Raw genomic sequence first — 144,179 nt, 5'->3', positions numbered from 1 at the left:
CTCCAGCAACACCAGGAGCTCAAGGAAACAAGGAAGGTTCCTACCCCCCTCCCCCAGAGCCTTCAGAAGGAGCCGGGCCCTGCTAACACCCTGGTTTGGGAATTGTGTCCTCTGGACCTGTGAGAGAATGAACCCCTGCTGTTTTAAACAGCTATCTGGGACATTTCGTAATGGTGGCCTTGAGAAACTCATACAGTAATAAATCCTGGTTCACGAGCTGGAGGTGGGGATTGAATGAGATTATGTAAGTAAGTGCTTATTAAGTGTTAGATATCGTCCGTCCCTTTCCTTCCTCTTCCCTGGGGAGTGAGAATGTAAGTGCATTCAGGAAAGAGTTTGAGAGCCCAGCCATGCTGTCATCTGAGAACCCAAAGGTGAGTGCTACTGGGTGTTGATCAACCTGATCTTAGATGCGCAGCCCAATTCCACAGGTTGCAGCCTCTGCCTTGCCTTACAGGGAAGCTTCTAGGTCTGAGCTGGGGACTGGATGCCTCCACTTGCCCAAGTCCTGACCAGCTTGACCCCAAAGTCTGGTGATGAGCAGAAGGTGGTGGCCAGCGGGGCGTCCCGATTGGGGATGGGAGGGACTTGCCGCCAGCCTCCTCCCAGACATCCGATGACTCACACAGGCCAGACGATCTCCACAAACCCCCTGAGTTCTGGTAACCTACATTCCATGATGTGGGATCCAGGAACCCCAAAAGACCAGCCCAAGATGGTGGCATCTTCAGGGATGTGCTGTTCCCACAAGAACATCTCAAAGTCACGTTTATATTGGACACCCAATTCTATTAAACCCTCTGTACTTGGGAGACTTCCCACCTGCTGAAAAACATTTACTCTATTTGTCGAAGGTTCCTTGAGGCCCCGGTCCACCAGAAACGAAGTCAAGGTCTGAACAGACTGCAGGAGAAGGCCTTTCCAGAGTCTCCGCGTCCCCTCCTGTGGGCATTACAAGATGAGTGACCTGCCCATGTCCCGCCAGCTAAGAGCCCAGCTCCAGCACAGCCCTGGACTGGGATGGGGATCTGGCCGGAGGGGAAATGAGGAGCCTCCCAAGCACAGAAGTCCATCCTCAGAGAGGGAAGAGCAGAGGCAGTGAGATCAGCTCAAAGGGGACAGGTCACCAGGGAGAGAAGCAGCGATTCTGAGCACGCCTCTGACCTCAGGTGGAGTCCCAGGGCCAGGAAACCTGTTAGGGCTTGGATTGTATGTCCCCCAAATATGGGGGGGACCCAGAATGTGACTGTATATAGAAATCGGGTTGTTGCAGACCTAATGAACGAAGACAAGGTCATACTGCGGTGGGGTGGGCCCAGAATTCCATAGGACTGTCCTTATCAAGAGGAGACATCTGGACACCAACACATGCACACACAGGGAGAACGCTGTGAACTTGAAGGCAGAGACCTGGTTGATGCCAGAGCCGAGGAACCAGAGACTGTCGGCAAAGCCCAGAGGCTGGAGAGAGCCCTGGGACAGTGTCCCCAATAGGCCTCGGAAGGAACCAGTCCTGCCGACACCTTCCTCTCACAGTTCTGGCCTCCCGGACTAGGAGAGAAGAGATTCCTGTGGTTGGAGCTGCCCAGTCTGAGGTTCTTAGTCCCAGCAGCCCCGGGAAGTAGATGCGGGGTCATCCCAATCAGGACAGCGCAAGAGCAGGAGCTCGGGCCAGGCGGGGCAGGGAAGACGGGAGAGCCGGGGGGGGGGGGGGAGCACAGTGGCCAGTGGCTGGTGACTGGGACTTGGGGGAGGCCCTGACTTCTCCAGCAAGTCCTGGCAAGAGCCACACGGTTGTGGTCCCAGCAGCAAAGCCAAGCTTGGGGCTTTAGCAGCCGTGGAAGGAACCCACAGGGCAAATAGGGCCGAAAAAGCAAGAGCAGGCCACCAGGGCGCTGAGCCACGTGCGCCTGGCCACTGCGCGCTCCCCAAGCCCCCCTCAAGCGGCTGGCTGCGCTGCTCGTGGGCACAAAGCAACTCCCACGATGCCCCGCACCCCGAGTCAAGTCACGACAAAGGCTTTTCTCAGCACTCAGCACTGGGGAAAGCCAAAGGCGCAGGAGAGCCCCGCGCCGGAGCCATGTAACCTGTGCGCAGGACTGTGAGTCAGCAGACGGGTGCCCCTCTGTTCAAAAAGAGGGACTGAGAGTGTGGGAGGCAGAGCCCCAAGAAGAGCTGACCACCATGGCGGGGCCGGCTGGGCAAATGTGGGGTGCAGGGAGAGCCCCTCACTGCAAGCTTTGCTTCAAGACTCAGCGTGTAGCTTTCACTTGAAATCAATATTATTGCATGAATTTCAGTCATTCGATCACAGGATACTCAAGAGCCACCTACACTGACGCCCCAAGTTCTGAGAGAAAAGTCCCCAACTTATTTTAAAATGCAAACATACCCAAATATAGATGGTACTAGTGAAAGCAAATGGATGTATCAGGAAATCATTGTAGTTTGTTATAACTCAACAATTAAATCACTTATAACGGTGAAAGGCTCCCAACTTTTTGCTGTCATGAACAAGAGTCATGAGAATTGGCGCACGATTCAGTCATTGAAATTCAGGCAACAGACACATTCCTGAACAGGATGCCTTTGCTTTATGGATTCCGTGCATTGTTGAGGGGAAAGAGTTCTTGTATCGAGTTTTTATTAAAAAATAAAGTATACACCCAAATAAGCTGGAGTTTATGTCCCTCTAAGCTTTGAAAAACTGATGTGTGTGTCTGTGTGTATATATATATATATATATATATATATATATATGAGTTTTTTTTTAAGTAGGCTCTATACCCAATGTGGGGCTTGAACTCACAACTCTGAGATCAAGAGTTGCATGCTTTTCTGACTGAGTCAGCCAGGAGCCCCTCTAAGCTTTGAAATGGTTTAATCACATATCAGTCTGAGAAGAATGTTAGCATGAATCTACATACCAGTAAAAAGATCAAATACATTCCGAGAATATTTCTAAAACTGAACTATTCAAGAAAGAGAAGTTTAAACTCCTTATGTATCTTCAGAAAACAGTGTGTCTTAAAATGTAATTAAATAGTTGACGAATATAAAAATAAATGTTTTTGCCAATGGCGGGATTTCCTTCTTTTTCATGGCTGAATAATCCTCCACTATATATATCTCTCTCTCACATTTTCCTTATCCACTCATCCATGGATGGACATTAGGCTGTTTCCATGTCTTGGCTACTGTGAATAATGCTGCATGAACATGGGGGTACAGATGACCCTTCCATATCCTGATTTCATTTCCTTTGAGTATATACCAGAAGTGGGATTGCTGGGTCATATCGTATTTCTAATTTTTAATGTTTTGAGTAAATTCCATACTGTTTTCCACAGTGGCTGCACCCATTTACATTCCCACCACTAGTGCAGAAGACTTCTCTTTTCTCCACATCCTCACCAACACTTGTTGTTTCTTGTGTTTTTGAGTTTGGCCACTGTGACAGGTGTGAGGTGACAACTCACAGAGGTTCTGATTTGCACTTTCCTGCTGCTGAGTGATGTTGAGCACCTTTTCATGTATTGTGTTAGCAATAACGTGGATGGACATTGAAATTATTTCACAGGGTGGAATAAGTCAGACAGAGAAAGACAAATACTGTGTGGTGTCACTTATATGTGGACTCTACAAAAAGTTAGACGAAAAGAATAGAGGGCAGTAAACTGGTTGCCAGGGGCAATAGGGAGAGGGTGGTAAAAAGGTTCAAATTTCCTGCTGTAAGATGAAGAAGGTCTGAGGATCTCATATACAACACGGTAACTATCGCTGACAACGCGTACTGTATGATCGAAATGTGCTAAGAGTGGAACTTAAATGTTCTCTCCAAAAACACAGATGATGAACATGTGAGGTGATGCTTAGCTCGATGGGGGCCCCTTTCACAATGTGTGTACATCAGATCACCACAATGGACACAGCAAATATCTTATAATTTTATATGTCGATTTTACCTTGATAAAGCTGAAATTGGAAAAACTTTGTTTTTAAAACATGTCTACATGAAGAAGGATGTTGTTACATCAGGAAATGTGTCGGGGCAGGGGGATGGGGAGCCGCACGGACTCGAGAGGAAGGAGAACTGGCAGGTGAGGCTCCGTGGTCCGGTCCGTGTCCTGCAGGCACAAGAACCACGGTTCCCAGAGGATGCGCCTTGGAAGCGTGGCTGCTCCCCGCCCCCCAGCACCCATGTCCCTTCTCACCGTCACCTACTCACCTTCTAGTGGCTAATACAGGAGGCTCTTTAGGAATAAACTGATCTTGTGCCTGAGAAATTAATCTCGTGTGGGTCAGACCTTTACTGAGCACCCAGCGTCCGAAATCAGTGCAAGCCAGTTTAGACATAAAAGAAAAATTTAACAGGCCCTGCAATCCAAAAGAGGTTTAAACAGCCAAATGTTAGGAAGGCCGCAGATGCAATGAGCCTCAAGGATATGCAGACAGGCCTTGACACCTCCGGCAATCTTCCCTCTGTAACTTGTCTCTGTTCTCTCTCAATGCAGCTGGCTCCCCTCCCGTCTCAGAAACAGCTGCAAGGCTCTGGCCTCTCAGCCCACGGCCTCCGTGCTCAGGGGAGAGCGCCTCCTCAGCTCTCTCGCAGAAAGTCCTTGGAGATAACCACCCCCAGACCATCAGCTGCGGTCTAAGTAGAAGTCCAGTGATCCCCCAGAGTCATGCAGCTGGAGTTGGGATTGCCAGGGGGTGGGGGAGCCATCCCCTACCTAAGTGGCAAGTTAGTGGGTGGGCGGCAAAGAGGAGGGGTGATGGTTCTCACTGAGCAACATGCAGACATCCATCACATGGAGCAGGTGGCGGAGTCATTGTCCCAAGGCATGATCAGCTCCCAGCAGCCAGTTAGCGGAGCCACAGGCCTTGAGTCCTGAAACTTTAGACCCTGGATGAGGATAAAACTGTCAAGGAATCTTAACACCAAGTCTGCCTGAAACAGCTTTGAGTCTTGCCTAGGACATTATAACCAAAATGGGATCATGTTCTCCCAATTTCACTTCAGCACCAAAAGTATGAGAAACTCAGTGTTTATTCAGTATCCAGCCAGTATCCAGATGACAAATAAGCTGATTTGGGAGGTTTGTGTTTTTTTTTTTTTTTTAAAGATTTTATTTATTCGACAGAGATAGAGACAGCCAGCGAGAGAGGGAACACAAGCAGGGGGAATGGGAGAGGAAGAAGCAGGCTCACAGCGGAGGAGCCTGATGTGGGGCTCGATCCCGTAACGCCGGGATCACGCCCTGAGCCGAAGGCAGGCGCTTAACCGCTGTGCCACCCAGGCGCCCCGGGAGGTTTGTGTTTTTTTAAGACATAAGCAACTCCTTGCAACTTAATCGAGAGTACTCTAGCTTGAGACCGGCTATGCAGAGACTCCTTTCCGTCAACGGCTACTGATGGCGTGCCTCGCTACTTCTGGTGTTGTGACAGGTGCTGAGGACCCAGTGATCAGAAGGACCGGGTCCTTCCTCGGGAGCCTTCTTAGAACCTCAGTCTCGTCATCAGAACAACTGAGATAATTAACACCTACCATCCCTGCAGATAGAAGAAGACACACAGTATAGCACCCACCATGCTCTAGAACATCCAAGATTCATTATGGTCTATTAACTTTCTGATGCTAAACATGTATTACTCTGATTTATTTGCATTTCATAAATCCAATTATGGGAAATATTACTGTCAGTTTACTACAATATTAAGTTTATAATAGTAATAGTTGTTATCAATTCAAATAACATTTGAATTGTGTTTGACAGCTTGGGACAGTCTTAGTTCTAATTAAATTAGTTAATAGTTAATAAAAAAATCCCATGCCTCAATCATTTTGAATAAGTAGAGGGTTCTAGTAAAAATAGCAGGACAAGAAAAATTAAGCCTTTTGGAAACAAAGTTTAAGAAATGAGAGTTTTAAGTAAGATTTAAAATATGGTCAAGTTTTTTAATGTAAATAATGCCATTCACATATAAGAAACTCCATATGAGGGGCAATGAGGTAGACTTTGACCTTATTGATATGTTTTAGTCAAAACTTGAAAAGAAGTAATTGGTCATGGTCCTCAGGGTTTAAGAGCATTTTTTGAACTTCTTAGAGATGAAAAGCGGACATACTTCTGTGGCTTGGCAGTGAGCAACTCACTTTCTTTCAGAGCCATGAAATTACTAGGAATTTAGTCTTTCATTGACTATGACTGAGAACTCAGGAATCCCTTCTAGAAAATTCTACTGCATATAGGGCAGCAACGACGGGGGTGAAGTAGAATGCAGCGGACAGTCGTATTTCGTGCAGACATTCACACCAGGGCAATACCAGCAGGTGTCAAGTTGTGAGACGTTTAGTTTTTCTTTTCCAAAGAGCAAACGTTTGAAGATCTTGAGTGTTGTCAACCAAAAATAAATCAGTACGGAAGAATGAGAAACGGCATTCTACCAGAAAAACCATACTATTTGTGTGATGTGGAAATATTATTTCTAAGCCCATGACACATAACGAAAAGAGAATACCATGTCATTCCAACAGGAGAAATGTAAACGTCTGGAAAAGACGAGGCCCATCTGCTTGACTGAGTAAATAGGGGCCACTGGAATTGCTCCTGTTCACGCTTGCTCAATTCAAGCCCGTGCTAGACGCCAAAGCAGTTTATAAAACGAACACCCACATTTGATAATAAAAATGCTGGGTGCTTCCCAACTATTTCACTTTTCCTTATAAACATTCATCAATAAGGTGATATAATTGTATTATGCTGCATACATTCAGAAATCAAGATCTGCATAGGAGAGACATAAGCCAAAGTAACAGAATTATTACAAAATGTTTCATTTGAGCTATGTAATTCATATTACTTTTGAAAATGCAATTCTGTATCAAGATAACCAGACACAGTTCTAGCTGTGGGAAATAATGTATAAAAGAAATCCTATTTTTAGATTTGCATTTCCAATAATGGTCATATTATTTCAGTCTTGGCCAGAATTCCCAATTTAGAATATTTTCCACTCTCAAAATAGAGCATGTATCGGTATGTGAACTATATCTCAATAAAGCTGTTTAACAACAACACAAGGCATTTACCATGGCAGATACAGCTTAGATACCTTCAAGGAGGATTCCCAAAACTGTGGCTCATTATTTAGGCTTTACCAGTGTCAATATGTTAAAATTCCAGCACCACACACATGTGCCCGGACAAACATTACCTTACTATCAAATCCCCGAGAAAGCTAGCATTTATTGAACACTTGCTAAATACCATGAAATGCTCCAAACACTTTTCACAAACTCACTGATTTCTCACAATGGCCTTACAACGTAGGTGCGGTGACTTTCTTACATGAAAGAGGAAACGAAGACACGAAGAGTTTGTACAAATTGCCTAAGTTCGCCCAGTCGGTGAGGGGCCTCAGGCAGTATGGCTCCAAGAGCAGACACGTGGTGCCAATCGAGGTTAGGACAGAACCAGTGCCAATGCCTAACTCGCTCTGTCACCCAATCAGAGCCCATGCAGAGGCCCCTCGTGGACCTCTGGGCACATGCCTCTACCAGAATGCTCCCTTTCAAAGCTCCATAAAAATGCCATGGAAAGATGCTGAACCAGAAGTCAGGATCAGAGGCCCTAAGAGCTGTCAGATATTGGGGCTGTCCCACAGGACCACTAGGGACCTCTCCCAGAACTGCCTTCACTAACATTGTACAGACTTGGGAACCCCACGGACTTCCTTCCTTCTAGGGGTGATGTGGGCAGAGCCCCTTAAAAGGGTGAATTCAGTCCAGGGACTCTGGAGGGACATGAAGCCAGGCAGGACCACTGGATGGCAGGTGCTACAGTGGTCCTACCACAGGTTGCCAAGATCAGAGGGCTGCCAGCTGTCCTCCATCTGTCCCCACCAAATGCTCTCCTGGGGCCTGGAGGATGGAAGCTGGCCTACTCCCTCCCTTTCCTGGACCCCAGAGAGTGATTCCAGAAGTCACTCTATGCATTCTTGTCTGGTGGCACTCCTCCCTGAAGACCGGGTCATTCACGTGGTCCTGCCGTGTGTCTCTGTGAGGGGTGAAAACTTTCTAGAGAGGTTACTGGGCTGGATCCGTTTAGCCATTAGAGAGATCCCTAAATAGCCCTGAGCCTCTTTCAAAATTATAATGTAAAACAACCTAAATCAATTTTAAAAAACCCCACCTTCTTCCCTCCTTCTGCCCTAAATGTCCTGCTCCTGAACTGAATTACTGTTTTCTTTTACCTTCAAATCTTTTCACGCTAAGTTTTATTAATAGTTTATCTAATTTCAACCTTTCCCCCTAAGTCGTCCAAATCTAGCATTACCCCAACTTCAAAGTTTCTTGGTTGCCAAAAACAAAATGTGAAATACTGTCTTATAAAATAAAAGGATTCTAAGAAACAATGGAATGAACTTCCAAGACCTGAATTTCGGGACACATTGAATGCTTCTGTAATCTTATCCATCCACATAGAAACTAGTCATTGCCAATCCAGAAGGCTGCAAATAATGACAAACACAGAGCACAAAATCAACTTTCTTGTCAGCAGAATTTAACAAGACATGGGTCTTTTTGCTATTTCTACAGACTGTGTTTAAAATACACACATACATGGGGCGCCTGGGTGGCATAGCGGTTAAGCGTCTGCCTTCGGCTCAGGGCGTGATCCCGGCGTTCTGGGATCAAGCCCCACATCAGGCTCCTCCGCTAGGAGGCTGCTTCTTCCTCTCCCACTCCCCCTGCTTGTGTTCCCTCTCTCGCTGGCTGTCTCTCTGTCGAATAAATAAATAAGATCTTTTAAAAAAAATACACACATACATGCACCCATATGTGCACACACACATGGACACACACACCAAAAGGAAACCCCCTCTTTTCTTCTGGATCTACTCTTGATCTCTTGCTCTGAAACTTTAATTTAGTAGCACTCTTTTCTCTTTAATATAGAGAGTGATGCAATTGTTTTTTTTTTTAAAGATTTTATTTATTTATTTAACAGAGAGACAGTCAGTGAGAGAGGGAACACAGCAGGGGGAGTGTAAAAGGAAGAAGCAGGCTCCTAGCAGAGGAGCCTGATGTGGGGCTCGATCCCAGAACGCCAGGATCACGCCCTGAGCCGAAGGCAGACGCTTAACGACTGCGCCACCCAGGCGCCCCGAGAGTGATGCAATTGTTAATACTTAACTTACAAATACTTTTTGGCCATTAACTTGATTTTTAGTATCTCTTTCTTTTTTAAAATTTTTTATTGAAGTTATTTCTACACCCCACGTGGGGCTCAAATTCAGGACCCCAAGATCAAGAGTCGCATGCTCCTCTAAGACAGCCAGCTGCCCTGATCTCTAGTATCTGAACCAAAGAGTGAGCAAAAAGAATTAAAAAACATAAAAAGAGCATCTTGGTTCTTGTTAGTGGTATTGCTGCAAGTCCTAGTCAGTGAAGAAATGATAATTTTCGAAAATACTGGCCACCAGATGTGGGACAGCCCAGGCCTGGACAGGAAGCTGCCAGGGCAGCGGGTGAGGCAAGCATGGCCTTGCCCCCAGAATGGAGGATGGGATGAGATGAAATGCTCAAAAGCTACATTTCTACCACAGGAAGTATATCTCACAGACCATATGCATTTTGTAGTCCCCTGTGACCTTTTCAGAAATACACATCCGAAGCTCGCTTTTGCTGATAATGAGGAATATGTATGAAATATGTAACTAAAACAATGTACTTTCTACACTTCTCTCACTTTGACTTGTAAAAAGATCATTCTATGTGTTTAAACCAATACATTTGGAGTTCTAATATTATGGGACAATGTGATGCCGATTGGTTCCCGTCCAGCTTTCAATCATCTTGGACTTGAGGTGGTCTGGTCTATAGGATATCTCTGGCATTGGGGTCTGAAGCCCTGGGATTGACCTTCCTTGCACCTTAATTAGCTATGTGATCTCTGCCTTTGTTTCTTCAGGTGCAGAATGAAGCTATCATCCCCCCTGCATCAGTCAGGGTCCGATCAATAGAACAGAAACCATGCCAAGGGTCTGAGATCGAAGTCAGTGCTGGCGGATTTGCTAAGCTGTTGATTGAAGAACCAAGAAGCCATACAGGGGTCAGGGAGGCAAGACAGCGCAGAGGGAAGGACGGATGGACACAGGGAAGGACAGTGGAGTTACAGGCCTCATTGGGATCATCGAAGGTCACATGCCCCGCTCCTCCCCTGCCTCCTGCCTGGTGCCCCTGCTAACGGAGCTCCCCCGGGGCTGGGCCTCAGGAGCCAGGGAAGCACACACAGAAGGGGTGCTTTTGTGAAACAGGGCACAGGCAGGTCAGGGGAGGGGGGAGGAACAGATTCGAGTGTAAAACTGCCAAGGACCAGCACCCTGCATGGCAGACTTGGAATGACTAGAATCCATGTTCCTGAAGCAGGTTGTGCTCAAAATGGTGAGCTCTGGGGGCAGCTGGGTGGCACAGTTGGTTAAACACCTGACTCTTGGTTTTGGTTCAGGTCGTGATCCTTGGGTGGTAAGACTGAGCCCCGTTTTGGGCTCTGTGCACAGTGAGGAGTCTGCTTGAGATTCTCTCCCTCTCCCTCTGCCCCTCCCACTTGTGCCCTCTCTCTCTCTCTCAAAATAAATAAATAAATCTTTAAAAAAAACAGTTGAGCTCTGGTGTGCATGGGTCTTTGGGAGCCATGCTTTTGAATGAACTCTTGTGACTTATAAATAGGACTGAGCGTGAATAAACAATCAGAGGAAAGACAGTATGATGTAGGAAAAGTCAAACAAGCAAATATTTCCATCTGATAAGGAGTTCATCACTCCCAGTGTGATGTTGCGGGCACAGCGGATCCTTGTAGCACACAGTGGAGACGAGCATCACTTCTCTGTGTAGTTGGAACAGGGGCCAGGAGAGTCGCCCATTCACCCTCACACCCACCTGAGACATCTCCCAAGTTCACAGGTATATTCAGAACTATAAAAAAGTACACAGAGGTCACAGATTAAAAACACCTCTTTTGGGGCACCTGGGTGGCTCAGTCGGTTGAGCTTCTGCCTTCATGGTTCAGGTCATGATCCTAGCATCCTGGGATCGAGCCACACATTGGGCTCCCTGCTCAGCGGGGAGCCTGCTTCTCTCTCTCCCTCTACCCTTCCCCGCCCCCACTTGTGTTTGCGTTCTCTCTCTCTTTCTCAAATAAAATCTTTTAAAAAAACATCTTTTTTGTAAACCTGTACATATCATTTTCAAGACATATCAAGGATCTCAAAAGATGTCAAATTAAACCCTAGCTATTTTCTGAGCCTAGGATAGTGACAGCCAAGCCGCTAAAGCCACAAGAGGTCTTCGAGGCCACCGAATGCAACACGCTATCTAATTTCAGGAGAAAGAAATCACAAATACTACGCACAAAGGCAGACACAGGACTGCAACTCCACATTTTACAAGTTACCGCTGCTCTCCTGTTTCACGGAGAGCCGTCAACCACGCGCTCCCCAAACTGGCTTCTGGGCGACAAAATGCTGCCCGACCCTGGCCCATTATTTCACAATTTTATAGTTTACAATTTACAAGAAATCTGGACTCATAGAAGTTGCAGGACTTGTTGCCCAAGGTCACAGTCTGTTAAAGGCAACAGGCAAACTTCAGACCCACTTCTCCCAACTCCTAATTCAGTGCTCCTGTTTCAGCCGGAGGCGGCCGCGGACCACGAGGGACGTGTTCTCATTTGTGGCGCGGGGAATTGAGATGGGGCAATGGCGTGCTGCCTTCCAAAATGGTCAGGTCAGTCGGTGCTGCCACGACTGTACCAATCCAACCTGCGTTGCAACACGGCTTGAAATGTCAATTAAAATTGCAACAGACTGTACTGCAAATGGAAATTTTGCTTGCGGGAGAGCCAGACTTTGCGCAACTCCAATGCTTATTTGGAAAGAATAATAATACTTCTAATATAAGTACCTTTCAAGTACATTTACTTTATATTTTGTCTGCTTGTCATTCTGGGCTCTTCGAACGTGCTGTGACCGAGGTGTCCCCACAGCACATACCCTTCCCCGTTGCTTCCTCCACACAATTGTCGTCCACCCACTAGGTACCGGCAGCTCTGTATCTCTAGTAACGGTTCTAGCACACAGTAGGATTCGATAAATAGTTGCACAATAAATGAGCACATGAATGAGTAAAAGGCAATGACCAATCATCACACTTTCTGGAAATAGCCAATTCTTATAACTACAATGATGAGAAGTCTGTATGTCTCAGACAGGTGTCCCCTGAAAGTGGGCCCTGGGACAAGCCTACAAGTACAAATAGTTTATGTGAGAGGTGACCCCAGAGTGGGGAAGTGACACAGGGAAGGGAGGAGACACAAGGCAGGTTGTGGTAATGAGGCAGGGATATAGTCACAGGCAACTGGGGCTGGATCCCAGCAGGGGACTCCAGAGAGGGCAAAGAGTCTGTCTCGGCATTGCCCCCAGACAGGACAGGAAGCCAGGTATTCCCCCACCCACTGCTGCACCCACTGACTGAGTCACTTCTGGGACATCACCTCCCTGGCACAGCACGCCTGCCCACTAGCTGGCCAGCCATGGACCCAGGCAGAGACACAGGAAGCCAACGGCTCTGACGAGAACTGCCCCAGAGGGACTTCCTGGGCAGGCTGGAAGGACTCGGGTGGGGCCCTGACAGTCCACTCTGCCTGAGCGAGGCTTGGGCACCCTGGCGCACCTGCCCGAACTTAGGTACCATCAAGCCCTCCTGACAGGTGAAAATCCGCTGCCGCACTGAGTTATTCTCTAGAACCTAAAGAAGAACCACGGTGGGGTGTGGTGTATCATGGTCCAGTAATGACCATGGTTTTGAAAGACCATATGTTTATTAATGAAAACCATGCATTCCAGCTGTATATACTTCTTTATCAGAAATGCGACTTCAGAAATGAATATACTGAGGGGCGCCTGGGTGGCTCAGTCGTTAAGCATCTGCCTCCAGCTCAGGTCATGATCCCAGGGTCCTGGGATCGAGCCCCAGATCAGGCTCCCTGCTCAGCAGGAAGCCTGCTTCTCCCTCTCACACTCCCCCTGCTTGTGTTCCCTCTCTCGCTGTCTCTCTCTGTCAAATAAATAAATAAAATCTTAAAAAAAAAGATATGAATATATTGAGAACCCAAGACACCAGAAGAGGCTCACTCTTTTTTTTTTTTTTGACTCATTAGGCCTGCCTTCCTTCCTTCCTTCCTTCCTTCCTTCCTTCCTTCCTTCCTTCCAGTTTCAGAGGTAGAGGTCAGTGATCATCACTTGCATATAACACCCAGTGCTCATTATATCATGCGCTCCCCTTAATGTCCATCTCCCAGTTACCTCATTCCCCACCCACCTCCGCAACCCTCAGTTCATTCCCTAGAGTTAAGAGTCTCTTATGGTTTGTCTCCGTCTCTGATTTCATCTTGTCTTATTTTTCTCTCCCTTCCCCTATGATCCTCTGTTTTATTTCTTAAATTCCACATATGAGTGAAATCATATCATTGTCTTTCTCTGATTGACTTATTTCACTTAGCATAATACCTTCTAGTTCCATCCATGCCATTGCAAATGGTAAGATTTCATTTTTTGATAGCTGTGTAATATCCCATTCTATATCTATACCACATCTTCTTTAGCCATTCATCTGTTGATAGACATCTGGGTTCTTTTCATAGTTTGGCTATTGTGGACATTGCTGCTATAAACATTTGGGGGCATGTGCCTCTTCGAATCACCATGTTTGTATCCTTTGGATAAATACCCAGTAGAGCAATTGCTGGGTCATAGGGTAGCTCTATTTTTAACATCTTGAGGAACCTCCATACTGTTTTCCAGAGTGGCTGCACCAGCCGGCATTCCCACCAGCAGTGTAAGAGGGTTCCCCTCTCTCCACATAAGAAGAGGCTCATGCTTTAAAAAAACAATAACCAAGAAAGCTATTCATTAACTACTTGCTAACATAATGTCAAATATATCTTTTAGATCACCAGTTGGCAGCCCACCTACAAAGGAAGAATGAGAAGTTTGCACCTTTTGGCACTCCAGGGAATCCGAGAAGGAGAAGAGAAGGCCTGGCTTGTGCTTGGGTGAGAAGGAAGAGAGACAGGAGGAGGGTCTAGAGCAATGAGCATCGTGGGCAGACCTGCACAGGACAGAGTGTCCTGGATCCTGAGGGGCGGCTCCTAGAAACATGCAGCAGCCACAGTGAACACAGTCCAGCCCACCCCGCACTGCCCGGGGCTCACAGGACACACAGCAGCCACGGGGGCCCCACTCCAGTCCCTTTCCATCACCATACCCAGCAAGGGTACCATCGATATTCCAGTTCTGCCAACTGGTCCACGATACTCCTTATAGCACTTCCTCCTCCAGCTAAGCACACTGCCCAGCATCTGGCACTGCATCCCTTTGTCACATCTGTAGTCATGTTCATTCTGGAATATTCCTATAGCCTGTCTTTATCTCTTAGGACATTACATTTCCGAAGAATAGTCTCCCTTCCAGTCCTCATTTAGGGTTTGATGCATTCCTGGCCAGTGAACCACATACACGATGCTGTGTCGCAGTCAGGGCATCCTGCCTGGAGGCAGGCACTGTCCATCGGGCCCTCACTAGTGATGCGAAGGAGCACCCCATCGAGGCATCACCCGGCTTCTCCACTGCACAGTGACTATTGCTTCCCTTGGGACGAGTACGCAGTCTAAGAGGAGACACGACGGCCAGCCATATGTTGGCCCTCATGAAATATCCCTCTTAGACTCAGCATCTACGGGGGCTCTCGCCTGAACCAGCGTTCCCTGCGAGGACGGCAGGTCATCCACCTCTGGCACTCCCTCCCTTGTGTCACAGGGGTTTTTATAATGCTGGTTCAGATAAAAACCCACCCTTGGGAAGGACACCTCCATGATAGAAATGCACTGATCCGTTCGGTCATCCAAGGGATTGCTGGGCACTGGGTCCCATGGAAGGCCTCCTTTCTCTCCCATTTATCTACCCTTTAATTGTCATCATGGACTCATTGATTCCTGTTTTTTCCAATGGTTTGTAAGTCATTACTGTACTTAGTTGTTTGCCTGCTCAGGTCCAGCTCGATTTGGCCAATGGGAGCCCTGCCAAGTTGGCTCCTGTGTCCTTCCAACGAGCCTCATCTTTTTTTTAAAAGTCACTCTGTATTTTGTGGCATAAGGTACTCCATGCTCACGGACTCACATGTCCTGGCCCTGAAGTCAGCCATTTCCCTGAGGAGCCCTGGATCCTTTCTGTGGAGAACAGTACTTGACAAAGGTCTGGGCAAAGGGTGCTAACTTCTGTCACAGAGGTGTCCTTTCCCGGAGTCGGCTTTTATCTGAACCCGCATTACGAAATAAAAGCCTCCCTCTGTCCTCTCCCTGGAACAAAGAGTTCTAGAGTCCGGGCTCAGAGGAGGAAAACAACACAGACACTCCAACCGAGGACTGGGCTCCCACATGCAACACGGGACTGCTGCGTGCTGCCCCACCGAAGAAGCCACGCGGCCTCCGCCCGCGCTCAGAACGGGGGTCCCACGGTCTCTCGCTGCCACAGGTCACCCGGATGCTCATCTTCTGTGTGGTGTTGGACAGAAAGCTGCCAGGCTGTTTTAACGAGAAAATGGAGCAGTGCCCTTGCTGGGACGCTCATGGAAACCATGGCGGCACTACTTGAATTCTTCCTTTGTCATCCTTTGATGAAATGAATTCAACGAGAGGGCGCCTGGGTGGCTTAGTCAGTTAAGCAGCCGACTCTTGACTTCAGTTCAGGTCATGATCTCAGGGTCCTGGGATCAAGCCCTGTGTCAGGCTCCACGCTCCTTGGAGAGTCTGCTTGAGGAGTCGTTCTCTCTCCCTCTCCCTCTGCCCCTCCCCCAAGCGTTCTCTCTCTCTCTCAAATAAATAATTAAGTAAACCTTAAAAATTAACTAATTAATTAGTTAGTTAGTTAAATCAATGGTGCCCTATTCACGAATCTGCAACAGCACTGGCACCAAAGAGCTCACAGCCCATTTACTCTTTTTTCTTAAAACATCGTATTGTGAAAAATTTACAACATGCACAAACAGGAAAGAGCCCCGTGTGGCCTCACCCACTATTCTTATTTCATCGCCCTACCCCATGCTCCCCCCTACTTTTTGGCAAGAAAATACTAAAGCAAATGGTAAACAAACTTCGATACGCATCTCTCACAGTTAAACCATTATCATCTCCAGCGGAACTTAAATAACCTGATTATCCAGTATCCTCTAGGAGTACCCAGTCCATGCTCCTTCCTCTCCAATTATCTCCAACATGTCTTTTTACACTTTGTTTAAATTAGGACCTAAACAAACAAGGCCGACACCCTTTACTTGATGGATCTAGCTCTGAAGAGAAGTTTCACCCATACTACGTCCTCCTCTTTTTAACGCCACTTACTTGTTGAAGACACTGTGAGTTCTGACACAATTTCCCACGTCCAGGATGTGACTGAGTGTCAAGTGAGCCCTTAACAGATGAGGAGAAATGATCCAGGGACCCAGGCAGAGGCCGATCTGGTGGACGAGGAGGTGACAAGAGGAGAGAAAGGGCACGTGCCCGGGTGCCATTGAGGGGGTGACAACAGTTCGAAGAGACAGAAGGAGACAGGGAAGACTGCACTGCTCACTGTGGGAAGCCCTCTAGGAGCTATGACACAGGTCAGGCAGGAGATCCCGCACCCATAGCCCAGGAAACGCAGTCCTCTCTTTCCGACCTATGGAAGGAGGTGGCCGAATCTCCCCAGGCTTCTACGTGGGCTGCCAGCGTTCGTGTCTGACGAACTACACTCTCTGCAGTGGGTCCCATCACCAGAGGGCACCCCGTGAGCATCGTTCGCCCGAAAACTGAACACATGTCTCAGTTCATCCTACAGCCCTCCAAACACAGCAAAACACTCCTCAAAATCACTTGTCTTTTTATGTTTATTTTTACTTACTTGACACCTTCACCTTCATCTTCTTTTGTTTAACTGTCTGGGGGTGTTAGGAGGTCAAGACCCAGGGGTACGGAGGGACGCATGACTGGTGGTCATGCAGGGAAATGCTGGCTGCTCAGATCCTCCCTGACCCACTGCCTCGAATGGGACACATCCCCCTTCTTCCTGGACTCATTTCCTGGGGCCGCCGTAACAAGAGACCTCAAGCCAGGTGCTTTCAGACAACGGAAGTGCGTTCTCTCATAGTGCTGGAGGCCAGAAGCGCAAAATGCAAGTGTGGACAGGGCTGTGCTCCCTCTGAAACCTGCGGGGGTGGGAGGGGAGCCTTCCTGCCTCTTCCAGCTCCCGGTGGCTGCGGACAGTCCTCGCCGTTCCTGGGCTCCTAGCTGGATCACGCCTCTCACCCCTCATCACGGCCGTCTCCGTGTGTCTCCCTGTCCTCTCACAACCATCTTCTCATGAGGACGGGCTGAATCAGGCGTCCTCCCCACTCCGCTGGACCTCGTCATAAGTAATTACATCTGCAACAGCCCTGTTTCTGAACAATCCCATCCTCAGCGACCAGGGATTTGGACTTCTGTGTGTCTTTTGGGGGAGACGTAATTCAACCCCTCACACTCCTCTTCCACATAGAGTCAATATAACTTGAGCATACCTACGTAGCTGCAGATAAAGTAGACTAGCAGCCTCCCCTCGACTCAAAGATTATAGCGAGCGAGTGGGGGGGGTGCAGAGGGAGAGGGAGAAAGAGGATCTCAAGCAGACTCCCTGCTGAGTGTGGAGCCTGACGCAAAGCTTGACCTCACAGCCCTGAGATCGTGATCTGAACCGAAATCGAGAGTTGAATGCTCAACTGACTGAGCCACCCAGGGGCCCCAACCTCCCTTCAACTTAAAATAATGTCTGCCTTACCCAAACGGACATAGGAAATTCTACAGGCCACCAGTATCCTGAGGCTGTGTGATGCCGCGAACCCAGAAAGTAGCGCATCGACCTTCAGTTGTGTATACGGAGTAGATGCAGGACCTCCTCTCAGCCAGGCTGGGCGGGGGGTCGTTGGCGAGCATGAAACGCGGCATCAGAGGGGAAAACGAGTACGAGAGGTGGGGCCAAGATCCCAGACCAGAGCTGTGAGGCTCAGAGACTCACGGGCCCACGGCGCCGGCAGGCTCAGCTGAGCGGCCTCCCCGAGGTACTGAGCGTGGTGGGTGCCGGGTTTCAGCCTCTCCTCCGCACCTGGCGGAGCTCAGTCAGCAGGGCGGTGGAGAGGGCGAGGTTCCGGGATGCGGCATTGCTCACGAAGTGGTAGGTATTGCCACCCGCCCCCAAATTCTGTAGGTTTTTAAAAAGTAAGGGGTCAACATCTGAAACATGAGAAAAGATGTGATCATTTTTTGGAAGAAAGTAACTCACGTCTGTATGTACGAGACGTGGCATTTACAGGTTCTTGACGTATCAGAGCCCCTCTCAACCCACTTAAAACCGATATTTGGGAATGCTATCTTCATCTGACGACTCCTAGATTTTATAACTTATACAAACTTTCAGAAGGAATAATCATGACGACCAAAGTCTAATATAAAGAAAAATCAAATGAAAGCAACTCATAATTAATATTTATTTCAATCTGCCAATGCTTGGTGGGTACAGTTATGAAAGAACAGAAAAGGGTCTCCACACATTTCCAAACTACCCCCAAAGTACCATCCCCCCTGAGATGCACTGGGGCTGTGCTCTGTGACCTGGCTCACTGACTGGACCACAGAGATCCCCCACCCCAGGAGACCCGTGCATGGGGTCCCGAAGGCTCTGGCAATACTCCGCCGAGCCATAAAGCTAGCTCCTCTCAGTACGAGCACTAGAAAATATTGGCCAGCTAGAAGTAAAGGAAGAAAAAACAAAGCAAACTCACTGGGGAAGTAATGTTAGAATACAGAGAACATGACAGAGAACTAGGCAGACACGCCCCTGGAGATGGCTCCGACCCTGCTGGGTTCCAGGCTCGACGTCATCCCTGATCACCTTACACTGTAACACCTTTTCTTTAAGGTGTCCTAACTCAACTTCATGCTGAAAATCAACATAGCCCTGATATTGCAGTGAACAGGAAGTTTTGACGAGGCTTTTTTTTAAGCTAATAGAAATTCTACTCCATTGCTGGCAGGAAACGTGATGCTACGGGGGAGGTGAGCACTAGCTGTGAGGAGGTGTAATTTTTAGTTCTTTGTCAGTCACAAACTCAATAGAGAGCTTTAGGCAAAAACATATTAACACCGCATCATGGCAAATGCCCCTTCCTCCCAGTTAAAGACTGCAAATCTGAACTCTGTCGGCTCCTAGTGACCTTGACACACACCCATGCGTGCACAGTGGAGAAGGTGCCCCAGGAAGGCCTGGCTTGATTCTGCCCATCAGCCTCACGTCACCTTCTGGCAAAGCTGTGCTCCCAGCTAGGTGCTGAGTCACTGGCATGGGCACTGCCAGGCAGGTCAGGTTTTCAGCCTAGAAGGAACAGCAGAGCCGGTGAAACCCACCCATTGGCCCGAGTGCCTGTGATGAACAGATTTGTCAACGCGGACTTGTGGGACTTTGTTCTGGGCTTGGCTCTGCTCAGTGCAGCAGCTCTTGGATTTGCAGAGCATGCAGGGCAGCTGATTTCATCCCAGCGAGGTCTGCTTGACGTGCTTTTCCTTCCTGCCAGCCTTGCTCTCGCCCACCTGGGTTTGCGGGGACAGCTAGGCCCAGACGGGGCCCAAGGAGCTCCACAGATAATGTCCAGGCCCGCCGAGTTTCCAGCAGCACCGGATTGGCATCATGACGCCATTTTTCCAGGATAGGAATGTTGGTCTGGATCTGGTGGTTCCTTAATGTTCATATATTTCTTTCCCCCAGGAGTGGGATCACCAGTTGCTGGCATGGTATTTTTCTGCTGCAAAAGTTACTTAAAAAAATGGGCACTGGGTGACATTCTGCTCCAATTCTGCTCTGAAATTCTGCTCCAATACGTACTGTTAGGGGTTGAATTTTTCCTCCAGAATTCACATGTTGAAGTCCTAAAGCCCCAGTATCTCAGAATGTGACCTTGTTCGGCAACAGGGTCATTGGAGATGTAATTAGTTAAGAGGAGGTCACACTGGAGTGGGGTGGACCCTCATCCAGTAGGACTGTGTCCCGAAAGGGACACAGAAGGGGAACACCATGAGGAGATGGAGGCAGAGATGGGTGTGACACAGCAGTAGCCAGGGCACAACAACGATTGCCAGCAAGCCACCAGAAGCTGGGAGAGAGGCCTCGAGAGAGCACACGCCCCCTCCCAGCCACAGGGGGAACCAGCCCAATGACACCTTGATCTTGGACTTCCGGCTCTAGAACTGTGAGACAATAAATTCCTATTTAAACCACCCACCTCTGGTAGTTTGTGAAGGCAGCCCTGGCACATGAATACATTTATTTAAATGGATTTTTGAATTTAAGTATAACAGATTATTAGTATTTAATATATAAAATCCATAAGGAGAGGCATTTCTCACCCCAACAGTTACAGTTTTTACTTAAAAGAATAGAAATGCATTGTCTATCAGAAACTCCCCCTATGGGCTCTGCTCATCAAAACCTGATTCCTTCTCAGAAATATCCCTGGCATTCCCAGGAGGCCCATGTGGTGTGTTTTGAGCAGAAATGATGAAGAAGAGGTCCAGCAGGAGTTGTACTGTAAGCAGGAGTGCGTGGGTGGTACAGTCAGTTTCATTTGACTCTTGGTTTCAGCTCAGTTCCTGATCTCAGGGTGGTCAGATCAAGCCCTGTGTTGGGCTCTGAGCTCAGCACAGAATCTGCTTAAGTTTCTCTCGCCCTCTGCCCCTCTCCCACTCTCTCTCTCAAATAAATAAATAAATCTTTAAAAAAGAAAAAGTTGTACTGTAAGAAACACCCACCTCCAACCATGATCCAGGAAAACCAACGCAACAGAATAATTTCCAACTATCTAGTTGTGTCCAAATCAATCAGGACAACATGAGGTGCTTCCCTCCTTCTCATCCTCTATTCCTGGACTTACCCAGGAAAGTTGACTCTAAGGTGAATCAGCCTCGGATCTGCCCCCAAATAACCTACCTCTGAACTCTTGGTTTATAGCACGGGTTTTGTTATCCATTAGTTGTTTTATCACTATATGTTTTATTATACTAGTGACTCATGCTGGTTAGGAAATTCATTTCCAGTTTGCTAGTCTAGCTTGCATGACCTTAGAAGGATTTCCAGAAGGGCTTCTTGACATGCTTTCTCCAAAGAGAGCTCAATTATTTCCTGAAAGTAAAAGCTGAAATGTTTATGTCACGTGAAAGTATAGTAATTCGATGGTATCGTACGCAAAATGAGAATATAAATCTTGTTTATCATTTAATTGTTTGGCTAAACTTAAGACCAATACTTAAAGGCAGGCAGACCCAGAAGACATTAAATGTTTCTTCTTTCTTTTCTCCTGGCCACATAAGCGTAAAGGCAGCTGGGGCCATGTAAGGCAAGGCCCTGGTTCAGCCTTTAGCCTCTAAGGGGAAACCGTTAAAATGAGAATACTTTTCTCACCCAAACAATAGCATGCCCTGCACAATGGGCACACATCCCCATATCACAAAGGCAAATGCCAAGAGATGCTCGGAATCGGACTCTCACTATTAAAATCTCACGAAATCCTTCATTTCACACCCCTTAGAAAGAACATGTACGGGTTTTAATAGCTCCTTGACCTTCAGCCCTGGTAGTGGAAGTGATGACCTCGCTGGCCGTACCAACACTTGAGCTGTCCGGCATACATTTGGGCTCAGGAAGGAGCGTGTCCCCTTCTCTCTGGAGACAGGGTTTGAAACGGACAAATCGGGGCTGGAGGAGGGACATGTCTCACTAATAAACAGAGCTCAGTCAAACCTGCACATGCGCAACCTGACTTAGGATGTCTCTTTCCCCACCTGAGCCAGTGCCTGTTACCTGATGAAACACGATGACTGTGCTAATGAACGATGGCCTCTGGTTGAGCCTACAGTTCATTAGAGCAACATCAGCATAGGCAGGAAAACTCGGCAGTCTACAGAGCACGGATTCTAACCCAGAAACACTTCCTGCGGCCCGCACACTGGCACGGGTCTGACGTCGCCCACCACGCACAAATCCCTCTGGCTGTTCCCAAATATTCACTCCAAGTTAAAAAAACCTCACACATTTGTGTGCACCATGAGGGCCCCTCCGTGCATTCTCAATATTTATGGGAAGGCCCTGGTTTTGGGGCCATGCTAATGTTTGAGGGATGGACGGTGTCCCCCAAAGAAAAGTGTCCAGCCCCCTCTTGCTGACCTGAGCTGGGATTTCTCTGAATCATAACTCTTCCAGGCTGGGGTTGACGGGCACTGTGGCGAAGTGAAGCCCGTGGGCTGGCCACACCGTGGACTCGCCACAGAAGGAAACTCTTGCATCTGTGGTATCACCCGGGACACTGTGACAGCAGCACAGAGATGGTTCTGAGCCATCAGCACCTGGGGTGTAGTGGGGGAGAGTCTCCTTCCTCGGGGAATTGTTCTAAAGTCCAGCTTGTGCCCACTGCCTGTCTTTTGAGTAGTGAGTGATAAAAAACAACCTAAAACTGACTTAGACAATCAAGGAGATTTATGAATTAAAACTCTCGGGTTGAACTGAAGGAAACTGCCATTCTTATAGGTCAACACTTGTCAAATTGTCAGCAGTATTCTATGCTCCAACCTTTTAAAAGGCCCCATGATAGATCATGCTAGCTTCAGGAGAGGCATGATCCAGCAGCTTAGCAAATGTCTCCAAGGGCTCAGACTTCCCACCTTTCCAGTCTGCCTTCCATGGGGACAGGCTCATCTCAGACCTCGTGAGCCCTCACCCTAGCAGGACCCAAGTTACGATGTCAAAACAGCCGCAACACACTAAAACATCATCAGGGCTCATCCTGGAGTTAGGAGTGGGTCAATCTCACCCATATCAACAGCTGAGAGTGAGGGAGGCTGGTCTCCTGCCAGTCAAATTCGGGTGCTGCGATCAGACGGGAATGGACACTCGGTGGCAGAGAGGAGATGCCCAGCACAGGCAGCTAGCGCTTCGGTGAGTGTGACCGGAACAAGCCTTTACACTCAGTAAGCGCCCTGAGTGTTAGCGGCCACCTCAAGGGAGGAAGGCCAGGGGGCCAAGGGACCTCACTTCCCGCCAGTGGGGCCATGTGGGGCCTCAAGCAGTGTGATAGTGCGTTTGTGCCCAGCTGGGGACACCAAACCCCCGTGTGGTCTCTGACCCGGCTGGTGTCTGGGTGCTGCCCGGGCAACTCTCCTTCCCTTCTGCACGGCACTCCTCATTCTCTCCTCCACCACCTCCCCCTCACGGAAGATGAGACGCGTGGATTCCCATTTCCCTTTCTCCTCCTTCTGACTTTTCTGGAACATTCTGGCCTCCTTGGCCCTTCCAGCCCAGGGACCTGTGGCCCCAAGGCAGCCCCGTTCTCCCACACCCTCCAGCACCTGCCGATCGCTCCAGCGGCTACCCCACTGGCTCCCCCCATCACAGCAGGGTTCTGGACAAAGCAGTCTCCCCTGAGAAGGCTGGCCAGGACCGTTCTGCCGCTAACCTAGGGCACGATAGCACGTGAGTTCAGAGCCAGGCTGACAGGAACTGGGTCCCAGCTGTCACTTGTTGGTGACCTTGGGTGAGTTCTCTCTCAGCCTCTGGTGCTTCATCTTTAACACAGAGATTACAGCAGGTCCCCACCTCCTGTGTGTGTGTGAGGAGGATTAGGTGAGGTCCTAATGTGACACCCTCCAAAGCAGACCTGCCAGGGCTGTGGGGCAGCACCTGCTCTTCTCCGTCCCCCCAGGGACATTTCTGTGGCAGCCTCTCCCTCAGGCTCTGAGCCCTGCACACCCCTGGCCTCCCCACTACCTCAGTGCTTAGCCTCCTCCCAGGCCTCCCTGTCCCCTAGATGGAGGGCTGACGGCTTTTTTCTCCAACCTGAACGTTAGGGCACCACCAACTCCCAGATGCCCAAGCCAGCCTCCTGGAACCTTCTCCAGCTTGCTCATGTCTTAATGGGTTTGTACCTCCAGGGCTTTCTACAAAAACGGATGTATGGAAACTTCTCACTGGGCTCAATGGGTGGATGGAAGGTCTCTGGTCAAGGGATTCAGAAGGAGAGTATCGAGTCATAAGGTCATACTTGAGGTCATGACAACAGTTGCCTTGCACCAAGTGGTACGAATAGAGGAGACAAGACAGAGCCTCAGGGAACAACCCACTCCTCCAAAGGCCTCTGGAATAACACTGCTGAGGTGAGGCCCGAGATTCTCTATTTGACAAACTCTCGGATGCTGCTGGTCTGCACAACAGACGCGGAGTAGCCAGGGTGGAGGCCTTGTGGATTTCCTTTAAAAGTGAGTTCACGAATATTTTACTAAACTAAAAGCACTAATAGTAGAGAACGGACTACATTCAGTAAAGATGCAGGCTTTTGCTTTTTGGTCTAGACAGATTTGTGCTATTTATTATAAAATGAAAAACTATCTTTCCAATGTGATTCCACTTTTCTAAAGGAATAGGAGAAGTACTTCTAAAAGAATATATATATCGAAATATTAATTATAGTTATTTTTAGGTGGTCACCAATTTATTTTATTTTCATATATTTCTGATTTATAGGTCTTGCTTTTTCTATAAATATATACAAAGGTAATAACTAATTTAAAAATTCCCACTTTGAAAATTCTAAATACATAAAAGCATATTTATAAAGACATGTATTTATTTCTAGGCTTGAGTATCTGCTCTTGGCCACCCATAGTCTATAATCTGCAGATAGTCTTCTCCACATGCAAACTGGATGATGGCTGTTGAAGCCAGACTGGCCTCATTGTTCCCCTTCAAATATGCCAGGCAACACTGCTGCCACAGGGCCTTTGCACTTGCTGTCCTGGCTCAGGGAATGCTTTCCAACAGACACCTGTACGACTTGTTCCCTCACTTCATGCTGATCTGCACCCAGAGGTCTCCAATTCACAGAGGATTTCCTAATCCCCCTAGAGTCACACCCCATTCCCTCTACACTGCCTCCTCTTCCACTTCATAACACCGTTCACTGACTGGTGTCCCTATGCATGTCTCCTTCATTTTCCTGTGAGTTGCAGGTCCCATGCAAGCAGCTTCCTGAGGGTGGGGACTGTGGCATCCTGTTCAGGCCTGTGTCCCCAGGCCGAGATGGTTCCTGACTCAATGCATAGTTGGGGGTAAGTTTTCGGGACAGTTGTGGCATGAAGAGGGATGATTTTTCCTTCATCCTTACACTTAGAACTAGTGGCTCTTGATCTTTGGGGAATAACAGGCCCCCTAAGAATTTAAGGAAAGTTACTAATACCTTTCTCAGAAAAACATGCATATGAACACAATGTTTCATGTCATTTTTGGGGCTGTAATGACCTTCTGGAGCTGCTTCATGAAGCTGAAATCTGTGGCCCTAAATGATAGGTGCCACTGTTACAAGCCTAATTTGCTCTTCAGCTGTGCCAGAAGTTGCCAGAAAGATCTTTCCTTTGGGTTTCTCCTACTGAGGGAGAGGTTGTCAGAGACAGGCAGTGTTTATGAGAGACTGCACGAACACCAACACAAATTATAAGTTTCCATTTACAATTTGAGCTTGAGAGAGGTGAGAACAAATCAGTAGTCCAGCGTCAGCAGTATAAATTACAGCAGGAGCTCTATCATCCATCTCTACTTAATCTCATCACAGGATTAGCTGTCTCTCTCCATGTCCTCTGAAACACATGACACCCAACGCCCACAACACACTGATCCGCTCCATTAAGAGCCTGCCTTCCTGAGCGCCCGCGCGCCCCACGCTAACTAGTGGAGTGTTTATCCGCTCTACCTGGTCCCACTCTGCTTATTCATATTAGCTGCACCTACAAGTGCAATTACACTGTTTAACTGAATAGTAAGTAACCTGGAAGGAAGTACGGCGCCAAAGAAGAGATGTTCCTATAAAGACTGCGAAGACAGTTGAATGCGTTGGAAAGCTTTGGTCAAGAGGTTGTTTTAAAACAGCTGGTTAGGAGCTGACAAGACATGACAAAGACCAGGTAGAAAATTCTAAAACTCCAGAAGTGCTGTGGTACAAGAATGGCGGAAACTCCCTCAGCAAGAGCAAGGGAAATCACCTAGATGATATGTTACTGATGGAATCAGTGAACTCACACTGAAAAGCTCTGGAGAAATAAACGAACACTTGAGTCAACTTAAAATAAGTTAAAATGATTTCCCACTTTACCTGACTTTGAGTAATCGACCATCCAAACATACACTTAAAGGGGCTTCAACTACATTCTAAAAATAGGGAGGCAGCCACCCTGAAATCCTAAACAAATCCTGTAAGCATGATGGAATTAATTTCTATAAAGACGGCATGTTCTACCCCTGGCCTGACTCAGCAAACTGGCCGAGCATAGGTCTTCTGGAATCCTTGAGGAGAGTGAGCCCGACACTGAAGAGGGGCACGGAAGACAGTCACATGCGAAGCTTTTGCTCTGGTGAGAAGAGCTTCAGGAGAAATGAAAGGGCTGTGGAATCTAGTTTAAACTTGAAAAACTCAGGGAACCAGCCAAAAACGGGCATAATGCTCAGCACGGATGATCCTGAAAGATTATCGATAGCGAAGAGCACTGGAGATAGAGGAAGGATCTACTCCATGATTTCCCTGAAAGGATCTTCTTTACTATTTTCTGTACTGTACAAAAACTTCAACCAAAATATGGAGTTGCTTTAAATCGTATTCAGTGTCTCGGGGTAAATCCGTGAAGGAGATCACACCAAGAGGAAAGAGAAAAATGTTTTCTCTAGTTATTGCTAAGCCTCAGGAGTACAACTCGAATGCTGAAATCATCAGCTTTCAGAGGAGGAAAGGGCCACTTGGGGCCCCCCAGACCAATAGGTTTTGGTTAAAAGGAAGGCTTTTAGGTACTGGGCTTGCTGCCAAGTAAACTTGCCCAGCCTGGAGGAGCCCGCAGACTCAGGCCGGGGGCAGGCTTTGCTGAAGTCATGAGATACTGCAGCTTGGCAGAGATAAAGGGTACTTCAGCATAAGCTCATCAGGTCCAAGAGCACAGAACTTCCCTGACCCTCGGACACGTAGACAGCCTTGCCCTCCCTCATGTTTGCTACTGATAACCTTCCACCCTCCCTTGTCCTCCATATTTTGGACAGGCTCCAATATCTAGGCACTAACATAGCCTTTCCCAGGGTTTTGTCAGCCAACAGGATCCGGCGAGTTAAGAGTATCAGAGCTTTCTCAGCTAACGTTAATCTTTCTCCGCCTCGTGCTGTGCTGAGAAACTCCTGGAGTCTAAACACAGCCGTGCTCCAACACACAACACTCAGCCTTCTGACTGCAGTTCTTAAAAATCACTATCTTCAAAGGCTGAGGAGGAGTTTGTCAAGTGCTTTCAGCACTGCCTTGGACTTGGCGACATCACCAAGGCTTTTGGGCAAGAGTGATATCCAAGTGGTGTCTTTGTGTGAAGCATCTGATGGTGATGAGGATTAGAGGTTGGAAGTCGAGATGGGGGTCGGGGAGCAGCCATGGGACTTCACTTACTAGTTTAGTTACTCAGTCAACAAACACCTCCTGTGTTCCAGGAATTGGAAGAAGCTCTAAGGACACAGCAAGGAACAAAATAATGGCATGGCCAGATCCAGGTGGGAGGAGCTGGGGAGCACTTGCCACAAAAATTCAGGGGAGAAGAGCTGAACATGTGAACTAAGGCAGTGACACAGGAGGTGGAGAAAGGAGATGCATATTAGAGTCGCTCTTACTATCGATTGCAAAAGTCAAACATTTTCATTCAAACCGTATAACAGGGCAAAATATAAAGGGCCTCTTCTCTGGTTTCACATCCCACACCTTACGGGAGACCACTTTTAACACATGGCTGATTTTAGGAAGCGATGCTGAGGGGGAGCAGGATGTCAGTCCCCTTTTCTGGTGTGACCTGGGCAGACACTTCCAAGATAACAAACCAGAGAACTATTTCTTAGAGGATGAGTGTACTTGGATCTTGTTGAATTTCTTAAATAACAGCTGTATTGAAATGTAATTCCCATACTATACAGCTCACCTGCTTACGCTGCACAATTTCACAGTTTTTTAGCGCATTCAGATACATGCACCTGTCACCACAAGCAACTTTAGAACATTTTCATCACCCCAAAAAGAAACCCAGCTCACGTAAGCCACTACTCTCCATTTCCCCTCAACCCTCTTCCCTGGACCTAGCCAACCACTTTCTGTCTCTATAGACTTGCCTATTCTAAACATTTCCTATAAATGGAATCATACAATACGTGGCCTTTTGCGACTGCCTTCTTTCACCTACCATCCTGTTTTCACGGTTCAGCCATGTTGTAACGTATATAGCACTTTTTGTTGTTAAATAATATTCTACTGCAAGAATCAATCATTCCATCAACACATCTTATTCATCCATTCATTTATTGATGGATGTTTGGGTTGTTTCCACCTTTTGGCGATTAAAAATACTATGAACATTCATGCACAGGCTGTTGAAAACCTGTTTCCAATTTTCTTCAGCATGTACCTATCAGTGGAATTGTTGGGTCTTATGTAATTCTATGTTGAACTGTTTAAGGACCGGCCATACTGTTTTTCATAGTGGCTACACCACTTTACATTCCAACCAAGAGCAGACAGGGGTTCCAATTTCTCCACCTCTTTGTCAATAATTATCATCTGACTTTTTGATTACTAGCCTTCCTAGTGAGTGTGAAGTGGTATCTTGTGGTTTTGATTTGCATTTCCCTAATAACTAATGATACTGAACATCAATACATGTGCTCATTGGCCATTTGCATATCTTCTTTGGAGAAGTGTATAATCAGATCTTTGTTCATCAGATCTGAGTTATGTTTTATTGAGTTGTAAGAGTTTTTTTTTACAGGTCCCTTATTAAATATATGATTTGCAAATACTTTCTCCCACTCTATGTGTTGTCTTTTTACTTACTTGATGGTGTCCTTCAAAGTACGAAAGTTGTTAATTTTGATAAAGTTCAATTTATCTCCTCTTTTGCAGCGTGGGCTTCTTGTATCACTATCTAAGAAACCACTGCTTAATCCAAAATCATAAAGATTTAGGCCCATGTTTTCTTCCAAGATAATTATGGATCTTTTACTGTGTTCTTGAACTGGTGAAGTAAGCAATGAATGTGAGGGTAATGCTACTCCTCTTTGGAACAATATTAATTTTTCCATCTGACAATTTTCAACTGACTTCTTCCTAAAGAGCTATTGACATGACAAGCATAATCATGAAACTGAAATTCAGTTCAGAAAAATATTAGGATAATGAAACAAGAGTTTTTAAAATTATTGAGTGCTCACCACAGGACACACATCACCTAAAATTATGGGAATTTTGAATTCTTTCTACTAGAACTTCTAATTGTTCCGTTACTTCCAGAATTCTCCATGGCTCCAAGAATATTAAAATAAATCAAATTTCCTCATCTAAAAGTGACAACACACCATTTTAATGGTTCCTCATATTAAGTGCCAAGAGTCAGGCACTTAACTGACTGAGCCACCCAGGCACTCCAGTCATTCCACTTTGATCCTCACAATGAGTGTCTGCTCACAGGTATGGGGCAGGGGCAAGTACAAACAGAGGAAAAACACATCGCAGGTCTGAGTATTTTCAAATCTGCTAACATCTGCTAATGGCCTAAAAGGCTAGGTTTGAATTTAGGATTTTCAGATTCCTCAAAGGAATGGCAGAAGGTGGCAGCACCAGGAGAACCAGCCCCAGCCCTGGTTATGCGCCAGCCATGTCCACATTCATTAGCCCAAGGATGACGATACCCCCCCAAAGATAAATCCTGTCAGGGCATAAACCATTCCCACTAAGGCAGGACTGTTAATGGACTCGTTCCTAAGGACTGTCACATTTGCTCATTCAAGTCAGGGGTCATTGCAGCACATTTGGAAAGTAAATCTCCCAGCCTGAAATTAAGAGTCACTCTAAATTCCTGGCAAGATGGACACTGCTGGTGAGATATTTTCACGATTGGGGCAGATCAGATTTAGATAATCCTAAGAACATGGGGATGCGTAGGTATTTGTGTCTCGTTGGGGCAAGTACAGTTATAACCGGAGAAAGGCATAAACAAGGCACTGGATGTTCCGGCCATGAAAGTCAGAGTCCACGGCTTCTGAGGGGAGTCCAACTGTGGTTTATGGTGGCACTGGGAATAGAAGAGAAATTAGTCCTGGGAAGACCAGGGGTCTCCAGCATCATGGACAGATCAGAGTTTTTGATGACAAATCCAGCAGTCTGAAAGGTTACCTCCCCCACCCCCAGCCTTAGCAATGGCCTGAGAGATACAGATGGTGGTGTCATCTTCCGAGGACAATGCTGGAGTGAAGGGGAGAGAGGAGAGAGTTTCATGTGTAGGTAAAGTATGAGGTCTTGATCTGGCATCATGTGTGGAAGTCTACTTTGATGTTGACTATTCTGTCCATTTGATTTTGAAGTGCCTGGTGTTTGCACAGGACCAGATGTGGTGGGGGGGCTTCTTCAGTTATGACACATGCACCAAGTATTGATACTTTGTCATTTGGCAGCAGTGTCAGTGATCAAGAATTCTTAGTAGGGTCCTTTCCATCAGTCTAGCTTTTGTAAAAGCATCAGAGTAAAACAATAACAGTCTGTAAATGACAAAAAACTGTAAAATGTCCACTGTTAAATCTGATGGGAGTTAATTTAAAAAGGAAATGTAGTTATTTCTCGGATACACAACACTTTAAGATAATAACTGAAATTACGACTAAGATTATAGCAGGACATATCAGATTTCTAGGAATATTATACAATTTCTAGAATACTTACAACATATCCCTACAAACACAAAGAAGGCTTAGTATGACTTACTTGACAATACTTTCCATGCAACCTATCAAATAAGGCTAATTAGTTTAACATCTTTCTACAAAGATAAGGAGAGAACAAATCTTAGGAGATGCAGTAGGGACTCTCTGGAAAATTCCAAGTTATCTCCAGCTCAAAAAGACATCAATTAGAATTTGGTTTTGGGGAAGTTTAACAAAAATATCAAAAGGTTTTAAAGCACTTTGTCAAACAGGATCACAGGCCACTGTGACACAACCCATTTAATCATGACAATTAAAGACTTTAAGCAAATACAGAAAGTTAAATAGGTGTGTAAAAAAACTTAGCTCTATCAGTAGAGAAGACTTGGTTTTCTTTAGCAATCAAAGCCATGATAAACACATCACAAAACTCAGGAAATTATTATTTTTCAAAAGATTTTATTTATTTGAGAGAGAAAGCACACACGCATGAGCAGGGGTGTGGGGGCAGGGCAGAGGGAGAGAGGGAGAAACAGACTTCCTGCTGAGCAGGGAGCCCGATATGGGGCTCAATCCCAGAAACCCAAGTTCATGACCTGATCATGACATTTGTTTTCTAGGCAAATACAGAATCTTTGTTTTCTAGATTACTTAGAAAGGTAAGGAAAACCCTTTCACAACCTCTTATCAAAAGCAGACCAAAAGTCCAAGAACACTTTGCCCTTTTAACAGAGAGAACACCCAATTCTAATTTTGCAGATAACTTTTTTTTTTTTTTAGAGATAATGCATGCATGGTGGGGAGACACAGAGTGAGAGAATCATTTTTTAAAGAGTTTATTTATTTGGGGGGGGTGGAGAGGGCAGAGAGAGAGGGAGAGAGAGAGTCTTCAGCAGATTGCACTGAGCACGGAGCCCGATGTGGGGCTTGAGCTCATTACCCCGAGATCACTACCTGAGCTGAAACCAAGAGTCCAACGCTTAACTGACTGCACCACCCAGGCACCCCAGGGAAAGAGAGTCTTAAGCAGGCCCCACATGCAGCACAGAGCCCAGCATGGAGACCCAGTTGGGGCTCGATCTCACAACCCTGAGATCATGACCTGAGCTGAAATCAAGAGTCGCACACTAAACTGAGCCACCCAGATGCCCCTGCAGATTACTTTTGACGTTAAATTCATTCATTGAAAAAAAATCTTAAATTTGTTCTAATCTAAGCCCGCTTGCACACATAAAATTCTTTTGCAAAGATTCCTTTTCCACAAACTTCTACAGCTTTTTAAATATCCCTTCAAATTTTGTCCTGTTTTTCCTCTTTCCCATTCTGAAATAACAAGCCTCACTTTAGAGCAAAATCACTCTCTTTTCCCTCAACAAAAGTGTATTTTCATTCCTCACACCTTCTCTTACCAGAAACACACATCTTACTTTCCTTGCATACAGAAATGCTTCCCTAATTATTTCTAGTACCTTACATAGGTTACAATTTTTAATGCTTAAAATATCTTAATTTCTGAGGAAAATAAGGAAGTTAACAATTGTGAGCTCTTTTACTTTAGCATTCTCTGGCTTGGCAAATTCATAAATATATTTTATATTTTCTAGAAACACACGCTTTCTCAGTATGGAACAAAACATGTTTACTCACAAACTCAAATAGCTTTAGTTGTTCTGTAAAAAGAAGCCAAAAAGTAAACTTATCCATATTCAGTAATCAATGGTTCGGTATTTTATTTAGAAATGATCTACGTATTCAATGACTAATTTAACAAAACTTCAAGGTTTCAGGTTGCCAAAAACATTTGGGGAAACTATTTAAAAAGTTCACTTAAAAACTTCTAACCCACTTAAATCTATTTAATTATTTGTTCTCTCAACAATTATGTTTACTTATGAAAATTTCATCATACCAGGTTATTTTCCTGATGACAAATTTTATAAACCGAAACAACATGAACTTATTTGATTAAAAAATCCAGGTAGCTGCCCTTCAACAGACGAATGGATAAAGAAGCTGTGGTCCATATATACAATGGAATATTACTCAGCCATCAGAAAGAACAATTAGCCAACATTTGCTGCAACATGGACGGGACTGGAGGAGATTATGCTAAGTGAAATAAGTCAAGCAGAGAAAGACAATTATCATATGGTTTCACGCATTTGTGGAACATAAGGAATAGCAGGGAGATCGGTAGGAGAAGGAAGGGAAGAATGAAGGGGGGGGTAAACAGAAGGGGGAATGAAGCACGAGAGACTATGGACTCTGGGAAACAAACTGAGTGCTTCAGAGGTGAGGGGTTGGGGGAATGGGATAGGCCGGTGATGGGTATTAAGGAGGGCATGTATTGCATAGAGTACTGGGTGTTATATGCAAACAATGAATTATGGAACACTATATCAAAAACTAAGGATGTACTGTATGGTGACTAACATAACATAACAAAATTAAAAAAAAAATCCAGGTAGAATGAAAGATATATGTGTGCATTATATTTAATGTTGATAATTCTACAGATATCTATTTCAATTAAACCAACAAATTTTAATCAGCTTTAATACTGAATATTTTCCCAGATCACATGAACCCAAAAAGCATTTAGGCCTCTATTCTATTTTTGAGAATTTTAAGAATACTTAATTCATATAAGCGCCTAAATTTTCTTTAATTCAACTGAATAGAGCTCTTTTACAAATTCATTTTGGCAATGCCATCTGGAGGCGGAAAATACCCCACATGTACAATACCTATGCATAAACACATATACACAGAGACAGAAGTCAACAGAGACCTTACAGCTTTTGTTTTAAACCTTCAGCCATGAGACAGGCAGGCGAATGCAGAAGTCACTGGCTGGGTCCAAATCGTGTGTCCAGAACATGGAATAAGTAAAGCTTACCTGTTCAGGTAACTAAAGCTTTTTTGTATTAGTATTTGTGGAGAAGACACTTAAAATTTTTCATTTGCCTAAGTTTCAAAGAACCTTTTCCCCTCTTGTTTCTCTTCCAGTAAGAATGACCTCCCCGAAGTCTGTATTTCAAAGACAGGGCCTAGCTCAGAGTGTGGGCAGAAGACCAAGTACAGCATTTCCATCCCAAAGCACAGAGAAAAAAAATGCAAGTTCCTCCCAGAAGAAACCTTGTTTCCTAAGGCCAGAATTTTTACAACACTAACTAGGCTTTTGAGATCAATCGAGGTGGTTTTTGGATTGGTAACAATAGGTGAACTTTGAATTGTTCCCCGAGCTGCATTTCTGGTTTTGTTGAAGATTTGTAAAATAAGGACAGTTGTTTTTAATTCCTCAAAGAGCTGGATTACTGCCTAATGATACCAAAGGGTTGATCTGTCCATCCAACCACATTATCTTCAATTTATTATGTATCAGGGAGAAGACTTCCAACTAAGATGAAAATCAAAGATGTCTCTGTTCTGTATTTAGACCTGTTTGTCTTCAGGAAGTTTTAAGTAAATCATTTTTACAAAGTCTTTCAGGTTTTTCTTTCCTTCTGGATGCATAGTTTTACTTTAGCTTAGGGTAGAATGCCTACAATAAAATTACGATCAGGCACTGAGTATCAGCCTCTGGCTTGGCCATCTTTTGACCACAGAGATACTTTACAAAAATCTTTTAAATATTTTGTTAGTTTTCAGCTAGGACAAACAATAAATATTTTTGGCAGTAGTGAACATCCCCTCTTGGATGTTAAAGAGGGGTCCCCCCAAAGAGGGTGCAAAGATGATAACCTTCCCAAGATCCAGAGAATCACTCCCAAAGACAGCCGAAAGGAAGAAATGACAATGGTCATGTCCAAGGCAGGCAGAAAGCCAAGCCAAGTTCTTAGGACACAAAACGAGACAAGCAAGAAAGCAAGAGCTATCCCTGCGGAGGGGGGGAGAGTTGATAACCAGTGTGATTTGGAAAGGAAGAGACGAGACAACTCAAATTTTATTTTCCCTCTTGACAGGGGATCTCTGCAGAGAGAGATCCAGGAGAGCAGACTCTGGTAAGGACCCTCACCCTTAGCCAGCCTCTTCGTTTTCCCAAGACCTCATCCACAGGCTCCAAGTGGGTTTAGAGAATGTAGCTTCAGTATCTACCAGAATCTGGCAAGGTTTTCTGTTCATTTTCAGTTTCCCTTGGTTGTTTAAGGGAATAATAGCCATGTAACAAAAACTCCCCCGGAGTCCCGTCAACTCTGGGAGAGGCCCAGATGGGAGCTCCCCTTTGAGAGTAGATGTGGAGGCACCCCTAAGGCCACTAACTTGGCAAACTTTGTTTATGGTCTTGTCCCGAAGTCCCTTTCAAAGTTCTCAGCTGCGGTCATGAGTTCTGTCAGACAGATGGGAGCTCAGTTCCATCCTGGTTTGTTTTTTTTAACCAGTCTACTAGTCTCAGGAACTGATGCATTTCCAAACAGGGCAGGAAGGGCAAGGCTGGGTGACCTCATTTACTGTATGCAACCGGGATGCCATAGGAAGAGAGCTTCCGGACAGGCTTTAAAGTCTGTCGCAGATTCATCTTTTTTGTTTGCTCATTTGAATAATAAACCAAATGGGGCAGGCAGGGAAAACTCCTTCTGAGAATGGCTTTTAAAAGGTCAATCATCATTTTGGGGCGCCTGGGTGGCACAGCGGTTAAGCATCTGCCTTCGGCTCAGGGCGTGATCCCGGCATTATGGGATCAAGCCCCACATCAGGCTCCTCTGCTATGAGCCTGCTTCTTCCTCTCCCACTCCCTCTGTGTGTGTTTCCTCTCTCGCTGGCTGTCTCTATCTCTGTCAAATAAATAAATAAAATCTTTTAAAAAAAAATCATCATTTTGCAAGCTTTTCCTGGTCCATAAGGGAAGTGTGTTTAAGAGAAAGGACCCTAAATATCTTCAGGTTTACACCAATCTGCTTCATGCTTCCATTTTGGGGCTTCCTCAGGGCTGACCAGCATGCGCACAAGCCCACAGAAATCTGGAAACGTGGGGTCACTGGCCCAGCTAGTGATCTAAATTCTTCTGGAAACTTTTGGGGATCCTCCCTGGATTTCTTAGGAAATTCTTTTACCAAGGAGTTTAAGATATCTGAGGAGGACCTCCTGCAATCCGGGGTAACCCATTCTGTTGGTTTGGTTTGGGAGCCCTTGCTTTCTAAATCTTGTCTAATGGGAACGTTCCTCATAATGACCATTGTAATTCTAGGTTGCATTTAGTAAAACTCTGTCATTGTTGTAAATATCCACAGCTTCTGGGACCACAGTTCTTAGACAACAAGTAAGCAGTTGTGCCAAAAAGGTGGTGTGCTCAACTCTTGGAGCTAAGGCTTTGGGTCTTCTGGAGCCAAACTAATACCCAAGGGGATGTGTCACTGGGTTGGGGACTATGTGGTGTTCTACGGTGCACCTCACCACATGGAGACTTTCTTGAGGCTGACAGGTGACCCAGTGTCAATCTATCCTGTTCTGTGACCAATTTATGGATAAAGTTGGGTGGCAAGTGTTCTAACAGCTTTTAAGTGCTCAACTCATGCCCACCAATCATGCAGCTTTGGGCTTCCAAGATTCCCATTAGCAACAACCTTTACACAAAACACAGTGGATCTGGGCCAGCTTACGTCACACCCAGTTTGACCCCAGCTGGCATGGGAGTGGGGATAGGACTAAACCAGCAGACCCCAAACAAATGGTGAACTGTGAAGTGAACCACCAGCAACACGGAATCAGAGACTTCACCAAGGGCTAAGGATCCTGATCAGAGGGGGACTGCGGACTGGACCGCCAGCAGTTCTCAACATGAAATCAGGGACTGTCATCAAATGTGAGCTTGGAAAGCCAGTTAGTTCAGGAGCTTGACGTAAAGAGAGCAGAGCTCAGAACTGAGAGGAACTAACCCACGGCCCTCAGAAACGACGAGAAAGACAGAGAACGTGGTTTGTGGGTACCATGCCTGTGTTTCTCGTGGCCCCCAAAGCCATCAGAAGTGTCCTTCAGATCCCATCACTGCCACCTAATCTGTTAAAATCCAAAATTCATCTGAATAAAATGTAAAGATCTTATTAGTTTTATTCAGGAATTCATCCATCGGGCAATATCCTGTCTTGCAAATAGAAGCTCCAAAGAGCTGTGCCAAATGGAAGACTTTTATGGGCAGAAAGAGACTTTTAGCAGAGCTGATCGTTTCAGGCAAATTCATCTTCCTTTGAGGGGTCGGTAGGTGAGGGAGGGTATCCACCGGGGATTATCTCGCTAGTGCTGACCAGATAATTCCAGACTGACTGGCTTCAGGGTCCACTCCTGATAAGGGCTGAAACTGCCAGCAGTTTAAGTCTCAAGTCTTGGTGTGGTGATGTGGGTTTAGCACAAGTGACTCAATTTGGGGCCTGTCGCCTCTTTTTAAACAATACTCTGTTTTTAAAAAATTGCTTTCCAAGGTGTTTCAGTTATTTCTGAAGAATTCCATTGCTTATCAGTTGGTTAGCCTGCCAATGGAAACTGGCATAGTCATACATAACTACAAAGCACTTAGAATCTAATTCATCCCTTAAGTTTCCATATTTAAAAGAAAAAGAGCGTGGGGCAGAGAATAAAGATGACAGAATTAGTCTCCTGGAACTCCGAGAAAATGAACAGAGCCATACCAGAAACCCTCATGGCTCATCACCACCAGCTACATTTCTTCAAAAATCAGATTCCAAATGTTCCATAATCTCCTTCAAATTTTGTTTTTGTGAAGTGGGAAATCAGTATTTCCTTAATGAATATATAAATAGTTTGTGCCTCTGAATGAGGAATTTTTTTAAACTTCAGAACCTATGTGACTGAGAATCTCTTTAGTAAATTTTTAGTCTGTGAGAAGGAACAGCTAAAACGTCCTCCCATGGTCCACGGGTTTCCTTTTACATTGACTGTATTTTTTAATCAAAGAAGAGATGAGAGTCTTTCTCATAGGTCCTAGAGGCCACCTTCTCTTTTTATCATCTATTTCAAGTAGAACAGTTAGAAATCTTTCAATTCTGAGCTTTTCTTATTCCCTGGGAAAGGAAACCATGCTGGAGCAGGCAGTACGGGTTGTTCAGGGAGACAGGAGGCAGCACAAGGAGGGACGAAGGACGTTGGCCATCTCACGTCATATAGACTACTTGAGTCTGAATGATTAGCACATTAAATGACTCTGCTAAATAATCAGATTCTAAATGTTAAAGACAGTTATATAGCAAATAGACAGGCAAACGTGGTGGTGTATTTTAAAAGCCAGATATATTTTTAAAAGATCATGCCTACAATAAGTAAATTATGTAGTGATGGAACACCAAAAAAAGATGATGAACAAAAGGCACGTTCTAAGAGTTCAGGAGTAGAAAGAACAGAAGAGTTCTTTTTGGTTTGGTTCAAAGTAGGAGAAAAGGGAAACAGGTGTATTAAAATTATTTTTCGGGTGAAGGTTTCTGTCAGTTGAAGCAGTTAACATTGGCTTCTTTCTCCCTGGTCCAAAGCAGTCTTTTCCTTCCTTGGCTTCTGAGAATGTGTTCAATCTTCTGCGGTGTAGAGGTGATACATCAGGGCTACCACCAGTGCTGAGATGGCGGGGATCACCCAGTTGGTCCACCAGCTGGAAAGAAACGGCAATGATGCTTGTAGGATGCTCAACGCACAGGACTCAAAACCTTTGCTCCTTTTAATCACCGTGAAAATCACTGTAGCATGTTTTTATTATCTCTGTAACCTGCCTGGATGAAATGTCAACTGCGTTGCTAACAGCAACATGAGTGCAACACATGCCCTAGTATACCAGCAACTGCTCTAGCTTTGTAAGAGAATTAATGACCCCTCCCCATTCCACTCAAAGCTGTTTCTAGAAACTTACACAAAGAGCTATGAATCACTCCCCCAACAGATGCTACCAATGACTAGTGACTTATCTAAGGACATCAACTCTGGGTTACGTATCACAAGTTCAAAAAGCAAATATTCCTTACAGGTTTTATTCTACTTACATACATGAAGAATTTAAAATAGCACTAAACTGAGACAAGAAAAGCAAGGTTCTCATTTTGGGAGAGCCATCAGCAAGCTCTGTAACCAAGAGAAAAGCACATCCCCCGGACTGTGAAGTTAAGGAGTTTGAGCCGTAGGGTTACTAAGGTTGCTACGAGCACCACAGCTCTATGTTCCGTCATTCTGTTTTGAAAATCTAATCTCTGCCCATGCACAGTAGATTTAACACATTAAGAAACAGCATGCCCAAACTACTTAATCTGTGGTCCATAGATGTAAACTCAGAAAAACCCCTAACTTACACATTGTTTCAGTCCCGGTGCATAGAATTTTTGATCAACTATAAACAACAGATTACAGATCAAACCAGGGACAAAACTAGAATGATCTTCAATTTAGATACGAACCTACAGTTTCTTAGAAAACAAAATATACAGGCTGCAGAATGTGAATTAAGCCAGATAATGCCTATAAAGACATATATTTTCTGTCATAAACTTTCTATCCTTTAATACTCTTCACACATCAACCCGTACAAAGATTGTGTTCCATAAAAAGATTTAAACTGCAAAAGGATGACAAATGTAACTTTCATCTTGGTGGGGTTTTCAGTTTTCATTTAGAAGGAAACTGACCTGTCAGTGAAATACGGTGAAGGACTACTGCCTGAAGGCAGGGAATGTACCAGAACAGCAACACACTGGGGAGGTTATATTTGACAGGGTGGAGTAAAATAGGCATAAATGTGTGGTTTTGAGCTTGGGACCAAATATCTCTATCTACCAGAGAGCTATCTGCCGATTATGTATTCGATATGCTAGAGCTGCCACAAAGGTTAAGAGGATCTTGGCCTGTGACACAGAAATCCAGTCCCTACAACAAGTGATTCATGCTACACCTGGAGGAACACTGAGCCAGTGCTTAGGGAGATACAATCACTACAATAAAGAAACGGACCATACATTGAATGAGAAAGGATGTTTTCCCGGACAGTAAAAGATCGTGCAGGCCACAGGGCTACCCTGGAGAAAAGGAAACCCCATTTGTTCTGCCTGTTCTATAGGGTAGGTGCAGCTGGAGGGCGAGATGTGGGGTTGTTCTGAAGAGTGTCTGGAGTCCGAGCTCTCTGACAGTTGAGGAGGGGATGTCCTGAGTCATCTGGGCACCAAGTGGAGATGACCCTGCGCTGTCCACTGAGAGGGGGCACAGTGGGAGCCTGAGCCTCAGGTGGGGGAGGAGCCCTATGCCCACCCTGACTTGACTGGCCTTCTGATCGCAGTTACTTTAAGGGAAAACTACGACGTACCTGGAATTAGAATCAACAGTAGTAATGAGAGTTTCCTGAAACACAAGAGAAAAAATGAACATAAAGGGAACAGCTGCACATTTACTGAATTGACTAAGAACTTCTTTTAAAAGAAGATCACAATATTCAGTACATTCTTCAAAACACATTGAAAGGGAAAACTATATCACAAACCTCTTTTCCCTAAAATGCCTAATTTCACCATTTTTTAGAAGAAAAAAAATTTAAGAATCATCTGTATTTAAATTACTTACAAACATAACCTAGATAATTTGAAAAAATGTTAAAAAAGGCTACAAAAAATATGCTCTACACCATACACATGTGAATAATGTAGGAACTGAAAACCGGTATTACGTACACAGACACATAACCCCACCACTAGCTTCAGGAAGAAAAGTTTAATTCTTTAAAAGCATGAATGAAACCTTCAATAAAATCAGTTATTTCACTCAAATTTTATATGAAGTAAAAGTGTACCCAAATTGTATTAAAAGACATGTCAACCAAAAACAGAAAAATAAGAGCGGTCATTTAAATTCTCACACTCTGGACCACCACCTTTCCTGGCCTTCTCTGACTCTGACAAGACAGCTCTAAAAAGTGGAGGCCTCAGGAACTGACCCCACAGAGTCACCAGCCAAGAAACCTCCAAATAAGGACACCCTGTGTGTGTGCTGGGGTCTTTCACAGTTGGCCTAGTTTGCCTTCCAGAACTTTCTGAGAGAAGTTCTGTCAGTACCATGACAGTGAACTAATTTTGGCTCTAGAAAAAGACATACTTCCCCAAACATGAATAACTAAGGCCTAAGGAAAAATAAACCTTTCTGGGCTTGAAAACTAAGAAGCATTCTTTAGAAATTTCACACCAGCGAAAGTATTAGTGCCTTAAAGGAAGGGAGCCGTAAGTAAGGTAGCTTCATCTGAGAGTTCATCTCTGCAGTTTCCCAAAGCACAAGATAAGCATTTAGCAAAACCAGCCACACTCCGTAGTGAGGCAAAGCCACACAGCGAGGCAGCACATCAGAGAAACCCCACGAAAAGGCAGAAAACTGTTAGGGAAAAGCAAGCAAATCAGTTACGAGACCCACAAACCTGGAAACATGGCCTTTAAGATTCCTGACACAGTAGGGGGGAAAAAAACAAGTCATTTAAAAAGAAAACTTCACACATTTATTATCTTTTTAAGCAATGTTAAATCTTAGCGACTACAGAAAGTATTCATAACTACTGCAAGATTATTTTTCAAATTTTGCGTATATGAATAAAATTAACAAGGGTTACCAGAAGTCGCTGGACTATGCAAAATGATTATTCAGCTGTTACAAGACATAATAAGTTCTGAAACTGGAGCACAACAGTTCACTGAAAGTAAAATATTATTGTCACAACAGAAAGTTAAGCCCAGAATAGTAAACAGAACACAAACACAGATCTGTTATTTTGTTATACCAAGCACGTGCATTTCACCAAACATGCTGACAACTCTATGGAAACCAGGCTGGCCTAGCCTTCCTCCTCCTTCATCACTGCCCTGAGCCTTAATGCTAAAACTGTTAGGGCACTGTCACCGCCAGCAACAACAATGATCTTCTAAAGAGCTGTACTTTAAAAGATTATATACGTTTCTGTGTGTTTATTATCTGTTATGCTCTTAACCCAGAGGTGCCTGACAGTTAAAGCAAGTTTGAATTACCACTTACCACACTGATGAAAAAGCAAACAAACTGTCTGGCCCGTCCAAGGGTCTGAGGGGCCTAAGCTGGGCTTCCGTGTGTAACTAACAAATATGTCAACAGCAACAGGCAGAAAAGACTATGGTTTTTATTACGGGCTCTGCCACCTGTTCACTCCATGACCTTGAGGGGGTTCAATTTCACATAGGAAAGATTAATAATTCCATCAGTACATGAGAAGCTATGTATATAATCATGCAAAGTGCATCAAGTTTTTGCAAATCAAAATCATCTCATATATACATACATCTACTTTAGCCTATTCCTTAATTGGAAGGCTTTCCTAAAAATATCAGGGACACTGATGCTTTGGAGTACAGAGCCTACAGAACAAGCTTGAGACTGCACCGGCCAAACCTGAGATGGGTGCTAGCCATGGTTCTGCAGTGTGACCTCGAACGAGGTCAAAGCTTGCAGCAAGATCTGAGCTTCACTGTTTTTACCTTCCTGGAAGGTCTATGGATCCCCACAGGGGTATCATGAGACGCAAATAAAGTCACTTAAACAGCAACGATTTGAAAACCACAACCAACAAAAGGTATTGATACTACTGATATCCCCTCCATGTAAGCAAATTCAACAGATACAAATTTGTTTAAAAACGCATCATTTCTACGTCTACAAATATCTTAATCCTGGCAACTAAACATCATGTTTTCCTTTGGGCAGGGTCAAGCTAATAATCTTTGTTGCATCTTATTTCACAATTTAACTAGATATTTTAAGCAGCAACATTGAAAAAATTCAGACCACAGCTTACATTTATCAGCCTGGAGATAGACAGATGGTTATACAGAGACACACAGACCAAAAGAAATACCTATGGACACTCTCTTCTGGCAAACTAGAAGCATAAGAAAGAAAAATCCAAAAAAGTGGTTATGTATTTTTTTCACTGTATTTGCTTATGTCCCCTAAAAAAGGCAGCCAGTTCTTGCCCTACTTCTGCTGATATAAACAAAGTCACATATGTTCTAAAAGAGGAAAGAGTCTGTCTTTGCGAAATACAGCAGTATGGTAAGAGACCTCAGCCCTAATTTCTGTTTGTAGGCATCGCTGTTTGGGATACGACGGGACCTGCATGAAATCTAAGTTAATGTAACGAGCCTTATCAAACTCTGGTTTTATTATAGCTGAATGATTTGCACCAAGATTATTAACATACTGAACACCTAACAGGAAAAAAATATACACTTTTTCCTGGACCTGACTGTGGAGAAAAAGCAGAAACTACACGCATCACAGGATTTCAGTTACCCCGAAAGTAGCCTCAACAAAAGTGCTAATGTTGGATGACCCAACAGCAAGGACTCAGCAACTGTTACAGAGGCAACTCAAATTCTGAAGTCCATTTGTTATCTTCCCAAAGTACTCAGATCACCAACACTGAACTTTCTGAATAGGGAAAGGAGAGAATATAAATGAAATTGCTTTGTAGGAAATAGCATTATCAAGACTTATATTGTACCATCTGGGGTATGAAGGTAAACACAGCCTTTATGCTCTACTGGAGTTACTGCTTTGGTTTTGCTGTAGATTAAAGACAATGTCTTGTCAACAGCAGCTAGTAAATGAGTTCACCAGTTCTTCGTACAAGCCCTGAGGAGTCTCACTTTTGGGCTCTAATAAAAGCAAGGACATAAACCAAAATGGAAAAATTATTCTTTCTGTGGTTTAAGCAAAACGTGCCTCCATGGTCCTTTAATTACAGGCCAACAACTATTCTGTCTGCTTATACTTGTCAGGGACTCTGATTGTTGTCATCAATTCTTACAATGTATTTATCTTCAAACATAAGTGAGAAGACCAGCTCAGAAAGAAGGAGGGCTAGTGAACCAGGGCATAAAATTAATATCCCCTAGAATATATTTTCCTTTCCGAAGGAAAAATGCATCAAAAAGTTATTATTTGAGTCACATTAAATTCATCCAACAAATACTTATTTAACACCTACTATGTCCCAGGGACATGGAGATGAAGAAGACATGGGTAGTGTCCTCCAAGGTTCAAGTATTAAGACCTGTGTTCAGATTTTAAGTTCTCTGAAAATAAGCCTCATGTCAAATCTTTCAGATCAGAAGCACAGGGCTACTTATAAAAGTAGCTCTTCAAGAGGTATCCACTGATAATTATGATGAAAAAATGATGTATTGAGAGTCTTACAAAGAGAACACACAAGCTGTCCTAATGAAACACAATGACTGGTCTCTACACAAAGTATTCTGCTGAGCCAACACGTTACATACTCATCTAACCTAGAGAGACCTATGCTGGCCTCATTCAAATAGCTAAAAGACTTTCATCCTCCAGTTTCACAGGCATGAAATACAGTGAAGATAGGAACGGTCACTGAAGACACTGGAGAAGACACACTTACCGAAGGCTTGGCTATCTTTGCTCTGTCATCCTGCAATTAAAAAAAAAAAAAAAAAAGAAGGTACATTACAGAATGAAAGAACATTTACAAAAGTACCATGTCCAAAACAGCCACTTTTATTGAGATTTTTTAAAAAACATTACTATTCAGTAATTAGCACTTTTAGGTTCATCAATCTAGGTTGTTAATTACAAAGTTTGACCCATCTGACTTCACTGCAAAAATTAATAGCTGATTAAATGATTAATTTTCAACCACAGTCCCAAAGTTTAGATCATCCATGATAATCATATTTATATGTTCATGTGCATATACATTTATTAGACTTGGATTTTGATCTTCAATTCAGGGGGCAGCTGAGACCTAATTAGATTTTCCCCTTGCTATCCTCTGAAATGAGTGTATGTATGTGTATATACCTGTGTACGTGTGTGTGCGTGTGTAATTTTCTGTGATATCCTCAGTGAAATCCTGCGATCTCCCAACGGCAGGGTTGTAATTTTCTTAAGCCTCTGGTTGAGTAGTCCAAATTAAGGGTCACCTAGAGGTGACCACAGGGGATCCCCGTAGGCAGATGAGGCAGAAATGCTATAGTCACAGCCTGAAAACCCACCTTCTCCACACCCACAAGTTTGCAAAGGAAAGAATTAGGATAGAATCAAACATTTTGAGGGAAAGCCTCTCTGGTTACCATAAAACCACCTCACTTCGATGAAGTACGAAGAAGAAGATGAAAATATGTGGGTGAATAAACTCTCCAGGTAAGTGAAGCTCATTCTTTCAGAGTACCCCCTCCTACCACCAAATAAACAACAAAAAAAAAAACCCACCTCCCCATTCAATGGAAATTGCTCTAAAAGAGATTTCCTAATTTTCAGGCCTTCCATAAGGAGCCTTTAAGCTTTCCGTCAATCATGGTCATTGCAAGAAACATCAATCAACAAAACCTTTCTTTTTCTTTCTTTCTTTCTTTTTTTTTTTTGGCAATGTTAAATTTCTTAGCTTGGTAATTGGTACGCAGAAGCTTATTTGATTAAAATTTTATATGATGCACTTATTGATTTACATTTGCCAAATATCTTATAATAAATGACAAGATTAAAATTATTGGCAAGTTATTTGGCAATTACATGTGATTTTTATTATAATAATAACAAAACTTTTCATATGGGTTTTTTTTTTCTCAGATTGCATACTTGGGCTGAGGCCACACACCTATATTAGCCCGCTTCTAACAGTGCCTCCACCCCCTCTGGCTGGCTCCCGGTACAGCAGCATGAGCTGGGAAGCAGAGAGGAGACCGTGTAACTGTGCTGAGAGGCCCGGGTGCTCTAGAGGCAAGAACAGCTGCACGCACGGTGTAGGATCCACTATCTGCTTGGAGAACTCCACCACCTCTTCCCAGGTATTCAGCTACATTCCAGGTAACTTCAGTTGACAGACTGGCAAAGTTTCATATGGTCATTCAAAATTGCCACAGAAGGGCCTAAATTCATATCACAGCCCCAGGTTTATATAAAAGCTAAATCAGGCAGCATCTTCCCAAAACCAGTCCCGGGATTGGCACCAAAGGTGACGTTCTCAAAGATCTGGGGTCAAGTGAGGAGAATGTGTGGGTTTTACAGGAGACAGAGTTTATTCATTTAACAGAGGTGGTTTGAATTTTTTTAATCATTTTTTTTTAGAATTGAAATATCCTCAAACTATGACAGTAAAAGGGAGTTTAAGAAATATTTCAGTCAAAAAAGAAAAAAAAAAGAAAAAAGAAACCATGCTGGGTCAATGACCCCCACCTTCTAAAATATGTTGCTCTGTAATACTCCATAGTCTGAGAGGCACTGTCCCCTAGCCATGGCCTTGGGTTAGAGGGTCCTGACTCTAAGTGCCAGTGAAAACTGCAACCAGGGAAATACAAAGAAATTTCTGGTCAATTTGTTTATGAAAAGAATGGTGTTATATAATCAGGAGGAATTGTTTTTGCTTTACTTCTTCAATTTCATAATATGCAAGTCTACAGTTTTAGCAAGGTCAACCCACAGCCTTAAAGAGAAGTAAACGCCTCCCATAAGATACGTACCGGATGAAGTTCCCCAATGATGAACGTTTTGGACAATTCTCTAGCATCTGTAGAATGTCCCACATCCTCAAAATTCTCAGTAGCGTCCCCTCCAGCTTGTTCCCTTAACACCTCTTCCCCACCAGGATGCTGTTTGAAGGACAGATACAAAAAATAAGTATATTTTTTCTAGGCAAATGAGTTAAAAGGAAGTGGCCAGTTTCCTTAACCAAATAGGCTACTCTAGAAATTGCAGACAACAATGTGTGAGTACAACTCATCCACATGTGGATGAAAACAGCATAATCTTCTGTATTTAATTTCCTTCTTGAAAGTTCATTAGAATCTTTCTCCAGTAGTCAACATGTTCATTTCCCCAGATCACTCTTATGGCTATAAAAGCATTAGACACAAATTTTTAATCCTTTGGAAATGTCCTCTTTGCTTTTCCATAAAGCTCTCAAGATTGTCCTTCTTGACCTTTACCCAATCTATTTTTTCTTGAGTCCTATACCCTGACCTTTGACTTCTTTGTTCTAGGTGTGGACTTAACGCTACTACACCTTAGATGGTAACTGTGTGATAACTCACAGGACAGGAAGTGTCGAGCCTGTCAGACAGGCAAGCACGTCCCCTGCCTCTAGCAGAACCTTTTCTAGTAGGAAGAAAAAGGAAAGCAAACAGGTGCGGCAGTGACTTGCCCAAGCTGCTGCTGTACGGACAAATTACTGATGGGGACAAGGGAGGCAAAGAAGAAAGAGCACCCCTCCACTGGGGGTTCGGGGGAAGGCCTTGTGCAACGGAAGTATTTTAGTGATCTTAGCTGCTTCAATTAGTAAAACAACAGATGGTCACAGTGCAGGGAGAGGCTGACAAGGGGGCCCAGGCACAGACACAGATGAAATCCAGAGATCCTCAGGCAAGCAAAGGAGCTCTCAATCAAGTAAAAAGAGAGTAAGTGCTTGATTATATCACCCCAAATACTTTAATGGGGGAGAAAACCTTCTTAAATTGAGCCTCACTATTTCCTTAGATCAAATTTACCCTGCCCTTGAGCAAATCACCTGAAAGCATGTGTCCAATAACTAAACAAAACAATTCTCCTCTGCCTAAGTGACAGCACTCTGTTCTTAATTTCTCCCAGTGATGGAAAACATAAAGGTACATAACAGAGAATGGTGGACAATTACTCTGTTTTGAAATCCATTTCTCCTCCTACTTTGTTTAAATATATCTACTGCTATAGAAATCTACTTTTTTTCTCTATTATTGTAAAAGTTATCCATCTACATTATAGTAAAACTGGAAAACACAAAGAAGAAAATAAAAATCACCAAAATCAGCTATGGTTTTGCCATCTGAATAGGGATGGATAAACACACATGTAGATGTGCGAATAATTTTTTAAGGAAAACTGAGATCATTACCTTATGCATACGGTTTTATTAGCTTAAAAGCAGATTATAATACATGATACAGAGACAGTATTGCCACTACTACTACGTGAACTTAGGAAAATAATGGTATTTATCTCATATAATTTTTTAAGATTAAATGTGTTAATATAGGTGTCTGACACATAACATACGACTGATAAACATTATCTAGCATTTTCACTAAATATTTTCCAACGTCATAAAGCATCTTTCCACAACATGACTTTTTAAACAGTTCCCTTATGCTGCGTACTGAGGGAATTTCCAAAATTATTTAAATGTCTTCTATTGGGGGCACAGAACAACAGAAGTCCACTTTAAACAAACATGAGAAGCCACCCCAGGGGTACAGGTGGTTGACTGGCTCAGTCTGAGAGCCAATCTGAAGCTTCCTGATGCACCTCCAAGGCTGTTGCAATGGAAACCATGATGTGTTGATTCCGGAACAGTCTACTTACTGGGACTGAGGAGTACAGAAGCCAAACACAAGTGAGATAAAATGACCACTCCCTCAGCACCAGAAATTATGTAAGTTCATGGACTGTGTTCCTTCCATGTGGGTGGCTGAACTCAAGAGTTCCTTAACTTTGGGTTCTTATTAAGGTTATGTGAATATAGACAAATCTCTCAGAGCAAAACATTAGTTTCCAGTTACAGCCTATCTTCAAAGGAAATTTTCAAATAAGGTTAAAAACATAGATTGGCATTTCCTAAAGCATCATAAAACTGGACAAGTTTTAAAAATAGAGAATTTTGATTTTTAAAATGCTAAAATATATCAGGTAAACATTCTGCTTCACAGAGAGTAACACAACAGTCTTAACCTGAAACAAAAGGGCAACTTCTCAACTTAATTTCTGACCAAGCAAGGAAAACAGGAGAATATGTCTCTACGTGTACATATGTGTGTATCTAGCTATGACTTATACTTTGCCTAAACCATCTCTGTGAGGTAATTTTTTTCAGGGGGAAAAAAAAAAAGAAAGACATCTTAAGTTCCACTGACCACTATTTAAGAAAAATTATAAAATGAACTGACATTAAAATACCTTTGCCCCACTCTAGGGGTTTTTTTAAATGATAAAAACAAACAAACAAAAAAACCCAAAAGAACAAACAAAAAAACTTAAAGTTTTTTTCTTTTTCCTAGAATAAAATAACTCTAATCTTGATAAGACAGCAAAACATATGAGACTAGCTTATTGTAATACCAGATATTTTCCTTGAAATATATTTATGATATGGGGAGAGACAGAGATACACACTTTGTGAAGTAAATCAAGTCTAATCATGATGGTTTGTAACTTGGTGATTCACCTTGTCACTGTCTTCACTCTTGTGAGCAAATTCATGCTGTAGTCTTCATATGCACACATTTCATTTTCAGCCTGAAGGAAACTCTCCTTCCTCACCTGTCAGTACTCTTAAGAGACAGGGACACTGGTGTTGGTGCCATCTTGGTTACTCCCAGAGATGGTGTATGTCTATGGTTTATGCCCAGAAGCTCTGAGAAAACTTACTATCTGTTGGGTAACTTCTAGAATTTGAGAGGGACTCAAAGAAAAGGCAAGGCTTCAAAGAGGAAAGCAGGAGAATAACAGGTGATGAAAATTATCTGGAGATTTTCTGAAAGATTTAAGGAAAAGACCAAATTGCCTAGTCACACACAGACAAGATCAGAAATAACAAAAGAGGTGAGACTCTCCTAAAGAGTCTGACCCAAGCTCTGGTGAAGTTGTAACAGAATCCTGTCCTCGGAAAGCAGCACTCACAAGGGCCCCCACGCATCCCACCATGTGGTGGCAGCCAGCAGCTGTAGAGCCCAAAGAAGGAGAGCCGGGAGGGACTGTCAGGGGTGATAGTAAGGAAGACTCAGGAAGGACAGAAATGGATGCAGCTGTGGGAAAACCAGCCATTTCCACTAGAGCTGTCCTTCTTTTTTTTTTTTTTTTTTTTAATGATTTTTTATTATATTATGTTAGTCACCATACAGTACATCCCCGGTTTCCGATGTAAGGCTCGATGATTCATTAGTTGCGTATAATACCCAGTGCACCATGCAATACGTGCCCTCCTTACTACCCATCACCAGTCTATCCCATTCCCCCACCCCCTCCCCTCTGAAGTCCTCAGTTTGTTTCTCATAGTCCATAGTCTCTCATGTTTCATTCCCCCTTCTGACTATCCCCCCTTTCTTTATCCCTTTCTTCCCCTACTGATCATTCTAGTTCTTATGTTCCATAGATGAGAGAAATCATATGATAGTTGTCTTTCTCTGCTTGACTTATTTCACTTAGCATTATCTCCTCCAGTGCCTTCCATGTTGCAGCAAATGTTGAGAACTTGTTCTTTCTGTAGAGCTGTCCTTCTAACATAAAGCCTCCCATTTTGCCACAGGAAGATTTCATTTTCCATTTGTGTTATTATGTTCTAAAGTCAATTCACTCAACAAACACATACCAAGTGTCTCCATGTGCCAGACACCAAGGTGTGCCAGACATTTGGAGCAGAGAAGGTCCCAGCTCCTGCCCTGGGGGGATTTACAAACTAACAGGGATCCCACAGAATAATCCGTAACTGTACAGCTAACTGCTGGTGAAAACCAGTGTTCTGAAACGAAAGAGCACGGTGCCACAAAGGCTACAACACGAAGGACTCAGGAGCGGCTTCACTGAGCTGAGATACAAAGCAGGAAGGAGTCAGGATCAAGCAGGGGCAGAGACAGAGGGGGTGACTGTCCCATGGGGCAGGGAGAGGCTGGGGCAGGGGAGGGAGAAAGGCCAAGTTGCGGAGGGCAGGGCGGGCCACACAGAACTCTAGGCCCCTTCAGGGATTTTGATCTTTTTCCTGCAAGCAATGAGAAGCCATTGGGAAGATCTAAGAAGAGAAGGTGACAAAAGCAGGTTTAGTTTTAAAAATATAACCTGGTCTTCAGAGTGAACAACAGATATAAGGGCAGGAAAGGACCCTGGAAGACAATTCGCTAAGGCCATTACAGTACTCTAGGCAAGAGAGAGCCTGAGGCAGGCTGGTAGCAGCCCATGGAGATAAAGAGGTACAGAGGAAGACAAAAGGCAAGAGAGGAAAGACTTCTTGACGGGATGAAGATGGTGGATGAGAGACAAGATGCAACACGAGGACGCAGGTTTGGGGCTTGCCCAACAGAATGCATGATGGTGCCAACCGCTGGGAATGGGAATCCCGGAAGCAGACCAGGTTTGGCGGATAGACTGGTTCCAGCAGGGCCTCTGCACACTCACTGTGTCCACATACTTGGTGATCCAATAATTCCCTCTGTCTGCCTCTGCAATATCTCCATTCCACAAGTTACCCAAATACACCTCGCTCTGACACCATATAAGAACCCCCAGGTACAAACAGGGAATACCAATAAGATATCTGGAAATAGCTTTCAGTCTTGACACCCATAGTTAAGGCTTATTTACAGGGAAAATATATTTGAAAAGATAAAAGATTAGCACAGTCCATAATTCAGAAGACATTAACTGCCACAGCCCCGCTCCACTCCTAAGGATACTTTCAGGAAGACATCGTGAATTTCTGTGGTATCGACAGTAACGCTGGCTACCAGGGCCTGAAATTACATCTGACTTTCTACTTTTCTCAGCAGAAAAGCCCTCAGCAACCTTGGTACGGTGGATCTCTTCTTGAAATGCTGGCTTCTCCCGGCTGCTGGCTCCTGAGTTTCCCTTCAACCTCACTGGCCACTACTTTCTAATCCGTTCATCTCCAAGTCTCAACAAGGGAGCACCACAGGGGTCAAACCCTGGTCTTCTCCCATCCTCAACCTAGCTCTCCCAGTGATTTTACCTGGTCTCCGACCTAGAAAATCAAATGAGTAATAGCCAACTACCCCGAGCTCGAGTCCTCCCACCTGCAGCAAGCTACCTCACTGTTCACTCAGCATCGAATGCATGTCCCAAACACAACATAACATAACCAAAACCAAATGTTTTACTTTCCCTAAAAATGCACTGCTTCCAAGGGCGCCTGGGTGGCATGGTTGGTTGAGCGACCAACTCTTGATTTCAGCTCAGGTCAGGATCTCAGAGTCGGGAGATCCAGCCCCGTGTCGGGCTGTGCACTCAGTGAGGAATCTGCTTGAGATTCTCTCTCCTCTCCCGCTGTCCCTCCCGCTCATGCTCTTTCTCTAAAATAAAGAAATAAATCTTAAAAAAAAAAAAATGCACTGCTTTCCAGAATTTCCATTCTCAGGAAAACAGTGCCACCATGTACCCAGTTGCTGTGGTCCAAAACCAGAAGTCAAACTTTATTCCTCTCACCTTCCCACTCCAACCCACCAGCAAATCCAGGTGGCTACCTTCAAAACATAACTCAGGATCCAACCACCTCTCCCCACTTCCAACACTGCCACCCTAGACCAAGCGACCAACACCAAGCACAGACAAGCACAATGGTCTCCTAACTGGTCTGCTTCGTCTTGCTCCTTCTACAATTAGCTTCCTCACATCATCATACCATGAGGACTTTTAGAAGATGATTAAGGTACTCCAGGGAAGGGCTAATGTTAGCCTAGTCCAGGGTGGCTGGTCATAGTGGAAGTGAGGAGAGGTAAAAGGGAAGTAGAAAAGGAAAACAGACATGCCCAAAGATTCTGCCCACACTTGCAAATATCCAAAGTCTTTCCAGCTTTCTAGGAGGGCAGAGTGAATGCACCCTTGCTCAGTTCTAGCCGGTCTCAAGGCAGGTCCTCAACCTGCCAAACTTGTTCTCCATGTCAGATCCCTCCCATCTGCATCTGCTTGGAAGATTCCTCTCCCAACCTTTATGTGATCCCATCCACCCTTCATTCATACTCAAGTTGGCCTTTCAGAGCCCTTCAAGGATTTCCCCATCTAAAGAGCCCACCCTGGGGTGCCTGGGTGGCACAGCGGTTAAGCGTCTGCCTTCGGCTCAGGGCGTGATCCCGGCGTTATGGAATCGAGCCCCACATCAGGCTCCTCCGCTATGAGCCTGATTCTTCCTCTCCCACTCCCCCTGCTTGTGTTCCCTCTCTCGCTGGCTGTCTCTCTCTCTGTCAAATAAATAAATAAAATCTTAAAAAAATAAATAAATAAAATAAAGAGCCCACCCCACACCATGTTCTCTACCCACTTCCTATTTTGTTTGCCTTCACAGCACTCATTACTACCTATATTTATATCAATTTGTTTATAAGATTCATGAGGACAGAGACTTTTGTCTGTCCTACTCATCACTACTGCCCCAATACCTAGTTCAATGCCTGGCACATGGCACATACGAAGAAATATTTATAAGTTACTGTTGGGTAAATAAAGGAGATAAGCACAGGTCATTGCACACTGATTTTGGAACCATTACATCTAACCAGTTATGCGGATGATGACAACTTTCTCATTTCAACTATTCTAGCTCATACCACTCTCCTTTCCCTGAACTATAATAGTTCTTACCATTCGGAAACCATATAATTTTATGTTGAACTGCTGTCTGATTTATTTAAACAAAATATTTACTGTCTACTCTGAGTAAGACATTGTGTGGGACACACAAAAGTTCATGAAAAAATCAGCATGGCTCAATCCTGAAGAATCATGTACTTACGCTGAGGTTAAAGAAATAACAGGAGAAAACCCTTGGCCTTCACTGATACAGCCTCACAGTTCTAATCATCAATGACCCAGTAGGTCCTAAACATGTAGTAACATGCAACACTGCTAAGCATGGATTTGAATCACTCTGAGAGGAGCAAATGAAACACTTAGCTACTGCCCGACACCCACAGCACAGTGCCATTCAATGATTCTCAACTTACTTTCACTGCTGCAACTTCTGTGATGTGATAAAAGCTTTCTTTGTGACAAATGGCTCTGGAAAAAAGTCACCTGCTAATAATGGTGATGGAAGTGAAGAGAAAACCAAGAAGTATAATAAAGCAATCGTTTTGTTGCCAGACATCAGAAATGGAGTTTGGGGTAAGATGTGAATTCAGAAATGGCTTCGAATAGTGACACAAATGGTTCCACCAAATACACTATCTACACGGAAACCAAGTGGCTCACAAAGCTGTTTTAGTGAGTGTTCTAGACCAGTACTGTCCAAAAGAACTTTCTGCAATGATGGACATATTCTATATCTAACCTGTCCAAGATAGTAGCTGCTAGTCACAAACAGCTACTGAACACCTGAAATGGGGTGAGAAACTGAATGTAAATTTTATTTAATTATTTAAATGTAAATAAGCCATGTACACTCATTAGCTACCACACTGGATACGTAGCTACAGACAACACAAACCTTTTTCAAGACATATAGACAACCCAGGTGAAAACTGATAAAGCATTTCATTTGCAATGAAAGATATATTATTTAATGTGTGTTTGTGTGTGAGACTACACAACACAGGCAACCCCACAGCTTTGGGCCTCTCAAGGTGCACTGCCTCTCAAGGTGAGGAGGCTCACAGATAAGGGCCAATGGCTAGAACAAGGGCTCAGCACAAACCAAACTGCCTTGGAAAAAAAAGCTTTTGTCAACTAACTCATCCAAGAAGGAGGGGCCAAGATAAAAGCTGATGATGGCCGAGGGCCAAACGACTCTTCTCTGTGGTTACAGCAGGTTGTAGGATCAAGCCTGACTTGTTTTACCAACCCTAGCGCATTATAGGGTAAGGCCGCTTAAGTCCTTATAAGGACAATGCAATAAAGACTGGCATGACACAGAACAGTTCATTTATATTAATTTAACAAATTATTAGTTTTATGGCTTTAGTCCTTTTATAATCACTAAAGGTCTGAAGTGGTCTCTTAGCTTTTCAGTTACACTCTACTTAACGTGAGAAATACAGTTGTAATTGTACTGTGAATTTGAGGATTTATCAAAGTCAAGGGACTCACAAATACATACAAAAATGAGAGGAATACCAATAAGGCAGAAAATAAGAAGCATTAAATGAATATCAAAATCCAAGGAAAGAATAGATCATTCCAGATGGAGGACAGGCCAAAATGGAACCCTCCGCATGCTGAATGCCTGACAGGGAGGGTGAGATCACTCCTACCTCATTAACAGCACTCACTGAGTCTGTATGGTACTCAATGATCTATTGGGTATACTGCCTGTTTTCTAAATAATATAAAGGCTCAAAAAGAAAGAAAATATCACAAACTTGATCAATATTTCTTTCCTGGGCATCAAATATCCATAATGAATTAACCAGTATTTACAGTCCTTTGGACAATACTGAAATAGAAACAAACTCAGATTTTCATTTCATCTTAAATCATGCTTGTATTATCAGGTAAACACTGATGAGTTATGTGCTGTGAAAAATCCACACACTTTGGGGCGCCTGGCCAGCTCAGTCATTACAGCATATGACTCTTGATTTCGAGGTCATGAATTTGAGTCCCATGCTGGGGGGGGGAGGAGAGAGGAGGAGGAAGAAGAGGAGAAGTAGGAGGAGGAGGAGGAGGAGGAGGAGGAGGAGGAGGAGGAGGAGGAGGAGAGGGAGGGAGGGAGGGAGGAAGGAAGGAAGGAAGGAAAGAAGAAGGAAGGAAAAAGAAAAAAAAGAAAAATCCACACACTTAAAACCAATGACCAATTTGTCACTCTTCACCTACAGAGCCAGTCTAGTCATGGTCCCACCCACTCCTCTTTCCAAATATATCCCACTGGTAAGAATTTGCTTTAATCTGAAAAACACTCAGTCGAGGTGGAAGTCAAGTACTCTTGGGATTGCTTTGTTCAGGAGGGATACCAATGTTATCAGGGTTAACCCCACACTCACAGCCTCCACTCAGAAACCATATGATAAGCTTCATTCATAACAAAAGTCTAAATAATCTCACTGAGAAGACATGTGGTCTGTTTAACACTAAGGAGCTCAATGGTTTACACCCAAGGTCATTACAAAAAAGAATGTGACCCAAACCTGATGGCGAGACTCCCATGGTCCGCTGATGTCACAGCAGCACTGTCCAAGTGGTGAAGACCAGTCCTAGGAGAGCTGCTTCTTACACCTCGTCCCCTAACCCTTGGATATTCTCTGCTTCAGTAATAACCACTAGCAAGAGATACCACATACAACACACAATGCCACATACAACATGTAACTTTTTCCAAATGAAAATAAGTCCAATTTCCCATACACAGAAAAAAAAATGAGTATCAGAGTAAACTACAAGGCGCTTTACTACAGCCCAACAGTGTAAATGTATCAGGGGACCAGGTACAGAATAAATAGATAGAGTCAGTGAAGGCAAAGTCTTAGATTATTTTTGTGTGTTAAGAGGCCAAGAATAATAACAGCAACATAATGAAAGTAGGGCCTCAAATCCTTTTTAGAATGAGGCCAAAGAGAAATGCTAAGTAAAGGAACAAATGTATAATTAGAGGATTTTTTAAACTGCAATAAAATTCTATTTCATATTTAGTAGTACACTGAATAACCATAAATAATGCTAATAATACAGGAAAAAGTGGATCTATAAAAACTGGCAAGATAAAAAAGATAAACTTAGATGCCTCTCCTGATACAGATGTTTTCAATAAGTAATAAATTCTTATTAGGAAGGCAATAATCTTTTTTATTTTAAAGGAATTTTTCCTTTTTACTTTTTTCCTCAAGAGTACTTTTTTAAAATTTGAATTTCCACTGTTATCACATGTGATAGCAACATTTTTAGAAATAGCTTAATATTTTTCAAATGAGTAGATTATTATTAGTCATCTTTTTGTTGATAAATACAATTAAGCTACAGAGATCTGTTATATCCTTACTATGCCATAATGTGATTTGTGAAATTTTTTTTTTTTAGTTTTTATTTAAATTCTAGTTGGTTAGCATACAGTGTAATATTAATTTCAGGAGTACAATACAGTGATTCAACAGGTCCACACAACAGGGAGGCCTATCACAAGTGCCCTCCTTAGTCCTATCACCTATTTAACCCTTGCTCCCACCCACCTCCCCTAAGAAGGGAATAATCTTAATGAGAAAGAAAATGTAAAATCGAAGTCACTCTAGATTCAAATGCAGCCTGCAACTGCTATTACTTCAGAAGCTAATTACTGAGTGAAAATTATCTCCAGGGCCGCTCTGCTTCCCTCCTGTTTGCTTCCGTGACTGCTACAGTTCCTTGGGTTCTCCACCCAGAAAATAAAGATGGGTACAAATTATATTTTTGCAATTATTTGTGCTAGTTGTATTCCCCTTTAACATAAACAACTTCATAAATGAGACAGTCTTAGGCTTGATATAGAATAACAGTTTTGCTTAGTTTTTGACCTTCAGTCCTAGAATTCTTCTATTTTAGTGACTCTGGAAAAACAAATTGTAAAACTTCAAAGTCAAACGTTAGGTATTGTTCCCCTGACAGGAAAGCCTTGCGTTCTTGTAAATAGGACCTGAGAGGGCGTCTCATGGAGTTCATGGCTCCAGCCACCAAACTGTCCCTCTTCTCCCCAACTCCTCTCCCATCCTTACTCGTCTGCTGCTAGAATGTTCATCCTCGGATATTGATCGTTTCATGTCTCCCACTCAAAAATCGACAGTGGTGAATTTCCGCATGCCAATCAAATGCCTCCTGAATATCTCAACAAAGAAAGCCTCAACATCTGCAGAGCACAGGGGGTGCCCTCAGCGGCACAAGGAGGTCAGTGACGGCAAAGGCTGCTCACTGCTCATTGTGCTCTCCTCCCCCCAACAACATTTAAATTTTTAGCTAGGAAACAGCTATGTGGAATAGAGATTTTCCCAGCCTCCCTTTCAGCCATGTGATTAAATTCTGGCTAACAGAATGGAAGTGAAGGGTCGGAAGAACTTTCTAGAAGTCTTCCCTTTAGAATGGTGTGCCCCTTTTGCCCTTTCTCTTCATCCTGCTTTCTGGAATGGGGATGGTGCCTCTGAACAGGAGGATGAGGACCAGACCGTAGGGATGGCGCAGAAGTAAACTAGAAGTATAGTGCCCTGAGTTCCTGATGGAACACAGCCAGCACACCAGGCTTGGACTACCGGGCTTGTTTCTTTATGACAGACAAAGAAACTTCTTTAAGCACAGTTATTTGGAGTTCTTCTGAGGTTAACTCTAATCACTACACCCATCATTTTATCAATACCATGCGCCAGGCACTACAGTCCTAAAACACTTAAAAGATGTGAATAAACATTATTCCTAGTGTCAAGAAACTTAAAACCGTATTAGGACAATGGTCTTCACGTACATTAAACAACTAGAGTAATACGAAAGGATTAACAATATTAATTGTTGACTGAACAGAGAAGTCTAGAAAGGCAGGGGCTATGAAAAGATTACCTAGGCCTCTTCGGGAGAGTTAGAATCGGGGTAAAGAGCAGATAAAGATGCACAGGCGCAAGAAGGGTATGAGCACCAGGGAAGGCTTGCTGACTGAGATGCGCGTGAGTAATTAGTGCAGAGGGAAGTCTGAGCAAAGCAAAATGCTAAGACTGTGCAATGGCTCATGTTATGTGTCAGCCTGACTGGGCCCAGGGAGGCCCAGAGTAAACACTATTTCGGGTGTTTCTGGATGACATGAGCATTCGTATCAGCGGACTCAGTAGAGCAGACTGCCTTCCCGCCAATCCACGGAGGGCTTGGGTAGAACAGAAAACAGAGGAAGAAGGAATCTGCCCCCTTCTCCCGCCTCACTGATTGTGCTGGGACAGGTCATCTTATCTTGGGCCCTCAGACTTGAGCCTTTCCAGGCTCCCATTTCCCCTCAACCCATCACAGGCTCCAGCCTTAGTCATAAACCACTCTCAGCTTCCTGAAGTCCTGCTGTCCTCCACCTCATTCGTGAGCCTGGCATCAAAAGCATCAAACTGAGCTGACAGAATGTCAGAGTCTGAAAGAATCTTCAGCGACTCAACATCCTCAAGTTCACAGATGGAGAAACTGGAACCCAGAGAAATTAAGCCCAACATCACACTGACAGTTCACGGAGGAGGCAGGACCAGAATCCTGGTGTCTGACTTGTAGTTCAGCCTCCCCTCTTTGAACAGGCAAATTAAATGACCATGTTTATGTTTCTGGTCAGAGTAACTTTGGATAAGATGCCCTAAAAATAAAGTTCCTCCGTAAATTTGTTTGGAGATTTAGGGGAAAATCTCTCTCACTTTTTCTAGGTCCCAAGAGATTTTGTCATCTGCCTTGACTTCTTGGGTCTTGCCAACTAAGAAAGAGTCTAAGGAAACACACACACACACTTCTATTGCAGGGTTTTATCCGGCTACGAGGTTATCCGTATAAAAAACCCAGAAGGGTATGCGAAACTACACTACAGTATTGCAACGTGTCAGGTCAAAGTCATTTCCTCCGTTTAAACAAGCAGAACAAAGGACAACAAAAAAACCCCTTTCCACTTAAATGTAATGTTATGTGGACCCAAAGTCCACCAGTTCTAAAGTTTTAAATAGGATCTTTCAAACCAAACACTTAACACTGCCAAAAAAAGGTCAAGCAAACATATTGTCCATAAACAATGACTAAGCAAAAAAAAATTTTTTTAAGAGATTATCTGCAATAGTTAAGCCAAAAATTAAAACAATTCAAAGGAGTGTGGAACATAAACAATTTATACAAGATTTAGAAAAAAAGAAACAAGACAGCCCAACCATATGTTTTCTATAATTTCCAGACACTTTTTTCTGCACTGCCTACGGCTTTGCATGTGCGCTCTCACTGTACCCTCAAAGCTCAGGGACCAGAGGCTCACCAGCAGCATCTGAATTACTTCTCCTTGTTTCCCTTGAAGATCATGGGAGGAAACTTACAACGAGGACTATCTATGCATTTTTGCCGCTGGCTTGAGAGCCGTCCACTCACTCACACCTCTGCTAAGTGCCACGCCAAGCTCTGTTGTTTCCAAGATGGCTAAGTACTGGCCCCATCCTCAGGGAGCTACAGTCCAGTGAGCAACCAGACAGGGAGACATAAAATAGCTAAGCACAGCGAGCACCGGCTACAGGAGCTATAGCACAGCAAGTGGCGGGATCAACTCCCAGGAGAGGGAGGCCAACCAGGGGCCAGGAACGGCACTAAGGGGAGATGCTTGAACTGAGGCATGAAGGGTTCAGCAGCTGTCCCCCAGGTGAACAAGGGAAGGACGGTGGTCTATGCAAAGGAAACACAAGAGGCAGAAACACAAGGGCATCCTGGAGGACTGTCAGGCACTATAAATAACCTGATTTCACAGGTATAAAGATGCATTGCTGGGAGAGGCAATAAGAAAGAAGAATTAAGCACGTATCACCTCCCACCGGCTTTATACCTAACCCTTTCCATTATCACTGATCAAACTGCGAAATTAGACCCCTCCTTAGTCACTGCAAGCCCCCTAACCTTCGTGACCCCTCCCTGACCACCTCACTGGACTCTAACATCTACCTGCTTACACTCCTCAGGTCCCCATGCCATGGTTGGTATTCTAGAAGTTGTGGTCTGTACCCTAGCTGTCCCAGCATCTGTGTGCAGGCAGTACTTTGTAAGCTCAACAAGGTCCAGCTCTAAGCGAAATAAGTCAAGCAGAGAAGGACAATATTCATATGGTTTCACTCATTTATGGAACGTAAGAAGTAGGAAGATCGGTAGGAGAAGAAAGGGAAGAAGAAAGGGGGGTAAACAGAAGGGGGAATGAACCATGAGAGACTATGGACTCTGGGAAACAAACTGAGGGCTTCAGAGGGGAGGAGGGTCGGGGACTGGGATAGGCCCGTGATGGGTAGTAAGGAGGGCACGTATTACATGATGCGCTGGGTGTTATACGCAAGTAATGAATCATGGAACTTTACATCGAAAACTAGGGATGTACTGGATGGTGACTAACATAATAAAAAAATTAAAAAATAAATAAAATAAAAATAGGAAAAAAAAACAAAACAAAACCAAGGTCCAGCTCTGCCACATCTTAGTGAGGTGACCCAGGAAGGTGCTGGATCCTTCTGAGCTTCCATTTCCACATCATAAATGCCTCCCGAGGAGAGAAAACACAAGGAGCAGCATGCCTGGCCTGTAATAGGTATTATAGTAACATCGATTTTGCTCCCTTTCTGCAACACCCCCATCTGCTATCACCACGAGAACCTTGTCCAGAAACTAAACAGTACCAGCCCTCGTGACCTGCTGAAGGCCAAGTCTAGCACCAAACCCAAAAGACGCCCCAGTTCTATCTACCCTGCCCTTTATCTTCAAGAGATTTCTGTGGATTAAATCACATTACTAGGCCTAATTGTGTGAAGCCAAAGAACCCAATGACGAGAGTTAACAGAAACTACGCATTGCAAGGACGACAAACATTGAGAGCGTTCTTGAAGGTCATGGGGATAAGAACAGATACGTGATGCAGCTGTGAGCTGGTGATGACAGAATGCTGTTGAGATTTTCCCTCCTTGAAAAGACAGAAGCAAAATTCTTCTTGGTTATTTTTAGGGTTGAGATAGTAAATGTTTGGCTTAAAATATGCTGTAAGTCAAAGGTAATTTTGCGTTTAATCAGTATGCCCTGGCCAATACTTTTAATTCTACCAAAACTCACCTTCTCTTGTAGATACAATAAAACAGGTGTGGTAACTACTGACTGAACCATTCCTCTGATCTCCCAAAGGAACGTAAGTCCCGACTCGGAGGTAAGGACCTTGGGGTAGAGCGCAGGGTCAGGGACAGGCCTGCTTCTAGGGAAAAGAGCAGGGGACACGGAGGCCAAGAGAGGAGTTAGAAGAGCACACCATTTGCCTCGTGACGCATCTGAACCTGATGTTCCTCAGGAGAATAAGCAAAGCCACCAAGCTTGAGGGCCCCGCGGCAGACGGGTGGTGACCTATGACGCACTGTTAGTCTCCAGTCTGTGATCCACCTTGGGTTAGAATGGCGAAATGACGAGATGACATGGCAGCCTGCATTGACAATGATGGGGAAGGAAAGGAGGCTTGATGGTGGCACCAGTCCGTCTTTTCTCACTTTCTTCCTCAAATCGTAGCCCTATTTTCCCTTTTATATCTAGTGTTGAGACCAACAAATTTGGCTCAAACCTGTATCTGGGGGCAAGACAGAAATAAAATAAGCTGCTGGGAAATTATTCAAGCTAGCCCAACAGCCATTCTGCATCAATTTTCTAATACTTTACACTTAAAAAGTTTTAACTATTCATCGAGTAAACACGTGTTGAGTCCTTTCTGTGCGCCGGCATTGGTCTGGTTGCTGGAAAACATCAGGGAATAAAGCAGGAAATACATCCTCCCGCATATGCTGCAAAAACGTATGCTCCTGCATTCACAGAGGGAGACGAACAAGCACTAAGTTATAGAATAATTATACAGCATGTTAGAAGGTAGCATTCTACAGAAAAAAGAAAAAATAGAGCAGGGTAATGGTGTTAGGGTGCAGGGGGTTGGGGGGACTTACCTTTAAAGTGGGGGGCAGGCGTCTGGACAAGCCTTACTGAGAAGATGAACAGGTGAGCTATGCAAGTATTTGGGGGAATAAATTCCATTGCAAAGTACTTAAGGTGGGAGAGGTCCTGGCATGTTCACAGAAGAACAAGGGCATCAGTATGTCTGAAGCAGGACATGACAGGAAGACGACAGCAGAACGAAATATCAGAGATGGAACTTGGCGCCAAGCGACATGGGACCCTGCAGCCATCAAACAGACGCTGGCTTTAGCCATGAAAGAGAGAGCGAGCCACTGAAGTTATTGTCTGTTTTAACTATATTGAAGTAGTTACAAAAGTTGTAAAAATAGTACAGACCGGTGCCAGGAACCCATCGCCCAGACTTCCCCAACGGAAACGGAAGACATCCTACAGAAGTACAGAGCGTTACCTTGGCATAACCCAGTTCAGGAGACTGACTTTCTCAGGGACACGCATGTGTCTGTCTGGTGTGTCCCGGCCTGCAACACTTTCCCACATGTATGTCACGTACTACAGCTCTATCATGGCAAAGGGCTCCCCCACTGCCCATTTAGTCACCCCCATAACCGCTCATCTGTTCCTCAGTCATCTTGCCATTTTGACAACGTCCCATAAACGGAATCGCACTATATGCAATCTTCTAAGATTATCAGTTTTACCTGGCGTAGCGCACTTGAGACTCGTTCAGGTTGCCTTGTTCCCTTTTTAGTGCTGAGTCATACTCTACTCTACGCATGTACCAGCCTAACCACTGATGCACTGAAGAACACTTGAGTTGTTCCCAATTTGGGCATATGACACATAAAGCTACTAGCCTACAGCCATTTTGTATCAATTCTCTAATATTTCACAATTATAAACTCTTAATTATCCAATCAATAAATATGGAGTCCTCTCTGTGCACCAGCATTGTTCCGGTTGCTGGGACTTGTGCACAGCTTTCACATGGACACGGTTTTCATCTCTCTAGGACAAATGGCTAGGATTAGGATTTCTGGCTCATATGGTAAGTGTATACTTAACTCTTTAAAAGCAGGTTGATTTCCAGAGTGTCAGTACCATTCTGTATTCTCACCGGTAATGCATGCCGGAGTCAGTATTTCCACATCCTCGCCAGCATTTGGGTTATCGGTATTTTTTTTAATCACAGCCCCCCCCACTATTTTTTTTAAAGATTTATTTATTTATGTCAAAGAGAAGAGAGAGAGAGAGCACATGCACAGGCGGGGGGGGAGGAGAAGGACAGAGGGAGACGTAAAGACTCTCAAACAGATTCCACACTGAATGTGGAGCTCCACGTGAGCCAACACGGCTGATCCCATGACCCCGACATCATGACCAGAGCCTAAATCAAGTTGGACACTTAACCAACTGAGCCACCTAGCACCCCTATCACAGCCATTCTAAGATGTTTGTAGTTTATCTCACTGTGGTTTTAACTTGTATTTCCCCAGTGGCTAATAATGCTGGACATCTTTCCATGTGATTATTTGCTATCCATGTATCTTTTTGGAAGAAATGTGTATTCAAGTCTTTTGCCCATTTTCTATTGGGATAGTTTCCTTATTGTTGAATTTAGAGAATTCTTTATATATTCTGGATATAAGTCCTTTGTCAGATATGAGATTAGAAAAAAATTTCTACCAGTCAGTGGCTTGTCATTTCATTCCTTTAAGAGGTCTTTTAAAAAACAAATGTTTTTCATTATTATGAAGTCCAATTTATCCATTTGTTTTTATATGGACCACACTTGCACTGTCATGTCTAAGAATTCTGCCTAAGTCGCTTCAAAATATTTTACATTTTGTCTTTAGATCTATGACCTATATTTAGGTTAATTTTTTTTTTAATCAAGTGTGAGGTTTAGGTCAGGGATTTACTTTTCGACTACTGATGTCCAATTGTTCCTGAACTATTTGTTGAAAAGGCTACCCTTCCTCGATTAAATTGTTTCCCCATCTTTGTCAAAAACCAGTTGGAAGTATTTGCACGGGTCTACCTCCATGTTCTCTACTCTGTGCCACTGTCTGTGTGTATGTTTCTCTGCCAGGACCACAATTTTCTTGATTGCTATAGCGATCGTCTAAATCTTAAATCAGGTGGTGTAATTAGTCATGAAAAGGTATATATGGGAAAGCGATATGTTCTGACTTACCTTTTAAAAGGCCACTCTACTCTAGTGGGAGTCTGCTGTCCCAGGCAAGGGACACCAGGCAAGGAGCAATGTTGATCAGACCAGGGAGACAGTAGGAGAGGTGGGAAAAATTAGTCAGAATCTGACTCTATTATAAAAGTGGAGCCCACAGAATGTCCTACTGGATTCATGTGGGGTGTGAGGTAAGAGGAGGGTCAGATATGGCCTCAAGGTTCTTGACTTGAGACAATGGACAGAACTGTCATCAACTGAAGTAGGTAAGTGTGACAATGGAGCCAGTTTTATAAAGGAAAGTCAGCTCAGTTTCTAATATGTTAGGTGTAGGGGGCCTAGCAGACATCTAAGTGGAGATGTGAAGCAGACTGTGGATACAACAATCCCAAGGCTAGGGAAGAGGTCTTTTTGCCCTGGATATAAAAATTTAGAAGCTGCCAGCATATTCAAAGTCACGACATTGAATGAGATGGCCCACAGAAAGTACAAAGCACGGGGCTGGAGGGCACTCCCCCCTTAAGGTCAGAAGGGAGAGAGAGCAGGAGTAGGGAGGTGGGAGAAAAACCAGGAGAGAAGGGCACTGGAAGCCACATGCAAAAACAGGCTCCAAGAGAGGGGAACATCTGATCATGGGGTGCAGGAAAACCAAGCAGAGAGTTGCAAACGGACCAGCAGCATCACTGCAGATCTGAGCAAGAACGGTTTGGGTAAACTGCTTAAGAGAACAGTGAAGACAAACTGACGGTAGGAGGCTTAACAACCTTCTCAGAGGATTTTTCTCCATAAGGGAGCAGAAAACAAGGAGCGCCAGGAGGGGGAAGTAGAGTAAAGAGGAGCTGCGTGTGAGTGTGTTTTAGGACAGCAGCAGTAAGGGCATGCTTGAACGTGGGCGAGAACCACCCAGTGGGGTGAGGGGTGAGGAGGGGGCTAGTTTGTGCAGAAGGAAGAACAGTAGCTGTTCTTCAGAAGGGACTCTGGGTGAGCAGAAGGAAGCGGGATCACTGGCTTTTGGCAGACTGTACTGGAGACCCCAGCCTTTGACTCTCCATTTCTTCTCCTGACTTCCTAGGAGCCTGGCTCAGTGTCATTCTTACAGTCCACACTCTGAGGCTATGTCATAATCTGAACTGTCCTAATAAAGTCTCTCCAGTTTCTAAATGTTAAGTCTTTGGGACAGAATTCCAGGCAAACATCTATGAGCCAAGAAAGGATCATGTCATAATAAAACTAGTAGGTAGCATTTGTGTGGAAAGAGGGGAAAAAAAGGAAATAAGACGGTATAGAGCATGTGTCTGTGCCCCTCCATCAGACTCTCCCCTCCTCCACCCTGAATACTTACTGAGCACTTACTATGTGCCAGGATAGGTAGCAGTGAGTAGGTTGGACAGGGTCCCCGCTGTCTGGTGGGGAAGGCTGCAAGCAGGCAAACAAGAAAAACAGCAGGTATCGAATGAAGTATTAATGAAGAAGCAAAGCAGGACGATGGGACAGAAGCTTCCCCGTCCTGGGAAGAGATACCGAGCTGGGAGCTCAAGAGGGGAGTGATCAAGGGAATACGCATCACGCAGAGGGGGAACTAGTACAAAGGTTATGGCAGGAACACGCCTGACTTGTCTGAGAAACAGAGAGGGCCTGAGCAAGGGGTGGAGGGCAGGGGGATAGTATTACTACCTGCAGTGGGGGCCGGATCATGCACTTATTAAACCAGGACACGGAGATGGGATTTTATTATAAATGCAACAGAAAGCCACTGAAAAGAATTAAGCAGAGAAATGGCAATCTGTTTCCACAAAATAAAGTATTTTGATTTTCTTCAAGAAGTTACATTCTCTAACAGAATAACAATACACATTCCTCAAACTGAAAACTCATAGCAACTACCAATTTGGTGGAACCAGTGAAATCCTGGAGACTGAGTGAGGTCATGCTCTGAGGAACACTGGACAGAGTCTGGCCAGTACCGCAACCGCGTGGCACATACAATCATAGAGCAGTCAGAAGACAGAAGGGAAGCAGCAAGAGAGGGGGGAGACCTTCCGGGGGGGGGGGGCTCCCGAGGCTGCAACGTTAAGTGGAATGGTGATGTGGGCAGACAAGGCAGGGTGTCACGCACAGCTCCGGGGATGAGGACCCACAATCAGCGAGGGGTTGGGAAGGGGCAGGCAGGGATTAGCTGAACCCAAGGAGGGATTTTATCAGAGTAGTAACCTCATCAGATTTCCATTCAGAACAAGCACTCCCAGGGCACTTACTTAAGAAACCTACCCAAATCAGCATTTAACTTTTTTTTTTTTAAAGATTTTATTTATTTATTTGACAGAGAGAGAGACAGCCAGCGAGAGAGGGAACACAAGCAGAGGGAGTGGGAGAGGAAGGAGCAGGCTCCCAGCGGAGGAGCCTGATGTGGGGCTCGATCCCAGAACGACAGGATCATGCCCTGAGCCGAAGGCAGACGCTCAACGACTGAGCCACCCAGGCACCCCGCATTTAACTCTTCTTAAACAACAGGACACTGATTAAGACCATCCATCTGTGTTAGGAACAGAGTCCTTGAAGACGCCACCAAGACACTCTACTTAAAAAGCCTCCTGTGAGAAACTGGAATGGCTGGTGATCTCCTTCACCTTCTAGAAAGCAACACAGTAAAGTAACAACAGATAGAAAGGCACATTTTTGCCCTTTGACCTTACAAGAATTTTCTTTTTGTTCAAATATTTCCATTCCCAACTTCCCTTTGCTTTCTCCCTGGTTCCTGCAGGGATCTCCAGACATGGGTTGGAAACCTCAAAGCAAATAACAGCAACTATGTACCAAATGGATGGCTCTTGTCTTCTAAAGCTCTCCCAGTTATCCCAGGTCTCATGCCCTGGTCATGGGGTTAGCTGAAGAACATTGGCTGGGGAGTCCTGCCACCTGGAGTTAAATCCTGGCTTTGTCCTCACTGGCCATGCGACTGGAGCAAGTCCCTGACTTCCCCAGCCACAGTTCTCTTACCTTTAATAAGGAGAAGACCACCACCAACCTAGGAGGATCATTTTGGGGATTAAAAGTACAAATGTGAAGGAGGGCCTTGTGCACAAAAAGCACTCAGCACACCATCTAACACACACTTAATGCCAGTCAACTTTCAGTGAGTGTCCCCTGCTATCACTTTTACCATCAGTCCACTGGGGATCTCTACCAAGGGAGGGAGTACACATGACATTTAGTTGACACTTTCTGAAGATAGAAAGATGGGAAAGCAGGCTGGGTATATTTTGTGTCCCGGGCAATTTTCGACACAGCTGTGCGAAACTCAGCCTACCCATGATAAGCAACAGCAGGCACTGCAAGAAACAGGTAGAAAACAGCCCATTCTAGGCCCTCACTGCCGAGAAGCAGCAGGTTGCCACCCCTAGAAAGCCAGGACAGAAGGCCCTTGACTGGGCCTGGAGCCGTGGATGCCGCCCTCCTCCCACCTCCACCCAGCATCCTGCTCCTCCCAGCAGCAGCACTGGCTCAGGGCCATCCCTCTGGACACGGGGACCTCGTGGGCCTGACCAGAGACACAACCCTGCACGCAAGAATGTGACTTCTCTCTGTCATCCACAGATGTCAGCTCCCACTGACGAGAGATCACTTACCAACAGGCCGCTCAGACCAAATTCTACTCACCCAGAGTGAACTGAGTCCCATATCTTCAATTCACTCTCCAGTCTAAGACACAAGCAGCCAGTTAATAAATAGGTACTTGTAAATAGGTGTTCCCAAGAAAACCAGGTTGAAGGATAACAGGGAAAAGCAGCACACTTTATCAAGACACAGAGAAAGGCCGTGAGGCACTGCTATTTCCATCCTCATTATTCTGTTGCTACCTCAGGCCACTTTCCTGAGTGCTCTAAACAGGACTAGTGCTGGTAATTTTAGGATAAACAAGGTGTTACTTGCTACAGCTGCATTTTTAAGAAAATTTATATGCTAAAGGAGAAAAAAAATGTTTCCATATGTTGCCCCTGCTGAGAAAAATACACACCCAAATAATTCAGGAGAGGAGGAGGGTAATCAACTAGGTCTCTCAGTTACTAAAGAAAACAAAGCAAAGCACTGAGCAAAGTCTCACTGGAGTGTAAGCCTGGGTTGTGGCCATTAGTACGATCACCATAGGCACTCCGGGAATATGCGTGAAAAGCATGTAACCTCTCACCCAGCAATCCTGCTTATAAAGACTTACCTAAGGAGACGATCACAGGTGGCCAACTGACGAATGAAATGTGCAAAGAAAAAGAGAGGATTGGTTACATAGATTATGACACATCTACCTAACAAGAAAGCAGCCAGGAAGAATACAGTTTACTGAAACAGAATGGTGCCCTCCACGTCTAGGGGGACGGGACAGATTACCAAACAGCATGCAGAGTACTTTATCATTTATGTACAACAAATCCCTGGGCCAGGGTGGTTGTGTGTAAGGCTATCGGGAGGGTGTTCATCGAGACATTCACAGCAGTCACCTCGGGCAGTGGAACTCTGCAAGTTTTGACTTTTCCCTTGCTCTTTTCCATACTACCCAATTCCTTAGAGTCATCATGTGTACTTTTCCCCAAAAGCAATAAAGTTGTATTTTTAGGGTGCCTGGGTGGCTAAGCTGGTGAAGCATCTGCCTTCAGCTCAGGTCATGATCCCAGGGTCCTGGCATCGAGCCCTGTGTTGGGCTCCCTGCTCAGCAGGAAGTCTGCTTCTCCCTCTGCCCCTCCCCATGCTCATGCTGTCTCTCTCTCAAATAAATAAAATCATTAAGAAAAAAAGTAAAGTTGAATTTTTAAAAAGCACCAGAAAAGAGATCTATCCATCATGCACAGCATATATTCCTCAAAAATTGTATTTCAAGCAAATATTTGTATTTTGAACCATTTTTGCTTTAAACATTATAATTTGGTGTGTGTTCCAAATAAATATTGAACCTTCCACACAAAATTTTAACACTTAATTTGTAAGAAAACTTAATCAAAATATTTATATTCTTTTCCAAGTGCTTACACTCATATTGTTCTAATATTCACAAACTTGATAGAGGACAGAATAGTCCCCATTTAAGAATGAAGAAAATGATCTAGAGATTTTACCTGATTCACCTCAAAACAGGTCAAAGATGAAACCCAGTTTTCTTAATCCCCATCCAACACTTAGAATGTGTAGTGGGACCTAGGTTGTTCAAACTCCATTATATTAAAAGGTACCCATTACAGGGCGCCTGGGTGGCTCAGTGGGTTAAGCCTCCAACTCTTGATTTCCACTCAGGTCAAGATCCCAGGGGCATGGCATGGAGCCCCCCATGTTGTGTCAGGCTCTGCACTCAGCGGGGAGTCTGCTTGTACCTCTCCCTCTGTGCCTCCCCCAGCTCGTGCACGTGCACATGTTCTCTCTCTTTCTCAAATAAATAAAATCTTTAAAAAAGAAAAGAAAAGGTACCCATTGCTTGTCTTCTATGGTTCTGGAGGACTTTGGGGTTAACAGACACCTGCATTCAGTAGAAATGAGCATTATTTACTCCCTGATATGGCCAAGCTGGCCCGCGTGATCTATTCGCCCTTTCTTTGGAGTTTTCATCCACCTTCGAGATGAACGAAAATCAAAAGTTAACAATCTCAAGTGTTGCTTTTTGTTGTTAGGTTTTAACTGTTTCAAAACGAAGTAGCTCACAAGCAGTCTTGAAACCTCTTCTCAAAAATACCAAAAAGTTACCAAGAAAAAAAATGCAGAAACGTAAAAGAGGCCCTGCCCAGGCTCACATTCCTCAAGTAGACTTGTGGCCGTGTCACCTGTTTACCTAAGACACCTGAGCCACATTTACCCCTAAGGATCCCTTTACATTTTCAAACTCCCACAGATTTCATTATTTTCTAAAGTTTTATTTACCAAACTATGTATGTGAAATAATAATAACATTCCTACTTTACATATATCAAAGACATATGTGCAACCACAGCTCTCTAGTAGTATCAGTTCAGAGTATTATCAAACTTCCTTGAAAAAAGCAAAGGCACTTAGGATTTTAGCCCTAAATATGTCACCCCACATCAAAGGTAAAGATATATGGTCCTCTGTGTTTTTCAGAATTAAGGACACGAGTTTCAAGCATCGACTCTCTTCCTGGGTCCAGGCGAACTGAGGTTCCCCAGGATCGGAGCCACTGGTTTCTGCAAAGTAGGCGGCCATGTTCAAGGAAAATAACAAAAAGTAAGTCCCTGCATCAAACTTGCTATTATGAACGCAAAGTCTCTGAAAGCAAAAAAAGAGCCAGGAGCCGACAGCTTTGTGAAGCAGAATGATGTTAAAGGATATCTAAAACACAGGTACAGAGCATCAGAATCCCAGGACAACCAGGAAATGTTCTACAGAAACAAGGAAGGGGCAACTTGACACAAAGGCATTCTCATCTCTCACATTTTTTAGGAAGATGTCAATTTCATAAATCAAACATCTATTGACTGGAACGGAAATCAAGTTAATATAACTTCATCAGTTATAAGACGCTTTCTCCTTGCTTCCCACAGCTCTTAAAAACTGAATACACACTACTGCCCAAATCACAGAAAGGGAAAAGCAAACCATTTTTTTTCCCTCCCAGCCACAAATGCCTACGTTTCCGTTTGAAGTAACTGTCCCTCAAAGTTCTACAGTCATTAGCCCTGCTAATAATATAATCGGGTAAGACAAAACCACACTTCATGAAAATAAATTAAAAAACTAGAACTCAGGACTGGAAAAAAAAAATCTACTCCAAAAAATGCAGGCAACAAAGCTTAAAATCCTGTAGGTCAACATCAGATAGTAACTGAACACCTGCTGGTACTTAGCTTGCCATTAATAATGAGCCAGCCTGCCCTCTCAGGTGTCTACCCTCCTCTTGAACAAACCAGTTTTTAAAGGCCATTATTTTTAAGAGATAGAGCTCGTTGCACAACTTAGAAATTTCACCTCTGCTCTTGACTGGAAGGATATAATTTATATAATCCTATCTCATTTCAACATCACCTGTCAGATTTACACCTTTACCTAAAATCTCCTATTAACACTCAGCTACATACGATACTACAGAAAACAAGCCACCAGCCAACCCTGCCCCAAACTAGAAGTTTGCATTTACCCACGTGTCTGGTATTGTGTTGTGTTTAACCAGCATTATTTTAATTCTTATAATAACCCTGTGAAGTACACTATCATCCTCCCATTTTACCTTAAAATAAGGTATCTGAGACATAGAGTGTAGATAGATGAGTACCCCCTTCCACCCATCACACTATACATTTTCTCAACATGAATGCAGACGTGCATATGAACGTATAATATCCTCAAAGGAAAAAATACTCCACCATGAAAAGTCTTGTTGTCCATACGGACGGGTGAATTCATAGTAGAGGGAGATCTAGAGCCCATAAGGATTGAAAGTTCACTTTAGAAGAAGGAAGCCCCCCACTCCAAAAGAAAAAAGAAATACCTTTCATACTTAAGTCAGGAAAAGCAGAACATTCTTTAGTTAACATGCAACAGTTTCATGAAATCCTGGAGCTTTTAAAATGATGGAAGAAAGCAGCAAGGCAGGAAGGAAGAGACAGATACCCTGGGTCCCTTTCTCTGTTTCAAAAGAAGCTATGAGATAAACAGCACTGGCAGAACAGAGTCATGGAAACAGGAGGGATCTAGGAAGAATTACACCTGGCAGAGTGGGCTGACTGCAGAAGCTGAGAGGATTTGTGTTTAAGATGCAGGAAACCACGGTAAGGGATCCTAGGATGGGGTGTTACCCCAGAGAGGCCTGCCCTCCAGCCAGTGGGTCCAACTGCAAAATGTCAGCCACCTCACTCTGCTACCTTAATCAAGACCCCGCTCTGTGCACCTGTGTTGTCCTTCCCACCCTGCCACTGTGGACTTCAGGTCCTCTTTACAGAGCTCCTGCCCGAGGCCTCCCGCAGCCCTCCGGGGTGTGCTCCCAGCTGAAGGAGACTCAGCGGACCCCTGCACAGCACTGTTTCCTGTGCTAGTCCTGCTTCCTCCAACGGATGCTTCTGGGAACATAAATGATGTGTTTTCCTCTCAGGTTGTCATCTACTGAGGGAGACACACCTGAAACAGTTCAGAAGATACTGAACTTCCTGATCAAAAGGAAGGGCATGATGACCAGAGAGCAGTGGTGCCCCAAACTCAAGTCACAGGCAGGCTTCTACAGGGGGCATTTTACCAGGTATCAATTGAGAAAAGGAACAGGGACCACTATAAACTTTTTATTTCACTATAAATAGTTCTTAGTTATCTCGCTGTGTTAGTTATCAAAATTAAAGACAAGCTCATTTCACTGCATTTTACCTATACCTACACATTCTCCTCAAGCTACTTTCAGAGTATGGAATACAATAAAATAAAGGAATTGGCCCTCAGCTAATTTACCCACCCAACAGCTTGTTTGCATCCCTTAAACAATTTTACTCAGAAAATTTTGTGCAATTCTCTTTCTTGCCTCATAAGAATGAAATGTAAGTAGTTTAAAATTTAATCTTCTCTTCCTTATTATCTCCTTCTGAGAAATTTACCCTTAGAAGTTATGCAAAATACATTTTTAGGACAGTGATTCTCTACTAGGAGTGATTTGTGGACACCTGGCAATATCTGGAGACACTGTGACTGTCACCGTTGGGGAGCAAGTGCTGACATCTGGTGGGGCAGAGGCCAGGGCAGCCACCTGTACAACACAATGTATAGAACAGAACCCACAAGAAAGGGAAAAAAAATGCTTCATAAAATATCCTATTATTCTTTCATAAATGCTGTTCTTTTTTACAGATAGAAACAAAGAAAGCACACACTGAATCTTAAAATTCTAGAATTACACCTACCATGGGAAAGGAAGAAGGAACAGTTGAAAGCAGACCTTTGGCATCAGCTAGCCCTGATGTTATGATGCAGGGTTTCGAACTCGCCTGTGGCTCCCTAGAAGGGACAGATCAGGTATGCTTCCCTACTATAAATCACTCCTAAATCGGAACACTATTTTATCTTCTGGCACAACACCGAATGACAATTTAGGAGTAAAATATCTTATTAATAAGCATCAGCTTCAACTTTTTTAAAACACAGTTTAAAAAAGTTCTCTGCAAAAGTCTCTCGATGTAAATGGTGATTCAGCTAATACCAGGCTTTTATTTTCATTCCTCCGCCAACTATTTAAAAAAATTCCCATCACTAAACATTCTCATTTGTTTGGAGGAGGGGCGCCAAGCTGGCTAAGTGTTGCATTCAGATTTATGATTCAAACTCACCCACAGTGATAAAATACAGAGGTAGCAAAGAAAAGCACCTTAGAATTTGCTGCAAAAATTATAACCTAATGCAAAGAATCTTATCAAAGGAATGTTTTCCTTTAAGTTAGGCAAAGTTAGTTTACAACTTCCAAAGCTAAGGATCGAGTCCTACTGGCAGTTCTCACTACCTAACCTTCCTCCTTCCTACTTCATCAAAGCGTCGCACAGGCGGCGGGGTTAATTTCCTAGTCCCAAGAGTCCAGCACTGTACCTCGCCGTGAAGTCCTTATTGGATGCAGTTAACAATCACGGCGCTCCTTGCTAGTGAACAGGGTGCGCGTGGATGGTGGGGGTAGGCCTTGGGTGCCGGGGAGACCGGGTGGGGACCACACCCCGACCTCGGAACTCAGGGTCTTCTCTTGTGGGATCCCACAGTTCTCAGGGCGGGTGGTCTGCAACCGGCTTGAACTGGGAATCCACTCCCGGAATAACAGAAATGGGAAGATCCGAGTCTTTGATGGAGCCCCCTCTTTATGTAAACTCATAAAGGGTACTTTCAAAATCCTTCCGCAGCAGCGCCCTCTCCCAGGAAGGCAGCCCCAGACGCGATCTTGCTTCCCACTAAGCGCTAAGTGGTGCTCTGCTACGCGCCCGCGGAGGGAGGCAGCTTCTGCCGGATGCCAGCACGCCGCGGGCTGCTAAAATGGCTCGCCCAGCAGCAACGCCGGCTGACGCGCCTCGGGACGCTCCCAGGTGTGCAGGCACAGGTGTGCAGACTGCGGGGCCGCGCTCCCAGGCGTGCAGAGCTAGGTGCGTCTACTCAGGTGTCTAGATTCAGGGGGCGCCTGAACATAAGCACAGGTATGCAAACACAGAGGTGCAGACGGGAGGAACGCTCTCAGGTGTGCACGCACGGGCGAGCGCATTCCACACAATCGCACACTTCAACCCCGCCGCGGTGCGAACGACAGACAGCTCGCCGCACGGAAACCCCAAACCCCAGCCAGCGTCACGTCTCTCCAACTCACCTCCTCCAAGAACTTGGTCAAATCGTACACCTTGTGGTGCAGAATCAACCAGGTACTCTTGCTGTGGTTGTGCTTCTGGATCTCTTCCAGGGTGTAGTACTTGACAGTCTGGTCCGACTGCTCGGCCATTTCGGAACGCGGCGAGCCTCAAGCCGTGCACACACCAGCCGAGTCGGGAGAAGCGGAGCGCGCGCCTCAGCTAGCTGGGCCCGGGACATTCCGGGGGCTCCGGCCCCGCGCCCAGAGCAGGGCGGCCCGCGCCGCGGAGGGGGCGGTGGCACACGGCCTCCGATGACTGGACAGGACGTCTGTCACTCAAGGGGCCCGCCCTCGGCCGACACCGTCCGCCAACCCCAGCGCGCCCCCGCCCAGCGCGCGGGCGTCGACTGGCTGCAGAAGGTGCCCTTCAGGAGCACGGTGGTTGGAGCGCGCGGAGGGCGAAGCGAGCTGGGGCGGGCGGCGGGGCGGGGCTTCCCTTGCGTCTGCGCAGAAGGCTGCAGAGCAGGGGGGTAAAGGGCACCCGGCGTAGGGTACCCGCGTAGAGTCGCGCTGCGGCGGTACAAGTAGGGTCCGCAGGGGACCAGCGGCCGCACTTCACCTTCGCCGCGATTTCGCAATCAGATCAGAACAGCCAGCCCTGGATGTCACTGTGTAACCAAGTCGCTCCGCTGCGAGTCTGTTAACTATTAAACTGTTAACGTGATGGGACAGTCCCGAGCCTGGGGGACTTAAAACACGCAGTGCCATCACTCTGCTTCAGTGAAACAGTGTGCTGCCCAGAATCGTCACTCAGTAATTTTGCTCGACACTCCCGCCTCCCCAGGCGTGCCCAATTCTCACAGGGGGAAAAAAAAACAGGGAAATACCTGTTTTGTACAAAGCAAAAACGTCATTACTCCTCAAGCTCTGAAGTACTCCGCTGTTGACACTGACTAGACGAGTACTTGACTTGAGACTTTTTCTCTTTTCAAATGTTTACATTTAGTGTTATAACGTTCCTATATATTTCAAAAATAGTAAAGCAGATTATCCTACTTCCCTAAACAGTTCTCAGAACTGCTGAATCTTCGCATGACTTCTAGCAGAGCAGTCTCTTGAGATGATGGCTATAGCTATAATCCAACATCAATACTGTTCCAGATTTCGGTCCCAGTTCCAACTCCAGAAATGGTTAAAAACAAAACTTTGGCACTAGTGATCTGGATCCTGCCCCTGGTTTAATGACTTATCAGAGATGGGTAACTATGAGCTAGACAATTACCTGTTCTAGGCCACTGTTTATAATATGCTTAGTACAAGGTCTGGCACATAGACAGCATTCAATAGATTTTAGCTAGTGCTGCTATTATTATTCTACAAGGCTTCCTTATTCTAAAACACAGGTATGAGGAAACCCTATCTGGCAGGTGCTCCAAGGTGAAGTAAATCTAGGCAAATTTGGAAACAAACCAACCTGAGAAATTAAAGAACACAAATATTTACAAACTCCTCCTGACTGCCCCTCCAGAAAAGACATTTTTATAAATATTGAGAAAGCCAACTCCACTCCTAAAGTTCCTCAGGTAAAAATATACTGTAAAAAGCACTCGGTTTCTTTTCCATTATAAGGCAAAAGTAAGCAAATATTACATTCTTTATTCATTTTCTGTCACTCATTCATAAGATGTGCTTGAACATCCTTTTCCTGCCCATTGATAGTTAAATTCTCCATTATATAGATATAACCATGGAGAACTGGTTCCCTCAAACAAATGGGCACTTCTACAAAGATGGGACTCCCAATTCAAATATCTACACAGATAATTTGCATTATATCCAGGTCTTTCAAATACTATATTAGCATAAGTTAACTTTTTCCTTCAAAAAATATCTAAAGCTCTCATCTATATAGCTTATTCGGTTGATTTCTAAATAATTTCTTATTAGCAACAATTTTCAAAATTTTCTAAATATTTTACATTTTTGTTCATTTTCAAATAAAGCATTATGGCTTGAGGTTGTTTTTAACCACATATAACACCAAATGTTATTTGAGAATCTCTGTTCAATTGAACTGCAGAAGCAGAAATGAGGAGTACAGAGCAATGGATATTATCTGACCACAAAGCTCATTGAATGTCTGAAGTTCATTGCTGAGGTAGGGCAGTTATCCTCACTAACTTCAAACAATGACAAGTTAACTATATATCTTATTGTAAATACATTCTTAGGCACATTTTCCTAAGGAGAATGTTTGACAGAAGGACATGGCTGCAAAATTACATTTAGTTTTTAAAATCTCTTTTTGTCTCCAACACAAGTAAATAGAATAAGAGGAAAATGGTATACATAAGGAAAATTCCAGATATCCTATTTAATTTCGTAAAGGGTTTAGAATTCCAGACAGTTCTATGAAATACAGTTAATGGTGTATTTCCCAAGTCAGAAGCTTACAAATCATCCAAGTCACCCTCAAAATTTATTCCATCACCAAGACCCAGAGATTTTCCCTCTTAAACATCTGATGAGTGTTCTTCTCTTTTATCCCTAGGACCATTCTGCCAGATCTGCCTTTCATGATTACCTGCCTACCTGCTTACAATAACTTAGCAGATTCTCCTTCTGGTCTTCAATTCCTCAGGTCCGCCTTCCATAGAAGAATGAATCTAAATTAAAATCTGATCACATCACTACTTGCCTAAGACTTTCCAATGTCTCCCAATAACTGAAGTTCCCATTCCTTACCAAAGCATCCGAGATCAATCAAAATCTGCCTGTCTCCAGCTCCATCCTTTGTCGTTTCCACCTCAAACCTACAGCCTAGTGACAGTGAGCTATTTTTAGATCTCTGGAGACACAGCATCCTATCCTCACTTCCATACCCTTGCTCAAGTCCCCTTCTCTGACAGAGTACTCTCCTCACTCCCTTCTCCTACTTTCTTTTTCTTGGTCTAGAACTCAGGACCCTTTTTAACTCAGCTTAGGAGTCAATGCTGGAGGAGGCACGTGCTGATCACACTCTTTCCCTCCCACTAATGCCCACTCAATATTCCTTGATTCTCTGATTATCTCTATCACACACTCACTAAGTCATCAGTCTACACATCTTCCCTTCTCACTGGGCCAAAAGTTCCTCAAGGACAGGGACAGTTGGTCACAGCTGTATCTTCAGCACAGTGCCTAGCACTCAGTGTGTGCTCAATAAATATTTTTGGATGAGTAAGGGTATAAACTGATATAGAAGATGGCATGTAAGTACCTGGAAATGTCATAATTTTACTTTAACCATACTGAAAAATGCGGACTAATTTATTTATCTGTCACTAGGAAGAGGACTAGCCAAGTTTTCTAACTTTTCCCAAACATCTACCAAAGATAAAGCTGTTTTCTTTCTTTCCCAGCCTAGGAAGCAAAAAAAGAGAGGCTAAATGCAGCAACAGCATGAAAATAGTTTAAAATTAACAATGTGCACACCTAGGAGCAATCCAAAGTGCTCTATGTATCCATGTAAGTGTAAAAGTGATGTGAATGATGAAGAGGGCAGTGGTGTTCTTGTAAGCTAGAAGCCCCATGTCAGGAACAGTTACCTACCTGAATAAAAATACCACTTAGGACCTCTAAGGCTGATGCTAGAAAGAAGAAAATGTTAGTCTCTGCATATCCTTATTTCCCTGATTCTCTTATTGATTACTGATATCACTCCCTGCCACCCACCACCACCCTACTCTCCTCCGTGGCACTCTGGCATAAGTATGAAGAAATAGCTCTCTCTTTGCTTTCTTACAGCAGGGCCAGAATATTCAAATGAACTTTGCTAAAGGAAGCAAAAAATAACTTTCCACCACATACAATGATCTTAGAGCCTGAGTCTATTCATCTTTAATAAATGAAGCAGTGAGGTCAACTGAATCAGTTCGTTAGATTCTCAATTCTCCTTAAGTGACTATGAGGCACACACACCCAATGGGAATCCTTTCTAGGGACACGTCATGCTGAGTCCCAGTCTCCCTCTGTTATGTTTGAGGACAGCTGATTATGCTTTACCCACAAATACAATCTTAGACATCCAAACTCTTCAAATTCCCAGTCAAGGTGCATGCTAAACAAAGCCTCAGCCCCCACCTGGGGCTTATCATCCTAGTTTCAGCTCCCTGACTGAAGAGTTGACTTTCCCAGGTAATCTTTCTCAGAAATGACCTTCAATTTCATGTGGTACTTGCCTAACCACAAAATATGGCCCAATCTTTGTGTGCCCAGACAGTTTAAACACGATTTAACATAATGCAACAACCCTGATCTTCATAAAAGAGATACATACAAACTGGTAGGGGGAAATCTTTTTTTTTTTTTTTTAAGATTTTATTTATTTATTTGACAGAGAGAGAGACAGCCAGTGAGAGGGAACACAAGCAGGGGGAGTGGGAGAGGAAGAAGCAGGCTCCCAGCAGAGCAGGGAGCCCAATGCTGGGCTCCATCCCAGGGCTCTGGGATTACGCCCTGGATCAGGCCCCCGGCCAATGGCAGACGCTTAAGGACTAAGCCACCCCGGCGCCCCTGGTGGGGGGAATCTTTAAGAAGATTCTTTCCCATCTTGAACGCCTACAAGTGAGATAAAGGGAAACAAACATAAGTAACTCATATACCTAGTAAATTGAACAAGCCTGTCCAAAAGATTTTCATCAAAATGTATCCTGTCATTAAAGTTTTTCCCTGGATAAAAATTCTGGCTGGCCCTATGACATTTTGTGTTTTATTAATTAAAAATAATGATGTAATGTTCATGTAAGTGAATGCACATATATATTTTGAAGAAGAATAATATACATGAACACCAATGAAGACTTGACTTGACTTGGGGACTATAGGCTCCTCCTACATCCTATCCTTCTGCCACCCAAAAATCATTATTATCCTGAATTGTGTTTATTGTTTCCTTGCTTATAAAAAATATTTATGCACATAAAAATACATCAAGAAACAATTCACTGTTCAGGTTTTCTTGGAGAACTACTGAGCTTTATAAAAACAGAATTACACAACTATATGGCCTTCTAGGACTTTTTTCTATACAAGAATGCTCTTCGCAGCATTCTTCATAATAATCCCAAACTGGCAGCAATGTAATTGTCCATTTAACCTCTGAAAGGGTAAACTGAAGTATATACACACAATGGAATGTAATGGAACGTATCCAGTAATGATGATATTGCTACCCTCAACAATATGGATCTCACAATCATAATGTTTACAAAAGAAGCTAGACACAATTCATGTATGCTTCCATTAATATAAATTTTCAAAAGAACCAAGATTAATTTATGATATTAGCAATTGCAACAGTGATTACCTTGGGGCAAGTGGGGAAGTGGCTGGGAGAGGGCATGAAGGGGAATACTGGAGATGCAGGTAATGTTCTACTTTCAGGTCTGACTGGTGGGTAAACAAGAATGGTCCTCTTTGAAAAACCATAAAACTGTCTAAGTATGATTTATTCACATTTTAATTTTAAAAGATTTATCTATGTTGTTCCATAAGGCAATGTTTCATTTTAACAGACTACAACTGGACATTTAGTACTTGGGTGTTTGGTGATGTGGGCATAATTGAAAATTTCAAATATTTTTAATTCTGCCTTGTTAAAATTGTTGAAGCCAGAGGACATAAGTTCAATAGCAGAGGTATTAAGAACACAAAGTGCTGACAGGTGTGTTTTTCAGAATGAAGAACACTCCACTTTATCTGTGCTTAAACAGATAAGAAAAGCTAGTGAACATATACATTTACTAAAACTGAATCTATATTTATTTTTCACCTTGTCCTAATGCAGTTTTTTCTTCCTATGTGTATATAACAGGTAGGATTAAGAACTTTTCTGTAGTCTTCAAAGATTTGTTTAAATAATTCCAATGACTGCTGACATAAAACCAGACATAGAACAGGGGTGCCTGGGTGGCTCAGTTGGATAAGTGAGGAACTCCTGATTTTGGCTCAGGTCATGATCTCAGGGTCAAGAGATCTACCCTTGCCTTGGGCTCCACATTCAGCAGGGAGTCTGCTTCCCCCTCCTCACCTTGGGCACACAGGAGCTCCACTCTCTCTGTTTTTCAAATAAGCAAATCTTAAAAAAAAAAAAAGGACAAAAAGTTTATTTGTTGGTATATCTGTTCCAGAGGATTGTATTTTGTTCACTTAACGTTGCAAACTGTTTGTCATAGGAGGCTCATTTTGGTCATCGATCTTGTGATAATCACTTAATATCATCTCCCAGCTGGTTATAAGTAACCAAACAAGTATTGAGCACTTTCTTACTGAGTTACAAAGACACCTAAAAGCACTCCTCTTTAACAAAGTTTATTTCGCAAATACAAAATAAGTAAATTAATGGATCAAAGTTAAACACAATACAAAATCTCATCTTTTCACGATATACCTTTTGGAACCTGGCAAAATATGAGGTTGAAAAATTTTGGCTCTTCTCTTAATAATATCCTGGCACTCCACCCGTGAGGTTGCTCCTCATCTCCAGGAACTTACATTGGTGACTCCCAGGACTCAGTGTAAGGACTTCTGTTCTTCCTACACTCAGTCTCTTGGTGATCTAGCCTCGTGGTTTTAAATTCTGTCTATTACAAACAGATCCTCTTCACTTCCCAGTATTGACATGTCCAGAACTGCACCCCTCCTGATCTTCATCCCGGAATCCTCCTTCCTCCTACCGCCTTCCCCTTCTCAGTTAATGGCAACCCTGTCCTTCTAAGTCCTTAGTACAAACACCTTGGAATTATACTTGGCTCCTCTGAGGCCCCATGTCAATCCACGACGGAAACGTATTTAACTTCAAAGCATGTTCACAACCCAATCCCACCTCCCCAGCCCTCCCCTGATCCAAGCCACACCACTGCTCTCCTAGATCACCCCCATCGCCTCCTAAGGGCTCCCCCTCCCGTCTCTCTGTCCCTGTCTGTCCATTCTCAGCAGAGCAGCCTGGGTGCAGGAACCGCAAAGTGCATGGTTTAGGGCTAGTGCTGTGTATCCCACTTCAACCTCTCTGGGCTCCACTGCGGCCAGCTGGCCACCCTCCTGCCTCAGTACTTTGGACTCGCTACTCCCTCTCCTGCAACCTTGTCCCCTGACATCCCTGTGGCTACCCACTCCATCGCCTTCATGTCTTCATGAGACCTCCTGGCCTCTGTCACAGGCTTTCCCAACACTCCCTGGCTTTCCATCCCCCTTTATTTTTCTGCAATGCACCTACCACCATCTACCATACTCCTATTTTTCTCATTTATCCCATTTTCTATCCCTCAACTCCCAAATAAAATACAAGGTCCTCGAGAACAGGAAATGTTATTTGCTTTATGGTCCATCACGAACTCCTAGAAAAGCTCCAGGCACACAACAGGCGCTTCATAAATACCTGCCAAAAGAAGGAGAGGTGTCCCGAAGGTGCTTGCACCCAGCTGCTTCTCCACAGAGCGCTGCACCACCTTCCAGTCAGGGACGATTCGGCCTCCGCGGGCCTTTCATGGGAGGCAAAGGGCGCACTTGCCTCTCTGAGCCAGGGAAGCCGGCCAGCGCGGGGAACGGCGCCTACGGCTCCCACGCTGATGCACTTCGTGGATGCGGCTGCCCTCTCCCTCCACAGCTGCAGGGCCTCGCACACTGGATACCTCTCCTGCCAACCCCGGCCCTTCTCCAAAGGAATGGCAGGGGCCGTCGGGCGCGAACTGGCGTCAGCAGCGTGGGCAGGAAGTGCTGAAGCGCGCAGGGCATGCCGGGGAAGCACGTGGTACATGGGGCGTGTCGGGGCTCTGTGGGGCATGCCGGGAGAGTGCACGTGCCGCACGTGGGTGGGGCTCACAGGAAGCAGCGCCGAGAACAGCTAAGAGAGCGCGCGAAGGAGGCGGCTGAGGAACGTGGATAGCCCAGGGGGGCGCGCGGGGCGTGCTGGGAGCACCGTCCAAGAGCAGCGAGCAGGTAGCAGAGGCGGCAGGTGAGGAGCGCGGGTCCTCACAGCACAGGGCAAACGTCCCTTGGGAGACTTCTGGGTGAAGGATCCAGAGAGGCGGCACTGAGGGGCTTGCAGGCCCTGCTGGCTGCCGCACCCCTTCCTCACGCCAGGGCCTCAAGAGGGGACGGCTTTGAAGGCGTTGCTGGTTCTCGGTAACCGTGAGGGGGCGGTGCGCGTGGGGGCCTGGTGCCAGCGCCCCCACTAGCGCGGCGCATCTCTGCGGGGCAGTTGTGCTGGCGGAGTAGGGTGGGACGGGGCCCGGGGTTCCAGCGTGCTCGGCCAACGCCTAGAGGCAGCGCTCAGACAGCGCCTTCACGCTGAAGAAAGATCTGGGAGGTGTTTCCTAAGCGGTCGGTCACCGCCTGGAGAACACGAGGCCGCGGGGGGGTGGGGGGAGGGGGAGGCTGCGCTGACCCTGCGGCTCGCTCGCTGACCGCCCTTGTCGCCAGCACAGCGCACGGGGCCGCCGTCCCCCGCGCGGCGCGTCAGTGAGCCTGAGGCCCAGGCGGGTTCCGGGGTGACCCGGGGAAGGGGGACAGGCTCTGACAGCTGCCCGTTAAGGCTCCTGAGCTCAGAAGGCACCCACGGTCATGCCGAATAACGAATAACGGGAACAGTTTTGGCCTCCTGCTGAGCGGGGGCGGGGGGTCCCCTGCAGCTTTCTGAGCGGCCTTTGAAGGCCGGCAGCCATTTCGAGGTGCCTCCGCCGGAAGGTGCTGGAAGGGAAAACGACAGTCATTTTAGTGGGAAATAGGTAAAAAGAAGGGGGAATGAACCATGAGAGACTGTGGACTCTGGGAAACAAACTGAGGGCTTCAGACCGGAGGGGGTGGGGGAATGGGATAGGCCGGTGATGGGTAGTAAGGAGGGCACGTATTGCATGGTGCACTGGGTGTTATACGCAACTAATGAATCATCGAACTTTACATCAAAAACTAGGGGTGTACTGTATGGTGACTAACATAATATAATAAAAAATTTTTATTAAAAAAAAAAAAAGTGCAACTAAGGAATCACAGCCTTGGGCCTGCGTCTCTGACCTGTGTGCTTCCGAGTATGCGCAATCATTTCTCTGGGCCCGCGCCCTAATTAGTTCCTTGCTTTATGTTCTGCCTCATTCACTTTTGATGCCTTTATTGTAATGCTTTAGAGAAAAGTGGATTTTTGGCAAAATTGGGAAGTAGGTTGTCTTTGCCTTGGAACTTGTACTTTTTAAAAAACATTTTCATGACAGTAAATGTTGAAATAGGAGAGCAGAAAAGCAGAAGGAAGGAATATTTTTGTTTTTAATGATGTCAGAAATCCCACGGATGAGGTCATTAACACCTTGTGGGAATTTGTGCTAACCTTTCTGTAAGAGTATTTCCCATTTTAAAAGAACCAAGTGGTCCTGCGGATGTGGAATTTCAAACTCGTTTTTGAATGTGTGGAAGCTGCGTGGGAGCTAGCCAGAAGGGCACTGTCTGCCATTGTCTTATACCGCAACACATTTGGTTTGGTTCCAGAGATCACGCCTAAGGCTGGTCCTACTCCAGATTCCTGGGCTGATATGTGATTACTTTTCTAACTAAAGGGAGAAAATATATTGATTAAAGTTTGAAGTACTAGACTCTCAAGTTACCTTCCCCCTGCTGGATGTGTGCACGTGAGAGAAGTCGAGCTTAACTTAGCGACTTTTAACATTCCAGTTTTCTCTAATACACATGATAGACTTCAAAGGTATGCTCTGTTAATTATCAACTATAAAATATGTCCCAAATAGAAGCTTTAAAGCTAAGTAATTTTGGAAAAGGAAACTAGATAACAAAAATTAGAGACCTTAGTAAATACTTCTTTTCATGTAAAAAGATGAAAAATATATTCAACCTTGAAGTGCTTTACAGAGATAACCTGAAACAACGGAAGACTTTGCTATACATTAAGATTTAAAAAAAAATTATTGTTATAGGAAATACTTCTTTTTTTCCTGAAAACAAAATGAAAATTAAGAATAGCCAGGAACTTTAAAAGAAGTTTATTAAATAAAGACAATGGTATAGAGATATATCTAGTATCTAGATCAAAGTATGCTTTTAATAAATAGTAGCTCATTTTTGTATTATTGTACTCAAATTATTTTACTTATGATCTAGAACTTCAGGCTTGTAACTCTACATTACCTTTTTGGAATGATGAAAATTTCCTAATATGTATTGTGATGGTTACAAAACTGTGATACTAAAAACCACTGAATTTGATAACGTAAAAAGTAAATTGGAGGTTATTTGTATTACATCTTAATGAAATTTGAACAAAGTTCTAGCAGGTTGAACAATTTTTTATTAAAGTTTTTATTTATTTAGAGAGAGTCTGTGCATTGCAGGGGGTGGGGTGGGGAGCAGGGGGAGAGAGCATCTCAAGCAGAGTCCCAACTGAGTGTGGAGCCCAGCTTGGGCTCTGTCTCACAACCCTGAGGTCATGGACCTGAGCCCAAATCAAGAGTCTGTCGCTCTGGGGCGCCTGGGGGGCTCAGTCGTTAAGTGTCTGCCTTAGTTTCCGGTCATGATCCCAGCATCCTGGGATTGAACCTGCATCATCGGTCTCCCTGCTCTGCTGGGAGCCTGCTTCTTCCTCTCCCACTACCCCTGCTTGTGTTTCCCCTCTCGCTGTCTGTCTCTCTCTGTCAAATAAATAAATAAAATCCTTAGGAAAAAAAAAAGTCTCTCAACCAATGGAGCCACCCAGGTGCCCCCAAACCACGCCCCCCTATGAGGGCAAAATCTTAGTGATATTTAAATGCTAAAGTCTGTTAATTTGTTTTTATTGTCTTATTCCAACACAATATCAAATATTCTGTGATGGGTTGGTATTAACACCCTTTTGATAAGATGGTTTACTATACTTTTGTTGCTGTTTGTTTATTTTTAAAGGCCTGATAGCTGAGACATTCAGTCAACAGGAAAATATGAATGATTCTAGGCAGCAATCACTGTTCTTTGTCACACCTCCAGATTTACACAAACTCTGTGCTGTCAGAATAATATTGAGTAATGAGGTGGCAGATACTGAGATCAGGAGTACACAAATGAAGATGTGCAGGTAAAAAATCCATTCTACAAGGCTTTCTAAAGTTTTTGAGACCTGTAAGAGCTGTTTTAGAAGTATCTCCTTTAAAACAAAATACTCTTTCATTTAATCCGTGTGTATAATTTTAAATAAAGGAATTCAGTTTTGTTCTGACCAGGTATATTGGATTACATTTTGGAAGGACTTAAAATATTTGAGATTGAATGTCATATTATTGAGTTTTTATGTTTGTGACTTCTCGTGTGATCTTTTTAATTTAAATTTTTTATGGACATTGATAAATCATGTTCCCAAGACTTAGAGGTAGAAATTAATAAATACTTACTGAGTACCTACGGTTTATGGACACTTTAGGAGATACTGTAAACATTTTAGATTAATATAGTTTCTTGATTTGCAGGTCAACATAAGATGATTTCTGAAGAGTATTTCTCCAGGAACTTTTGAAATGTCCCAAGATAGTTTTTGAAAAAGAGCTTGGTTGAAGCCTAAAGTATAACCCCATTATTGCTAAGAACCCGCCATGTATTAGTCCCTTAAATTGTTTGAGTCACTCAAAGAAGGACTCTTAGAATACAGATTATATCTGTAACTGAAGTTCTTGGAGAGGAACAAACACAAGATTGCTAGGAGCTAGAAATAAGACATTCTTGGGGTGTCCTCCCATTTTGCCTTTATTTACAAAAGTTTTCTTCTCCCCATTGTATATTTTCCCACTAAAGTACATCCAGGAGCCTGTACCCTTTGTGCTAAGGTATAATTTGATACTTATTGAACGATTACCTCTGACTCATTTTGGAAACAAATGGGTGGAAAACCTGAGATTTTCTGCTGTTTACCCTCAAATTGAAGGTGGCCATGCCCACAAAGTGAGGTGTCTTGATTCACTGTCCCAGTAACTGACAAAGAGGCTGGAACAGATTGAGGAGAGACTTAGCTATGTCAGACAAAGGCAGGCCTGCAAAACCAAGTACCCACCGCGCCTGGTTCTGCACCAGGGTTCTGGCCAGAAACAGACTGGCCCATCTTTCTTTTTGAGGTAACCCTTCCTCGCCACACACACTCTCTTATTTTTTAAAGTTTGTTTTCGTGATATTTCTTGATATTAATTTTGAAAATTTTCATGTGTTTTATCCACCTTTTCCTTGGCCTTTGAAACAAAATGCTTGATGATAATTTGAATTGTGATTTTTGTGAGTTCATTTGGCTGTTGAATGCTAAAATGAAACCACTACCCACTTCTTTTAGGCTTGGAAAAAATTTCCGTTTTGAAGGAAAAGCATGTAGTCAGTAGTTCTAACATTGAAGTAGTTGATAACTTCACTGATAGATGAAATCCTTAGACTTTTGCCTCCAGTACCTCCTGACTACCACTTAAAAAAGAAAACGAAAGTTAGAAGAACTGGATTCTTAACAATATTTAGACATCTTCAAATCTCTATTTGGACAGAAATGGAGTTTTAAATGGGGAATTTAGGTTCACGGATGAAAGAGATTGGGAAACTTAGAGGCAGGGACAATATTCATATCAATATATGAAAGCTTGTAACATTCTTAAATCCTGGCTGAGTGGCTAAATGTTCAAGTTACCATGTTAATCATGGGTAAAGATACAGAAGTCTATAACACAATCATCCCCTAGAAAATAATATAAACTTTTGAATAGAACTAAGCAATTTTCAAAATGTTATGATAAAGTAAAATCAGACAGAGGGAAAGTCCACTTTAAAATTACATATTTTATCTCCACAGGCAATTGCTGTATTTGCACCAAGATATTCTTACATCACCTGTGCCTGGAATATTAAGCCAAATTTGGGTAGTGATGGCGGTTAGTATTTTAAAATTTTACGAAGTATTATTACTAATTATTGGGAGCAGTATTGATAAGCAATAATTCAGCTATTAATTTTAGCTCAAATTGAAGGTTGTTTATGAAGCCAAATTACCCTGTGTTGTAGTTTGATTGAACCACTTATAGACTTTGATATATCTGATGTTTAAAATTCATTTTTGTGGTTCTAATTTAATATCTAGTTTTTTGTCACAAATGCTAAGATAAAGACTATTGATGAATAAAATATTATAGCATAGTTTTAAGATAGCATTGGCTTAATCTTTTTTTAATATTTTCTTTAGAATTCCACTTAATATAAAGAAGTTTCCTATTCCAATGTATCTCCAGTTGTTTTTAAAGAACTTAGATTGAGAGTTTATTTTAAACTTGATATGTCTTTTCTTCTTTTTTTCCCCCCAAATATTTATTTATTTACTTATTTGAGAGAGAGAGTGTGCGCACACATACAGAGGGAGAGGGAGAAGCAGACTCCCCACTAAGCAGGGAGCCTGACATAGGGCTTGATCCCAGGACCGTGGGATCATGACCTGAGCCGAAAGCAGATGTTTAACCGACTGAGCTACCCAGGACCCCTGACAGTTTGGGTTTTGTTTTTTTTTTTTTAATTTGGAAATTAAAAAAAAAAAAAAATTAGGGCCACCCAGGTGGCTCAGTCAGTTAAGTGTCTACCTTCAGCCCAGGTCATGATCCTAGGGTCCTGGGATCGAGTCCCACATCGGGCTCCTTGCTCAGCAGGGAACCTGCTTCTCCCTCTGCCTGCTGCTCCCCCTGCTTGTGCTTGCTCCACCTCTTTCTCTGACAAATAAATAGTCTTTTAAAAAAAAAGAAAAAATTAAAAAACACAAAAATTTACACATAATAAACCCTGAATAAGAAACATTTCCCAGTGCGGTATGTCACTGGGAATGATAATGAAAATGCCAAAAATCTTTATAAAAATTATATTATTCTGAGATTTTTATCAAAAATCTTTCTGAAGGGGCGCCTGGGTGGCACAGTGGTTAAGCGTCTGCCTTCAGCTCAGGGCGTGATCCCGGCGTTATGGGATCGAGCCCCACATCAGGCTCCTCCGCTGTGAGCCTGCTTCTTCCTCTCCCACTCCCCTGCTTGTGTTCCCTCTCTCGCTGGCTGTCTCTCTCTTTGTCGAATAAATAAATAAAATCTTTAAAAAAAAAAAATCTTTCTGAAAATCCTCATATTCTGAGAATTTAGTTCTTCAGAATCCAGTGAACATTCATTAATATTAACAAGCCATAAAAAAATCTTTAGTTCCTTAATTTTTCTTCCAAGTTACATGGTTATGTATTCATCTTTTATTTTCTCATTCTTGATATCATTTTTAAGAAAGATAAACTGTTGATAGACAAGTAAACACTACTACCTCTTATGGTGTTCTTCTCTACCTGAAAATCTTAATGGAACAAGGACGACATTGTTTCAGAGTTCTTGTATATTCAAGCATCCTAATCTTAACAAGAATGTTAAAGAATATTAAAAGAAATCTTACCAAGAATATTAATCTTACCAAGAATATTTAAAGAAAAGTAGCCATCTAAAAATGTGTTTTGCTTTCTTGCAAAGATATACTATAAATTTTTTGAAAATATTTAAAGTACAAAATTGGGTTTTTATACATACTATTTTGAAATTTGCCTTTGATTTCTCCTTGAACAGACTCTCCTGGATGTTGTTCTGTTTCAGTACATACATCTTATTCATTGTTAAGGATGTCAAATATTTCGTTGTATGGATGTGTAATAATTTGGTTAATATTTTCTAATGCATATCTGAGTTTCTAGTTGCACAGCTACAGTGCTTCAGAAGACATCATTGAGATTATATCATTTTTATTTGGTAGTTTCTGTGGGTTAAATTCCTAGAAGTGTGATTGCAGTACATTTTAAACTAAAATCTAGGTAATGCTAAATTATTCTCTGAAAAGCTTGTACTAGATGGCATTTTAATAGTATATTGAGAGAATCTATATTCCCACATTCTCATAAACACCAGGTATTAACACCCTTTACATATCTGCCAATCTGTCAGGTTAAAAATAATATCTTCTTTAGATTTCTGTTTTTTTCATTGGTTAGTTGAAGCACCTTGGCCTTTTGAACTTTTCCTTGAGCTTACATTTGTGTCCATTTTCCTTATTTATGCCTAGAAACTTATTATTAAGAAAGGTGTTGGGGTGCCTGGGTAGCGCAGTCGTTGGACATCTGCCTTCGGCTCAGGGCGTGGCCGGGATCGAGTCCCACTTTGGGCTCCTCCGCTGGGAGCCTGCTTCTTCCTCTCCCACTCCCCCTGCTGTGTTCCCTCTCTCTGGCTATCTCTGTCAAATAAATAAATAAAAAATCTTTAAAAAAAAAAAAAGAAAGGTGTTAAATATTATATGAAATTTATTAGCCTTTTCCTTTTCCAGGTTCATGTCTCTCTCAGAAAGGCTTTTCCTCATTTAGAGAATGTACCCCCAGATTCTATTTTAGGTTCTATTTATTATCACTTGCTTCTCCAAGGCATAGAAGCTGTTAGGATGATAGCCTGATGATAGGTAGGCTGTTGTATAATGTTTAAATTCTTTATGTATTGCATTATTTAATAATATATTTGTAGTAAGCAATTATTATAAATGTGGGTTTTTGTTGTTTTTTGTTATAGATACCATTTTATAAAGCTGGAAAACTTAATGCCTATATTGAAAAATATGGAGCAAAAGTAAGTTTTTAAAAGGATAATAATTCCAAAAACTATTTATATTGATTTTGTGCTCAACTTCTTTTGTCAGAAAACAAAAATTAAAATATCTTTCTCATATGTTATTGCTTTGCAAGAAAGAACCACCTTTTTAGTCTTTAGAGTTTGTATAGAATTTTTATTTCTTTCGAAAGTACTTAGGAAAATTCACCAAATTATCTGTGCCTGGCATTTTCCTTGTGGGAAGGTTTTTGACTACATGATAGAACTATTCAAATTATCTATTTCCGAGAATGTGTCCATTTCACCTAGCTTGTTAAATTTATTGACATAAAGTTGTTTATAATATTCACTTAATTTCTTTTGCTGTAGAATCTGTAGTTATGTCACCTGTCTCATTCCTGATACTGGTAATATGTCTTGTCTCTTTTTTTCTTCCCTAATCAGTCTTGCCAGAGACTTACCAAGCTTATTGATTGCAAAAAACAAGCTTTTGGTTTGATAGATTTTCTCTGTTGTTTTACTGTTTTGTATCTCATTGCTTTTCATTTTTGTCTTTATTATTTACTTTCTTATGCTTACTTCTGGTTTACTTTGCTCTTCTTCTTTTAGTTTCTTAAGGTGGAAACTGAGGCCATTGTTTTGAGAACGTTCCTTTCTAATACAGAGACATTTAGTGCTATAAATTTCCTCCTATGTATGTGTTTTGCTTTGATTTTCCTCAGCTCAAAATGCTAATTCCCCTTTGATTTCCTGTTCAAACTGTGGGTTAGTTAGGAGTGTGTTATGTAGTTTCCACATATCCAGGGATTTTTCAAGGATCCTTCTATTATTGTTTTCTAATTTAATTGTGGCTAGAGAACATGTTTTATGTAATTTGAACATTTTTTAATTTATTGAAACTTGTTTTATGGCCCAGAATATGGTCTTCCTTCGTAAATATTCCTTGTCTACTTAAAAACAATGTGTACTCTGGGGCTGGGTGGCACAATGGTTAAGCATCTGCCTTCGGCTCAGGGCGTGAGCCCAGCGTTATGCGATCGAGCCCCACATCAGGCTCCTCCGATATGAGCCTGCTTCTTCCTCTCCCACTCCCCCTGCTTGTGTTCCCTCTCTCGCTGGCTGTCTCTATCTCTGTCAAATAAATAAAATGTTTAAAAAAAAAATGTGTACTCTGCTGTTGTGTCAAGTAGTCTATAAATGCTAATTGGGTCACAGCAGTTGATGGTGTTGTTAAGTTACTATAGTCTTCTTATTTTCTATCTACCTTTTGTATCAATTATTGAGAAAACATGGTATAAAATTTGGCCTTGACTTTAGCTGCAGTAGTCAATGACACTATCTTTGCCCTGGGAGGCATCCAGGTCATGAATCAGGATGGTTATGGATGACAGAACTGCCCTCCATTTCCTCCTTGTATGCCAAGTCTGAATGTACGCTGATACATTCTACTGTATCTGGGCTAATGCCTCAGTCCAAGCAGAAAGTCAGTACAGAATCAAGGAGAAAGCCATTTGGCTTTCTAAGGAAGATCCTGATAGTTTATGGGATTTGTTCAGCTGTTTAGGCCTGAGTGCCTGGTTTCATGTTTGAGATAAATGTTGCATGTTGGCTTCATCCTGCTGTTTGAAGTCCTGTTAATAGTATCCTTAATTAAAATATCTGTGAAACAAATTGAACAGATTTGGGCTTCACTGCCAACAAATTAGTCACTTGTACCCTGGGAAAATTCACCAGAAACCAAAATAGTACAGAAATGAGGGGTGAATAATATTGGGAAATTCTCCTTGGTTCTCTCATTTTTCTGCATATCTTGCTAAGAGTGGCAATGGCAGTATTTTCTTTTGGACTATATTTGCAAGGATGTTTATATAGAAGAAAACCTTGGTTCTTTCCCTAGCCCTGGGTGTTTTCCTTACATGCATGTGGCTAATCCATACTCAGCTGATGACTTAAGAGGGACTCTGCTGATCTCAGAGTTTGCTCTCTGTGCAGCTCTCTCCCCTCTAATACTTTGCCCCCAAAACTAGCTCCCTTAAGCCTCTTGGCCTGGCTCTTCCAGGGTTCTGCGTCCCTGCACCACAACCTAGAAACCCTCTTTAATCAATATGCTGGGGGTGGGGGGTAATTGTAGGTGTCCCATCTCTTAAGGATTGCTCTTCTTTGTTCCTAGATGTCCAGTGTCTTGTGAACCACTGTTTCATAGAACTTACTCAGTTTTTTAGTTACCTCAAGTGGGAGGATAAATCTGGATCCTATTACTTTTTATTAGTCAGAAGTAAAAGTCTTGATTTTAAAAAATTCTCTACAGGTAGAGATAGTCTGCTGGTTTCATGTGTGCCCATGTAAGTAATTGTTTTCTGATGTTGATCTAGAGTGAACAACAATGAAAATTATAATATAGTCCTGGGCTGGTTTCCTCTGTGCAGAGCAGAATACAAAGTATAATCTAGGATCCTAGCACAGGAACTCTAAAACTTTGGGCCAGGATGAGGAGGAAGAATCTGGCCACTGTAGCATGATAGTCTTCATGGTTTCAAAGCGAATATGTTTTAACACTAATTCAACTTTAGAACCAGATAGGATTAGCTGTAGTGATGACTGTAACTCATATCAAAAACCCAGGTTCTCGAGTGGATCTAAACACACATTTTTTTTGAGTTTATAGGACATACCGATTTCTGTAAATTTGCCTGTGTTTTGTTCTTTAATATGTTTAGGTAGAGGCTCCACAAAGAGTAATTCCTGTAATTCTTCAAAACTGCCTTTCATATTCACTCACGGCTAGACTTGCTCCAGCCTGGAATAAAACTGGCCATCTCTTGGTGCAAGGTGACTTTATCTCTTTCAGTCATTGGGGGTTTCTGAACTAGAGTACCTCTATTCTGTGCATCTGTTTTAAATTTCAAGATATTTTATTTTTAGGGAACAGTTTTTAAAGCATAAGCCCAGCTAAGCCTTCTCAGGCAAGTCCACAACAGCATAAATGTCATCTTCTTACTTAGGATGATATCCAGAGGCCTGCTGATGTTTTTTCAAAAAATTTTTAAAAATTATGTCATACTTGATGTTTAGAAAGGAATAAATATAAGTTATGGAGGATTATAATAAAATGAATACAAATTACCAAAAATTGTTGGAACCAAAAGGCTGTTCTGGATTTTGTGTTGAGGTCTGACCATTTTCTAAGTATCTGATGCCAGGAAATAAATGTTAGAAGGAAGAATTGGGTATTTCTCTCCTTTTAATTGAAAAGATACTTTTCGAGTGGTTGTATTTTTTTCTCTGAACTTTCGATATTCCTTTGTGTAAAACTGCAGTTTAAGGTATTTTCCTTAGCTTTGATAATTAAACATAAAAAGGTTGTATTTATTAAGCATGATTTGTATGATATAATAATATGACATACCCTATGAATTTTTTAAGGAAAAGGATTTCTTTCTCGGATGGGAAAGCAAAATGCTATTGGTAAGTAAAAATGCATAAGTCAATAGATAAAACATTAATATGGCTAACAGTCATTAAAACAGTGTTACAGATTGTTGGGTTATTGCAATCTTGATGAATATCAGAATATAATCCGGTATTATTATAAGCACAGTTTTACCCAGGACATCATCTCTGGGTCACTATATATGTTTTTACTTATAAGAGAAAAAATTCACTTCTCTTAATTGAAATAAAATCTATATTTTTGATTTCTATACTTAATTAAAATTATTTCTCTGAAGAAGTTAAATTCTGCAGACATTTGTAATGTATAGTTTCCAGAGTCATATCATTGAAAATTCTTTAGTACTGTTGTAAGTAAAAGATGTATTTCTTATGAGAACATAATTCTTCTTTTCCTTAAAAGAGAAAAAAAGATTGCTTAAAGAGACAAAGGTGATCTAAAATACACAGTTTATAGTATGGTTTAATTCTTTTCATTGATAAGCATGGCTGTTCAAGTAGACCTGTTCCTAAACAGTACTCCACAAAGAGCAGACAGGTGGCAATCCTAAGCCCAAGTAAACATTAATCAATCATGGTAGCTTTCACCACAATTTGGGCATAGCCTTAAATCCTGAGCTAGCACCTATAATCCACAGCTATTTAATTTGAGTTGACTTTCGGGCTGAAGCCTATTTGCCCTCCTTGCCCTAGTTTTATGTTCAGGTTGGACAGCGGCAGTCACTGTGCTCCAGCTCCGGACAGATGGGTTCATTATAGAGATTCAGTTTCATCCCCAGACACTGTAAGAGGCTATAGCTGTCAGAGGTTAAAGATAAAAGTTTAGAAGAGCAAAATTCCTCACTCTTGTGTTAGAATTTTGCTTTCAGTTTTACCAAATGTAATATTCTGTAGCAGAACTGACAAATTGTGAGTGTATAGCTCATTGGATTTTCACAGACTAAACATATCCTCATAACCATTTCTTGAATCAAGATACAGAACATTACCTGTTCTCCAGGAATCCCCTCATGCTTTCTTTCAGGTACTACCCCTACCCAAGACAACCACTCTCTGCCTTATATAAGTAATTCTAATTATGAGAAAGCAAGGTAGAAGCTTTGGGGCTCTATGAGATCTGTATTATATATGCTGGTATATTGATAGGCATTTGTTAGGAAGAGACTATAAAGTTAGAAGCTTGGCATGGCACCTCTCCTGATTTAAGAAGACAGTGTCCATTTTTCACATATAATAGAAATCAAGCTTGTAAAAGGTACTTGTTGAATTTTTCTAACTGTGGGATGTCTCATTGTTCTTATTGTAACCCTGCCCTGTGACCCCCCCCAATACATACATGCCCATATATCTGTGTTGTTTCAGGCCTCTGTCTCATCTGCAGACTCTCAAACATTATATGGTGATTTTTTTGGATTTTTACCATGTGTGGAAAAAAATACATATTCTTAATTGAGTTTCTAACGTGAATAAAGTTCTTTTTTGTTACTTAAAATATTTAACTTAATAAAATGGAGTAACAAGTCCAGAAAGTTCACCGTTTAATATTTTATTTTCAGTATTAAACATCAATGTAACCGAAACTCAAGTTTGCATAAGTATAGAAGCTTACACAATCAGACTGCCACTACCTGAGGTACCACATATTTTGATTTCTATAATTAACTTTGCTGTGTTTACTGTATACTTTATTACCAATATGCTAGTAGGTTTTAATTTTTAACAAGAAGAGTAATAATGTTTTTTTTTATCAAAGTCCATTATTAAATGCTTGATATGTTGATACTGTTCTAAATCTATTTACTCAAAGAAAACATCATTCTAATCATGGAACATTACGTCAAAAACTAAGGATATACTCTATGGTGACTAACATAACATAATAAAAAATTATTATAAAAAAGAAAACATCATTCTGTCAATTTAACATAGATATTTAAAAATTTTTTTAAAGATTTTATTTATTTGAGAGAGACAGAGCACAAGCATAGGGGTGGGGCAGAGGGAGAGGGAGAAGCAGACTCCCCACTGAGCAGGGAGCCTGACCTGCGGCTCCATCCCAGGACCCAGAGGTCATGACCTGAGCTGAAGGCAGCTGCTTAGCCGACTGAACCACCCAGGCACCCCTGACACAGATTTAATCATATTATTCTCTTGCTCAAAAATCTTTTTAGATGGCAGTCCACACTCTCCACCACCCTGTCCTGCCTCAGCACTCACTTCTTGCCTCTTTTTTCACCTCCAAATATTAAAAACACCGTTTCAGCTCATACTAAATGTAATATCCTCTCATTAGCATTCTGGTAGCACTTTTTAAATTTGTAAAAAATATATACGTAACGCTGTTTGCCTTCTTAGAAGAATATGTCTTTTATTTTACTAATTCCCATAGCACCAGGCATAGAAACTTACACATTAATAGTAACTCAATAAATATTGTTTTCCTTCTTCTGTGACAGTGGATCTCAGTAGAGGGGGGTGGAGAAGGAAATGAATGACTTTGTTCCCCATGAACCATTTGGTAATGTCTGAACAAAAATTTGGTTATGACAAAGGGGGAGGGGTGTTTAGTGGTTTAAGGCTAGCGATGCTGCTAAAAAATCCTACAGTGCACATAGCAGCAACCCCGTCTCTACCCCAGCAAAGAGTTACCTAACCCGAATTGTCAGTAGTGTCTACGCTGAGACAGATGACTCCTCCTTTGCTTAGAGTGACCCTCTCATTAGCTATACCTCCTGCCCATCCTTTAAGGGTCAGCTCCAGTGCTATTCCATTCATACTCCTCTTTAACTTTTGATTACCTGCTATGTTGAGGCAATAGACAAGTCAAAAATAAATAGGATCTAGTATCTGGCCCTCAGGAATTATGTAAGCCAGTAGGGAAACAACCTGTGTAAAAACAAATGGAATGGGCAGCATGACATGAATATCTTGTACTGATGAGGAACATTTCCAAGGCTTGGAGCCACTGTGACCTCCCAGCCTCTTACAAACCTTCATTCTATTCTGCACCATGCTCACATAGTTAGTTGTATGTTTAGAATTATACTCATTTTTATATCCCCAATTTACTTTATAATAAGCTTCTTAAGGACTAATATCATGTCTTACTGCCCTTTGAATTTTCTATGGATGAGACTTGTACTTTATATATCTAGAGTTTTGAATCAATTAGAGATTGACAAAGAAGAATAAGACATATAGAGATGAGAATACCATCTTTATTACTAGGATGAGAATACAATTTATGATCCCAAATGGATACTTTTGAGAATGAAAGGGACACTAACCTAAGGGGATACTGGCCCAACATATATGAACTAGGATATGTTAAAAATAAAATCAGATCAACTAAAATTGTATTTATTGAGTTTATTGTACGTAAAAGAATAGTTTGTGAACCAAGAGTCTTCAGACTAACAGTGTAATGAAACTCAGAACGGTGTTGTTGCAGGACAACTTATATAATGAAAATGTGGAAGCTGTTTTATCTTTATAATGATTGGTTATAGTAATGGGGTTTTCCAAATGACAGGGGATTGGTTAAAAGTGATTATCTTACTCTGTTTTGGGAAACAATTTAAGTTTTACTTATGATTTTTAGAGGCATTTACAAGAAATAATTAAATTTCAGTTGTGTTATAGAATGAGCTAGATTAGGTTTTACTTCTGTGGTTTAACTGGTTTTGTCTGCTTAAGGAATCTTCAAGTTTGGTCTCCATTTTATTTATTTTAATGGATATATGGTCACACTGTTTATTATTGAAAAAAAAAAAACAGTTATTAGAGAATGTGGCCTATCTGAACCCTAGAATTAGGTAGATTCCCCACCTACTTGTGGAGTAATGGAAACCCACAGGCTCCCTTGGGAGATCAGGCACCATTCCCCATATGACAGAATGCAGTACACTACTTTCTGCCAGCAGGCCAGTTCCCAAGAGGAAGAAGAAGGAATTGTCCCAGTTTTATCAACTAGGTAAGTCACCTGGCCTGCCCTAGAGAGGAATGAATGGAAGGGCAAAGAGACATGGGGAATATGTATTAACGCTTTCTCAACATGGGAGCAAACACCAGAAATGGGGAAGATGTACGCCTCTCTTCTACTCAACATTATATACTCAATACACACTTGTTCTATTCATTTAAATTGATTCCCTAAATTATAATTGATCATCAGCTCCTCCAAATCTCACTTTACCTAAATTTTTGATATGGCATTTTTCATATTCTGACTGTTACAAAAATTAGTTTCATACATGTCTATGTTCCTACTAAGTTGTGATCTCTTTGAGAGTCTAGGTTTTTGCCTTATTTACCTTTGTTCCCCATATAGACTAAAAGATAATTGCATTGAATTTTCCTTTTGTCAAAATCTAGTATTGGTTATAGGTCTGGTGAGGGGAATAAAGGTGAGGAGCAGGATGTTTACTCTTTCTCTTCTTTCCAGTTTATCTTCTACACTTTCATTCCCCTTAAGTAGGTAAGCTGAAACAGAGGTTAAGTAATTTTCTCTAAGTCATGAAGGTGGTAAGAAAGTGATTTAGGATTTAAGAGTTTTTCTTTTGACTCTGTTCTTTCTGCTACACTACATTATACTTCCTTCACTTAGCGTTAGGTTTCTTGACTCAAATTTGTACGACCCATAGAGCCTGACAGGAATAGATATTTATTATGTATTGAAAAAAAATAACAAATAACAGGGTTTGACAGTATAGTACCAGACTAAGCATCATAAGAACTTACATGACTTTAGGAGTTCAGAGAAAAAGATGTTTGAGGGAATTCATATTTGAAACCTTGGAACTCTGACATTTTTTTCTACCCTTTCCTTTTTTTTTTTAATAATAATTTTTATTATGTTATGATAGTCACCATACAGTATATCCTTAGTTTTTGTTGTAATGTTCCATGATTCATTATTTGCGTATAACACCCAGTACACCATGCAGTTTCCTTCTTGAAATCATATCCTTTTTTGATTTCTCTGAAACTTCTTTTATCCAGAATTTTCTACCATTCATTCATGGTTCTTTCTTCTCTTATTGCACTTTAAATGTTGCTATTCCCTAGGGTTCCATTTTCAGTCCACCTTTCTTTTCCTTAGCAGGTTCAACTCTTTCAGTGGTAAGCCTATACACTTACCTCCCAAATATTCTTGTATAGTTGCAATTTGTGCTTTCTCAGATATTTTCACATGAATGTACTAATGATGCGCAATCTCGGTTATGCCTGAGACTGAATTATTTGTCACCCTCCCTAGCCCTAACTCTCTCCTTCCTTGTATTTGCTCTTGGTTACTGGCATCAATAGCCAATAAGTTAACCAGCTACAAATTTCAGAGTTATCCTTGGATCTCACTTCCTATATCCAATCAGCCATTAATAGCCTAGGTCTCTGAAATTTCTTTGTCTCTCTCCATTTCTGCTGCTCTAATTAAACTCTCTTCTTTGCCTGAACCATTAAAATGGTTTCTATATTGGCTTTCTTTTTTCCAGCCTTCCCCTTATTTATTCTCTAATTCTTCTTCACAGTATCAGTAGAGTTCTCTTTCTAAAACAGATGGCCCCAAACTAAATATCTCTAGTATCCCAGCATCGCCTAGAGCAAATAAAGTCCAAATTCTTTAGCTTGGCATTATAAGGAAGAAGGGATACTTACTGAGTATCTTGTAAGTGCAGGTCTGTTCAGAAAAGGACACATTATAAATATTTTTTAAGTTAATACAGATAAGAGGTTAACTTTCTCTTGGGGCATATGGTGAACACTTGGGTAGTTAGCCAGTCTTCAGAAAAATCTATGTTGAGAAAAGCCAATATAGACATTAAGTGCTGGTACCATGGAGATCTCAGCAGTAATTTGCTTGAATCTCCGACTAGTGTTGAAAATAGCCAGAAGGATATATAAACTCAAGCTATGTAAGTGGGTGTATATGAGAACCCATATACTGTGACTATTTGGACGGGATACCTACCCTCTCTGAATTCGATTTTAGGTTCTGTTTTCCCTCAGATAATCTATTTATTCACCTGCAGTCAGTCTTTCCTGACATTCACAGCCATCCCAGCACTGACCATCATTTTTTTTTTTTTTTTTTAGATTTTCTGTCTTTATTTGACAGAGTGCACATGTGCACACAAGCAGGGGGAGCAGCAGGCAGAAGGAGAGGGAGAAGCAGGCTCCCGCTGAGCAGAGAGCCCAACGTGGGGCTGGATCCCAAGACCCTGGGATCATGACCCCAGCCAAAGGCAGACGCTTAACCGGCTGGCTGAGCCACCCAGGCACCCCATGACCATCCTTTTCTTAGGTCACAGATTAGACAACTTAGCTCTTAAGCACAATACATCACAGGGCAAGATTTATCTCCAGTGCACAGGACAATATGAATCCTTATTCATTCTTACTGTCTTTGCTGTCTTACGTCACAACATAACCAGCAGTTCTTATCTTCTTATTCCTGCTTTCATGTTTCTCTGCTCTGCCCTGCTCCCTCATTTCCATTAGTCTTAATAAATGCTATAATTCAGGGAAGGATCGGTCGCTGAACGTAGAGGAGTTTAGGTCTAGCTCTAGGCCTGTAAGGCTCTCATTGTAGAACTCAGATACATCAGAATAAGGGCAGTGCTTTAAGCAAGTGTATTGTTACTTATGACTTGTCTAGGCAATTTTAAAAAATGGCCAGTTTAGTTGGAGTTTGTTGAAAAGCAGTAGTAGAGAATGAAGTTAGAACATTATTTCCTGAAAGCTGTATGATGATAGGTTAAATGGGGGGGGAGGGATTATGAACCATTCTGTCTTAACACAGTGTCCTCTTAGGAGGACATTAATACTTCACTTAAATCTCTCCTTATCTTTGATTCACTGTATTAAAATGCCCCACTGGGTAAGGAAACTGTAAGTGGAAAAGGACTGGTAAACTATAAGCTTAAATACCCTGCAGATAGGGCACCTGAGGACCAGAGGAAAAGCATTCCGAGAGATGGAAAAGGGATACAGAAGAAGAGTATTGGCTCTGTGCTCTCCCTTGCAAAGACCAAATAGAGGAACAACTCCCTAACTCATCCTCCAGTTAAAAAAAAAAAAAAAAAGACACTATTCTTACAAAATGTAACTATCTTCCTTTAGAAGGAATTCAGCTTCCTATAAACATAATCAAAAAGTTGAAAACCAGTTGAAATAAGTATGAGAGAGGTTCAAGATTGGAAAATGAGAGAGCATGAAATACTTGATATATTGCACAGAGAGAAATAGGGAAAGCCGAAATATCGATCACATTATGTAAAGTGTTATGCACCTCCATCTTAAACTAAGCCTTTAAAACCATTTTGTAATTGACTGTGTTTCTTTTTGTTTGGCACATTCTTTTGAGGACTTACGCATTAAATCTTATTTCTATTAAAAGCTAAGAGAATTTGGTATTTCTCAGAGTATTATAAAGGATTTTGATACTAACAAGAATGCTGTCATTGAAGGACATTCAATTTTAAGCAACTGGTGCTATGTTTTGCCAAGGTGAGATTTCAATTTGTATCATCTGGGATGGGTCCAAGTTATAGTTAGTTCTCTTTCATTTTGCTTCAGCAACAATGTGTGTAAAAGTATAAAGGGATTTTTGAAGCTGAATTTTTTAAAGCGATTTGTACAGAAGCCATCAATTTCTGGTATCCAATTACTAAATTGTATTATACACTTATATTTTTGTTAAACATAGTCTTTACAAAAGTAAAATTTCCAGATATCTCATTATGAAATTACAACTATTATAATAATATCAGTAAAACCTTATAAACTGTGCACATAATTAATGATTCATTATCATTTGATAGGAACTGTTTTAAGTTTGTACTGTCTTTAGGGGAAAAAAATGGCTTGTTATTAATATAAATAGGACTATTGGGATGAAATTTTAACCTGCTTAGGAAAAAGAACTTTAATTAACTAACGGAATATGCATAATAATTTAATCATCAAAACAGGAAGAGGTAGATAGGGAACACTGATTTGAGTCTGATTCATTTAACTCTTAACAGACCTTTCCTTAGAGTCTAACAGTTACTAGGCATACTTCTGTATGGCAATATTTACTAAACATTATTTTGTGTTTCTAACTGGCATATTGTTTGCATAAATTCAATTTAGTTTTTCCTAATAATTCTGGTTAAGATTTAATACAATGGTGTACTTGGAACTAGGAGCAAATGATTAGTTTATTACTTATGTATTGATAGTGGCTAAATCTCTTTGAGTATTTTCTAAATTAAATTACATAGTTAAATAAAATTATATCCAAGCACTGTCTCATAATATTTTATCAACTTTTATCTTTCATAGTATGAAAAGGGGACAAATAGTAAGTATTCTTCACACCACACCCCCTGACTGTCCTTTTCACTCATATGAAGATTTCCAGATGCACTGGGATAGCCTGGTAAGGGATAGAAATGTATATTATGTTAGAAGCTATTTGGTTTTTGCTTCTTATAATTTACCTCGATTTAGCTTTCTCTTAAGAGAATTTCAGCTTTGTTCTTAATTTTTAGTATGGCTATAAACTTCCAGAAGATTGTGGAAATACTAAAATATACTGCAGCGTCTACTTCAGAATGATAGAAGGAAGGCTCTTCACATATCCTTTTACACACTGACTTACGACAAAAGCCCCCTGCTGATCTCATGATCCAGTCTTACTTCTGGCTCTGATGTTGTCATTTTCAGTCTTCTCTATGCCTAAATGAAACTGCGTTCCCCTCTACTTTTTTCCCCCTACTTGAATGTTTTTTTTTTCCATAGAATTTTTCTATTTTTATTTGAGAATGAACTTAATAATGATTATTTTTTTTTCTTTTAAGCACTATTGCAACAATTTAGGCAACAAAAGGAACTATAGATAGAAAAATGTTCACATGATTCCTAACAGTAAGACAGTCTTAGGATTCTCCTTATCCAAGGGCTCCCTCCAGTGGTATTTTGGATATTATTGAAAGGGTAAAATCAAAAGAATTAATCTTTTAAGGAAGATTTTTGTCTTTGGAAGATTATTTAATTTTACAGGCAAAATTTAGAGGATCTGACTTGCACTGAATGCACCCCAATGATTTAAGAAAATATCTGTCTTACCATTATTTAAAATAAGTTAATAATAATTATGAGTGTTCCGGTGAAACCCTTCAGTTGTAATTGGTACTGATTTCACATTCCTGTCTCTGTATTCTGACCTGCTGGAGTTTCAAATGGGAAGAAGGAAGAGCCATACGTAGTATTCTCTTTCTCCATTCTACACTTCCTAACCCAAATCTTAATATAAAACTGAGGTTGACGGGGATCAACTGCTCTCTTTCATTACATGCAAAGACATTATTCCAAATCCTCAGAATATTTTTCATCAGAAAAAGTAACTGCTCTTCTCAAAGAATTGCTTTTGAAGCTTGAATACACTCTATATGTGTTGTTTCTTTGTACTGAATTTTTACAGCTTTTGGAGGTACAACCTCTTTATTGTTTACTATCAACACTTAACTTTTGTAATCTGTAAAGGTCATAGTGTCTTTAGTATAAATCGTTTTTGGAATATCTTAGTCTGCAAGTGTATAGAGAAAGCTCTATAATAAGGACACAATGAGCAGTCTTGATTTTGAGTGTTAAAATGGAATGAATCAAGATCCCTGTGATAAAACACTTTTAGTTTGGAAAATATGAAATAAGCAATATATGAAATAGTTAGGATTTAGTTATGTGTGCCTTTTTAACAGTTAATACTGTAATACTTTTTTAATTCCATAGAAATTGATATCTCTTGGGGTGCCTGGATGGTGCAGTTGGTTGTGTCTGACTCTTGGGTTTCAGCTCAGGTCGTGATCTGTGTCGTGAGATCAAGCCCGGAGTCAGGCTTTGCACTCAGCATGGAGTCTGCTTGAGATTCTCGCTCCCTCTGCTCCTTCTGCTTGTGTGTGTGTGCTTGCTCTCTCTCTCTCTCTCTCTAAAATAAATAAGTAAATCTTCAGAAGAAAAAAAGAAATTTTTGTCTCTTAAGTACAAAAACTGTTCTACTGTTCTTTAACATTGTTCAGATACCCTCTCAGCTGCATCAGAAGTCAGCCCATACAGTTCTTTCCAAGGGTAGATTTGGAAGGTGTGTTGAAAAGTTTCATTTCAGACTTAAAATCTAAACTGCCTCATATCTGTGGCTTTCCCATAAAGATGACAACTAAACCATGCTACTACACACAGGATCTAATGAAACCTCATGTACAGGTAAGAGATTTCATGTCCTACTGAGCTCTCTAAGACATAGTATGCACCTATCTTGGATTTCTTGCTTTCTGTGAGGGACTATCTAACCCATTGTACTAGAATTCTTTTCTCTCAGTTCAGTTTCCCTAATTCTATTTGTTTTTGTACTTGACCATTTATCACTGCCATTTGTTGTCTTTTTTGTATTTAATGTGGCATTGTATCAGTAGTTGTTTACTGGTCTTTTCTAATTTAGCATGAGCTCCTGGAGGGCAGGGATCATATTCATTTTCTTATGCCAAGTGCCTGATACAAAATAGGTGTTCATTAAAAGTTTTTTTCAATGGATAAATGATCTTATAGGGTAGTTTGGGAACATTTGTCTCATACAAATCCAAGTTTACTTTGAACTGCCACTTCATTTGAGTCTGCTTAATTAATTTAACGACATTTTCCTTGTAAGATGATATGTTAAGTAGAATCTTACCAAAAAAAAAAAAAAAAAGAAGTAGCAATGAAGCAATACTGATGAAGAAAATATGCCGGCCTATCTTCACACTCACTAGAATAAGATTTCTTTGTCAACAGATAATAAAATTGGAAGGGAAATTTTTGAGAAACAAATATAAGGCATTTAATTCAAAATTTTCAGCAGTGACCTTTCTTACAAATGACAATTGTGTGTTTTCATAAAAGGGAAGGACCAAAGTTTGAACAATTTGAGCAGTTTGAATTGTAATATGAATTCTATGAATAATTCTGTGTCTGTTTAATCTTTTTTCCTTGACAGGGTCCTCTGTTTATTGTAGTTTCCACTGCTCCAGTGATTTCAGCTTTCACATGGTGTTGACTTGCTATGGCTCATGGCATTTTTTCAGCTTTTGCTTCTGTGCTAATTCTTTCATTGTCTTTATGATCCTCAATTAAAATTTACCAGAGCCTGGATCTGATAGGCCCCATTCATCTTTCCAGGCCAGGCTATATGGTCTGTCACCAGCTAGTGTCTGGATTTGGGATCCTTGAGTCAAGGACACCTCATATAAATAGTATAAAAACATGGCAGCCTAGATAGACATCAGGGCCAGTAGCAAGGCCATTTCCTAAGAGAATGTGAGGGGTGCCTGGGTGGCTCAGTCGGTTAAGCATCTGACTCTTGATTTCGGCTCAGGTCATGATCTCAAAGTCATGAGATCGAGCCCCACATCAGGTTTGGCACCCAGCAAGGAGTCTGCTTAAGATTCTCTCTCCTTCCACCCCTCACCCTTGCTCTCTCTCTCTGTCTCTCTGGAATAAATGAATCTTTAAAAAAAAAGAGAGAGAGAGAGAAAGGAAGGAAGGGGGAGGGGGAAGACGTGAGTGGACAAATTCCAGTTGACATCCTTATGATAATGAATCTTAAAGTTTTGCCCAGACATAACATATTTAGTAGTTACTGGCCAAGTCCGAATCTGAGGAATTCAGAAGTAAATATGTCATTATATAATGCGTTTTTATTGGATATATTTATTGAATACTTATATTTCCAGCCCATGTCTGTTTTAGAAATAGTGAATCTGGACAATATTACTTGTGCACATTTGCTTCTTAAAGGTGAAATAACACTTAATTGGAAATTCTGGTCTTTGTATTGCTCCTGACAATAAGAATTTATCCTACTCAGTTTTTTGCCAGCTTCTTTTATGTGTATTATTTCATCTTAATCATCTTAATCATTTTAGAATAAAGAATTATCTTCCAACTTTTGGCAGAAGAAACCAAAGCTCAGAGCATCCAAGTAATTTAACCAAAGCCACACAGTTAAATATGGCAGAATTAGAACTGAAACCCAGAGGAAGATTCTTAGTCATGAAATTGAAAAAGTTAAGATCTGTGTTTAAGAGCTCTGGTTCTAGGAACCCTTACTAAGTGTATAATCTTAGGCAAGTTATTTGATCTTGTGCCTCAGTTGCCTTGTAAAACAGGGTATGGTAGTGGTGGTAATAATAACATTTGTCACAAATTGGGGTCTCTAAGAAGCTGACCCTGGAGACTAGCGCGCATGATCTTTATTAGGGACTGAACTTGGAACACCTGTGGAAGGTGAGGGTGGAAGAAGACGGGGTAAAGGGAGAAGTCATTAGTAAGGCAGGTACCAGCTAGCTTTGGCCAATTTTCAGGAGTTCTAAGGCTGAAACAGCCTATCGTGGTGGTTTTGCATTGTCCAAATAGCCAGGCCTTTATACCTCCTCCTTCATCTGTCATTGGATTTGGGCCACCCAGGACAGGCATGTCCTTAGGTGAGGTAGGTTTCTGGAGCTAGGGTGTCCCTGCAGGGGCCAGCTCCCAGCAGTGGGGGCAGCAACCTTTTTGTGAAGGGGGTCTGAGCAGCATGTCAGCACATCCTTCACGGTACTTCACAGGGTGTTTTGGCTTTGGTTTTAGGATTAGATAATACCCAGAACAGTTTTTTGTACTTAGCTCTCAGTAAATGTTAATTCCTATTATTGCTACACCACATGTTAGCTCTAAGATTCATGCAGTCTAAAAAGCATAAGTTTATAAAGTGAAAAACAAATTGATCAGACTATTTGATAAAACTCAACCAACTCTAAAAAAATTATATTATCAGGAGTGCTTCACCAAACTAGTTTTCTTTTTTAATTGATGGAAGTTCTCAAAGATAAATAAAAGAAATTAGTATAACAAACTCATATGCCTATCATCTAGCTCTTCTTTGATGTAGTTTTGGGTGGGGAGTAAACTGGAGTATTTTATTTTATTATTTTTTTTTTTTTAAAGATTTTATTTGAGAGGGATAGAGACAGCCAGTGAGAGAGGGAACACAAGCAGGGGGAATGGGAGAGGAAGAAGCAGGCTCATAGCGGAGGAGCCTGATGTGGGGCTCGATCCCAGAAATCCGGGATCACGCCCTGAGCCGAAGGCAGACGCTTAACCGCTGTGCCACCCAGGCGCCCCAAACTGGAGTATTTAAAAGAAACCCGAGATACGATGTTCTTTCGTCTGTAGACTTTAGTATGCATCTCTATCTGACAGGAACTTTTAAGAATTATTTACATTAATTCCTTAATATCATCTAATACCAGTCCATATTCCAATTTCCTGTTTATCTCAAAGATTTATTTTAGGGGCTTTGTTTAAATCATAATCCAAGCAAGGTCCACATATTTTCATTTGATTGTTATATCTTTTAGGTCTCTTTTATTTTATAACATTCCAAACCCCCTTCCCTTTTTTTTTTTTTTTAAGATTTTATTTATTTATTTGACAGAGATAGAGACAGCCAGCGAGAGAGGGAACACAAGCAGGGGGAGTGGGAGAGGAAGAAGCAGGCTCATAGCGGAGGAGCCTGACGTGGGGCTCGATCCCGTAACGCCGGGATCACGCCCTGAGCTGAAGGCAGACACTCAACCGCTGTGCCACCCAGGCGCCCCCTTTTTTTTTTTTTTTTTTGATGTCAATTATTTGCTGGAAAAACTGGACCATTTGCCCTGGAGAATGTCCCATATTCTAGATCTGACTTTTGCTTTCTTGTGTCATGTCATTTGCAGTTAACATATTCTAAACCTATTTCCTGCAAGCCTGTGGTTAGATCTAAGCTTAACTGAATTCTGGTTCAACTTTAATCAAGAAACACTCAGGTGGTGCAATACACAGAACCAGATTTTAATAGGTCTAAGTCAGCTTAGCCACATTTGCCAGCGACACCTGGCAGAATAATGGTAATAATGTAGTAAAACATAAGATTTTTGTTGCGTTATGACATCATAAAGCTTTGGTTTGTTGACCATTTAAGTATTTTAAGTTCCATGAATTATTTATGATCTCATCTGCTGTTTACATTGTTCTTTTTGTAGTCTTTTTATAAATTTTAAATATAAACCTAGAGGTTTCACCCTTTGGGCTATTTACTGTATCTTAGAAGTTGTAAGAATGAGTAAATAATACATCAACAGGCTATGGGGCAAAACAAGCCCTTGGAAGTTATTTTCATCAGATGAATGTTTCTGAAACAGATGAAGATGAAACAGGATGTGAATATAAACATATTTCAGACACATATTCTACATTAAGTTTTACGTCAGAATGCAAGTAATTCTATTCTCATATGAATATACCTAGAATGAGTTTTTCTTTTGGAATATCAGGTAGTAAATATGTTGTTTAAAAGTAACTACAGTTTATAAAATGCAGGAGTCAAAAAAATGGCTTAGTTCTTGAACCCTTTTTTCATCAAATGGAAAAAAAAATCTAAATATTTTATGATCTAGTCACGTCTGATAAAACATCTCTTTGAGGTAGAATTTCATTCAAATTCAAGAATTGTTCTTCTCCCCATGATAGCATCTGTATGCAGGAAAAGACTGTATAGAGTGAGGGCATTTGGTGTATTTACCTAATATGGTCCAGAAGAATGAATGCCCTAAGCTGTTTCTGGACACCTACAAAGATGGTGAGTTGGATACTTGGTTTCTGCTAACTCTGCAACTGAAAAACTGAAGGCATTCATAATTGAACTTTTCAGCAGAAACTGCAGAAGTGTGGCTTTACCTTACTTCTTCCAAATAATGTATAAGTATGTCTGGTTAGTTGATCCTAAATTGCATCCTGAACCCTAACTGCAAAGGAGAAAATGTCCATTTTAGATTTCCAAGCACCAGTTTAGGAAGGAACACTAGATGGGGGGAAGAATGGATGTTGGAACTTCAGTCTACCAATATCCATCACAGCTGGGTAATGCAGGGGAGAGAGAGGCATTTGTTTCTTGACCTGGTTTGGTCTGATGTTGGTGGTCTCTGCTCATGTGGTATCTTGATGAAGATGACATATAAGGTTTTCTTCTAAGCTCCCTTGTTCAGAGAGCCTTCAGAAGAACAGCTGCATTCCCTCTTCATTGTCTTCAGAAGTACATGTCAAACCCTGTTTTGAGTTGAATTGTGTCCTCCTTGCCCCATATTCATGTGTGGAAGCCCTAACTCCCAGTATCTCAGGATTTGACCTTGTTTGAAATAGGATCATTGCATATATAATTTGTTAAGATCAGGTCATACTGGAATAGAGTGGGCCTCTAATCCATTATGACTGGTATTATATAAAGGGGAAATTTAGAGACAGACAAATGTGCAGGAGTACCGTCCTGTGAATATGAAGATGACCGTCTACAAGCCAAGAGGAGAGGCTTGAAACAGATAACTTTCTTCATGGCCATAATCCTAACAACACCTTGATTTTGGACTTGTAGCCTCCAGAACTTTGAGACAATATATTTCTGTTTCTTAAGCCCCTCAGTTATGGTACTTGTTACAGTAGCCCTATCAAACTAATACAAACCCCTTTTTGATGCATGCTTTTTCATTCAGGCTAGCAAATCTCCAGGGGTTATAAGCCAGCTCTTATTCATTAGTCCACCTCTGTATCCCTTCACTCAGGGTCATGAAACCTGGCAGGGTCTTCTGTGCCCTCTGAAAATTATGGGGAAGTAAAGAAAGGCGACTTCTTACTCTGCTGTCATGGACAAGCCTCCAACCTGAAAAATCTACAGACAAGAAGTGAGCCCTCCTCATCTGTTTTCAGCATCAACTCAAACCTCATCCAAGATTTTTCTTGGAATCTTCCCACTTCTCCCAAGAATAGCCAGGGTGGGAGAAGGAATATTGTTCTCTAAGGTGACTTTGTATTAGGTCAGCTTAAGTATGCTAGAAGCATATTTTTCTGAATTCCTTTCTCTGCATAGTTCAGGCTTTGGGTGGCACAGATTGGGAAGGTGGAAGTGAAGCAAGAGCCATGTTTATACTTGGAAAGTCTATATGAGGCCTGTAAGACAACTCGGACCCCTGGGGATATGCTGCTATGGCACCTTGTTAGTTGGTGTTGGGTAGGAATTGGACTGTGGTTTCTTCATCTCCCGCTATATCTCCTCTTTAAGTCTCTCTAAAGCCTCCATCAGGTTTTTGTGCAGCTTCATTGCACAGCGTCCCAGCCCTTTGGTAGGCCACCTGTACTGTGACATTGGAGGCTTGAAGATGGTAAGAGGTGACAGGAGTTCGGACTAGAGACAGCATGCTTTCTGACATGTACTCCCATTTTTCAAGATGGCCACAAGATTGTCCATCCACATGCCCTTATGACCAGTGATAATACTCATGCTATTGGGAGGTAGGGAGTCTGGTTCCCTCCTCCTGGGTCTGGGCAGAACTGTGACAGAGGTGATCCTGCGTGACTTCCAAGGCTGGGTCAGGTGGAAGCTGTCTCTTTCGGGACACTTGCTCTGGGATCCCAGACCACATGAGGGACTGTCTAAAGTTAGTCCAGTTTATAGCCAGCATCTAGTATCACACATGAGGAAGTGACACCAGCCCCAGGGTCATCTCACTGCAGCTCCATGAAAAAATCGGAACTAAACCATATCAGCCCTCAGAATCGTGAGAGAGCAGACCTAATTAATTGTTTTGAACCACTAAGTTTTAGTGTGATTTATTCTGCTTAATAACTGGATCACTCACTTTTTCTTTGCCTATTTACAACTCTTATTTCCCAAAATTCTCTCCCAACTTTCCTCTCAACTCCACTCAACAACTGTATCTCCAGTAGTAGAGAGAGGCAAACCAGTTGTTCTGGTTTGCACATTATTCCTAGCAATTTTTAAAATTTTATTTCAAGTTGTAACTCTTGTTTTTGATGCTGGAGGGTGAGAAAAGAACTCCCCATCCCATGTTTCAGATTATTGTCACATGTCACTTTTTTATGGACTCTAGGGCTCAAAAGATAATGTAATTTAAAAGACTATAAACACTTCCCATCAACAGGTGAATGGATCAGCAAAATGTGGGATTTCTATACAGTGGAATATTATTCAGGCATAGAAAGAAAGGAAATTTTGACCCCTGCTACAACATGGATGAACCTTGAAAACATGCTGAGTGAAATAAACTAGGCACAAAAAGACAAATATTGTGTAATTCTACTTACATAAGATACCTGGAGAGGGCAAATTCATAGACCTAGAGAGTAAAATAGAGGTTCCCAGGGGCTGCAAGGAGAGAAAACTGGAATTGTTGTTGAAGACTACAGAGCTTCTGTTTGGAATGAAGAAAAGGAAATGATAATGGTGATGGTTACACAACAGGAGTACAATAAAGAATGTACTCAATGCCACTGAATTGTATACTGAAAAATGGTCAAAGTGGTAACTTTATATTTTATTTATATTACCACAATTTTTTTAAAAGGACTAAATGCTTGGCTGTCTTTGAGCTGTCTGACTCTTTGAGTCAGTCTGGCAGATTCTTGTTGAATTGCTACCAGGTACCAGCACTCTTTTAGGCAGTGAGAATACGAAATGATCAAGACACAGCCAGCCAGTGCCCTATAGTCAAAATCCTACTTATTCTTAAAGGCCTGGTATAGATGCAACCACCTCTTCCATTCATTTAGTTTCCTGGAACAAGTATGTTATAGTAACTGTGAATGATTTAAGAATGTGAAGTATAGGGGTGCCTGGGTGGCTCAGTCAGTTGAGCATCCAGCTCTTGGTTTCAGCTCAGGTCATGATCTCAGGGTCTGAGATGGAGCCCTGCCTTGGGCAGCAGGGAGTCTGCTTGGAAGACTCTCCCTCTTCCTCTGCCCCCCCCCCCACTTATGCACTTGTGAGCTCTCTCTAAAATAAATAAAATCTTTTAAGAAATGTGAAGTATGGGGCGCCTGGGTGACGCAATCGTTAAGTGTCTGCCTTCGGCTCAGGGCGTGATCCCAGGGTTCTGGGATCAAGCCCCACATCAGGCTCCTCTGCTATGAGGCTGCTTCTTCTTCTTGCACTCCCCCTGCTTATGTTCCCTCTCTCACTGGCTGTCTCTCTGTCAAATAAATAAAATCTTAAAAAAAAAAAAAGAAATGTGAAGTATATAAGAATAAATACATCATGGTTCCTACCCTCAAAGAATCTAGTATCTGTATAAGGTGATGGAACATGCGTGCTGAAAGATAAGAACACCACCTTTTACTACTATTTTTTTGGTGACAAATACTGATAGCATATTCTTAGGAAGTTGAAAGAATGTAAAGAATAGGGAAGGACATTCTGAGCAAGAGCAGCATGGACCTATGTGGAGGACAATGGGTAGCTAATTGTAGTTTTCATAGTTGATTTATATAGAATGTAGAACATATCTTCATCTTACAATATCTTGAATGGTTGGCATCTTAAAAAGGATGCAAACCATTAGAAGTGTACATATTTCCTCAAGAAGGCTCATGGGTTTTTTGTTTTTCTATTCTGTTTTATATATTGTAGTGTTACTTTATATTCTTATTTTGATATTTTTATATGTTATTTCTTTTCCATTAAGAACATTTTTACATTTTAAGAATTTTCTAATCTCTATCCTTTCAGGAAAACAAAGTCAAGGCACCTAATCTGACCACTAAACAAATGTTCAGGTTCTCTCCGACTCAGGCCCCTTCCACAAGACCTGCTCTGGCTGAGCGTCTTCTACCGTGGTCAGTAGTCATGGACCACAAGGTGGAGCTTCCAGACAGCCATCTGAAGAAGCCCTGGGTGTCCTCAACTCTGCACCTCCAGCAGGAAGCTGTTCAGAACAGAAAGAAATCCCTGTCTGACAAGGCACCCCAAGTACATTTGGAAGTACCAAAGCCCAACAGAGAAAAGATGCGAGTTCAAGGCACAAATTTTAGCTCCCAGAATAATATGGCCCCTAAGTTCATACCAGTTTTCAAAAATCAGTCATTACAAATGAACAAAAATATCTTAGAACCTGGCAACCTGAAAGGAAAACAGCATGTTGTTACAGAATCTAAATTGTTTTCACTTAAAACTAGCATGATGCAAAATGACAGACTGAATTTAGCTCCAGCTATTAGAAAGAGACCTAATCATAACATTCAGATGAATGCGAGAAATTTAAATCAGAAGACTTCTAGACTGCAAGAAAAAAACACTGGGTGCTGTGAAAATATGATAAAATATCCCTCTTCTAATGGAGAATCATCAACTGTGAGTTTAAATGAAAGCAAACACCTGTCTAATAGTTTAACGTTTCAGATGTCAAATAACAGTTTAGGTGTAATAAACAGTGCTGTTGACTTCCAAGTGAATGGAAAAGAACGTTTAACAAGCAAATATATAACGCAAATTTTAGGGAAAGGCCACGAGTCACTAAAAATAAAAAAACAACCACACATTTTTGAATCAGACACAGAAATGGAAGATCCCCAACTACTACAGCAACAATCAATAAATCAAACTATAAAAGTTGATGTAAATGACTACAAATTGATAAGCAAAACAGCCTACAGGTCTAAAAGAAAATTGTGTCAGGAATCTTCAAAAACTTCAAAGAGACCTCATTCCAGTACTATCCATTATGGACAGTCCAGTTTCTCTAGGAACAAGGTAAAAAAAAAAATCTGGAGTATTTATCATATGGTAGGCCTTTCAGACCCCTAAATAAAGGTTTAAATGATTTGCCCCAGATCATCTAGAAACAACATAATGAGAAAGAGTATCTACCCTAACACAACTGCAAGTAAATACAGATAATTTTAACCGAGTGTGATTCTTCAATCTGATTACAGATACATGATGTGGGCAAATCAAAAGCTCGGAAATCTCCCATCACCCCTAAAGCTTAGAACATGGATGCAAAGAAAGGAAATGTCCACCAGGTAACTTAAGTGATACATTTTTATTTTTTTGTTACATTATCTGAATTGGTCTTGCCATGTTTAAGGATCCCCAGCCTCTTGGTAAGAAGGAGCTACTTTTAAATTCCTTGAAGCCTTATAATCAGCAAGGAAATAGGAAGTACTGGGAACAGTGCAGCCCTTAAATAAGGAAGGACTGTACACAGAATCTGTTGCTATACTAAAGGCCCCCATAGAATGATGAGGTGGAGAGAGGTCCCACTGCTGGCTGTCTCCCACACTGCTCTGTGGTCTTTGCAGACTAAAAAGGGGGCATAGCAGTAACAGACCGCCTAAAGATGAAAGGTTCCACAACCACTAGAGCATGTACCTTTGGGACTTTTACCCAAGATAATTAACCTTATATGATATTTCAAAGGTTAATCATTAAGTTAAAATTTACTCCACAAAATTGCAGTGCTGGCTAAAGTGAAACTTGAGATTTAGCTGATAATGCTGAGTCCAAGGCACTGAATTCACAAACCATACATCTGGAAATTGCATTTTATTCTGTTCTGCCATCTGTTTTATTCTAAGAACAAACATATTACTAAAATATCCACAAATACTTTCTTTGCATAGAATTACTGGAATATTTTCAATTCAAATTCCTTGTGAACAAACTAAAAAACATTTTTGTCTTTTCTCTTATAAATGCTGTTTCTTTCTGTAATAGAATTTCAGCCTGATGTCAATTAACCAGAAGGTACTTAATTCTATTCCTATTTTTTTAATCATCTTGTGTTTCATGTAGTTTTTGACTTACATCTTAATGCAATCAGTAGGTGGTTAAGGAAAAAAGTGTATGTGCTAGAATGCCTTAAAATTTAATTTTCATTTTAAAAAATCTATTCCAGATTTCATAATATTTAGAAGTATAGCACTTTCCCACTTTGAATAACTTAAGACCTAAGACAATTTTTAAATTAAAAAATATTCTATCACCTAGAAGGAATAGCATAATGAGAAAAATTACAGATATCATTATAGAAAATAATTTCAGTCAAATATAAAGTTAATATATACCCCTGTAAAAAATTTGAGATTACAAAACAGTTTCAGGAGAAAAGTAAAAAAAACGAAAACACCCAACAACAACAACAACAAAACCACCTGTAATTCCTCTTGCAGAGATAACCACTCTGAACATGGATGGACATTGACACACTCCTGTGAGCGTGGACTCAGGCTCCGTACACTGCTGTGGAACCTCCTTTATCACTTGACAATTGGTATTTTCATGGGTGCAGAGTATTTATTCCATGGCTTGTGGGTATATCATATTAACTGTCACTACTGATTGACACTTAAGTTGTTCCCAACTTTTCACTGTGGCGACAATATTGTATAAATGGTTTTGAACAGATATTTTTAAAATATGCAAGTACATGGTAGTTTTGTTAGTTGAAAATATCTTTATTTTGCCCTTACTCTTTTTATCGAGATGTATTTGAATATATTATTTTTATTATTGAAGATTTCAAGCTTTACAAAGTATAAACAATAGTGTAAAGATTCTCTAAGTAGCCATCACCCAGCCTTAACAATTACTGATATTTTACCACTCTATTTCACCTGTTTCTCACAGATCCACTTTTTTACTATACTATTTTAAAGCAAATTCAGTAAATAAACACTTTAGTATGGCTCTCTACCAGACAAGGGATAACATATTTTTAAAGAAAAAAAAGAATATGCGTATGTATATACATTACATTTTTGGCCTATCTATGGTATCTTTACTAACTCACTAAATTTTACTTTAGTCTAATATGCAAACTGACAGAAACACCTCAATAAACATAAAACCTATTTCTCAGAGCAGCTAGAGCCTTCAGTCATACAACCAAAATATTGCTGTGAAGATTTCTTTGTTCAGCCATACGTATGTGCTCTGTGCCAGGCAGTGGACCAAGCACTGTGTTACTGAAAAAACAGCTCCCGTCAGCCGTGTAGTCTGGTCTCCAGCCAACCCATTCTGGGTTCCTAGCAAAGACATAGGAGTGTATGTGCAGTGAAGCAAAGGCCAACAGTGACGTTTTGGTCTGTATTACAAATAAATTATTGAGCTTATAAAAAGGGAGAAAGAGAAATAGAGCTTCTTACCTAATTAGTATTATTCTGGCTTTCAAACATTTTAGATGTTTAATTTGCAAAATGTGATATAATTGTTGTGATAAGATATTTAAAAGAAATACAAAATCCTCATTAATATGCTACTGAAATAATTCTTCATTAAATTTTTAAAAACCCAGGAGAGAGCTGAGTGTAAGTTGAACTTTGATTTTTTTAAATGTGATTCACTGTTTTTGCTACTTCACTAAATCATTGCAATTAAAGGCAAAAGTGAGTACAAACTCTGCTTCAAAACTGTAAATATAATTCTTGCTCTTGAAGTTGCACCTGGTTGATTAATTTACTGTATGTCTTTTACTGTAAGCATTTCTTTTTCCCAGAGTAATTCTATTTTAAAATATTATTTTGTCATTTTCGTAAGGAAACACAGCTGGTTTAAAGCCCATTTTGAGTGGCCCTTTGCTCATTCTAAAACTAGTATGATGGATAACTAGTAGACTGCGGTTAAAAAATGGTATGTCATTGTGTTTGTGAGGCTGTGGTGACATTTGTTAATGAAAATACTGTGAATAAGGATATATATTTGGTCACTCAGTCATCACAGCGTGTACTTGCTTGCAACCAGTCTTTCCCTCTGCTCCATGTATTCCTAGCTGCCTTCCTGCTACTGTCCAGTCATCATGCCTTAGGTAGTAAAAGACTTACTTTATTATAAGACTAAGCAAAATAATTAAAAAGATAAATCCACTGCTCAGTGTGTAGTATCTTCCAACTCTATATAAATAATCTTGCTAGCTCCTCCTCCACTCCATTAGTGTCTAAAACTAATTTATAGGATGTTGTTTCATTTAGATAAATGTTAATCTACACGGTAAAGCCTGCTTATGTTAGGATCAGTCTATTTTCTGGTGTAAAGTAGGTTTATTTTTCATTTTACGATATTTATTTTAATGAAAACTTAACACACAAAATATATGTAATACATGTATATTTGATATATATGTATATATGATATGTGTGTACATATAATATGTACGCACATATTATATATATGTATATATATGATTTATTATAGAGATACATGAACAGATTGATTGATTATTTACTATTTCATGTTCAGAGAAGAGGTTCCAGGCCAAATTGCTGTGCTCAGACTCACTGAAGAAATTAATGAAGATTTTAATGAAGATTTTGGTTCATTTTAAAGATTATAATTTTGAAAGCCAGGATAATTCCAAATCTAATTAGGGAAAACTAAGTTGCACTTCCTTGTTTAAATTTTTGTTGATTTATATGCATTGTGGACACCACCGCCCCAGCCCTCAAATCATTCTTCATATTCCAATTGTATGTTAGTTTTAGAACCATTGCAGTTTTAAACCATAAATAATTTTATGTTTGCCTATATGCAGAACCTTAAAAGATTAGCCATTTCATTTAAAAACATATGGCAATATGCCAGAATTAATGCTAAGAATCATCTTCATAGAAATGTAAAAATGCTTTTCGTGTACTATTTATATTTTCAATTTCACACTATTTTTTGCTTACTGTATTTGAATTTTTTCTATTTACATTTTATATATTACTAAAATTATATTATATATTATTTTCTTTGTATTTGTTGCTTACCATATCAAATAGGTAAAATATATGGGTTTGTCAATGATTGACTAACCCGTTCACTAACCAGTTTTTGCTCTCTTTTTCAAATTGCACATCATCTGCTGTTATGCTGGAATTGACATTATATTGTATTTACTCATACTTAGGAACGGTCAGTATTTATAACTGTTTAAAGATGTCATGGTCATTATTTATTGATGCTTAAAGTGTCCATGTTGTTGTATCCTACATAGTGTCTTATTTTAAATAAGAAAATAAAGGTATTGAGATAGGTGTGTTTTCATGTTTCGGAGTGACTACATATAGGAATAGAAAGGCTTGGATAAATTCCAAACTATTTTACATTTATGGTTCCATTTCTTCACATGCTCCTGGATCCATGTAAACTAGTTAGGTCGTCACCACTTCCCAGAACTTGTATTCTCAAAAGTTTCTTCATCATTCATTCAACAGATATTTATTATCTACTATGTGCTGTGCACTATATATATCAGTGAACACTAACCTTGGGATGTTATCAGTGAACACTGAGAGAGACAGACGATAAACATGACAAATAGGTAATATAATGTATTAGAAAGTGACAAGTATATGAAAAAGAAAAATAGAGAAAAGTAAGGGAGATGGTTAAGGTAGGCTTCCTTGAGCAAAGATGTGAAGGAGGTGAGCTCTCCAGGCATAAGGAACAGACTGTTTCTGTTCAAGAGACATCAGGGAGCCCAGAGTGGCTAGAGTAAAATGAGCCAGAGTGGGGAGACCAGAAGATCAGATCTGGTGATATTGGGTCTGTCAGCCATGGCAAAGACAGTTACTTTTACACTGAGTGAGATGGGCTTGGGATCAGAGGGGTGACATGGTCTGACTTGGGTTTCAACAGGCTCATTCTTACTGCTGCATTGAGAACAGACTGAGGCTAGAGGAGAGCACGAGAGAAGAATGGGGGGACCAGCCCAGATGCTGTGCAGTCATCCAGGCAAAGGTGGAAGTGGTGTACCACCATGGCAGCTGCGGAAGAGATGAGGAGTGGTTGATTCTGCGCATGACGTGAAGGATACCGTACGCTGGATTAGGGATTGAGAGAAAGAGGTGCTGAGGGTGACTCGAAGGTGTTTGGTTTGATCACATCTCACTTGAGATGAAAAGGAGCAGGACTGGGGATTGACCATCGCATTCACAATGTGGAGGCCGTTGATGACGAGCAACTCTATGGAGTGATGGAGGCAAAAGCCTGACTGAAGGGAGAAGGGAGAATTGGAAATCATGAGTGTAAACAGCTCTTTCGAGAAGTGTCATCAGTGGACTTCTCTGATTCCTTGTTAATTACCCTTAACAATATTATCCTTTGATTATCCCCTTCTTGAAACCGTATTTTCCCATAGACTCCATAATCGTATATCTCTGGGCATAAATTTTCCGTTTCTCTTACTGACTGGCATTGAGTACCCAAGGACTTTGAAGGATGAACAGTAGTTATGCCAGACACATTTGGGACACAGGATGAATGTGAGGAAGGGCATTTCAAAAAGAAATCAAATGAGAAAAGGCATGAAGAGGTATACATGTTTAGGAACAGTGAATACTGGTTCTTGTGTGGTTAGCATGTGCTTTGTATGGGGACCAGAATGACTGCAAACCAGGCCACAGTGGTAAAAGAAGAGTTTTAGGCTGCGTAGTGAAATCATCTAGAGGCTGTTCCAGAAACCTAGTGCAGGCAGCAGAGAATAGAAAATAAGACAGTACTGACAGACCTAGAAGTGGTCATCAGGGAGACTGGCTGGGGAGGTAGGGCCACAGGTGAAGCTGGATTTTCAGTCTTGAACAATTGTAAAAAGAATGTCACCTTTTAAAAATACAGAAACTGGAGGCGTGGTGGGGAAATTAGAAGGTGGCTGATTCAGTCCATTGTGAACTGAGTTAGTGGCATTAGCAGAAGATAAAGACAGACCCTAGAGACAGACAATAGACCAACTATATTGAAGCTCAGGGAAATGGAGTTTGGGGTATCATCCACATAGAACTATTGAAGACGCCTGTGAGTGTAGAGAGTGAAGAGAAGAACACGAATGACAATTTTGAGTACACAATATTGGTGTGTAAGGAATAGGAAAAGGGAGAAGATACAGAGAAGAGCAGTCAGGATAAGGTCAGAAAGAGAGGTTGAGGAGTCCCAGAGCCAAAGGAAAGGAGAGTGTGGAGATGGCAGGGTCAACATCAGTGCACTGGCCAGCAGGAGACCTGAGAAGACAGCAGGCTTTGGTCTACAGTTCAAAGGGGAGATGGTCAGGTGCACAGGAAGCAAGTGTTGGGTCCCTGCAGGAAGTCTGGCTGTGAAGGGAGGACCCATGCACCATGGTTTGAAGAGATGGCAAGATCAAAGAGACATTTGGAAACTGAAACAAAAGGATAAAACTCTTCAACCAGGAACAAATACCTGGTGAAAATGTATCAAATGGATAAGATTTTTCCATCTTAAGTTTTTCTTCTATGATTTTTTTAAAATTCTGGAACCTACTGCCAATATTAACAGAAAAATTCATGAACAGTTGATCATCTGAGTTTATTAGCTTTGTGTTTAAGAGGAATGTTCGTGATTGATTTTCTTAATATTGCATGTATCTTTCATTCTGTTTGCTGCCAGAGAAAATTTTCCTAGTTCCCACAAAAAAAGCATCAATATTTTATTGTATTCTACAAAGATCATCCTGAGTGCTACTATATATTCATTATATTATTGAATTTCTGAATTTAAATATTCAGAGAATGTTTTGTTATTGACATTTAGCCACGAAAGAAATTACATATAGTATGTGCTTAATATTTTAAAATTTTGTTACACTGGCTTTTTTCCAGAGCGTCTGTGGGAATTATTTCTAGTTGGTAGCCTGTATTCCTATATAAAAGTAGTAGAAATCTGCAGTTATAATTAAGGGGAAACTTGGCAAAACGTAATTGGTTCTGTAGTTTAGTATGTATCTATTTATCTCACCACTAAAATAATTTAGGAATAAAATACTTAAATCTCTAAAAAAAAAACCAAAAAACTATGAGTTAAGCTTAAAATCCTGGGTCTACACTTAGAGGTAACATTCATTAACATGTTAGCTAAAATGAGTAATACAATGGAATTTTATAAACATACTGCTTAAACCATTAAAAGTTTTATTTAAAAAAATGTTTTCCCAAATCCATTCCTAGTTTTGCTCCATACCAGTGTTGCCATACTGAGATAAATAAACATGGGACTTGTATGAAGCAGAGAGCCTCCCCTATTCTCTTCTCCTTTCAGCTCTGGACTTGGTGAACTTGAAAGGGTCTGAGTCAGAATTTGAAAACTAGCTTCCTTGAGTTCCTGTTTTCGATAATAACAGGCTAGGTTATTTAAACTAAACCTGTCACGGAAAACAACCAATAATGCTGGATACATTTTTTAAAGTTCATAGAAACGTTCAAGAACCATAATGACAGAAGGAATTACCAGTATAAATGCTAAGAGAAAACCAGAAAGGCAAACAGAATTCAAAATTACTTTTGCTCTTAAGATATTTGATAACCCAGACTGGAAATGGAGCTGTGTTTTGATGATGTTGAAGAGTGAGGGGAACAGAAATGTAAACTCTTGAGCGCCTGCCAAAGGCGGAAAGCCTACTGGAGATGCCCACCTCACTCTGCAGTAGACATGTTTTGCTGGGACCCTGAAGACTGTGCCCAAGGTGAAGGTACCATCAGCTACCACCCCCAAGAGACTGTAGGGGTGCACCTCCTTAGTGTGAGAAGAATAGGGGAAAAGCATGGGCCCCGGTGGATCTCTGCCCAAATTCACCAAGGTGATCCAAGAAAACTCAAACCAAGAATTTAAAATAACAACTATAAAAGTGCCAGAAATATAAAAAACTTTAGGGAAAAAACAATGCTTTTGAATGATATTAAAGAATATCAAAGTAAATGGAGGACTGTGCCATGTTCATAGACTGGAAACTGGATAATGGAAGGATTCAGTTGTGATTTTGAGCCACACTTCATCATGTTTGTTTTTAGAACTTGATAAGCTTATTCTACAATTGATACGGGCACGCAGAAGTCACAAATAAAGACTCTTAACAGAAAACAAGAGAGATAACTTGCTCTCCAGATAGCAAGATTTATACAAAGCTATGATAATTATAACAATATGGTATTGGTGTCCAGATTGACAAACCACTGAAACAGAAGAGCCCAGTAGACTGTATATAAATAAGATTTCATACTATTACTGCTCATGATGGCTCAAAGGCAATCTAAATGGCCATTATGAATCTTCCTAATGTAAGTGAGATGTGAATGAGCTTCCATTCATGTGAAGTCCAAAAACAGGAAAAATTCAACCATATTGTTTAAGGATTTTTTGCTATAATTAATATTTTATTTTTCCGTTCAGTGTTGTTTAAAGGCTGCAAGAAATTAGACAAATCTTTTGCTAATATAAGTGTTAATTCTTCGCAGACAACCATATAATCCTTTAAATCACATAAACAAGATTAAGGTTTCTGCAACCTACATATGCCTCTTTTGGGAAAAAAGAAAAAGCAATGTATTGACAATTTAATTGGACCTTTAAAAAAATGGTTTTCTTACCAAACTTTATAGTAAATGAACTTATCATCAGAGCAGTGAACTCAAGTCAGATCAAGCAAAGGAACCATGTAAAAATTATGAAGGAAGTCAAGGGAATTATTATTTAAAAATTCAGCATAGTGGTGCATTATAAGGGAGAGAAAGTAGTATGGTTGAGGCAGGTAGATGGTAGGCCGGTCCTTCTGGAATACTCGTAATATCTGTTGTATTTCTTGTCCTGGGTGGAAGTTCTACAGCCATTGATTTTATTATTACTCAAACCGTACCTATATGTTTATGTACTTTTCAATGTGTGTGTTATATTACATAGGAATTATATTTGTATGTTATATTTGTTTTTTGAAGAGAAAAAATGGAAAAAAAAATGACCTTTGCATAATGTAGAATACTGAAGGGGCTTTCCTTTGGGACCATACAATAGTAAATTGGGGCTGTAGGTCATAAGGATTGTGTTCTGACCATTCTCTAAAGGATGGTGGGTGCCCAGGACTCTCAGAATGAGCTGCTTTACAGAAATGTAAGGATGGGAGGTTGCAAGATGGAAGCAGAGTGGGAAGACACTAGGCTCAAAAAAATCCCAACAGAAGTGTGTGGGTTGAGTGGTAAGGGCAGAGGGCAACAGAAATGCAGCACTATAGCATGGACCTAAGTGGTCGAATCAGGTCAGATGCTTTGAGGAGTTTTAACTAGAAATGGTTAGTGTGAAAAGAGTGAATTGAGCGTAGGTCTATAGTCATCATATTGCACGGTTTCTACTTTGTGGACCTCAGTTTTAAGATCAATTCCTGTGAGTTCTGAAAAAAAAAAAGTATAATCTCTGCTTCCAACTTAGTTTTATTCAACCCTTATCCACGTAATGAGGATGCTGAGGAATTGTCCTGAAGAAAAAGTGGGGAGGGAAGTCCTGTGGCAGCCACGTGCGACCAGTATGAGTCTAAGGTATTATTTATTTTTATCTTATAATTTGCTTCAGGGTTCAATATAAATAACAACAGTGCATTAGAAAGCCATTCCTTTATTAACTTGAAAAGCAAATATAAGTAATCATACTGTGGAATAGGAAGTGTTATTAAAAACAGCCAAGCCTAGCTCATCACGTAAAATTTAAAGACAGGAGGGAAATGCCCCCACCTTTGCCCCTACATATCCCCAAAAAGAAGAAGACCCAGAGAAACAGGAAATACATAGTTACCAAGAAGCTAAATTGTTTGGGAATGGGGTTTGGGGGCACAGAATTCACAGTTACTGTCAGTATTGCAAGTTGGAGGGGGAGAGTCAGTGGGATACAGACTTCATTCAAAATTTCAGGAGCATTATTAGGAACTTGCAGGATGCCTCCCTGCGACGCTCCCCTTCTGCTATTTATGGCGATGTGGTCACTTTCCACAGCCAAGCCACTCTCACATCCCAGACATTACAGAGAAATATTCACAGTTGTTTAAGTGACTGAGTTTCGGGGTTAATGTGTTACACAGCAATAGATGACCAGTACAATGCACAGTGTAGAAACGAGGACAAAGACCGGGGCCCACAAGCAGCACTGCCAGGCAAGCTCTGAGAACATGAGTGTGAAAAACGGGGCCGTGCTGTCGGGCTCACTGGCGTGCTCTCCATTTGTGTAGGTGGACAGCCGTTCAAAGTGGAGCTCGGAGGCCTCGCCACCGGAGTCCGATGCCCTGTGACGTCAGGACATCTGTGTTTCCCAGTCTACTGCACGGTGGGAAATACTGATCTACCTGTGCTGGGAGGTGACAGAGCATCAGGTCTTGCCCCTGGTTAGTGCTCGTGAGTGTTTCCCACAGATGCTAGTTCCTCTGGAAAGCCTGCTGACCCCCTACACCAGGGTTGGTACCCCTCCCATGCACCCCACGTTTCCCTCTCAGGGGTCTTGTCAGTGTCCTAATGGCCCTTCTCCTTCTCTCCTTGCCATCTGTGAGGGCCACGTGGCAATTCTTTTTTTTTTTTTTTAAAGATTTTATTTATTTATTCGACAGACAGCCAGCGAGAGAGGGAACACAAGCAGGGGGAGTGGGAGAGGAAGAAGCAGGCTCATAGCAGAAGAGCCTGATGTGGGGCTCGATCCCATAACGCCAGGATCATGCCCTGAGCCAAAGGCAGACGCTTAACCGCTGTGCCACCCAGGCGCCCCCCACGTGGCAATTCTTGCCTCTGCCTTGGAAACACGTTTGGGGGCAGGGGGAAGCAGGCGATGCAGAGGGACCGGATCAACTGGCCAGTGACAAACGGAACACTGAATCCAACATCTTGTTCTGCTAAAACGCTTTGCTTCATGATTTTTAAGAATTTTTAAATGTGTGATATTTCAGAGAAGGATTTGAAGACATATTCATGTGATCATTTTCATGGGTATTGGTGACCTCCAAACACATACAACCCTTCAAAACCTTTCTTCAGATAAGCAGTTCTTCATCTTTTCTCTGCTTCACTGCCCCCCTATAAACTCAGTCCCTTTAGACACTTCTCACTGAATCTCTAGATGGAGGGAGGGTTTGGTGGTTGGTGCCTGGAGCTTAGACGTTGGAAAAAGCCCATCAAGAACAGAGGAGTATAGGAGGGGAATCGTTCCCCTCTCTCCTCTGTTTCCCTTGAGACTCACTCTTAGATTAGGCAGGTGCCCAAGAGTCCTCCCAGCTAACAGCATTGAGACCTATTTGAGAAGCCAGTGTAGGTTTCTCTCAGCAGAAAGGCCTGTCCCCTCAGAGATAATTACTAAGGCTTCCAGAGTCCATCTGGCATGAAACATATTTCTGTGCTAACCTCACCCAGGCCACGTGATGGCCTTGTAGCTAATGAGGATGCCACAGGGCTGGTGCAGCCATCAATGCCAGTGCTGCCCACACAGCGTTCCAGCTCAGATGGTGCCCGTGAACGTCAGCGAGCTTGCTTGGGCACCCGGTGTAAATGGCAGTTAATGATTATGACCCAGACTTTCATGGCATATCTGTAAAACAAAGAACTTCTATGTTATAAAATTGAGCAAGCTCTGTGTTTCCCACAGCAATAAATTCAGCTTGCCTTTTTCCTCCTAAGAACTAGTTTTGGGACTTTGTAAACTAAAGTAAGCCACGCTATAAATGGGGCTGCTAAGATGAAACAAAGGAAAGTATTTTTAGTCCTATTTCTCTTTAACCACATTTACCACATTTCATTACTTTGCTGCCTACTATTGCTCTGTGGTCCCTAAGGAAATAACTAGATGAAATTGAGAATAAAAACAACATAAAGTAGGATATTTGATATGCCAGGTTGCCTATACACAGTTAGGTCACACAATGATTAAATTTAGCTCTCGTGACCGTGATTCCCAGTGCGGTTCAATCTTGGGGGCTGTGGGAAACAGAACGCTTCTTCCACAGTGTCAGAAAAGAGTTCTGTTGAAACACGGTTTTACGTGTCCCTGCCATTTAGGAATGTAGACACACATCAGGCAGGTTCTCCTTTGAGACATTACTGAACATTGTGTTTCTGCCATCAACTTGGCAGAGGTTTGATTTGGCCCAAGAGCACATTTGCCCAGCGTTCCTCTCCACACACGCATGCTTCCTGTTGCATCTCCATCCTGTTGTGTTCTAGGAACAGGTATAGAGCTCCGTCTGGGTGTGGGGAGCCATGACATTTCCGACGGGCAGCCCCATTTACACTTAGTCTCCCCAAACCTTCCAACTTTGAATGTATTGTCCCATTGTTTGAAAAGAGGCCCCGAAGTATAAACCAGCTATGTAAGTCAAAAAGAAGAATTTTCGGACATTTAAAGTTAATTATATAACAAGGCTGTGTAATTTTTTTCTGGGGAGACAGAGAGTGGGATTTCCAAATCAGACTGGTTCACTTTTGTCTGGACTGGTTTTAATTAACTGGCAATTCTTCTGGAAAGCACAGAGATAGACCAGATGTCCTCTCAAGGTCCCTTCAAACCAGCCTACTCTGTGCTGAATGACAGAAAGTAAGAACAGAAAGAGCTCTTGGCTGAGGAGTCCAGTTCCTTCAACTCAACAGTGAGGGGACAAGATACACAGAGTAAGCATAGTTCACATTATTATCATTATTATTATTCTAAGGAAAAATAATTCTGTTGCTTTACAGTCCCATCTTTTTAAAAAAACTTTTTATTGTAAAAAATACCATGAATTCAAAAGCACTTACAAAGTATACATGTGCAACTTAAAGATTAAAAATGAAACCAATATCTTATCCTACTGTCCAAGTTAAGGGACAGCCTTACCGAACTTCAGAAGCTCCCCACTGAAGTGAAGTCACCATCCCCCTGAATACTTTGTTAATCATTCTCTTGCTTTTCTTCATAGTTTTACCACATATGTGGCTACATCCCCACACAATATATTTGAAGGTTGTGTAGATTAGCTCAACACCACATGCATTCTTCTGTGACTTCTTTCTCTTCATTCATCGTCATGACTTGAGGTCCAACCATGCTGATGCCGTCGTTGTTGTTCATTCCTTGTCCTTCTGCTGTACTATCCCATTGTATGAATATACCACAGTTTATCCATTGCACTGTTGATGAACTTTGGATTATTTCCAGTTGGCATTTTTCTTTGTTTTCCACTTGTTTCGTGTGTGACTTGCTTATGTGCAAGTTTCTCAGACTCTGGAATTGATACATGAAAGGAGAGCCAACTTTAAATTGTAAAGTGACATTTGAGATGAGTCCTGGGTGGTAGGAAGGAGGCAGTCATGTAAAGATTGGGAGCAGAATGTTCTGAGGAGGAGGAACAACAAACACAAAGCCTCTAGGGTGAGAAATGGTGGAGTGCGTGAGGAAGAGTAAGATGGCCCAGGTGGCTAGGGCGTTAGAGCCCATAGAGCGGTAGGAGGTGAGATGGAGCAGGCAGCAGAGGCCAGATGGTAGGTGCAGTGGGAGGCTGGTAAAGAGGCCACTCTGGGGGATACATGGAGAATGGGTCACACTTGGACAAGACATAAAGCCTAGAGAGCAGTTAAGGGGCTGCCGGGTCATCCAGGCAAGACACAGTGAAGGCTTTAGATAAGAAGAGAACCAGTGGAGATGGAAAGACAGACTGAACTCAAAAATATTATGGACATAGACAAATGAACTTCATGGTTGGATGTGAAGGTGAGAAAAAGAGAGAAATCAGCTTGAGTCCTACGTTTTTGCCTTGAAAAACCAGTGACTCATCCTGGGAGTTCCTGAGTTGCAGAAGGTGAGGGGAAGGATGGAGGCATTTTGAAGAGGTGGAGAAAATAAATGTGTTTGTTTTAGCAGTGTTAGGCTTGAGATGCCTAATGGACATCCAGGGAAAGTATCGTGTAGGCAATTAATCTGTGAATCTGGAGGAAGGTCTGGCCTGGAGAGACACATTTGCAGTCATTAGCATATCACTGATAGTTGAAGTCCTGGGAGAAAATAAGATTACCCAGACAAGGTGTAGAAGGGAAGAGGTCCAAGATCTGACCCTAAGGAACCCCCAACAGTTTTGGACAAGCCAAAGGAGAAGAGCCAGCAAAGAATGTGTAAGTCAGAGAACCAAAAAGGATGGTATCATGGGAGCCAGGAGCTGGGACTGTCTCTGGAAGAAAGGCATGCTCTACTGAATGGTGCCAACAGCTCAGGGACAGTGAGGACAGAGAAATTCATGGAGAAGCAGAGATGGAAAAAGCTGCTTTCCCTGAGGGGTGGGGCCATACCCAACCAGAGCAGATGCAAGTGAATATGAGGTAAGGCAGTAGAGCTGAACCCAGGATTGGATAAAAGGAAAGCGGTCAGCAACTGGAGCAGAGAGGGACTGGCTGCTGGAGAAGGCATGGGGTGACAGGGGCTTTGCTCTGTGCAAGATGGAAGATAGAGAATGTTTGCACACTGATGGCAAGATTTTCAAGCAGGGAACACTGAGGTAGCAGGAGTGTCCTTGAGAAAGGAAGAGCGGATCCAAACACAAGAGGAGAAGCTGACCTGTGATTTGAGCAGGGATGCTCATGAAGATTAATATTCAGTGTGCTCACCACCAAGTAATTTAAAACAGTAAAAACTTAAAAACCCACATATTCAACAATAGGAGAATAGTGTCTTGTAAGTTATAGCATATCTGCAAAATGGCAGGTTATACAGATTGCTTCTTGGAGTCATGTGTATAGACACAAATGATATACAAAACCATACGTTTGAATTTTGAAAAGGAAAATATACATCTGTATCACATGTATGAAAACTTCTGAAAGGAAATGCATCAGAACATTACCAGTCATTACTTTGTGTCCTGTTTTGGGTGATCTTTCTCAAATGTCCCAAGTGTTTGTAATGAGCATGAACTCTTTGTATTATCAGGAAGAAGACAATTCATGTTATTTTGAAAAATAGATGGAGCAAGACACAGCATTTTCTCTTTTGGCCAGACAGCTATTTCCTTTTGATACATGCAAAAATATTGAAGAAGTGATACTGTTTAAATTTAGATTAATTCCACATTGGTTTTCCTTTTTTATTCTTATCTGTTGCATCTCCTCATGGTATTAGGCATTTTTCACTCTGACACGTGCCAAATTGTTGCTTATGCTCTTTCTAGAGCGCTGGGCAATCGCCCAGTCACTTCCTGCCAGGAAACATGACAGGAATACTGCCAGAGAAGTCACCCGGCACCTTCGTGATGGGAAGATGACGAAACAGGAGGGCCCTGGAGCCTTTTAGGGAATCCCAATAACTCATTTAACTGAGAAATTGCAGCTTCAGGCAGTTGAAGCCACAAGCAGAGCAGCTTTCTCAATGGTGAATATTTAAGTAACTGCTACAGTCAGAAAAAGTATATGCATCCAGGAAGCACACAGCTTCCCAAGTAGAATTCAGGGCTGTTGTCTACTGGAAGAGCCGGTGGATGCCAGGAAACAACTGATGTTGACCACAAGCTGTGATCCAAAAATCCTGACCTCGTTGACCTGTAATCACAAACGTAGTGGTCATATTTCCACTAAAATAGGCTTTCATTCATTTTCAAATATTTATTTAGCACCTACAAGGCACAGATGTTATGCTAGGAGCCAGATATGCAATTTCAAATATAAAAGGCCTGGTTGCTATCCCCCCATCCAGTGGGGAAGAGACACACACAGTGCAGCATGTTTTGAGGATGCGTTAAATGCTACCACAAAGGAAACACTCTGAGCTATCACAGAAGCCATAGCAGGAGCATGGCTTCCAGAAAGAAGGGAAGTTTAAGCTGGGATATTTCTATGGGTGGGAATTAATGGTGTAAACTGGAGGTGAGGGGGGTGTGGGTGGAATAACGTGTGTGAGAAGACCCAGAGGAAGACATGAGAACTCCAAGGAGCCAGAGGAGATCAGCAGGGCATGAATGCAAGGCAGAAAGAGCAGTGAAAGCAGCTGGACAGCAAGGACTCAAGACTTAGGTTGGAGGAAGGCAAGACTGGAGACGGGGGATCACTTAGGGGACTGCAGTCGCGTGATGTGGAGAAATAAACTGGTTAAGAAATATCCAGGAAGTAGAGCCGCCAGGACTTGGTAGTTAACTGATACAATAGAAGCTTGGATCATGGGTGGCAGATCTTTCTCTTTTCTAATATAAGCATTCAGTGCAATGCATGTCCCTCTGAACACTGCTTTAGCTGCATCCCACAGTTGTGACGTGTTGTGTTTTCATTTTCATTCAGCTTAAAATACTTACAAATTGTATTCAGAAGCTTGTTGTTTAATTTCTAAATATTTGTGGCTTTTGCAGATGTCTGTCATTGTTTTCTAGTCTAATGCTACTGTGGTCATTCATTTTAATTTATTTACTAGACTTGTTTTATAGTCCAGGATATAGTCTGTGTACTGTGCCACCACAAGCCCAGTTGATTCCCTTCCCTTTTTTATCTGACCTCACCTTGCCTTACCTGACTTCTTTGTCTTTTTCTTTTTCAACGACCTCTCTCCAGTACATAGGAGTGAAGAGGTCAGGCCTGCATACATTTCCTGCAGTCTGCAAATTTTTTCTCGACACTGCCTGTGAAGAATTATGCACCAATTCCACAAAAATAAGCAATAAAATATTGGCACATTGTAGTCTAAATCCATATTTGGAAAAGAAAATTACTCTAAAGAATGACAGTCTGCAGAAATGAGACACTGACCACAATAATTACAACCTTTACTTTATTATGTAGACTTTAGCCTCCCTGGAGCCAGAGCCACACGGTTGCAAACATCTCCTTCCCAGAAGAGGGTCTCTCCCCATTGGGGTGGCTTCCCAGAAGAAAAAGATATTCGGCTTCAAAGACCAGTTCAATCTCCTGTCTCTTAAGATATTGCAGGGACTTTAGAATTTTAATTACCATTCTCTCTTCAATAAGGATATATACATATAACTTGATATCTGGTCTCCCCCAGTGGCATTGCCTTTTTTGCCATTGTTAAGCAAGGAAGAGAGTCATGTGTTGGGCTGGGAACATGAGCTAGGAGTTGTGGATTCTGCTTTACCTGCCATGAGTAGCTAGAACATAAACACAGCCTCTGAATGCACATGGGTACCTATTGATGTCTAATGCCAGCTCCTAGCCCCTGTACCTTCTGCTCTTCTCTAACTACAGTGGAGCCTGAAAAGTGCTTGTTCAGCTTAGTTCTTACAACACTGTAATTCTGCTAAGTTTTGAGACACTGGTCTTTGCAGAGAACTCGTTGCAGAGATGAGATCCTCTTTGATCACATCAAAGTTGTCCTCAGGGAACACGGTACAGGTTCCTGTCTTGTGACCTAACAAAGGGGCAACTAATAAAACTAAGTGAAGAAATTCTGGAGTTGGCAGTTGAAATTCCTCTAAGTCCTTAAAGTCACGAATTTTAGGGAATTTATAGTATTTAAAGGTAAGAAAACAAGGAGTTGTTTGGGGTTTTTTTCCCTGTCATTCAGAATGTTGTCCTTGGAAAGAGGAAGTGGGATAGAACAGGGACTATAAAGTGGGTTAAGAAATCATGCAGTAGCCTGCAGCAACTTTAATAGAGACCAGCTTGAGGGCACTTTTTATTTTCTGTTGAAGGTTATTTCTTCTTGGGGGACTTAAAAACCATGAAGTCTACCCACACTCCTTAACTAGAAATATCTAGCCACATGTGTCCCAGATCTGAGAAGATCACATGTGCTTCTGTGGACATCTTGAGAAGCTCTGTTCGAACACTCACATTTTATTTTATTTCTCCATCAGGCTCCGGTTTTGAATTCCACAAGTCCTGACTCAACCACAGCTCTAATGAGAGAAGATGTCATATATTCTTGAGTGTCCCTAAGGAGTATTGGGAGCTTCCATGTCCCATGAGGCTGCCATGCCAGGACAACAGCTCAGCTTCTCTGCAAGTGACTGACTGTCCCTGTCCTTAGGCCCCCGGCCCTGCTCCTGTCACATCAGGATCCAGCAGTTGGCAGCTGCCCACGGTCATCAGGGCCCCAACCATCATCACAGGGGACTTCTACAGTACGGTCATGCTCTGATGTCACTGTTCACACATCACAGTGCAGACTTCTTCACTGTAGTCTGCGTTTGTACACCAGAAGCTTCTACTGGCCTGTTGAGCAGCCCGCATCTCTGTTCCCCAGGTGGATCCGGCAGTTTGCATTGGCGCAAGGTAAGATGTGGAAGCCTGCACAGTTTCTTCTAAGATGATTATGTAGAGGAAGTCCAGAAAAGAATGTGTTTTTAAGAAAGCAGCGATGGAAATTTCTGGAGAGGTATGCCATAGAGGCTGTTCCCTCAGCCCCTGCAGCAGAGGTGTCCACCCCAAATGCTGGCAGTGTTGAGACTGAGGGACCCTGAGCCAGTGCAAGACTATGGTGGCTTCCCGACCATTGGCTTCCGGTGCAGACAGCAGAGCAAGAGTTAGGGGTTCTGTAACCCAGTCACAAGAAAGCGGGGTCTCTTCTGCAGAGTGTGTTTACGTGGGGAAAACAGCTTTGACTCAGCACACCTAGTAGAACCTCGTGAGTGGGTGCAGACAGCAGCACTCGGGGAGGGGAGGGGACGGGCGTTCTCCCTGGGCTGGTTGAGGGAGACCTGAGAGACAGGTCAAGGAAGGATGCTGGAAGCTGACAGGTCTCTTTGGGCACAGACAGTCCCAGGCTGACCCAAGTGGGGCTGGTGAGGAGACGCTGTGAGAGAGAAGGTGTGAAGGAGGGTTGGGGTCCAATTAGAGGGCCCTAAAGGGGCTCCAGACTTCACTCGAGGCCGGATGCTGATTTGCGGGTACTTGGTAACTTTGTGAAGTAAACGGCAAGGGAAGAAGGAAGACATGCACCTCAAATCCTCCTCCCCCACAGTCGTGAGGCCTCTCGGGACATCAGTTCACAGTCCGCAGCTTTCCCTCTGGCCACTGAGTAGTAGACTTGATCCCTCTGCCCGTAAGAGACAGCAGTGCAGGAAAATAAAGATGTTTTCAACAGTGGGAGCCACCTTGTCCCCAGTATCCCATACTCATTCATTCAACAAGTCACTGATCAAGGACCTTCTGTGTACAAGGTGCTCCGAACACTGGTTCCTTAGGGAATCAAATCTCAGGTAAGAATGAAGCTGAGGTGCAGTCCGGGACCTCAAACCAAGGCCCTCAATGAACCCATGACTCGAGTGAGCTCCCAAAGCCACCAGAAGAACAGACCAAGTCTGGTGTCGCCTGCCCGTGGCCGGAGAACACAGACGAGCCCGCTGTCAGAGGCCAGGGGCCAGTGAGGACAGGCTTCGAAGCCACGTCCATGCTGGTGGTGTCTGGGGACGGGAAGGTGGTCGCTGTGCTGGTGTGACTATCTTCCTTTGTGTTTTCCAACCCCAGAAACAGCACCGAATGGAACTCCTGGTGTTTGTTCAGACGTGGGCTCCAAGTAATTCCAAAGCCTGAATCTCAACCACAGCCCATCTGCGCTCCCATCAGTCTGTCCTGACAGCCGTTTGACTGCAGAGCCCCAGCCCCCGAAGACTCACAACGGATGGCCCTCCTGACAGAGAATCAGACCACACCAGCAGTGCACGGTGAGTGTGAGCTCCTGTTTTGGAACCGTGTTCACACAAGCACTAGCTTCTTACGCGGGGTCACGATATAAGTTGAGGAGTGCCGCCTTCCTTATTTCGGGGGATCTAACCCAGGGAAGAAGGAAAAAAGAATAAATGCTGCCCAAAGGGTCATGAAAGCTGCAGGTTCGGCTCCTGGGAATAAAGTACCAGGAGGTACCAGGGCTCCAGCCAGTTTGGGGAGGGGCACTTGCAGATGGGGGGAGGCCATCCCCCCACAGGTGTGCTGGGGTAGGAGCCACTGGTGATCAGAAATACTAGCTTATCCTTTGGCTTCTGGAACCAGGCTGGCAAGCAGATTGGGCTTGTTGCTTTAGACACAAATGTGCCTCAAACTGTTACTGACGGTGTTGTCTGCTCCCCTCCCCACGGCTTAGCAGGCCCCCTACTGACACCTCATCCAGCTCCACAGCTCTTAGGTCACCACAAGTTTTTGGAAACTTTCATTTGGGTTAAGATGCAGTCAAATCCGTTTGAAGACATAAATCTCCTGTTTGATTGGCAGCCCCATCCTCCCACAGTGCAGGCTAGCATCACGGCCTGAGGAGGGTGCAGGGGGTGTGCGTGCGTGTGTGTGTGTGTGTGTGTGTGTGTGTGTGTGTGTATTGGGGAGGGGTGGTGAGGAAAGTGGGGGGCAGGTTCTGCCCTTCCCCCACCTCTACCCTTCCTGGCTTACCCTCTGAGAGGGGGTCAAGGACAAAGAGGCATAGAGACAAAGCCCATGCCTCATGCCTGCCCATCTTGGCTGGTTAGAATGGCAGCTGCAGCCCCTCCTGGGGGGCTAATGTGCAGGCTACTGGCCAGCAACCCTGTGTGTCTAGCAGAGCCTGCTGAGACCCTGCCTCCATATAAGGTCGCCCCTTTGATGCCTGGTGTGACAGGTCCGGGGAAACCTGCAGCTTTCTCCAGCCCCGCCATCCCTGCCTTTAGGAACTGGGGCCTCAGGCCAGCATATGATATTACATAGATTATATATGAAGTATATTGCATATAATCTAATACACAAACATACAGCTTTATATGGTTATATAACTATATCATAGATACTTGCCTCTTCACTCCTGTACCTTTGAGAATCTTTCCTCTTCACCAGAAATGTGTTTCTCTACGTGGCATCAGTAAAATCCGGCCCTGATGCCTCCCCTTTTTCCTCCTGCGTGTCCTCTCACTTCCGTGAAATGTGATGCACTGTCCCTCCCAGGCCGTCAGCTCCTCGAGGGCTGATGCTGCTCATGCGCGATCGTTTTTGCCCCCAGCACCTGAGGAAATACTAGAAGAACTTCAGAAATCTTGTAACGAATTGCCTTTAGATATGTCGTTTCCTATTTGTGTTCATTCCACTGGCTACGCAAACTACCAGACACTCTCCTCCCATTGTTAGCTTTGCAGCCAGCACAGGCCCAGCCACAGAACGAAGGAACATGGAAAGGGACCATAATGTGGCCTAGGTGACAGGAGCTAGAGGTGTGTCAGATGAAGGAACTGCAGGGCCATCCCAGTCCTACAGTCACTTCTCTGTGTTGCCTGTGCCCTGTGTTCGTATCTTTCTTATTAATCAAGATTGCAGATAAGATGTTAGATATAAATATGTCGGCATGCACATGCACAAGGCCATGCCAATAAAATGGTTATTGATGGCCAGATACAAAGAGCTTAGGGAGGCATTCAAATATCTGGATGAAAGCGCCTTAAATGTCATCCACCCTTGGGCCTGCCTGGGACCAGTTTGGACCGAGGGGACGTGCTGCTTGAGGTGGCAGCCATACCTGGGAGAATGGCTCCGGTTTTGAAAAATGGGAGTGTGGATGCGAAAGCAGATTCAGAGACTGGGAAATCTGAGCGTGGTCTAGGGAAATGGCGTTTACACGTGACTTTACAGGACACACCACGTCTATGTGAGCTGAGGGGCATTCCCGCTGTACCGCTCTATCCCAGGTGGCCGAGAGGCTGGATGCACAAAACTCAGATGTGTAGACTTACTGTGGGTCCAGACAGAAGAGCCCAGAAAATGCCTTTCGGTTACTGCTCATGAACGATGTCAGCCTAGGGAATGGTCATCGAAGCGCTAGCACACCCTTCACGATGGCCATTTCCCAAACCTCAGTGTTTGCTCTTCTTCAGTTAGATGCGGTTGGAGACTCCCCAACGGAATATAATGACTGACTCTGACTTTCAGTCTGAAGATGCCAATGTGCGGGTGGAGCTCTTTGCCACGGGGTTTGGGGAGCTCAGACCACCAGTCTGCCAGAAAAGCAGTTGCGGGGACATATTTGCCTCTCTATTCAGGAACATCATTTATGATTTTCAAATTGACATCAAGTGGCTCCTAATAAAGTGTTTACAAAGTAGTTGATTTACTCAAGTAGCCATGTGGTTTTAAAATCTGGAAAGCACAGGTGACAGGTGACTTTTACCTGCCTGGATGGAGTGGGGTGAAGTGAGCCAATAAAATAGAGACGTTTGTCTACAAGCAAACCCATATCCTTCCCTGTTCTGCCATCCAGATGTGCTGACCCCCCGCTCCCCTGAGAGCTGAGGTTCTCTGCTCTGCAGGGTGTGAACAGACTCTCCTGTGAGGCATGCACAGCTGAGAGCCGGATACACACCAGAGAGAGGATGAAAGGCCAAGACCATAGACTAGCTGCTCAATTACTATTTATTGAATTAATTGTTATTTATTGATGAATTAGTTATAACTTAATCAGATAAGAAGACTGGTGATTCCTCTTAGGTGTCCACTTGGCTAGGCCATAGTCTCCAGTTACTTAATCAAACACTGTGTTGCTGTGAAGGTATTTTGTAGATGTGGTTAACCCTACAATCAGTTGACTTTCAGCACAGCAGATTACCCTTGATAAAGTCCATGGGCCTCACCCAATCAGTTGGAGGCCTTAAGAGCAAGACTGAGGTTTCCCAGAAACAGAAATCCTGCCTGAAGATGGTAACATCAACCCTGTCTGCATTTGCAGCCTGCCAGCCTGCCCCATGGATTTCAGACCCTCCAGCCCCACAATCACGTAGGCCAATTCCTTAGAATAAATCTCTGAATATATATGTTAATCCCATTGGTTCTGGTTCTCTGGAGAACCCCAACGGGCACAGAGATCCTCAGCCCTGCTCCTCCACATTGCTTCTACAACTAAGTCCCTCAGGCAAGAGATTGAAAAATACTTTTCTGGAGAAGCTGACCAGCTCAAGAGGGAATTACACTAGCATCACAGGTTCCCCCATTATAGAGCTCAGCAGGTCTCCCCACAATGAACCCTACGTCCATAGAACCCACCCAGATCCTCAGAACTTACCATTAGCTTCTCAATCCGCAATCCTTAAATCTGAGGGTCCCCAGACATCTTCCCTCAGACACGAAAGAGAGACCCACACAAGAGACAACCAGGTGGAAGGAACAGAGACTCTGAGGAAGAAGAAAACTTCAGAGGAACTCTTGTTGGTATCCTCAGGGAGATGATTGAACAAGATACTATTTTTCAAAAAAGGAAAACTCAGAGAATAACAACAACAAAAGAACTCTTGGATATTAAAATATGACAGCAAGATGGAAAACTCAGTAGAAGTATTAGGAGGTAAAAGTCAGGAAATCTCCAGGAAATAGAGAAAAATGAAAAATATGGGAAAAAGGAGAGAAAAGGTAAGAAAAGAGTAAATAAGTTCAGGAGATCTAGTAACTGAAAAGAAAATGCAAAGAATATGTGTAAGAGAGGAAATCATCAAAGAAATAATTCAAGAAAATTTCTGGAAGTACAAGACATGAGTTTCCTGACTAGAAGAATGCACCGAGCACCCAACATGATGATTGAAATTTTGCAACATTGGAAGGAAAAAAAAAAATCCTACAAATGTCCAGAGAGAAAAAATAGGTGGCATACACACAAGCAGGAATCAGAAAAGCATCACAGTTCAGTGGTGGAAGCTGGAAGGCAATGAATTCAATTCTCCAGTATTCTGAAGGAAAATTAAATTTCCAGTTTAGAAGTCTATGTCCAGTCAAATTGTCAACCATGCGTCAGAGAGATCAGATATTTTAGACATGCAAGGTGTAAAATAACTTAATTCCCATGTTCCCCTTCTTGGAAAGCTACTAGAAAATGTGCTTCCCCCAAATGAGAAAGTGGAAGATAGGGGACACAGGTAGTAAGAGACCCAGGACAGAAAGGTGATGAAGAAAGTCTGCAGCGTGCCATCAAAGGGTGGTCCCAGGTGTGTTCACCTGGCCCTCAGGCACCCATCAGACCTGGCAGAGTAAAGGGGTCTCAGACATGCTCAGAAAATGAAGTAAGTGCTTCCACATGTGTCGAGAGGAGATTTGGACAGATGCAGAACAGTTTGAGGCTGAATTCATTACAAAAACATGAAAGCCAAATAAGTTAAAAAAAAAAAAGATGATTATAAAGTTCAAGGAAAACAGAACTTTGGACAGCAAATTGCTCATGGCTCATTGATGAGTAAATATTCTTTAGTCGTAATAATGTGAATATTACACACTGACCTAAACAATATCACGCTAGGTCGGTATTGGGGAGGGAGGTCCCTGGTCAAGTGCACTGTTAAATCCCAGGCTAGCATGCACTCGCCTCTAGATCACTGTGGGGCTCTAGCCCCACTGGGAGACAATGAGGGACAGATCCCAACACCCTGAGAACACAAAGGAAAGAAAAATGCTTCAAGTCTCTAACATACACCATATTCTCTGTTAGACTTGGAAAACATTTGCACAGTTCCAGATCTCTGGGCATATTCTCAAGAAACATTGCTGCTTATATCTATTATAAGAGTTCCCAGGGAGAGCGTGGTTGAGTACTTAGGATTCCAATTTATATATTATGGCCTCATGTTTCCCAACTTGAAATACCACAGTTAATGTGTCAACATTAAAAATGCAGCACTCAAGGTATCTGCTAATGTTTAATTTAATCTTGCATTTCTCTGGCACCTGGAGAAATTAAGAACCTGGGGAAAATAATGATTAGCAAGCATTTGTGACTTAGATCACCCTGCAATTGCAAAAAGCACTTTTAAGTGCTTTTAGGGTATTTATTTCTCAGCACCTCTCCGTGAGAAGGTGGCTCTGCTTCAGACAAGTTAAGCTAGGTGATTCCCACAAATCACAAGGAATATGTGAGGGAGAGTGGAATTCTCGCAACCTTCCATCCCGTTCGTCTGTGTGTGTAAAATTTAGGGGGCACTTTCTCAGCACAAAGCTGAGTTGTAACCCGGTATCAAGTGGTCACACCACCCAGTATCAACTGTCCACACCATTAGCAACAGAAGAAGGAAGCCCTTCACTCTGGTAGACTTTCACAGGTAGAATGTGCAAATCTCTTGTATTATTTTCCCCTGACATGGTAAATCCCATCTTCCTCATACTTTACATCTCATTCCGTAACATTAGAACAGTATTGTTCAGAAGGTCGTATTCTTTCAAATGATGCAGAGTGTCCTGCGCTGGAGCTCTGACGCTGTGTCCTCAGCTGTGAGGAGTCGCTGCTGGTCTGAGGGATGCCCTGGCAGGTCCCCAAAAGAGCACAACATAAGCAACAGTGTTTCTCAGTCTCTTCTATTTTAAAAAGGGGAGGTAATGCTTAATATAAAAGGAATGCATTGCTAATTGTGGAATTTAATGTCTACACACGGGTGGGGAAAGGCAGAAAGAAGGATCCTGTTCTTGAATCTCCCAGCTCAGCCCTGGGAGGTGGCCCTGGAGAGGACATGGGCTCCTGCAGGCCAGACCCCCTGAGTGTCCTACGAGGACTTGTCTGCTGGGGCTGGGACCACCCCTCTCTCAGGTCCCCCAGTGATGCCATGGGGCTGGTGCAGGGACCACGGCGCTCACTGGGCAGGCAGTATCTTTCTCAGTAACCTCAGGCAGTTGTAGAAGCATCGGAGGCTGGCTTCTGTCCTTACTGCTGCTATTATCAAGCTCAGGGTTTGAACCACAGTGTGTGTGGCATTTCCCACCCCCACCCCCATATTTCTGTTCACTGTATTTCAAGTGATTAAGCAGAATCATTTGAAAGTGGGGGGAAAAAAGCTTTTAAAGTTAAAAAAGAGAGACTATGAACCACTTTGGATTTTGTTTTTAAAGAAAATTCCTAGGCTTTAAAACTGTCACCTTTACGACAGAATAGTGTCCACATGCAGTCCCGTTGAGAATTTCCAGCTACCCAAGCAATGTGTTCTATTTTTTTTTTTTGCTTCCTAATATTAAAATTCACATTTCCTAAACAACCAGTGGGCTTATCTTGTGTTTCCAGCCACAGAGTTATGTAAAGTCTATTATTTTTCAAGGGAAGAGCAGAGAACTATTAAAGAAGCCAGCCTAGAAGGGGGAAAAGCCATCAGATGCAGCAATGATTTGAAGTTCTAGCACATTTCTGTGCTTAAAATAATCCAGTTCCAGATTGCCCCACTTGCCATGGAACCACCTCCTTACTCCCTTTCCACAGCTGTATTTGGGGAACAGAATCAGAAGAAACGGGGCTCCTCGGTGACCAGCCCTTCTCCTCCTTTTCCTCTGTAAGCTCTGGAGCTTTCTCATGCAATCAAAAAACATAAAAATGAGGTGGAAGTTGATAATAGAGAAATGGAGATAAAAAAACAAAGAAGGGGGAGAGAGGGATGTGGGCACTGTCAGACAATGCAGCCATCCTTCTGTAAGGGGAAAGTCAATGGGCAAGAGACGCTTTTTATCAGACTTAGTCAATCAACTCCTGAGCAGTCATCTAGCCACTAGGTGTAGTACCTGTATTGAATTTGGGGGTGGGAGGGACAGAAATTAGAAGCAGCAACACAGAACTTGCTTCCAGGGTCTCATGGTGCGCAGGGAGGGGTGAGAGACAGAATGCTGGCCCCACAGTCCAAAGTCCCAGAAACTATGATACGTTACCTTATATGACGTACTTTGCAGATGTGATTGAGTTAAGAATCTTAGGTGGGGACATTATCTTGGAATATTTGGGTGGGTCCCCATGCAAGGGCCCTTCTAAGGGGAAGAGGGAGGCAGGAGAGTGAGAGGGAGGATGGGGCAGAAGGGAAAGAAAGATTTGAAGATGGAATGTTTCTGGCTTAAGAAAGAGGAAGGAGCCATGAGCCAAGGAATTGAGTGGCCTCTAGATGCTGGAGAAAGCAAGGAAACGGATTCTTCCCTAGAGCCCCTGGCAGGAACACAATCCTGCTGGCACCTTGACTAGACCCATATCAGACTTCTCCACAACTGTAAGACAATAAATCTGAGTTGTCTTAAGTGTGTATGTGTGTGGTAAGCCATTAAGTGTGTGGTTATGTGCTGTAGCAGCAGTAGGAAATTATACAGAAAGAAGAAATCAGAAAATGTGAAACAGTCTGAGTCTCCCCCACCCAGCCCCCAACCAGAGCACCAGTCTGAGACCCTCATACCCAGCCCCTGACCAGGGCACCAGCCTGAGTCCTCCATACCCACACCCTGATTAGGGCCTGGGCACAATAATCTCTCCTTACCTGTAGCAGGAGTCACTGACCTGGTTCCTCTTTGCAGTATGAACAGCACCACCCAAGGGTTTTCTTTACCCCCGAGACATGTGGTTGGCCCCTTCACTTCCATTGTTGACCACAAATCTTTAGGGACTCAAAAGGCCTTATGCTAGTCTGGATAGATTGAATATTGTGGAAATCCTAGTACAGTTTTTTCAGTCCTTCCCCCCTCTGTAGAAATGGGATGTGAGAAACAGCTCCTCCGGTGGAGAACCCACTTAGAATTCTCTGTTGTGGGGGGGAAGGGGATGCCTTGGTGGCTCAGTCAGTTAAGCGTCCAACTCTTGGTTTTGGGTCAGGTCATGATCTCATGGGTGGTAAGATTGGGCCCTGCATCAGGCTTCCCACTCATCAGGGAGTCTGCTTGAGAGTCTCTCTCTCCCTCTGCCTCTCCCCCCCCACCACCTCTCTAAAATAAATATTTTTTTAAAAAAAAAGAATTCTCTGTTGGGCTAGTCAAATAGGGTGTATACTGCACCCACATAGAGGTAACTAATCAGGTACAGAAAGATTTACGTACAAGAGACACTTTACGATAATACTATGAACACTACATGTGGACAAGCCCTATATTTGGAACAGAAAAAGTTGATTTAAAGCCATTCACTGAATGAGCCAAAAATAATTGCCCAAGAGGCTTGGGATAAAGCCAATGAAAGCACAGAGCAGAACCCACAAGAAACACATGAAGCCTAGACGTACGTTAGCTTCAAAATTTGTGGCTTACAGACCAATTGAAGTTGGTCCTCCTGTCCTGCACCCGATTTAGAAAGAAACCAAAAAGAAGGTGATATACAGCGCCCCAAATGTAGGTCAAGAGGAGTGAAGAACTCCCAGTGGCTCAGGGTATAACCTTGGTACAGCCGAATCTTTATGTGGCAAACACATACAGACTTATTTACTCTGGAAGCTGTGCTGCAGGTGTGGCCGCAAGAAAGGGGACCAGGTGGATTGAGAGCTCTGCCCACAGAGTGCTGTGCTGGGCGGTGGGGATAACAGATGCATGCGGGGTTCTGCACACTGATGAACCCCACCATGTGAGCAGGGGGTAGGAAGTGAAGTGGCTGCAAAGATAGAAGTAAGTAATTATAATCTCAAATATGGGAGAATGACTCGAGGCCCCAGGGAACATACTTGGTGAGCAATTAGTGGTCTTGTCTTACTCAGCAGATAACTAGGCTAGAGTGTGCAGGTTGACAAAACTTTGAAGGTAGGTTGGGGAAGAGAAGTGTTGGTTAAGCATAAGAGGAGATTTGGAAGGAGTGGTGAAGAATAGGGATGAAACCACTGCTATAGGGAAGAGAATCTTGGAGAAAGAACAGAAGTGTTTTAAAGGGAATTTTAGGAATTCATGTGATTTGCAGTATAACATCCTTCTCCGGTGTTCAGTAAAATGATGATTATTCATCCATGCTTCTGGAATTTGTGGGAGAATTTTGGGTGCAAGGATGTGCAAGTGTACCACTTAATGTTCAGTTCGGGCTGCACACAGTGGAAATATCCAAAATAATAATAGGTCCATGATGATAAGATCCAGGGACCTTGAAGTTTTCGGCTTCGCTAACCAAGCGGTGGCTTTCATATTCAAGAACACCTTATTATCCAAAATAGCTGCTGGAGCTCCAGTCATCACATAAGCTTTCCAGGCAGCTGGAACTAGGAAGGCAAGAAGGGCCAAAAAAGTGCACCACTCTTTTAATAAAATCAGGAATCTATAATTAAGGAAGAAGAGAATGGCCATTGCAGACCAGCTGAGCGATCTCTGATGGAGAAGAGTGAAAGCAAACATCACTGTGAGTTACTAACCTAACAAAACTGCAGTGAGGAGATACAGAAAGTTCTATGAGCCATAGAGGCAAGTGGGGTGGATGCTGGCTGGGCAAGTGCTGAGGGGTTCCCAAGGATCTCCCATTGGAATTGAGTCTTCAAGCATGAGCAAAAGTCTGCAGATGAAAGGGGGATCATTGCAGCAGAGAAAAACAGGGCAACCACACTGTTCAGAGTCACACCCCGCAGGCTCTAATTCCTCCTGGGCACATTTCTAGAAGGGGAGACCCATCCCCACAGCCCGCACCAAGGCTGTCAGAAGTGACCAGCAGGCTTCTCCGCCCAGCTTTGCAGGATCCAGAGCCCTCGCTGCCTGCCCCGCATCCTCTCCCCACCTCCATCACTGCTGCCGCTCTTCTTCTGAAAAGGGGATAACTCCCATTTTTCACTCCTAACCACATCTGGAAAGTCTGTGTCCAAGTGATCAAGGATTCAAACCAGCCTTCTCAGTGGAGGCCATGGACCGTGGCTACCAAAGGACTCTCACGTCCAAAAATTAGGCTCTATGTGTATGAAATAAATCTTTGTTTTTGAGTTTTGGGGTTGTATTTTCTGTTTTGTTTGGCACGAGGCACAGCAGCAGTATGTCTGCGCTCTGATTCAGACGTAGTCCAGTGTCCCAAGCCCAGCTGGAAGGCAACTGTCTCCAGGAGAAGCCCATCCAGGGAACTGAGAAGCTTGTCTACCCTGAGTTGCGTGATGGAAAAATACTGCATCTCTGCTTTCTGGTCTGCAATTCTTTTATTGTAGTAAAATACACAAGACATAAAATTTACCCTTTGAGCCACTTAGAGTGTACAATTCATTGGCATTCAGTATACTCACAATGTTGTGCCTCACCGCTGCCTCGTTCCAGAACTTTTTCATCGCCCCCAAGTAAAACTCCTACCCATTCAGCAGTCACTCCTCCTCTCTCTCTCCCCCCCACCCACTGATGTGCTTGCTGTCCCCCTGGATTTGCCAGCCCTGGACATGACCTGTAAGAGGCATCTTTACAACACGCAACCTTTGGTATCTAGCTGCTTTCATTAGCACGTTTTCAAGGTTCACCCACGTGGTAGCGTGTGCCAGTGCCTCATTTCCTCTGATGGCTGAGTGACTCTGCATTGTGTGGAGAGCCCACACTGTGTTTATCTGTTCACCTGCTGATGGACATTTTGGTTGGTTCTCCTCATGGCAGTTGTGAATCTCGCTGCTGTAAACATCCGTGGCCAAGCATTTGTTTGAACACCTGTTTCCAGTTCTTTTCAGTATGTAACCGGAACGGACTTGCCGGGGCATCTGGTCACTCTGTCTCACGTATTGAGAAGCCGCCAAACCGTTTTCCACAGCAGCTGCTCGTCTGCACGCCCCCCAGCGGCGTGTGAGCCGGGCCAGGGCTTCCACATCCCCGCCAACACTGGTCAGTTTCCGTTGTGCTTTACGACGCACATCCTAGTGGCTGTAGAGTGGTGTCTCACCGCATGGCTTTTGTATTTTAAGGAGGCTTCATGCCCAACATGGGGCTCAAACTCACATCCCTGAGACTGAGTCGCGTTCTCCACTGGCTGAACCAGCTGGGCGTCCCGCATCGTGATTTTGACGCGCATTTGCTCATGGCCAGGGATGGTCAACATCTCCTCAGCTGTTTGGCCGTTTGTATCAGCAATTTTTAAAAGTTGCTGTGTCATCACTTTCAAGTCAACTGGAGGAGAATTAATTTAATTTGTGCCACTTTCTCTTTTCTCTGTTTTTTTTTAAACGATAGGAAGTTAAGTTCTCTCATGTTGAGGACTTTTTCTCACATCAAATACATACTT

The 144,179-nt window shown here is 42.6% G+C and overlaps 2 protein-coding genes across 3 annotated transcripts; one reads left to right on the top strand and one right to left on the bottom strand.

Annotated features, from left to right (window-relative positions):
* Window positions 1-38,144: 38,144 nt before the first annotated feature.
* On the bottom strand, window positions 38,145-74,953 carry CYB5A (cytochrome b5 type A). Of its 2 annotated transcripts, XM_045790269.2 has the most exons (5): window positions 74,697-74,953; window positions 46,398-46,526; window positions 44,321-44,350; window positions 40,208-40,242; window positions 38,145-38,515 (listed from the first exon to the last, which is right to left on the bottom strand). In XM_045790269.2, exons 1-5 carry the CDS (start codon window positions 74,823-74,825, stop codon window positions 38,434-38,436), a joined length of 405 nt encoding a protein of 134 aa, XP_045646225.1. In that variant the 5' UTR covers window positions 74,826-74,953; the 3' UTR covers window positions 38,145-38,433. The 2 variants fall into 2 exon arrangements, with proteins under 2 accessions (XP_045646225.1, XP_045646224.1); XM_045790268.2 differs by lacking the exon at window positions 40,208-40,242 and having other exon boundaries at window positions 74,697-74,952.
* Window positions 74,954-85,630: 10,677 nt separating this feature from the next.
* On the top strand, window positions 85,631-113,626 carry C19H18orf63 (chromosome 19 C18orf63 homolog). Its single transcript, XM_087869988.1, has 12 exons — window positions 85,631-85,764; window positions 87,505-87,583; window positions 90,269-90,325; window positions 93,025-93,136; window positions 93,731-93,772; window positions 95,314-95,390; window positions 101,154-101,263; window positions 102,083-102,179; window positions 102,292-102,377; window positions 103,819-104,002; window positions 112,368-113,387; window positions 113,570-113,626. The coding sequence occupies exons 1-12, from the start codon at window positions 85,631-85,633 to the stop codon at window positions 113,624-113,626; spliced, it is 2,055 nt and encodes a 684-aa protein (XP_087726114.1).
* The last annotated feature ends 30,553 nt before the right edge of the window (window positions 113,627-144,179 follow it).

Source organism: Ursus americanus, chromosome 19, assembly GCF_024610735.1.
Source record: "Ursus americanus isolate L20-20 chromosome 19, mUrsAme1.1.p, whole genome shotgun sequence".
NCBI lineage: Eukaryota > Metazoa > Chordata > Mammalia > Carnivora > Ursidae > Ursus > Ursus americanus.
The sequence above is the reverse complement of the archived record's forward strand: the minus strand, read 5'-3'. Positions and strand labels throughout refer to the sequence as shown.

Coding starts and splice junctions, on each gene's coding strand:
- CYB5A (XM_045790268.2), bottom strand. CDS start 74,825: ATGGCCGAGCAGTCGGACCAGACTGTCAAGTACTACACCCTGGAAGAG. Junction 46,527..74,696: donor TGACCAAGTTCTTGGAGGAG/GTGAGTTGGAGA, acceptor TCCTTCAAACAG/CATCCTGGTGGGGAAGAGGT. Junction 44,351..46,397: donor TCATTGGGGAACTTCATCCG/GTACGTATCTTA, acceptor TTTTAATTGCAG/GATGACAGAGCAAAGATAGC.
- C19H18orf63 (XM_087869988.1), top strand. CDS start 85,631: ATGAATGATTCTAGGCAGCAATCACTGTTCTTTGTCACACCTCCAGAT. Junction 87,584..90,268: donor AAATTTGGGTAGTGATGGCG/GTTAGTATTTTA, acceptor TTTTTGTTATAG/ATACCATTTTATAAAGCTGG. Junction 93,773..95,313: donor GGGAAAGCAAAATGCTATTG/GTAAGTAAAAAT, acceptor TTTTATTTTCAG/TATTAAACATCAATGTAACC.